General features: G+C 45.1%; 2 protein-coding genes, 4 non-coding genes and 3 pseudogenes across 6 annotated transcripts in view; 2 read left to right on the top strand and 7 right to left on the bottom strand.

Moving 5' to 3' along the window:
* Positions 1-4493: 4493 nt before the first annotated feature.
* Positions 4494-56306, bottom strand: LOC135542633 (mitogen-activated protein kinase kinase kinase kinase 4-like; annotated as a pseudogene).
* Positions 21573-23389, bottom strand: LOC135541077 (traf2 and NCK-interacting protein kinase-like; the record flags this gene model as incomplete). Its single annotated transcript, XM_064967201.1, has 1 exon — positions 21573-23389. A coding segment is annotated over one exon (717 nt), but the record flags the coding sequence as incomplete, so codon positions are not given.
* A 644-nt stretch (positions 56307-56950) lies between the features above and the next one.
* On the bottom strand, positions 56951-64986 carry LOC135542634 (LON peptidase N-terminal domain and RING finger protein 2-like; annotated as a pseudogene).
* A 6379-nt stretch (positions 64987-71365) lies between these two features.
* Positions 71366-71439, bottom strand: trnan-guu (transfer RNA asparagine (anticodon GUU)). Its single transcript has one exon. It is a non-coding gene; the product is annotated as a tRNA-Asn (tRNA).
* Positions 71440-71729: 290 nt separating this feature from the next.
* Positions 71730-71803, top strand: trnan-guu (transfer RNA asparagine (anticodon GUU)). The gene has a single exon. It is a non-coding gene; the product is annotated as a tRNA-Asn (tRNA).
* A 320-nt stretch (positions 71804-72123) lies between these two features.
* trnak-cuu (transfer RNA lysine (anticodon CUU)) lies at positions 72124-72196 on the bottom strand. The gene has a single exon. It is a non-coding gene; the product is annotated as a tRNA-Lys (tRNA).
* Positions 72197-72772: 576 nt separating this feature from the next.
* trnak-uuu (transfer RNA lysine (anticodon UUU)) lies at positions 72773-72845 on the bottom strand. The gene has a single exon. It is a non-coding gene; the product is annotated as a tRNA-Lys (tRNA).
* Positions 72846-76068: 3223 nt separating this feature from the next.
* LOC135542635 (autophagy-related protein 9A-like) lies at positions 76069-86992 on the bottom strand (annotated as a pseudogene).
* Positions 86993-101708: 14716 nt separating this feature from the next.
* LOC135542636 (unconventional myosin-X-like) overlaps positions 101709-111154 on the top strand; it is a 70164-nt gene continuing 60718 nt past the window's right edge. Inside the window, 1 exon segment of the mRNA XM_064969742.1 lies at positions 101709-101770. Within this exon segment, the coding sequence (XP_064825814.1) occupies positions 101750-101770 (21 nt within the window). The 5' untranslated portion in view covers positions 101709-101749.

Here is a 111154-nt window from a genome sequence, read left to right on the forward strand (position 1 = left end):
CCACTGACATGAAGCTTCGTTTGATTCTCATTCACTTTCGGAGAGATTATTCCGTCAGAGAAAGTAAGAGGAAACAACTGTACTCCAGAATAACCTAAATGACAGCGTGAAGAGAAGAAAGCCTGTCCAGAATAATACCTTCAAACACACGGCCAAATCTACACTGGATTTGCTTACCAAGAAGACAGTAAATGTTCCTGAGTGGCCGAGTTACAGTTTTGACTTAAATCTATTTGAAAATCTATGGCAAGACCTGAAAAGGGTCGTCTAGCAATGATTAAAGAATGAATGGAAAAATGTTGCACAATCCAGGTGTGGAAAGCTGTACGAGAAAGACTCACAGCTGTAATCGCTACCAAAGGTGCTTCTACAAAGTGCTGACTCGGGGTTGTGAACATTTATGTAAATTAGATTTCTGTATTTCATTTTCAATAAAAGTGCAAACATTTCCAAAAACTGGTTTTCACTTTGTCATTATGTGATATGGTGTGTAGATGGGTGAGAATTTGTTTATATTTCATCCATTGTGAATTCAGGCTGTAACAACAAAATGTGGGGTAAGTCAAGGGGTATGAAGACTTTCTGAAGGCTCAGTATATCTCGGTCAAATTCAGACTATCCCAATCGATTACTTTCAGAAAGAAGTGTAGCATAACTTACTCCAACCTCCTCCTCACGATGTGTTATTTTTCACTAAACTGTAAAACCAGAAGAAACTAAATGTTGAAACAAAAAATGTGCACAGTGAACGTCTCATAACATACACCCTCTCGTGCTAAAAGTCCCTTAAAAGAGGCTGTGAAAAGACATTTGCCCCAAAGCCCCGTGAGAGCCCTATAAGAAAGAGAAACCTGTCACACAGGTGTGGTGAGACAACGTGTTCAAAGGTGACCACTCCACAGGTGAAGAGACATGCCCTTGGTCAAACATAAATCACTACACATTCCAAGGAAAAATAACACATGAAAGCCTAATTGGGTACAGCTAAATACTAACATATTTGATGTCATTACAAATGCTCATGGCAACTTGTTTTTTGAAACCTGTTATAATTCTGTCAGAACACATAAGCCTATTGAAATGCTGCATTGAAACAGACATGGTTTGATGGGAAAGATAGCCTAAATAGTTAGGCCTAATATCTCCACTTACCCTGACCTCAGCAGAACATCCAACGGCCAAACAAAGCAAACCTCCTTAGTGAAATGGCCTTAAGGAAATAGCTTGGTTCATTCCAGCATTAGAGAAAGCTTTTAGAAGTTCATAGATCCCCGCTCAACAGATTTGAGCAAAAAATAAAGTATTTCACATTCCATACGCTTCCGACTCTTCAAACCCAAAATCCAAGGATAGTGTGTTTTCCATAAGGCACAGTTTGTCCCAAGAAAGCCAGGCAGGTTGAACAATGAGTGTCTCAACAGATGGAGCTACAATGTCGACCATTCCTCGGTTAGACACTGGCTGCCTGGCTCCACCAATGGGAGTGCAGTGACCTCACAATGAGACACACAAACGCAGGCGGGCAGGCGCATATGAACCCAGTCTCCTATAGGCACGCGTAGACAGAGATATACACACACACACACACCCCCGGTCACTCTGAAAGGGTCTTCCCCTGTGTGAGCAGTGTGAGCAATGAATCAAAGAGGGGGTGTATGGTCAATAACAGAGGCACACAAAGGGACCCATGCAGGCAGCTGCAACATGAGGCTAAGCGCTGCTAGAACACAGGCCTGGGGTGAGGAACACCTGGCTAGCTGGGGAACTGCAGCAGCTCTAACCCCTTTGTTTTTGGCTTGGTTGGGGTGAGGGTCAGGGTTACACACTTCTACTGGGGTAAATCATGTTAAAAGCACTGCATGTCCTTACAGAGAATGCAAGAGGGGAGGGGGGAGTCGCAGTTGGGTGAAAGGGGACAGGATGGGCATGTAGGGGGGCTGGAATGAGGATGAAAAGGGGGACTTCATTGTTCCGGGCAGAACACTTTAAGGGAAATGACTTGGAAGCACAAATAGTTAGTTTAGTTCCTGAGCTTTAAGTTGGGATAGACACTGCATGTACGTAGACTAGAGAAAACAAACACAAGTTTAAATGGAGTTGGTGGCACTGGACAGAACTTTTTTTAATAAACAAAAGTAAAATGCTCCCAACTGTGACTTGTTTATCTGACACTCACATAAGTCACTGTTGGGACTGTGAGCATATCATAGTTGTGTTTTAGCACTCAGTATTACCATGGCTGTGTAATAGAACCACAGCAGCTGTGGAGAGCAGAGTAGCCCGGGCAGATGTTTGAGGGCTGGAGGCAAAAGAGTAAAGCTGGCCCATGGTACTGTCTAATAACATAGTAGACCAGGGATCAACTAGATTCAGCCAAGGGCCAATACTTTCTGGAGCAGATGGTTGGAGGGCCAGAAGAGAATTACAAATCATTTGTAGACTGCAAATTGCCCACAAGAAGTCCAAACAAATATGTTTGACTTTAACAATCATTACAAACCTTGCTTACATTTGAATACAATCAAATTTGGCCCGCCAGTTGGTGAACGCTGCCACTCTCAGTTACAGCGGCTTAGAGACCATCTGCCCCCTCGGCTTAAAGAAAACAGGTGTCTTTACGACATCTGCTGGAGGTCCACCAACATACTTTATAACATAGTCTAATAACACAGTAGCCCATTGACCATCAGCCACACTGTTACAGTGGCTTAGGGACCACCTGCCCCCTCGACTTAAAGTAAACAGGTGTCTTTACGACAACTGCTGGAAGTTCACCTATACCCCGATTTGCATTTTCAGACAGCCACAAAAAGCTGGCATTCCTCAAAATGGAAGGTCGTCTTCAACACAGCACTCCAAACACCACACAGTTTCAAAGGTTAGATGAAGATTTGGTTACAAATGTTTTTTCAACAGTAATAGGCCTAGGACAATAGGACTGAACTACGCAAATTAGGGTTAAAAAGGAAAGTAGTGAAGTAGAGCCGGGGACACTTACTAGAAGACACTGCGTTACCAGTGTCAAAGGGAGCAGAAGGGGGCCGTGTGGCCACTGTCATAGAATTAGACATTAGAATAGTCATTTAATAGCATCTCTATGGCCCCTGTGCTCTCTAACCTTTTATTTCACCCCGCTGGCTTTTCAGATACAAGGGTCACGTCACCACTGACCTCCAGCCATCTCAGTCAACATACACATGTTCAGTAGGCACAAAACATGAGGAAAGTTGAGAAAATATTTAGGAAATTATTTTGCCCTAATAAAATAAATAAATAGGCTTAATAATTGTGTCCCTTTATTTACTTTTGACCAGTAATGACTATCGACAGGCGGCCTCCAGCCTTGGCAGAGAGGGCCAGGTCGGTGAGGAGCAGCAGCAGGAGTGTTGTGGTCCATGGGGCCAGGTTGAAGACCTGGAGGCAGGCAGGAGAAAGGGAGAGACCCTCATGGGACAGACCAGCTGTTGGGACAAGCAAACCCATTGCCCAGGCCAGGCAACTCCCCAGTCAGCCCGCCCAATTATGGTGACTTCTGCTAAAAAAACATCTTTCATGAGGCCTCCATGCTCATGTCTGGGGTGCAGGTGCCCCTCTCTCTTATAGCTGAATGGACCAGAAGAGACGGTGGGACACGTGCAAGCTGGCCTGGGTAACACACACGGGGCCCGATTTGATCTATATCGCTAAATGTCTAACTTCAAAAGCACAAGAAATTCACTCACCAGTGGTAGGTAGCCAAGTTAGCGACATTAAAATCAGCAGCACTCATTTGGTGGTCCTTACATGCTCTAGTCTACAGTGCCAACAGCTGCTGGGCGTGGCATTCGACACAAAGTTGACAAGCTAAAATGTAAAAATAATTGACAGCTGCAAAATGATAACGTTGTCGGTTACCGAACTAGTTAGCTAGCGTTGACAGGATTAGACCGCCTGCAGCATTCCTGCTTCCTTTTGAAGTTCGACGTGTAATTCAAACCGAAATCTTGATAGTCAGAACCACCAGTAACATCGTCCAAGCTAGCTACATACAAACGGCTAGTCAAATTTATGGCACTTGTATATGTGGCCCAAACTTGAAAATGTCTGATCATGAAACGAACCTTTGTCATGATGCAGTTCACCTGCTGATGCTTGACATAAACATCCGGCTCGAGTTGTCTGGGAGGAGGCTAGAGCAGGCAGGCTCGAGCTAGGAGCAGTGCGTGGTACAGGGTCATCTTGTGGTGAGTTGACAGATGTACAAGGAGTCTTTACTTGAAGATACATTCATTAAAATGGGTTAAATTATGGAAACGTCATGCAACATTTACTTGGGGTTCTTTTTCATGGTTTGTATAAATGTTACCATATTTGGAATACTTAAAAATAATGTTTCTTAGGCTCAGATTAATTTGACATTCAGACATTCGATTTGTTTCCAGACCCATTTTTTTCACACAATAAGAGAAGACTGAACGCTTTATGTTCAAGGTTTACAAAACTACCTCACACAATTTAGTAAATTACTTAGGATTTTATTAAATGGAAAAAAGACCGAGGAAAATACAACAATTCCCATAATACACAGAGGACATAAATTAGAGTAGCATGGTAGAAACACTTGAGGAAAACATGTTACCTGGGCAGCAGAGAACCTTGTCACTGTGTTGCTGCAACGTTGCCACAGCCAAGGGCACACTGCTGTGTTCTCCAGGAAAATCAGTGATTTAAACTCAGAATTTTGTCATTTTTGAAAAGTGAATGAACAGAGGTCGAGGGTTATTCCTGTACATGAACCTCCAAATGATACAAAAGCTAAAAAAGGGATTATTGCCCTAAAATAAACCATAAATATTTATTTTGATGCACATTGGTTTAACAAAACATTGCCTCTGTAAACATTTAACATAATGTGTGCATTAACCTTTATAAACCACTGCAGCCGCATAATTTTAAGGGTAATAAAAATTACAGAAACAAACTAAGGAGTTAAAAATGTAAATCGATACTTTCTGTAGTGGTTTATAACACTTAAAATGTGTGACTTATGCCATCTTGGCATGGCACCGCGTTTCACAGATTTGCAGAGGAGAAAGCATCTCATTTCTATATTCTTACAGCGTTGCGTTCCTTAGAGGCCTGGAATCATCACACCCAAACAGGATGTGACTGTCCACTGTAAGAGGGTCAAGCTTTGGAGGGACATGTGATAGAGACATTATGATTTCCATTCTTGAGGAAAAAGTTTGTCCATACAAAGAATCTAACCAGGGTGCCAGTCTAGCTCCTTGCTGCTGCTTCAGACTGGCACCCAGGCTAACCAGGAAACATTAAGACAAACAAGTGCAGTCCCATTTTTCACTCGTTGGATCAAGGGGCAAAAGGAAAACCAAACAATTAAAACCAGGAGCTGCTGGGGTTTGGAAAGGCTTCTAGGTTGTTGTCGTGTTGCTTCAATCCATAGCATACTACTGCCTGGACTGGGACAGACTGTACAAAACAAAATGTCCCCTTCTGCCCTCAGAGTCAAGATACTAAAATAATGCAGACAAGCTGAGGGGGTGATGCTACCAGGCTATGGTGGTCTGTTGGTATTAAAGAGTCCAACATGGAAATACAACAATTTCACAAATGTATCAAAATGGGGACCATGCTGCTTCATAATAGTTTTTACATGTAATAATTCAATCTCACTCAAATGTCAGATTTTGATACATTTCCTGTAGGAGTTATGAGCAAAACCTAATGCATTGTCACAACAGATTGTACAAGTAGCAACAAACGTAAACCTGAATTCAGTGGAGGGGCCCATTAAAATGAAAAACAAATCAAACCTGTGTTTGCTGATACATTTGGATATGTTGTGGATTTTAAATCTTCATCTACAAATCTTTAAGGTATATTTAATCTTGACACTTGTTCCATTGAATACCCTGGTCATCATGCTACCAAATGGTGGGTCTAAGTCATGACTCATGACCAAGACCGTTCTCTAGAGTCTACTGTACATATCAACCCATTCACAGTTTACCCAACACGACCAAGGAGAGGCAATGTGGCACGTTAAAGTTGAGGGAGGCTGGAAAAGACCCTCAGGAGTATATGGGACTGGAAAGGCCCCTATAAGGTTGCAGTGTCCTATTAAGGGTTAAGTCGAAATCTTTGATGAAACTTCTCTCCACACTTTAACCCTGTTTGAACCCTTATCAAGAGGAAGGCCAGAGTGAAAGAGAGACAAAAGTTACATTTTCAATGTCAAGCACGACCCATTTGAAAATGTACCCATGTGGTGGCAACGGCATGTCAGTCCGAGGAACTGATCTAAGAAACTCAACACAGGAGGTTGACCTGAACATGACCTGGACTAAACACAATAACAAACTACTGTATGACCTTTCACCTGTCTGGTGCTATAAGCTTCCCTTCCTCTGCAACAGTCTCTTTCATCCTTTTCCATCCTCCTCTGTCACACAACACATCCCCCTCTCTTTTCTCCCAATAGACACACATTAACATCTACTAGTGTTTTGAATAAGTCGGGCTCAGATCCCTACTCCCACTGGTGCAGGAGGTAAGGGAAGGCTCTAGTAGGGTTTGGGGGCGAGAACCCAGAAAAGCTGATGCGTCTGTTGTCAGAGCAGAGTAGCCAATGGGCATGATGACAGCACTACCAACTGACAAACAAACACGGTCCCATCAGCCTATAGGGACCCCGTGGCCTCCCCTTCATGATCTCAGTCCGTTTATCGTGCAATTGTCTTTTCTTATTTGAAACTGGTGATATTTAGGTATCGCGCCGCCTCAGAGCTCAGTGAAGCTCGGTACTCCAGTTGTACGTCAAGTTCAAGATCGTCATGAGTCATCATTATGGTGGTAATAAACCGAGGGGTGCTGTCTTCATGCTGCTGGGTGTGTGTGTACACTACCAGCTAAGCAGGGAGGTACGGCCCAGGGTCATGAAGTAGACCTGGCTGGAACCTCCAGAGCGCACTGAAGCAAAGAACACCTGCAGGACATAGACAGTGTGAGAGGGAGAGTGTGAGAGGGAGAGTGTGAGAGGGAGAGTGAGTGAGTGAGAGTGAGAGATCTTTATCAACATTGATGAACATCTATGCAAGTAAGCAAAGTGTGTGTTGCACGCATAACTCACCTTGTCGTTCCTCTCACACAGGAACTTGAGTCTCTGGGCTCTCTTGTGCATGAAGACCCCGTCCAGGTGTCCTGTCTCCACAGACCTGATCTCTATGGCCTTCTCCCCCCAGCCCATGATCTGGTTGGACCTAATGTAGGCTACACACACAGATGGACAATCAAGTTATTAAGAAAGTGTTTGCGTGAATGTTTATTGAAAACTACTATGTACTTCAATTAAAGGTATAAAACTTAGTTTTACCACAAGCCACTCCTGTGTGTCAAACAGGTTTAACATGTGTGTACAGTGCATTCGGAAAGTATTCAGACCCCTTCACTTTTTCAAAATGTTACGTTACAGCCTAATTCAAAAATGTATTAAATAAAATGTTATACACACACACACAAAATACCCCATAATGAAAAAGCAAAAACAAGTTACACATATTTGCTAATTTACCGCAATTTCCGGACTATAAGCCGCTACTTTATTTCCACGCTTTGAGCCTCGCGGTTTATACAATGACGCAGATAATTTATGGATTTTTCCCGCTTTCACAAGATTCATGCCGCCAAAAAACTGAGCACCGTCACATAATGTGACGTAAATCAAGCGCGCTCAAACTTCCCATCATTCTGATTACGGCAGTAATTTTGTCACCCTCATCATGGAAAAGACACAGAAATGCATATGATGCAGCTTTCAAGTTGAAGGCGATCGATCTGGCTGTTGGAAAAGGAAATAGAGCTGCTGCACGGGAGCTTGGCCTTAATGAGTCGATGATAAGACGTTGGAAACAGCAGCGTGAGGAACTGACTCAGTGCAAAAAGACAAAAGCTTTCAGAGGGAAGAAAAGCAGATGGCCCAAAGTATTTGCAGCCACTCGACATCAGTGTAAATCGTGCATTTAAGGTGGCGCTCCTTGTTCAGTGGGAGGCTTGGATGACAAGTGGGGAGAAATCCTTCAATAAAACGGACTGCATGCGAAGAGCAACTTATGGTCAAGTCTGCCAGTGGGTCCTGACAGCGTGGAGCATTGTCAAAAAATCCACTATCATCAACGGGTTTCAAAAGGCTGGACTGCTGCGTGTTGAAGCAGCATGAACTCAGCGGGGTATTTGCCTCCGGATGAAAGTGACGAGAGCGACAATGAAAACGATCCAACATCAGATGAAGCAATTCTGAGGCAATTCAACTCAGACACCGAAGGAGATGACTTCAGTGGTTTCAGTGCACAGGAGGAGGAAGATAGTGACCAAGTTCATTTGTTTCAATGTACCGGTAGGCACCTGCGGCTTATAGACATGTGCGCCTTATTTATGTACAAAATACATATTTTTTAATAATTCAGTGGGTGCGGTTTATATTCAGGTGCGCTTAATAGTCCAGCAATTACGGTATTAAAAAATGAATACGTTATTTACTTAATTATTCAGACCCCTTACTATGAGACTCAAAATTGAGCTCAGGTGCATCCTGTTTCCATTTGATCAATCTTGAGATGTTTCTAAAACTTGATTGAGTCCACCTGTGGTAAATTCAATTGTAGGGCATGATTTGGAAAGGCACACACACTTGAGGTCGATAGATTAGGATTTTTCAACACTGATACCGCTTATTGGAGGACCAAAAAAAGCTGATACCGATTAATCGGCCGATTTTATATATGAAATAATGACAATTACAACAATAGTGGGTGAACACTTATTTTAACTTAATATAATACATTAATAAAATCAATTTAGTCTCAAATAAATAATGAAACCTGTTCAATTTGGTTTAAATAATGCAAAAACACTGTTGAAGAAGAAAGTAAAAGTGCAATATGTGCCATGTAAGAAAGCTACCATTTAAGCTCTTTCTCAGAACATATGAAAGCTGGCGGTTCCTTTTAACATGAGTCTTCCATATTCCCAGGTAAGAAGTTTAAAGTTGTAGTTATTATAGGAATTATAGGAATATTACTCTCGAACATTTGTATTTCATTAACCTTTGACTATTGGATGTTCTTATAGGCACTTTAGTACTGCCAGCCTAATCTCGGGAGTTGATAGGCTTGAAGTCATAAACAGCGCTGTGCTTCAAGCATTGCGAAGAGCTGCTGGCAAACGCAGGAAAGTGCTGTTTGAATGAATGCTTATGAGCCTGCAGATTGCTCTATCAAATATCAAATCATAGACTTAATTAAAATAACACACAGAATTACGAGCTTAGGTCATTAATATGGTCATATCCGGAAACTATAATTTTGAAAACAAAACATTTATTATTTCAGTGAAATACGGAACCGCTCCGTATGTTATCGAACGGGTGGCATCCATAAGTCTAAATATTGCTGGTACATTGCACAACATTCAATGTTATGTCATAAGTAAAATTCGGGCAAATTAACTACGGTCTTTGTTAGGAAGAAATGGTCTTCACACAGTTCGCAACGAGCCAGGTGGCCCAAACCGTTGCATATACCCCGACTCTGCTTGCACAGAAAGCAAGAGAAGTGACACAATTTTCCTAGTTAATATTACCTGCTAACATGGATGTCCTTTAACTAAATATGCAGGACAAGCTAGTTAAACTAGTAATATCATCAACCATGTGTAGTTAACTAGTGATTATGTTAAGAATGATTGTTTTTTATAAGATACGTTTAATGCTAGCTAGCAACTTACCTTGGCTCCTTGCTGCACTCGTGTAACAGGTGGTCAGCCTGCCACGCAGTCTCCTCATGGAGTGCAATGTAATCGGCGACCAAAAATGCAGATTCCCATTTGTTATGAAAACTTGAAAATCGGCCTTAATTAATCAGCCATGCCGATTAATCAGTCGAACTAACACACACCTGTCTATATAAAGGTCCCACAGTTGACCAGAGAAAAAAAACACAACCACGAGGTCGAAGGAATTGTCCACAGAGCTACGAGACTGGACTGTGTCGAGGCACAGATCTGAGGAAGGGTACCAAAAAATGTCTGCAGCATTGAAGAACACAGTGGCCTCCATCATTCTTAAACAGAAGTTTGGAACCACCAAGACTCTTCCTAGAGCTGGCTGCCGACCAAATCGGGGGAGAAGGGCCTTGGTCAGGGAGGTGACCAGGAACCTGATGGTGACTCTGACATAGCTCTAGAGTTCCTCTGTGGCAATGGGATAGCCTTCCAGAAGGACAACCAGCTCTGCAGCACTCCACCAATCAGGCCTTTATGGTAGAGTGGCCAGACGGAATCCACTCCTCAGTAAAAGGCACATGACAGCCCGCTTGGAGTTAGCATAAAGGCACCTAAAAGGAGTTATACCATGAGAAACAAGATTCTCTGGTCTGGCGAAACCAAGATTAAACTCTTTGGCCTGAATGCCAAGTGTCACATCTGGAGGAAACCTGGCACCATCCCTACAGTGAAGCGTGGTGGTGGCAGTATCATGCTGTGGGGATGTTTTTCAGCAGCAGGCACTGGGAGACTAGTCGGGATCGAGGGAAAGATGAACAGAGCAATGTACAGGGAGATCCTTGTTTCAAACCTGTTCCAGAGTGCTCAGGACCTCAAACTGGGACGAAGGACAACGACCCGAAGCACACAGCCAAGACAATGCAGAAGTGGCTTCAGGACAAGTCTCAATGTCCTTGAGTGGCCCAGCCAGAGCCCGGACTTGAATAGCTCTGGAGAGACCTTAAAATAGCGGTGCAGCAACACGCCGCATCCAACCTGACAGAGCTTTGGAGGATCTGCAGAGAAGAATAGGAGAAACTCCCCAAATACAGGTGTGCTAAGCATGTAGCGTTATAACCAAGAAGACTCGAAGCTGTAATCACTGCCAAAGGTGCTTCAACAAAGTACTGAGTCCAGGATCTGAATGCTTATGTAAATGTGATATCAGTTTAGTATTTTTAATAAATCTGCAAAAATGTCTAAAAACCTGTTTTGCTTTTTCATTCGTTGTAGAGTGAAGGGTCTGAATACTTTCCGAATGCACCGTATGTGCGTCCCAGTTTGAGTGTTACGTACCCACTGAGGTGGGCATCTCGCCCCACTGCAGCACCACGTCTTTGGTGATGCGTCCGTAGGTGTTAACGTAGACACCCTCGTCCTCGTAACACACCAGCAGCTCAATACCATCCGTGTTGGGCAGGATGATGATGGCATGGGACTGGATATTGGTCTGGATCTGAAGGGAGAGGAAGGGTAGAGTGGGAGGAAGAGTCGGAGGGAGGAGAGCAAACAGAGACAAAGACAAAACAGGTTAGTCACGAGTCGTATTCATAAAGAACTTAACTGAAGAAAAAAAGCAACTGAAACAAGGACTACCTGTACTTGCCCAATAAGAAAGACTTGTTTTCAATTTCCATTGAAAAATGTTTTTGATACAGTGTGACCTAATGAATAGGCCCCCATATACATGGGATGAATCTCAAACCAAAGACTTGGCCCTTACGTCCTTTATCAAGTGGCCACTTGCGGTTGTGTTCGAGACTGATCACTCGAGTGTCAGTGTTTTGGCCAAAATGAGCATTGAGACGATACACACGCGATGTCCCAACTGCAACTTATCTAAGTCCATTTGCGAGTATTGTCGCCCGCGACCTTGTAGCATGACTCATGAAACACGGGCACTGGGGACCTTAGGCAGACGGACGCATATTCCGATATACAGTGAGAAAGTAGTAAAAACAAAACGACATCTGCCTGTTCCTGCACAGCGCAGCAGTGACTGGCTCAAACTTCAGAAGTACACAAAAAAATCCTCTCACTAAGACCTGCTCGGATTTAAACTTCAAATGTGAGGGCGAGGAGATAGGTGACTGTTGTTGCTAGGTAACATGCTAAGATTCATAGGAAGAAGTTGCTGCCAAGGGCGCTGAGTCATAGGATAAAGAGGCTTCCGAAGGGCGCAGTGGAGCCCTTGACTCGACAATCAGCATTTGAGATTGGCTCGTGAAGGCACATATCGAGTGGTGAAATTGTTGGGTGTCAGATTCAGCCATGGATTGGTGGAACAGGGAAAAACGGGAAGCAGAGGAATGAGACAGATGGGTGGGTCTCTTACGTGTGTGGGCAGGTAGATGTCGTACACCGCCCCAGAGTCCACGTCCACGGCGTGGAAGCCGTTGCTGGAGCCGTAGATGACCTTTAACCTCTGACCCTCCTCCACCGTCAGGTCAACCAGCAGGGGCTTGTGCACCAGGTCACCAAACGACTGCAGGAGGAAGACGTTAAAATTGACAAAATGCACCTTTAAGGTCATTTGTGGTGGGAAAGTGAATGTAAACCAATGCCATGGTGGTCTGACTGCAGCCTGAGCCGGTTTACTGTACCTTGAAGGCCATGAACTTGTGGTACGGCTTGGGGGCCCACGCATACACCTCCACTGAGTTTTTCAAGGCAAGGACCAAGAACTTGATCCTCTCATATTTCACTTAAATCAAGAGAAAAAAAAAAGGTTTTATTTCTGCCCGCTCGTCAAGATTGGACTTGGACCTGCTACAGCCTTGTAACAAGAGAAGTGTCATTCCTGATGGTAAATGGGGAGTGGAACGTACCGACTTTGTAGTGTACGCAGCCCTCCAGCTCTCCTACAGTGACCCAGCCCTGCTTCTTCTCCACCTCGGGGTCGTTGTGGAGTATCTTGTTCCTCAGCCAGGACAGGTAGTACACACGCAGCTTATTCTTCTTCCCTGTGTGTGTGTGTGGTGAGATAAAAGAACAAGAGAATGAGTTTGAGTATAATTCAGGAGAGTGTATTCGTGTGTCCGTGCACCTCCGTGGTCCGTACCTGATATAGTGACCAGGACGTTGAGTCCCTCCAGGACGTCCATCTGCTGGATGCGCCGTCGGCTGATGAGGGGGTAGACCTTCCCCTGACCGCTACGGTCCAGCAGCATCAGACCACTCTCTGTCCCTACCAGCAGGTTGACACCTGGGAGACGACAGGGACACACACCAGTCAGAACCCAGGGGGAAGCAGGTCTGCCATGCTTGTCGCGAAACCTATGATGGATTTCCTATAAATTGTATATATCCATTCATCCATCCAATCAGTAAATCACACATCCATCTCTCTATTCATCCATCCATCTATCAACTCTATCCTTCCACTCAGCCACCTCTTCCTCAGGTACGTACCCCATAGTGCAGCACACAGGATCTCAGAGTTGAACCTCTTCTTGTACTTGCGGATCTCGGGCGTGTCGCTCTGGGGGCGTGTGTTGACCGGGTTCACATTGACCACGGAGCCCTTACGTGACGGGTCAGCCCTCAGGGCGTCCACCAGCCGCCCGTCATTCCCGAAGGCCGCTGTGGACACCAAAGGTCAGAGGGAGAAGGGGCGGGGCTTTGCTTTGTCATTAATAGCCCTTGATGATCATGCTCTGTATTACACTTCCTGTGCCAAGCAGTGACTTTATGTTCTATGTATAGGTCAGGGTTATCTAACTCCTAGTTACTGACCCAGAGATGATTCTATTGTTAATGGATAAGATGAGGGAGCTGATCCTAAATCAGCATTTTAAAGGGTAGAGAAGAGGTGGTGACTCACCCATGTTGTTGAGGGAGCTGCCGCTGGAGGGGGAGACTTGCAGGAGGCGCGGGTCGATGAAGGGGGTGAAGGAGGAGGAAGACTTGTGTTTCTGCATGGTGTTGCTGGCCGAGTGGGTCTGGCGACAAAGGCACGGGAGTGAGAGCAGAACACAGACAAACAACAGTGGACAGATATAAGAATGTTGGGTGCTTATATTTGTCCTGTTTTAAGTGTGTATTATACGCAGGTGTGAAATGGAGTTATCTTTTCTGCATATCCCAACTCCCCCGAGACACCTTCAGAGAGTGGGGTCACGGCCAGGGATCAGCCATAATCAGTTGTGACACTGGAGCAATTAGGGTTAAGTGCCTTGCTCAAGTGCACATCAACTGATTCTTTACCATGTAGCCTCTGGGATTCGAACTAGAGACCTTTCGGTTACAGGCTAAGCTACCTGCCGCCCTAAAAGATCCCCATCTACCTGTAACTCAACCTGGTCTGCTACACTATCAGTATTCCCGGAGCCTATTTCTCCTTGGCTTCATACTATCAAATATTACAATATTATTTATTGTATAATCTGTTTGCATAGAAGAATACTTTTTTCCCCAGCAGGGGGAGCTATGGCAGCTGCAGTGAGTGGTTTGAACTCAACAATGGATCCATTTTACTGCGCTCATGGCGTTCTATGGAAGACATGTTTATTGCTGGGCTACAATAATATCATAAAGCCGAATAGGATTTACAGTAGCCAATTAACAGTACAATAGAAAGGGCCTGCAGACTTGGCCAATCTAACACTGAGAATCACTCAGACCTGCTTGAGAAACCATAGGGCTTCATAAAACACCATCCACACACTGGGTTCTGTTACAACACACTGTACATCAGGACATTTATCATCTAGTAATCAAACATGACATCTACTCTACGGACGGCAAAAACAAAACATCAACACACACAAAACGCATGGGAAGATTTGACATGCATTTGTTGGAAGCAGATATGAAAAACAAGGTCAGTGACTTAAAAAGGAGAGTTGAACCAACATGGAAGACGAAATAAAGATGGCAGGTTCAGGACAGAAACAGAATTCAGAGAGAAACGGGATGAAATATGAAAAGTCAAATTGCCAGTGTAAAGCACACAGATTTTGATCAAACGCCACCATCAAAACGCAGCAGTTTATCATTAGGCTAAAAAGGTAGCCGCGCTGTTCAGTGTCTTGGTTTCTTCCATGATAGTAGCGTTGTCATGCTAACACACACCTTTAGTTGGCCAGTAAAATCCAAACAAGCTAGGTTTGTCCAAAAGCACCACACACCAAGCAAGCTAGCTACCACCCAGGCACAGCCTACTACTAAACTGCTTGAGTGAAATGGCATCAAAGCACTAAGGCCATGGGGAGATGAAGTCCAATGAGGTGTTCCACAACCTCTTAACCCCTGACAAGATGGACTACATAGACTTCACCTCCCAGCTTGCACCTGGGCAAAGTGTTTTACCAACGCTCTCTAGACTAGTAAAGCCGCTTGCTCATTGCTAAGGTCCCACACTAGGTGGCGCTAGTGTTAGAGGCAGTGCTTTGAGTAATATTCAGAAGGTGAAGCAGCCCAGAGATCATTCGTCAGTTCAGTCAGTCAGCCAACAGGGGACAGAGTAGGCAATAACCAGAGTAGCCAGCTTAAGGGACAGGGTAGACTGAATAACCAGAGTAGCCAGCCAACAGGGGACAGAGTAGACAATAATCAGAGTAGCCAGTTTAAGGGACAGGGTAAACTGAATAACCAGAGTAGCCAGCCAACAGGGGACAGAGTAGACAACCAGTAGCCAGCCAACAGGGGACAGTGGAGACTGAACAACCAGAGTAGCCAGTTTAAGGGACAGGGTAAACTGAATAACCAGAGTAGCCAGTTTAAGGGACAGGGTAGACTGAATAACCAGAGTAGCCAGCCAACAGGGGATAGAGTAGACAATAACCAGTAGCCAGCCAACAGGGGATAGAGGAGACTGAACAACCAGAGTAGCCAGCTTAAGGGACACGGGACATACCTCAATGGCAGTGAGCTTGTCCAGGGGGGTCTGGGGGGACATGGCTGGGCTGACATGGCTGGAGGAGGGGGAGATGGAGATGGAAGAAGAGGTGGAGGAGGAAGAGGTGGGGGAGTGGTGGCTCTGCTGAATAAGGTCTGGCAGCAGGTGAATGCGGCCGGCAAAGCCGTTTTTCTCCTGGTGACCGTTACCGGGGCCGGGACCGGGAGGAGGATGTGCTTGAACGGCTTGACTGTGAGCCACACTGGGACCGGAGGAGGATGAAGAGACATTGACCGCCGGGCGCTTTTTGTCGCCCGCGCTCTGTAACCAAGAACAACCTCAACTTGTATCTCGTTGTTTTCCACTAGTAACTGTACATGACAGTGTGCTTTACCAGCAAACAAAGACTCAACATAGGATATCAAACAAGTTGACAACTGAAACCAGGGGTGGAAGTGGGGGGGGGGACATGATAACAACCAGAGGGTCTTCTGCAGTCCTACCTGTCTGATGACCAAGGTGCCATCCTTGGAGGGTGTGGTGAGGTCGTTCTCGGAGTCGTCGTGGGCCAGTAAGGTCTTCAGGGATGCAGTCTCTCCGTTACTCAGACCTCTCCTGGTGGAAACAGTACGTCTCATATTCAAACTCCAATTATTAATAATACATGGGACTTATTTAGCACTTTTCAATGAGCCAAATGACTCACCTCATAGAAGTCTTTCTATGCTATATAGTATATATTATCTGATCAACGTTTCATCTGAAATCCTTTCTTTAGGGCAGTATCACTAAGGCCTTGAGATCATAAAGTGTCAGTGCTGATCTAGGATCAGTTTTGCCTTTCAGATCATAATGAATGAGATTACAAGGACGTGGGGAAACATGATTGCAGACTAAGACGCTTTGTGAATACGGGCCCAGGTCAGAGGTCAGGGTTGTTACGTACCCGGCCCTGGTATCCTCTGCTCCCGAGGTGGACTCGTCTGCTGCGTCCTGGTCCACTTCTTCATCATCGTCTTCGTCGGTGGTGCCTGACTCCTCGCTGGAGGAGGAGTAGTCTGTCACCTTGTTGGGAGGACGCACATCCTCCACCGCCCGCAGTTCTTTGGCCAGGGCCGTCAGGTCCTAGAGGTCAAATAAGTCTTGGAATATTTTCAATACTCCCTTTCCAAAAGGTTGTCACTGATTTAAACCATGTCAGATTACTGACTACTAGTTTTACAGGGGGAGGATGCATTGTCAAAGGACTGAACTGGGTCGAGGAGGGGAGCATCATTCCCCATACATTAAGGCCATAACATTAACCTCAGTTAAGAGCCAACGCTGCTGAAAATAGTAACTTGTGATGTGCCAGGTGAAGAGCAACTGGATTGGGATGGCGCAGGCAGGAAGCAAGAAGAAGACAGCAGGAGGAAAGAAGACAGCAGGGAGAGGGGCGGGTCAGAGGTGCATCGTCAGCCAATCACGTGTCAGCCAAGGAGAGGAGGACCAATGAGTGGGAGGCAAATGGAAGAGCTATGGAATTGGGCCCTGAGCTTCTCACAGGACAGCCCTCTTCTGAAACTAGCATACATGGTGGCCCATGCAGTGGAAATAAGCATAGCATCAGAGCATGACATTCTTATGCACGCTTGCTTACCACGTCACCCTATACAATTCCCCCCATAATCACATCGTTGGAGTAATGGGATTCCACAGGTTGTCGTGTCATGGCCCATAGGGAACACCAAAAGATAAGACAACGGGAGAGTCAGTCATAGAAACACCACCACACTGTTACTGTAGCAGGCTGCAGTGCTGGCCTGGTTTACAGCCAGATGCAGGGACCACTACTACAGCAGTATGTGGATACAGTCATAAGAGAGAGGTTCTTACGGCTGGCCGGTTGGGTCGGGCAAAGTCCTTCTTGTCGTCAGGCTTCTTGGCAGCGTTGTCGGGGCGTTGCAGTGGGGAGCCCTCAGACTTAGACGATGCTGGTGGAGAGGATGGTAAAACCAACATCAGCGGAAGACCTACAAGATACTAAATGCACTATTGTACATCCAGTATGCTGTGTGTATTCTGTGTGTGTATGTGTGTGCGTGTTACTCACAGCGTGCTCTGAACCTCTCCCCAGAGCCGGCCTGGGAGCTGGAGGAGCCAGAGGAGCTGCCACTGCCGGGCCTGGGAACCAGCTTCTCCACTCGGTCCCACAGCAGACGTGGCTCCGCATTACTGGAAGACAAGCAACACAGGGGATTGAAAACACACTTCCCCATACCCACCCCGCGAACAATTCAACTCTTTCCAACCCCACACAGAGCTGACCGCCTACCTGCCGGCGCTCCTCTGTACTGCCTGGTTGCTAGGCGGGGCAGAGGCCTGGAGAGGAGAGTCTCTGCGTGACAACACAGGGGACCTGGACGTTGTCCTCACTGGAACCTGTGGTAGACAAGACGGACGCCCTCACACGCCTGGCTACAGGAGCATAAACTACCACCACCACACAGCAGGGCCTGGCACCACTGCATAGCCCCGATCCCTCTTCCCAAATGTGCATTCTACCCTTCAACTACAAATAGATCGCTGGATCATTTTAGTCATCTACAGACAAGACATGGATATTTGTAATAAACTCAGTTTCCCAAACTACTAGGACCACGTTTTGGGTTATGTCCAAGCACTACACAGCTGATTCAAATAACCAACTCATCATCAAGCTTTGACTATTTGATTCAACTGTGCAGTGCTGGGATAAAAAAATAAATGTGGTTTTGGGTGTGGGCAGGACCGAGTTTTGGGAAACACCGGTCTAGGTAATGGTTTTGTGTCGGCCCTCCATTACATTAATGAACAGAGTGAATATGATGGGCATGCAGGATGTACACGGTGAAGTACTAGAAGAGGAACAACTCATGAAGCCATGCAGGACCATATGGTGTGTAGTTAGCCAGTGGAAGCACAGCACTGAGTAAAGCTAGTTACTATAGGGACTCCAGTACTGTACACTGGGACAATTGCAGCTACAACCAGGAGATATGTCAAGATAGCTATCAGTCATTGATTATACTAGTGAACCAGACTACTAGTCTAATCTACCTTATTGTAGCTCTACACTGTGGAACATAGGCTTATAATGGTGAAGGCAAAAGCCCATGGTGTAATCCCACTGCTGCCGGATGGGACACCCAGAGAGGCTATAGACATTGCTATCTTGCCCCTCTGAGGGGACCATGGATGAGGGCTGGAAAAGGGGGTCCCTTGGGCTGTCCTTTCTTACCCTGGGGGGCACCTCGTCGCTGGGGCCCGAGGCGGGGGGCTGGGGGTCAGTGCGTGCAGCAGCAGAGGGGTGATGGTGGTGGTTGTGGGGCTCCTGGGAGCGCAGATGGAGATGTGCAAAACTAGGAACCGCGGGTTCACTGAAGGAATGAGAGCGAGACACGACGGGGGGCGGGGCGGCGCTGCTGCTCTTAAGAGCGGCCAGGTGGGACCACTGGACCTTCCAGACAGACACACAGAGGGGAGAGAACAGGGGGGAGGTAGGTGGGAGGGGGAGAAGGTCAAACCACAGAGTGAAGGCACAGAGATGAAGGACATGGCTGAAAACATATGCATATAACAGACATGCATTGCACATACGTCATGCAGTCCGAGACAACAGAAGCAGTCAAACAGGTTCACACACAAAAAACATTTACAGTGAAGACAAATAACAGGACAACAGATAGTTGAATGGCACAGTGAGAGGGGCAAGGAGATGAGTGAAGGGGAACCAAGCAGCCAATCACATGCAGCCTCCTCTGGCATCCTGGGTAAGGTTTATCACACCACAGAAGGGACAAGCTTTTGCTCAGGTCAATTAGTGGAAGGTCCCAGAAATCCCACTATAACATAACAGATATGAGTAGATCTACTGACATGATGGAGCATGTCATTCTATTGGGACGAGAGGTCGACCGATTATGATTTTTCAACTCCAATACCGATTATTGGAGGACCAAAAAAAAAGCAGATACCGATTAAATCGACCAATTGTTTTATTTAGTTTATTTGTAATAATGACAATTACAACAATACTGAATGAACACTTATCTTAACTTAATATAATACATCAATAAAATCAATTTAGCCTCAAATAAATAATGAAACATGTTCAATTTGGTTTGCAAAAACAAAGTGTTGGAGAAGAAAGTAAAAGTGCAATATGTGCCATGTAAGAAAGCTAACGTTTAAGTTCCTTGCTCAGAACATATGAAAGCTGGTGGCTCCTTTTAACATGAGTCTTCAATAATTCCAGGTAAGAAGTTTAGGTTGTAGTTAATATAGTATTTATAGCACTATTTCTCTCTACCATTTGTATTCCATATACCTTTGACTATTGGATGTTCTTATAGGCACTTCAGTATTGCCAGTGTAACAGTATAGCTTCAGTCCCTCGCCTCGCTCCTACCTGGGCTCGAACCAGGAACACATCGACAACAGCCACCCTCAAAGCAGCATTACCCATGCAGAACAAGGGGAACAACGGCTCCAAGTCTCAGAGCGAGTGACATTTCAAACGCTATTAGCGCGCACCCCGCTAACTAGCTAGCCATTTCACATCGGTTACACGCGTCTAATCTCGGGAGTTGATATGATTGAAGTCATAAACAGCTGCTGGAAACCGCACAAAAGTGCTACTTGAATGAATGCTTACCAGCCTGCTGCTGCCTAACGTCGCTCAGTCAGACTGCTCCATCAAATCATAGACTTAATTATAACATAATAACACACAGAAATACGAGCTTTTGGTCATTAATATGGTCAAATCCGGAAACGAGACGTTTATTATTTCAGTGAAATACGGAACTGTTCCATATTTTATCTAACGGGTAACATCCATAAGCCTAAATATTCTTGTTCCATTGCACAACCTTCACTGTTATGTCAAAATTAGGTAAAATTCTGGCAAATTAGACAGCCCAAACTGTTGCATATACACTGACTCTGCGTGCAATGAACGCAAGAGGAGTGACACAATTTCACCTGGTTAATATTGCCTGCAACCTGGATTTCATTTAGCGAAATATGCAGGTTTAAAAATATATACTTCTGTGTATTGATTTTAAGAAAGGCATTGATGTTTATGGTTAGGTACACATTGGTGCAACGACAGCACCGCATCGATTATATGCAACGCAGGACACCCTAGATAAACTAGTAATATCATCAACCGTGTGTCCTTAACTAGTGATTATGATTGATTGTTTTTTATAAGGTAAGTTTAATGCTAGCTAGCAACTTACCTTGGCTTACTGCATTCGCACAACCAGGTGGTTAGAGCGTTGGACAAGTTAACTAAGGTTGTAAGATTGAATCCCCTGAGCTGACAAGGTACAAATCTGTCATTCTGCCACTCAACGAGGCAGTTAACCCACCGTTCCTAGGCCATCATTGAAATTAAGAATGTGTTCTTAACTGACTTGCCCAGTTACATAAAGATTACACAAAGGTGTAAAAAAATAAAATACATATTTATTTTTAAATCGGCCAACTCTGTTGCCAAAAATACTGATTTCCGATTGTTGTGAAAACTTGAAATCGGCCCTAATTAAATCGGCCATTCCGATTAATCGGTTGACCTCTAATTGGGACCTCTACTAGCTCATCCACAGAAAAAGACATTAATTATATGTCTGGATGCTAGAATGGACAACTCGTGGCACCAATGCCTTGCTGTCAGAACCTACTGTATGGAGAGCGGTAGATCGAGAGAAAGGAGGGAAGGATGAGGGGTTTACCTGTGGTTCCATGGGCCGGTGCATGGCAGGCGGGACAGACTCGGAGGAGCTGCCGTTAGAGAAGGGTTCAGAACGGGGGGGCACGGGGGCTGCTTGGTGGGTGGGGCGGTCTGGGGGGAGCCCTGAATGTTCTTTCGGAAGCGCTCGTCGGCCTGGGAGTGCAGGACAGACAGGGTCAGTGAGAATCAGCGGGGTCAAGGTTGAGGCATTAACTCAACGACAAAACACACAAGGAGAAAGACTAGGAGAACGAGGAAGAGTCAACACTGAAGCCGACGCCTTGTTATCGACAGGGAGGGAAAGTCCGCTGACATGCACACGAGCCCACCGCAGACAGTCTTGTTAATGATATCTTACACCTCCAGGGGACTCACCCCAGAGAACAGTCTCTCTCTGGGACCCAGCAGCACACATATGTTAGTGTGGGCCTGAGCTGACCACATGCATGACATCCTCTCCAGTCACTTACCTGAACAGTACAAGGCACAGCCGCATTACAAACCATCACGCTTATTTAGTAGGTATGTGAGAGGACGACAAGAGCATGAACACCTGACTACTTTGATTTCACCACAGCAGTAGACAGCAATACAACTGGTAATTCACAAGAATATGTGAAGTACTGACAGCTTCAACTCATCACCGCCTCTGCTGGGTCCCTTTATCAATTCAAGCCCATTGATTTAAATGTGTTACATTCAGGTATGGCAACTCAACTGTGAATGCATATGAAGGAAAAAGATGCATTTTCATTAAATTAATTATAGCTGACTAAATGGCAAGAGAAAATGTACCGTGTTCTGCGTAAGCAAACCATTTGGTCCTGAATGCAAAATGATGTTGACAGAGATCCAGCTCGCAGCGCTTCAGTCTATACTTAGTATTTTTCTTGCTCAGTCCTCTCAAGATTGACACGTCATCCTAAAGACGTTTTAGTAGAGAAGCATCAGATAGTCAAGCAAAGACGAGAGCCAGAAGTGAAGCAGTACAGTTTTAGAGAGGCAGTGGTTGTGAGCTACTGGCTTTCTTTTCTCTGACTGTCCTCGCTCCTCAAACAAAATGGTTGGCTGAGAAGTCTATTCACTAATCATTTAAAAACAGACAACAACGTTATCCTAGTACGGTAACGTTATAGGCTATTTTGTGTCGCATACATTAAACGCAGTGCAACATTGGACTGTGTGAGGTATTAAACACTATTTTAAGACGATAACTGAAAGAAAAAAGACAACCATAGCACCAGCTCACACCACCAGGGCTAACATAACACGCTGTGTGGAGAGGGGGGCAGGCAGCTAGAATAGAAGTAGCAGCAGGCAGCAGGAGGAAGTGATGTCGTGTTGGGGTTCACCTCTCTGATTGGCTGAGGATCACCGAGAGCGTCGCTAGCCTCCGAGCGGTCTGTCTGTGGGGACTTGGGGCCGTCTAGGCCCCTGGTCTGTGAGGGTTTAGTAACGTCTGTGGACTGGGTGGCTAGGGCATCGCTATTGTCAGAGGGGGTCTTTTCTGAGTCTTTATCAACACTGTTTGGGGACAGTTTCTGAGGGGCCTTGGTAGTGTTATCGCAGGACATGGTTTGTGGGGACTTTGTGGTATCCGAGGACATTCTCCGTGGGGCGTTAGCAGTAACACTGTCCAGGAAATGGGCATGTGGGGACCTAGTGTTATCGCAGGACGTTCTCCGTGGAGCAATAGCATTAGAATTATTGAGGACGTGGGGTTGTGGAGCTGGGGCTCTATCGCCCACGGGGCCTGGGGACGTTGTCTGAGGGGCTTTGATAGTACTGTCAGGGGACATTCTCTTGGTGTCTTCAGTCTTTTCGCAGGACTGCGGTGGTTTATTGTCGTGCTGGAGGGACAGCAGATAGGCCTGCTCCTGCTGCAGACGCTTGTGGAGACGCTCTGCCTTCCGCTGCTCCTCCAGCTCCCGCCATTTGAACTCCTGATGCAGAGTGCGCGGCTGAGTTGAGGCACATTAGACATGGGGGAAAGTGGCTAATGGCATGTGTAAGCAAATGCTACCTCGGGGGGTGAATTGTATTAAATTAAGCACTTGAAGGCCGATTCAGCTTAGTTCTATAAAGTTGAAGCTAGCTGGATAAATTCAAGCCTACAAACATGTTAAATGATGTCTTCAAATGCAGATCCTTTCATTTCATTACTCACAAATAAATGTTACAACCTTCTTTAGCGAGAAATAGAACCAAAGTTGAGGATTGGGTGAATAGTGTGGAATGATTCAATTTATGGGAAGCAAGACAGAATGGTGAATGCTGAGCAATAAAGAAACATAAAAGGTGACTTCATATACACACATAAATAAATAAATCTCAACTCATTTCCTCAGGATGTAAATGTAACCAGAGACACCGGCAGAGAAACATAGGAACTCCATCTTCCTGTAGGATATTTCTGAATGACTAATCTATACAACAGCTAACGTCAACCATAATTCATACAATATAGCCATAACACCTTGCCTTGATTAATATGTATGTTCTAGAAAAGAGCTTGCTCCTAAATGTGCGATCCAGTCCTGAAAACAGTGGCTTTCTCAGTGGGGTGCAACATTTACAACGTTGTCAATACAAATGTAATAGAATACAGCTCCAGACACCATTCCCTGTTCTACTTTACAAAGACTCATGGGTGTCCTACGTCACCAATTTTTCAACGTTCTGTAACATTGCGCCCTCCTGAACGCGCCCCTGGAGTGTAAGAGTGGTAGGATGCGGTTTTCTTACCAGGAGCATGGCCTGTTCATGGAGCAGCTGCTGCTGCAGGATCTCCAGGTGCCTCTGCTCCTCCTCCAGCTGCCGACGAATGTACTCCTGTCAATCAAACACAACAGCCGCCATGATTGGATGAAATACAGGAAGTGACAATAATTGGCCTACATGCTGGGCAGTTGAGTGCTTCTTGTCATTTAAAGACCTACCTGCTCACGGTCGCTCCTCCTCTTCTCCTCCTCCGCCCTCCGGCGCTCATCGTCCTCTTTCCGCCGTCGTTCCATCTCCTCCATGCGCCTCTTCTCCTCCTGCTCGCGGCGGCGCTGCTCACGCTCCTGCTGCCTCCTCATCTCGCGCTCGCGTCGCTGTTGCTGTGAGGCACCAGGAGGGGGCAACAGAGAGAGAACCTCAGGGATACGACACACAGGGAGAGCTGAAATTCTAGTTGGGATTCCCTGTTCAAAGATATTATGAGATGTCACTGCTACTATGGCAATGATTGACCATAGTAGCAGTGATCTGAATGATTTGAGGAAAACAAGAGAGGATGGGAAGTCAAATACAGGCTTTGGTGAATTGATCAAGCGAGGAGCAGCTGTCTATTGATCTAAAAATATAGGACACCTTTTATCCTTGTAATGGCAGTCTTCTGTGACAGCATGGGCTGCGTCATTGTGGGCTATCCAAGTTCGACCCTCTATGGGGTGATCACAGTTTCGCTCTGTCCAATCGTGGCTGCAGGATCAACCTACATCCCGCCCATTTCTTCACAGACAGCAGAACTAACCAATCGAGTTATTCAGAGCATGCAGCACCTCGCACTGTACTCGCACCCTAAATTCTACATACAAGTTTTACTTTAAAATCCATGAATCAATGTTTATTAACTCTACCTCCTCCAGCCGCCTCCTCTGCTCCTTCTGTTGCTCAATGCGTTTCTGCCTCTCGGCCAATAGTTGGCGCTTGTACTCCTCCTGCTCACGGAGCTGCTGCTCCTGCAGGAGCTGCTGTCGGCGCAGCGCCTCCGAGCGCTCCTTGTTCTCCTGCTGCAGCCGGATGAAGTCCTTACGCAGCGTCGACTCACCTGGCATGTTCACTATGGAGCTGCAGGGTGGACGAGCGGAAACGAGGGAATAGTGATTTAGTTCAAGGGAACAGTGAGTTTGTTCATGAGTTAGTTCAAGGGAACAGTGAGTTAGTTCAAGGGAATCGTTAGTTTCTGTGTCAGATGGGTGGAGTTGTTTAGCGTTTTCAGGTAGGTGTTTGCTACACTGGTGACAGGTGAGCAGAGATATCCCGCTATATTGTGAATTACACTGATGTACACAGTTAATTTTGCAACACTAAGACATTACCTAGGCTCTCCCTCTTGCTCTCCAGCATCCTCCTCTTCCTCCTCACTCCCGCTGTACTCATATTCAGTCTCGTCTGAAAAACAATGTGGATAGTGTGACAAGATGTAGAAACATGGGCTATTCAGTGTAAAAACACACAAAAGGCACAATGCAGAGGTTTTTATCTCAATATCAAATTATTTATGAGTAACAATTAAGTACCTTACTGTGATTTTGACCATTTTAATTGAAAACAAAGACAAAAATAGCTTCTTATCAAAGACAAATTTCTCAAGCAATAAATTTGCTAGAAGTATCTGGGAGTGGTCTGAGTGGGGAAAATGTGCTGTTCTTGGCAGAGAGGTTTGGAACTCTCTCATTGGCCTATTAACTAATTCACCACTTGGTGATTTCACCAGGTAGGCAAAAGCTCCATCCCACCAAAACAGGCACAAATTTCTGGCGGTCTTTTCAAACAGCTCTTACACTAATAGGGCACCGTCATCATGTTCACAGTGTTACTTTAAGACTCTGTGATTAACAGGTAGAGAAGCAGACTCACCTTTCTCCCCCCTCTTCTTCTTGGTGCGGTCGATGTGGTCTTTGAGCTGGATGCGGACCTGCCTCTCGTTGGGCTGGTCCCTGATGAAGGGGTGCTTGAGCAGCTGCTCGGTGGGGGGGCGCTGGTTGTAGTTCTTCACCAGGGAGCCCTCGATGAAGCTGCAAAACTTCTTAGACCTGAAAGAGGGAGGTGTCAAGACAGATGAGGCCGCTATTGAGATCGTGAGTTGTATTACCACCAGTAATCATGTAGCTTGGGGGGGCTTGTTGTCTGACGTAAAATAAATCCATCTTCTACAACCCACTGACAAGACAACAAATGACAGACAAACTAAACGTCAGAAGAGCCTGAGAAGCTACAAGTCTGAAATAGGAAGAACCTGTTTTATCCATTTAGACAGAAATCCAGTGAGCCCTTCATAACTTAAATACAATGAATATTCTGAGAAAAACCAGTCTCAGAAGGAAAGCGGTCATAATCGTAAATGCACCGGTGCCAGAGGAAAGTCTGAGGGTTGAGTTTCCCCCCGGAACGAGGGCTGAGGAGTCGCGCAGTGAGCCAACAGGCTTTCCTCCCATGTGCCACAGCTGTTCAGAGAGGAGGGAGGAGAGCGAGGAGACCTCTAAACCCAGTTGACAGAATATTGGTAACTTACCACTTCTTGGACTTAAGTCGCGGGGGAGGGTTCCTTGGGATGAGGAAGAGTGCTCGCATCGGATGCATATCGCACAGCGCTAAAAGTGAACACACACACACACACCAGAGGGAATCAGTAAAAACATGACAGGGAGAAAAGCAAAAACAAGGGCAGAAGGAACCAATAGAGCTGCCATCTACAAGAAACGATAGGTGTGTGATCTGGGGATGGGCAGGTACTTACGAGGAGCTCCTTCGGCCATTTCGATGGCAGTGATTCCAGTTGACCACAAGTCACTCTGGAAGAGGAGAGGCACAGTGAGAGAGGCATCAGACATAGCAACACACACACACACACTCACTACATCAGACACTGAAGAGCAACATACTCTACCAAGCAGACTTGTGCATTCTACCCCACAATGTAGCAGTAGCTTAAGTAACCAGTAGCTACAGATGTCAAAGAGGACATAAGTGGCAGGTTCAAATCAAGGCTAAAACGTCACAGTACTGTGTGGAAGAGGGCGAGTCTTACTCTGTAGTCGTAGGTGGCCTCAGGGTTCTCGTCACAGGCGATGACCTCGGGCGCCATCCAATAGGGAGTCCCGATGAATGTATTCCTCCTCCCCACCGTCCGGTCCAACTGGGCGCTCACGCCAAAGTCCACTGCAAGACAACCAATCAGAAGTTAAAACTAGTTATATACAACTGCATTGTAGTAAACATCTAGACTAGGTGACTGGCTAAAATGGCTGTGATTTTGGAGCTATAGGGTTCAGATTAATCAGGGTTGTTGTCCGTAACGTACAAAACGTATTGTCACTCACCAAGCTTGACCTCTGCGTTCTCTGTGAGCAGGACGTTCTGTCCCTTGATGTCACGGTGGATGACATGGTGGGCGTGCAGGTGGGCCAGTCCCTGAAGAAGAGGAGGGGGAGAGGGAGGTGTGGAGAGGTGAGACCACATGTCTAAGACCAGAGCTTTGAAGTAGCGGAGGGTAAAATAAAGGTGACCAGTTATTTACATATTATTACACAATGAACAAGGAGACTGAAGATGGAAGGAAAGAGGGGATGGAGGGGGCCGGAGGACAGGCTCACCCGGAGGATTTCTCTGGAGATGTAGGCGATCCAGTCCTCCTTGAGCTGGTTTCCTTTAGTGTTCTTCACCAGGTCTGTGATGGATCCCGCCCCACAGAACTCCATCACCAGCTATAGGACACACAATACTCAGTCAGACTCCTACATAAGCACTTCTAAGGCTATATGGGAGTCAAAACAGTAGAAGACTTATGGTCTGATTCGTGCTGCTGCAGATATACCCGTTCTGATTATTCAGCCATTGGGAAACACGCAGGCTAGATACTCACCCACAGTTGGTCATCATGCCCCGGGGGACTCTTCTTGATAAAAGCACCGTAGTATGTGGCAATGTTCCTGTGATGGGAGTACTTCTTGAGCATATTGATCTCCAGTTTGATTTCCTCCTCCTCGTCCTACAGACACACAGACACCATTAGTCATTAGATAAAGAGAGAAGGCCGGGGGAGGACGACGTCTTAGGAAAATCACTATCGTGTGTGGATGGTTACAGATGGATAATAGTCAATCATTTCCCACATTCCACAAAGGTCAAGTCTGGCGGGGGTTGATAAGTGCCTTTGTGTGGGGGGGGGATTAAACCCTCATTCATCGACGGCCCCTAAACAATGTGACATCTCGGCTACGCAGTACACACTCCTCTGACGCCTTCTTTGTTTTGGGTATTAATGATGTGTGTATCTCATTGTGTGTGTGGGTGTGTGTGTGGGGGGGGGTCCATGGAAGACAGAATCCATTACACTATCTGTATTAGGAGTGTGAACATTTAAACATTAAAATGTTTAAACTAAATTGAGATCCTTAACATTAAGAAAAATACCAAACAGAAACATTTGCCTTCCACAAATTTTAAAAACCACAGTGCAGCTATATATTATTTTCCATGTTGTAGCATAACTAGACGATAGGCTATAAAGGCCTGGGGAAAGTTGTGTAATTTAATTAAAACCAGAGAGGAAGAGGCGAACTTTAGGCTACTTTGGTGAATTTGCGAATCAAGGAAGACGAGACATTGCGAGAGACAGATGACCAAGACATATGAGCACGGTTCTGCCTGCCCCCTCCGCCCTCTCCCTGGCTCGCCTGCTCTCTCTCTTCTCTAATGATGCCAGTGTGTACAGCATTCCATTGTGAGACACTGCTTTTGATCGCCGATAGATAAGCCTCGTGCACAGTTCTGACTGTCTGCCTGGTGTCCGACATACCTAGAATGTGCCTCACTCCTCTCTCCATCCCTCGCTATGAAAGATGCGAGTGTTCGTCTTCTCAGAATTACGGCAACTAATCAGTCTCAATTCTGAAAAATACTAAATCTTCGGAGTCAATCTTGACATGGGAGTCGACATGCAAGGTGTCAAGGAATCAATTATTTTGGAGTCGATTATCCAACATTACGCCATCGTCGTTAACGGTTGGAAAAATGGCAGAGAAAGGCAAGCAACAGCAGCTACGCCCTGTATGGCAATACTTTGAGAAGTTAAATGAGAAGGAAACAAACTTTGCAAGGTGGAATTGAAGTACAGGTGCAATGCTTAACCATCTGGAAAGGAAGACCCAAACCATTGCTGGCAGTAGCAGGGCAGCATTGTTAATTGACTTGGAATTTTATTAATTTTCATATTGTTTTTACAGAAAACAGATTTTATTTAAAACGCAAAAATGTATTTCATTTGTCACATCCCTTACACAACTGTCCATGTACACATCAAATCCCGTCAGCTAAACAACTGGAATTCAATTAGAGCCCACATTTATTTCCAATTACAGGAGAGATATGCATTTTAAAATCAGGCTCTTCAGCAGAACATTGTATTAATGGGATTACACATATCCCCACACACCCCCTCAAACCACTGGGGTTTTACACATCCAAGACACATACACCCACACAAAAACATCCTCCCTCCCCCACCTCACATGAAAACCTTGAGGAAGACAACAAAAAAGGTCACCCCACCATTAGCTTAATCTCTTCCGTTGCAACAACTCGACAATGATTAACAGTGACAGTAACTGACACACAGCGAGTGTTAAACCCCTCGTCTTACAGAAAGCCCTGGTGGAAAGGAGGAGTCTGAACGATGGGGACATTAGTGAAGAGCCATGCAGTTACTGCGTTTAAAGATGCACGTAGGTACACGCACAGTTCTCTTCCACCAGACCCTTCCAGTGCCAGCAAGTAGAGGCTGTCTGTTGGCTGTGCAGGCAGCCTTATTGCTGCACTCGCTCCTCCTCTGGCCCTCCCTCTTTCCCATGTTTCCTGCAGCTGTTTGTGAACAAGCGGCTGGCTGAGCATTCCTGACAATCACTGGGACAAAAACGAGGGGGGATTCACTTTTGGTAATGTCATTTTCTATTTAGACAGAAATGATCATTCAAGCGGTTAACGCAGCACCATGTAGTTCGACGGGTAAAACAATACACAGCATGGCCAGGCATATTTATTCTACCTTTATTTAACTAGGCAAGTCTCTTAAGAACAAATTCTTATCTTCAATGACGGCCTGGGAACAGTGGGTAAAGGGGGGCAAAAGGACAGATTACTACCTTGTCAGCTCGGGGATTCGATTTTGCAACCTTTCGGTTACTAGTCCAACGCTCTAACCCCTAGGCTCCCTGCCGCCCCAGCAGGTACCCTAGTGGGAGAGCGGAGCAGGCTAATAGTACCGCCCAGGGCTGCCATGCCCACCTCTCCCTCTCTCAGCAACAGTAACAGTTTGTCAGGACAACAGAGAGCTGCTGTTGAGATAACAGGTGCTTTTCTACCTGGCAGGGTGGAGCAACAGAGTCATTCATAGCCTATAGTGGTGAAATCTCTACATCTATCCCTCCTATCATAGACGAGAGGCTATATGAGGCCAGGTGTATGACCATGTAACCGGGGGGTGGAGTGGGTCGTCACGAATTACCACAGACAAAGTAAGAAACCACCTATTTCTACAATTTCTCTTCTTAATGTTTAAGTATAACCTTAACCACAAAGCTAACCTTAAATTAAGACCCCCCAAAAATAATTTTTGTTTTCATGAATTTTAAAAGATAGGCCTTTTGGTTTTGTGGCTGGGGTATAACTAGTGGAAACCAGGTGAGACATGCCCTATGACACCCATGGCAGGAAACGGTTAGGCAACACATCAGAGCCTTACTCATGACAGTCAGCAGGGAGTGGCAGGCAGGGGGCAAGTCAGGGCATAAGAACAGAGAAACTGGTCTAGAACCAGAATGACCACATTGGTATGAAACGGAATTGAGAATTTGACTTAGGTAATGTTTAAGAGTAAATGTTATGTTAATCGCCATGGACCACATGGTAGGTCTATACTGCAACGGCTATATCATAAAACTAACCACAAGTTCCTTGGGGGAGGGGTCATTAGGGTGTGTGTGTGGGTGGTCCAGCTAGTTCCATATTCACTTGGAGGTCCTATTTCAGTAGATAAAAGCAGAATGCCACAGAGAGCAAAGGGCTGCCCTCCTGCCTGCCTGCCTCAAAATGACGTAATTTAGCCATAAAACATCCCGCTGGCTTTAGCTGTAACGAGCTCTGCTTATTATACTGAGATTTACAAGCGGCTGATTACGGAGAAGTCAAAGTTCCTCCTGAAATGTAGACAGGACCTCAAAGAATTTCCATGTAGACTAGTATATTCTAAATGAGGAGTTGGCTAACTACACAAGACCACTACACTACATGCTTGGCGAACACCTCATTCCAAAATCATGGGTGTTAATATGAAGTTGGTCCCCTCTTTTCTGCCATAAGAGCCTCCACTAGATGTTGGAACATTACTGCAGGGACTTGCTTCCATTCAGCCACGAGAGCATTAGTAGGGTGGGGCACTGATGTTGGGCGATTAGGCCTGGCTCGCAGTCGGCATTCCAATTCCTCCCAAAGGTGTTTGATGGGGTTGAGGTCAAGGCTCTGTGCAGGCCAGTCAAGTTCTTCCACACCGATCGACAAACCATTTCTGTATGGACCTCGCTTTGTGCACGGTGGCATTGTCATGCTGAAACAGGAAAGTGCCTCCCCCAAACTGGTGCAACAAAGTTGGAAGCACAGAATCGTCAGGAATGTCATTGTATTCTGTAGTGTTAAGGTTTCCCTTCACGGGAATTAAAGGACCTAACCAAACCATGAAAAGCAGGCCCAGACCATTATTCCTCCTCCACCAAACTTTACAGTTAGCACTATGCATTGGGGCAGGTAGCATTCTCCTTGCATCTGGGTTTGGCGGATTCGTACGTCGGAATGCAAGTCGGTGAAGTGGGATTCATCACTCCAGAGAAAGCGTTTCCACTGCTCCAGAGTCCAAAGGCGGCGAGCTTTAGACCACTCCAGCCGACGATTGGCATTGCGCATGGTGATCTTAGGCTTGTGTGCGGCTGCTCGGCCATGGAAACACATTTCACGAAGCTCCTGACGAACACTTCTTGTGCTGACGTTGCTTCCAGAGACAGTTTGGAACTCAGTAGTAACCGAGGACATATGACTTTTATGCGCTTCAGCACTCCCGATCTGTGAGCTTGTGTGCTCTACTGCTTCGCGGCTGAGCCGTTGTTGCTCCTAGACGCTACTACTTCACAATAACAGCACTTACAGTTGACCGGGGCAGCTCTAGCAGGGCAGAAAATTGATAAACTGACTTGTTGGTGCCACGTTGAAAGTCAGAGGTCTTCAGTATGGCCAATCTACTGCCAGTTTTTGTCTATGGAGATTGCATGGCTGCGTGCTCGATTTCATACACTAATAGCCGAATCCACTGTGTCCACATACTTTGTATACATAGTGTATATATAGTGTGTATCGAAGGCTAAAATATATCAAGAGATTGTACTTCTCCCAATTAAAGGTATTTTTTCTCACAGAAATAAAAATGTATATTAATTCTATTGTTGATTAGGCTAAGACACTTTCAACAACCATGGGTAAGGCCCTTTGCGTCAATCTCACTGTAATAACCCTGCAAAGCCACCTGACATTAGGCCATTGATCCTTTAATCTGAGGCCCAAATAAGACAATGGTCAGATGATCTGAAAGACCTGGATGACAAATAAACAGGCATAGTGGGCAGTTTGAAATGTGAAAGGTCATCGCAGCTCAGCTTCAGACTACATCGTTTCACCACCTGGCCATGTAACATCCTCCTTGAACAACACACACACGGGGTGTTCCAGTCAGTTTGAACTTCTTTACCTCTGTGACGTCCATGACTTTGATGGCTGCCAGCTGTCCAGTTTTGACATGTCTCCCCTGTAGAAACAAAGAGAAAAGGAGAAGATGGCAGATCAGTCATCACGAGGTCAACCGAGGGTAACAGTAATACACTGATCAGCTGGGTTAAGGTTAATAAGTGTGTGTGTGTGTGTGTACGCGCCACTTGAACTTGCAAAACATGCCTTCTTCTTACAGTAAACCCCATCTTAGCTATGTACATAGTGGCTTATAATCTACAGGTAACCAACCGTCAGAGTTCTTTCCATAGACAACCATCACTTCGATTCAGTCCACTGTGTACCGTCATGTGGCTGGTTAAGCCTAGCATAGATACAGAACAATCACTAGCATCCAAACAGACATACATGGACTGGGGCTACGATCTCTGTGCTGAACAAACATTCCCACAGTCCTCCTCTCTCTCTCTCTCTCTGCACCAGTCACTCCTTACATAAACAGAAATAGTCTCTTACCCTCCCTCAATCTCAAACCCCTCAAAACCGATAAAAGCTGCTAATAATTAGCCGGATAGAAACCAAAATGGGGATTTCCACTGCTGTGGGGCTGCAGTGTGTATGATAACGGCTAAAGCAGTATTGTTTTTGATGATAGAAGCAGCTGTGTATCTGAACAAGATGCGTATAAATGCACACACACACACGTCTCTGGACCATCTCCATCTAGACTATTTTGAATGAACATTCCACAATCAATTGAAAATATGCAGGGTTAATGACAAAAGCCAAGCAGCTTATTCTCTCCAGCTATGGCTGAGACAAAAGCCTTCATGTCGTTAATCCCTGGATTTATAATCCTCTCAACTTTGATCCCGGGGCCACTGTCCATAAAAACATCAGTGACATTACTTATAACTCGAGTCCCCGTCGAGACACACAAGCCTTTGGTCGAGGTGAAAGGTTACAGGTGCATTGGAGAGGTTCAGTTTTCACCCCCTGCGGCCCCCCACTCCTCTGTGAGCCCAGAGAACGCAGTCCCAAGCATGACGCTTGGGTGACAATCTTTGGAAGAAATGACGGTTTCATCCAGTAAATGAAGAGGAATCACTGTAACATTGTTGGATATGAAGGCCAATTCACTACTGAATGTATTTTTGTGCTCACTGATTTCTCATGTCTCAGATTCAGGTCAAGGGGAGGGGTGGACTACAAAATAAAGCAGGAAAGAATGTAGGCTAAAGACAGGAAGTGGAGGATGATCTCTCAACCAATCAGTGTGAGACAAAGCTTTAGGAGGGGCCCCCCATTGCTCCAGCCAGTCCCCTCTCCAATATCAGTCCAAAACCCCTCTCCACTATCACCTCACCTCAAGTCCCATCCTCCAATCCCAACCTGCTGGAGCTGAGCTACATGGGCCCTGTCGGAAACAGCAGCCAGGGCAGGAGCTAACTGACTGAGGGGCCCCGAGTCCCCTGGTCTGATACTGTGGCCCTGGAGAGGTTACCTGAAGCAAGGGGTTATCACTGAGCAGGCAGCTCCAGACACTCCATAAAGCCCCTAACCACCGCCAGATGTGCTGGCCTCTCTCCAACTCTCAGACTAGAGCGCAGTAGGCGCACAGACAACCTCCCCACTCCAGACTACAACCAGAGGAAGACAGATCACACTAATAGCTAGTAGGCCATTCAACACAGTCTCTCTAAACATCACTGAAACCCTCTCCGCTGTTCTTCAACATTCATCCAGTAAAACCAGAAGCAAATCGCACTCTTTCCCCAGTCATCCTTCTCAACCATTCGCTGGCAACATAACGCCCACAAGAGGAGGAGCTGCCCAGATGAATGACAGAATGGTGAAATCACATTACATCATCATACATGGTAATAAGATAGCTCACAACAAACCGGCTTGTTCTAACGGATGGTCATCCATCCATGTTGTTACTGCCGTCCACCCATGTAATTATGCTGCACACTGCTAAAGCATATAGCCTACCTAAAGGTTGGCCCAGCACATCAAAGGCGGTGTAAAGGGGGTGAGCTGTCTGGTAATGGGGGGCTGATCGCCCCGGGGGGGGAGGGGTCAGATGAAGATGACATTTGAGCAGCGAGAGGGGGTGGGGGTACAGGCGTTGGGTGACAAGCTAATCCACCTTAGGGCAGGCAATGTATAGGCTAGGCAGGCAATGTGTCTGTGTCTCTCACAAACACACACAAAAGAGAAAGCATAAACACACAGATCAGGAACAAATATTGATGCCCCTCTTCTCAACACAAACCAGATGAGCAGTGGTGAGAGAGATGGTCTAGTGAGCAGCAGCACAAGACGGCCCAGAGTCTGTACTATGCTGTATCTGCTACACATACCAGCCAACTGACCCACTGCTGACCCTACCTCACTAACAGACCCTGTCTGTACTGTATCTGCTACACATACCAGCCAACTGACCCACTGCTGACCCTACCTCACTAACAGACCCTGTCTGTACTGTATCTGCTACACATACCAGCCAACTGACCCACTGCTGACCCTACCTCACTAACAGACCCTGTCTGTACTGTATCTGCTACACATACCAGCCAACTGACCCACTGCTGACCCTACCTCACTAACAGACCCTGTCTGTACTGTATCTGCTACACATACCAGCCAACTGACCCACTGCTGACCCTACCTCACTAACAGACCCTGTCTGTACTGTATCTGCTACACATACTTGCCAACTGACCCACTGCTGACCCTACCTCACAGTACAGACAGGGTCTGTCTGTTAGTATCTGCTACACATACCAGCCAACTGACCCACTGCTGACCCTACCTCACTAACAGACCCTGTCTGTACTGTATCTACTACACATACCAGCCAACTGACCCACTGCTGACCCGACTTCCTACAACCACCATAACACACTGAGGATTGGGGTGGAACAGAAAGAACAGACAGAGGTGAAGAGATGGGGGAAGAGGTTGTAGTTTACTCCATGGTAAAGTATGTAGATGTCAGTGCATTCTCTGATCAGATATAGAGCAACACGTGACAGAGTCAGCAAGAGACTGAAGGAGTTGAGCGAGCCACTTTCAGCCAGTGGAGAAGCCAGCCAAAGCTGAGCTGGCTGTGAGAGTAGAGACCAGTCAATAATGCAGCTGCTATTGATCACAGTGCAGCTGCTACAGTACCGGCCTCTGAAGAAACACTACTCAACACAAAACTAGTTGTTGTCCGTCAGCACTAAATGGTCTCAACGGAAGAGGTGACTAAATTCCTAATAGAGTATCAACCATAAAAACGGAGTTGGGTTCAATAGACCCAAAGTGTGGTGCATTTCACCTGCTTGTTTGCGGGTAGAACTGACGAGGTGCTAAGTGAGAAACCTGACACCAAAGGGAAAGTCTGTTGAAGCTCAGACTGGGCTGCAGCCCAGGATGGGAACGCTGCCTCGTTCGCAAGGGGCTTTTGTGTCTCGCCTCGCCCCTGTATGATAATGAGGTAGCTCAACGGGTCGCTCCTCACGCACACACAAAGCAGAGTTGTGTTCAGGCAGTGGTGTGGACAGCCCAGGGGCTGTGTGGGTCCGCTGACAGCCATTAGAGTGAGGGCCAGTGCAGGGAGGGAGTGTGTGTGAGTAGGGAACACACACAGTCTGTCCCTACACTGTGGCCTGATGGTGACTACCAGGTACATCAGGTCATGTCTCCACTTACATGCGACTTCTGCTATCAGAACACAAAGATCACATTGAAAAGATGGGTCTAGACGCACAAAAGTCGCGTTGTGGTCTGATTGTGTCCACCTCAGTCTAGACACATTCAGGGTACGAAACGTGCATACAGTGGGCGACGTCATCAGCACTCACGAAATCTTGAGTTTGGGACTGAGGCACCTTTTCATTGTAACGGTGGAGGAAATACATTCCTAGCATGTGAGGACTAGGTTCCCTCATAAAAGCTAGCCAACTATCTTAAAAAACATTTTGGGCTTGGCTAGAGTTATGCTAATCCATTTACAATCACTTTAGTGTTGCTTGCTTGATACAGAGGTTATCTGGCTAGTTATCTACAGTAGTTAGCTTCTGCCATCAGTTGGGTTATCATATTTTGCCTCAACCACCGTTTATAGAACGCATTCTGACATTTGAATACAGCGCAGGAAAGGGGAATCCGGATATGGTAGACATATTTCAAATGTAGGTGTAGATGCATTACTCATTGGAAATTGATCAGAACACTAAAGCTGCATGAATTGTCAAGTCTGACACAGCCTCTGTGACACAGGGTAAGACCTTGGCCCTGCCACAGAGTGGGTGACACATTCAACATCAGACCAGCTGATCCCAGAGGGATTGGCTTCAATAGCTGTCCATCACTGGTCTGTGTGCTCAAACGGAATTGAAGGCAAGGTTTCCAGCGTAGTACCAAATACCTATACGACCTTGCTAGATCAGAGATTAAAGTGGCGATCTGTGATTGGTACATACATTTTTGTACCCGAGAGGGTAATAGGAGCTAGAATATAATCTGTGCAAACATCATGGGGTTAACACACTGAGACATGCCTACTGCCTCTGGCCCTCCACTCCCATTCCCAGCATACTAACCTACAATTGTGCCTCCACCAACTGTAGAAGGCTAGGCTATAAATAGCAGTTAACCCACAGCTAGTAACATAACTGTGAGCAGGACTGTCAGCGTCCTGATGCATAGGGCACATTAACAGGTCTGTGTACTGGAGCACAACTGGGCTGCATGGAGCACCTCACAGAGATGTTTCCAAAGCTACCCACACCTATAGGTGTTACCTAAATATAGATCTGTTTATAGGAGAAATTATGTTCAAGAGGTTCTTTCACTTTTCTTCATACTGGTTCCATTTTGGTCCCTCGCCCATACCACTTTGGGGTTAAACAGATCTGACCGACAACTATTAGCAGACTGGGAGGATCTGGGAATACCAAAGGGCGTAGTAGATTAACAAGGAGCCAATATGGACCCCAGGCAAGCATCATCACTGCGGCTTCACTCTGATACTCCCTCTAACTCCTCCTCCTGGGTTGGCCAGGCAGCCTTTAGTGTGCTAGGTCCTCCCTTATGGGACCAGCGTTACACAATTTGTCCTGAGAGGTAGTGCTGTTAGCCAAAATGACAATTCTTTTTTGCTTTTTAAACAATTAATTGACCGACGTCGGTTCAATTATTTCAGTTCCATTTAAAAGAAATTCTGAGCTCAATGCACAGTTTCTCTAGAGATGCATCAGATCAAGCCTGAACGGCGTGATATAGTGAGGGGGAAATATTCTACATACAGTACCAGTCAAACAACTACTCATTCAAGGGTTTCTTTATTTGTACTATGTTCTACACTGTAGAATAATAGAAGACGTCAAAACTATGAAATAACACATATGGAATCATGTAGTAACCAAAAATAGTGTGAAACAAATCAAAATACAATTTTCTATTTTAGATTCTTCAAAGTAGCCACCCTTTGCCTTGATGACAGCTTTGCACACTTGGTATTCTCTCAACCAGCTTCATGAGGTAGTCACCTAGAATGCATTTACATAAACAAGTGTGCCTTGTTAAAAGTTTGTCATTTGAGCCAATCAGTTGTGTTGTGACAAGGTCGGGGTGGTATACAGAAGATAGCCCTATTTGGTAAAAGATCAAGTCCATATGTGAATGACCGCCTTGATTCGGTCTTGTGTTGCAAAATGTGAAATTGCTTTTATCCAATGTAAATATAAATATATAATATACGCATACATGCATACACACACACACATATACATACACATATACATACACATATACATACACATATATACACATATACATGCATATATATACACATATACATGCATATACATACATATACACATATATACATACATATATACACAGACTACAACATACACTGCATTTGAGGAACAATGGGAAAGTAATTCTGCTTTGAAAGCTGAACCTTGTAACTTCACTTTTGAAAAAAGGTCTTTGAATGTTTTGGTACCTACTGGAGAGCTCATCGTCTACACCTATTCAGCACCTTTCACACCCTCAAGCTTTAGCCCCACGCATCTCTTCAAGTGTTGATCGAAGCGTTCTGTCCTAACAATCAAGCAATCTGGCTAACGTGAGAACCATTCACTGACCATTTTACTCGCCCTAACAGAGTTAGGCTGTTTTTATGTTATCCAGAACATATGTGACTGCAACTGTGCAGCTGGCAACAATTTAAAAATGTTTTGCCAACATTTACTGACACTAGCCAAATAAAAACGAGTGTTAGGCGTTTGTGCAAGAGCACAGAATAATTGTGAAATTTACTCAGACGAGAGTGCTCTGAAATCGGAGTAAATAGCCAGAGGGAATTTACCCGTTAGTTCCATTAACGGTTGTTGCAGTGACATTCTATTGAAATGGTTAATTGTATAGTGGAGTCTTGTTGAGGCATGTAGCTAGCTCGCTAAACAATGTACCATAAACCCAACTCATGACTGTACTACCCTACAGATAGCTAATCAACCATAATATAAATTGGCTTGCTAACATTATGCTATAACTAGCAAAGCAAATGGCTCAGATACAAATAATAAGATCATACTTGTAACATTAGCTAGCTCGCTAACAATACACTAACTTAGGCCTCCCGGGGTGGCGCAGTGGTTAAGGGCGCTGTACTGCAGCGCCAGCTGTGCCATTAGAGACTCTGGGTTCGTGCCCAGGCTCTGTCGTAACCGGCCGCGACCGGGAGGTCCGTGGGGCGACGCACAATTGCCCTAGCGTCGACCGGGTTAGGGAGGGCTTGGTCGGTAGGGATGTCCTTGTCTCATCGCGCACCATCGACTCCTGTGGCGGGACGGGCGCAGTGCGCGCTAACCAAGGTTGCCAGGTACACGGTGTTTCCTCCGGCACATTGGTGCGGCTGGCTTCCGGGTTGGATGTGCGCTGTGTTAAGAAGCAGTGCGGCTGGTTGGGTTGTGTATCGGAGGACGCATGACTTTCAACCTTCGTCTCTCCCAAGCCCGTACGGGAGTTGTAGCGATGAGACAGGATAGTAGCTACTAAAACAATAAAGGGGTAAAAATTCACACAAAAAAAAACAATACACTAACTTAAAATGAGAACGAATCTGTTAAAATTAGAAAAAAGTGTCATGTCTGAAAATGTAGCTCGCTAGAAAAATCATGGATGGACGCCTCTCCCTGTCAAGGATGCCATGGTTGCCTTAGTATGAAGACAGTTGAGGTTGACTCCAACCTACACTGAGGTTGCAGTCATTAACACTCATTCAACCACTCCACACATTTCTTGTTAACAAACTATAGGTTTGGCAAGTCAGTTAGGACATCTGCATGACAAGTAATTGTTCCAACAATTGTTTATAGACAGATAATTTCACTTAAAATACTCTGGATCACAACTGCACATACACTAAGTTGACTGCCTTTAAACAGCTTGGAAAATTCCAGAAAATGGTGTCATGGCTTCAGAAGCTTCTGATCGGCTAATTGACATCATTTGAGTCAATTGGAGGTGGACCTGTGGATGTATTTCAAGGACTACCTTCAAACTCAATGCCTCTTTGCTTGACAACGTGGGAAAAATCAAAAGAAATCAGCCAAGACCTCAGAAAAAAAATTGTAGACCTTCACAAGTCTGGTTCATCCTTGGGAGCAATTTACAAACGCCTGACGGTACCATGTTCATCTGTACAAACAATAGTATGCAAGTACAAACACCATGGGACCACGCAGCCGTCATACCGCTCAGGAAGGAGACGTGTTCTGTTTCCTAGAGATGAATGTACTTTGCTGTGAAAAGTGCAAATCAATCCCAGAACAACAGCAAAGGACCTTGTGAAGATGCTAGAGAAAACAGGTACAAAAGTATTTATATCCACAGTAAAACAAGTCCTATATCGACATAACCTGAAAGGCCGCTCAGCAAGGAAGAAGCCACTGCTCCAAAACCGCCATAAAAAAAGCCAGACTACGGTTTGCAACTGCACAAGGGGACAAAGATCGTACTTTTTGGAGAAATGTCCTCTGGTCTGATGAAACCAAAATAGAACTGTTTGTCCATAATGACCATTGTTAAGTTTGGAGGAAAAAGGGGGAGGCTTGCAAGCCAAAGAACAACATCCCAACCGTGAAGCACAGGTGTGGCGGCATCATGTTGTGGGGGTGCTTTGCTGCAGGAGGGACTTGTGAACTTCCCAAAATAGATGGCATCAAGAGGAAGGAAAATTATGTGGATATATTGAAGCAACATCTCAAGACATCAGTCAGGAAGTTAAAGCTTGGTCGCAAATGGGTCTTTCAAATGGACAATGACCCCAAGCATACTTCCAAAGTTGTGGAAAAATGGTTTAAGGACAACAAAGTCAATGTATTGGAGTGGCCATCACAAAGCTCTGACCTCCATCCTATAGAACATTTGTGGGCAGAGCTGAAAAAGTGTGTGCGAGCAAGCAGGCCTACAAACCTGACTCAGTAACACCAGCTCTGTCAGGAGGAATGGGCCAAAATTCACCCAACTTATTGTGGGAAGCTTGTGGAAGGCTACCCAAAACGTTTGACCCAAGTTAAACAATTTAAAGGCAATGCTACCAAATACTAATTGACTGTATGTGAACTTCTGACCCACTGGGGATGTGATGAAATAAATCAAAGCGGAAATAAAATCACTACTATTATTCTGATATTAAATATTCTTAAAATAAAGTGGTGATCCTAACTGACCTAAGACAGGGAATTTTTACTAGGATTAAATGTCAGGAATTGTGAAAAACTGAATTTAAATGTATTTGGCTAAAGTGTATGTAAACTTCCGACTTCAACTGTATAATCCAGAGACCGGTGTTGTCGCCATTGTCTTAGTTACCATACTCTAATTCCACTGATTTCAAAACTCGGTCCTCCAGAAAGCATAGAGCAACACTTACACAATACATTTTTTTAAAGCAGCATTAGACGGAATTACCTACACATACTGGCTCTGAGGAAAGTTCAATATACTCACCAGCCTCAGAAATTGAAGCCCAAATAAATGCTTCACAGAGTTCAAGTAACAGTCACATCTCAACATCAATTGTTCAGAGGAGACTGCGTGAATCAGGCCTTCATTGTCAAATTACTGCAAAGAAACCACTACTAAAAGGACACCAATAAGAAGAGACTTGCTTGGGCCAAGAAACATGAGTAATGGACATTAGACCGTTGAAAATATGTCCCTTGGTTTGATCAGTCCAAATTTGAGATTGTTTGTTCCAACTGCCGTGTCTTCGTGAGACGCAGAGTAGGTGAACGGATGATCTCCTCATCTGTGGTTCCAACCGTGAAGCATGGAGGAGGTGGTGTGATGGTACTTTGCTGGTGACAATGTCTGTGATTAATTAAGAATTCAAGGCACACTTAACCAGCATGGCTTCCACAGCATTCTGCAGCCATTAGCCACGCCATTCCATCTGGTTTGTGCTTAGTGAGACTACCATTTGTTTTTCAACAGGATGACCCAACACACATCTCCAGGCTGTATAAGGGCTATTTGACCAAGGAGAGTGATGGAGTGCTGCATCAGATGTCCTGGCCTCCACAATCACCCGACTTCAACCCAATTGAGATGGTTTGGGATTGGTTGGACAGCAGAGTGAAGCAAAAGCAGCCAACAAGTGTTCAGCATGTGGGAAATCCTTCAAGACTGTTCATGACTACCTCATGAAATTGGTTGAGAGAATGCCAAGGGCACGCAAAGCTGTCATCAAGGCAAAGAGTGGCTACTTTGAATAATCTCAAATATATTTTGATTTGTTTTACACTATTTTGGTTACAAGATTCCATATGTGTTATTTCATACTTTTGATGTCTTCACTATTATTCTATAAATGTAGAAAATAGCAAAAATATAGAAAAACTCTTAAAATGAGTAGGCGTGTCGAAACTTTGACTGGTACTGTAGTTTAGGGAAGAAAATGTGGTAATTAGCTACAATGACCATACTCCATTGCACTCCTACTAGTCCGGGCTTTGTGGGCACGGAGATGGAGAGGAGAATCTCTACCTGAAAATACATTTATTTATTTAGCCTTTATTTAACCGGGTAGGCCAGTTGAGAACAAGTTCTCATTTACAACTGCGACCTGGCCAGGATAAAGCAAAGCAGTGAGACAAAAACAACAGAGTTAGACATGGGATAAACAAACGGACAGTCAATAACACAAAAGAAAAATCTGTATACAGTGTGTGCAAATGAAGGCAATAAATAGGCCAATAGTGGCGAAGTAATTACAATTTAGCAATTTACACTGGAGTGACATATCCAGATGAGGATGTGCAAGTAGAAATACTGGTGTGCAAAAGAGCAGAAAACGTATATTTTTTTATATGGGGATGAGGTAGGTAGTTGGATGGGCCATTTACAGATGGGCTGTGTACAGCTGCAGCGATCGGTAAGCTGCTCTGACAGCTGGTACTTAAAGCTAATGAGGGAGATATAAGTCTCCAACTTCAGTGATTTTTGCAATTCGTTCCAGTCACTGGCAGCAGAGAACTGGAAGGAAAAGTGGCCAAAGTGGCAGTGAGGGACTTATTTCTGAAGAGATGGATCTTTAAAAAGTAGAAGCTCCAATTGTTTGGGAATAGACCTGTATAGTATGACAGAACTCTGCAGGCTCTCTCTACAGTAGATTACAATTCTGCCCTCTCTGGCAGTTGTCTTGACGGAAAATGTTGCAATTGGTGATGGAAATTTCTGGATTTTTGATTGCTTTCCTAAACCAGGATTCAGACACGTCTAGGACATCAGGGTCGGCGGATAGTGCGAAAGTAGTGAATAAAGTAAACTTAACATGCATGAACCCAAGGCTTTTACGGTTACAGAAGTCAGCAAATAACAGTGCCTTGGGAGACACAGGGCCTGGGTTAACCTCTACATCACCAGAGGAACAGAAGAGGAGTAGGATGAGGGTACGACTAAAGGCTATAAGAACTGGAAGTCTAGTGGTTTGGGAACAGAGAATAAAAGCAGCAGATTTCTGGGCGTGGTAGGACAGATTCAGGGCATAGTGTACAGACAAGGGTATTGTAGGGTGAGAGTACAGTGTGCGTAAACCTAGGCATTGAGTGACAATGAGAGATGTTGCATCTCTGGAGGCGCCAGTTAAGATAGGCGTGGTCTCGGCATGTGTTGGGGTGGGACAAGGGGGCTATTTGAGGCATTTTGAGCAGAACTGGGGGCTCCACAGTAAAATTAAACAATGAGAGCTGCCCTAAACAACAGTATACAAGGCATATTGACAGAGAGAGGCATAAAGCAATCACAGGTGTTGATTGGAGAGCTAAGACAACAACGGGTAAACAGCTAAGATGACAACAACGGGTAAATGGCGATGAATGGGCAGAGAGGGTCAGTTAGCGACACACAGGGCCTGAGTTCGAGGCTGGGGCCGACAGATAAACAAAATGAAGTGCAGTGTTAATGAACAGTCCAACACGCATCAGCTGTGTAGCCGAGTGATCATAGGGTCCAATAAGCAGCAATAGATGAAACAGGGAGCCGTTCGGTAGTCGATTACTATGCTAGGCGAGCGGGAGACACAGTGTTCAGGAAGCTAGCGGGCTGGGGATAGCAGATGGCTCTTCACCACATCCACGACGCAGAGGCCGGTTGAGAACATATCGGCTGAATTACGTCAGCAGACCAGTCGTGATGGATCGGCGGGGCTCCGTGACGACAAAGGGTCCAGGCCAAATTAGCAAGAGGTTTTTGTAGTTGGTTTACTTCGTTTGCTGGCCAGGAGATGGGCCTTGCTCGAGGCTAACTGGTGCATGCTTCTGGACAAGGGCATTAGCCACAATAGCCACTCGGGAGCAGCTAGCTAGCTGCGAAGATCCGGTGTAATGGTCCAGAGCTTTCAGCAGGAATCTGGTGACGTAGTGGGGAAAAGAATTACACAGTCCGATATGCTCAGGGCTGATATCGCGCTGTGCAGACTGATAGATATTATCCGGGCTATCGTGGCTGGTGTCTGAGATAAAGGTAAAGACTACTAGCAGTGGATAACAATGACTAAATAGCTAATTAGCTGGGTTGCTTCTGATGGAGGTTCCAGTTATAAAGGTCAAAAAGAAAATAGCAGATCCGTACCACATTGGGTGAGGCGGGTTGCAGGAAGGTATATTTCATCCGAAAATGGAAAAAAGAAATCTAAAAAGAAATATTGAAATATATACAAAAAAAGGAGGAAAATACTATTTACACAGGACAAAAACAAATATGTCTTACTGCTGCGCCATCTTGGGGGGAAAATTAAATAATTTAAAAAATGATATAAGACATATATAGTTAGTATTAAGCAGTCATAAGTTTCCATTATTTACTTTGATGAACTACTAAAATAGTGATTTTGTCAGACAGCATAGGCTGCAGCTCTATAGAGATGACTTGGAATGAAATAGTCAAATAAAACAAATGTCATGAAATTGTATTAATTGTTTTATTCTGTGTTACATTATTCAACCCACATAACGCAAAGTACATTTCATGTCCACCCCAAAAATATTATACCGAAAACAGTGATTATTTTTAAATAATCAAACCAAAAACTCTCAAAAAGCACTAAATCACTCAGCACTACTTGGGGGATACCCACCTCCATACGGACAGACAGTACCACCACGCCCGGCCTACGCCCTGCCCGGCCCCTCCACTACCCACATGGCAGCCTGGGTAAAGATGGCCAAGTGGTACAGAGAGGAGAGATGGGGAAGAGGAGAAGGAAAAGACAGGGAGGGGCAGAGACTGGGGATGTCTAGACGATTTGGAGGCAGACCGGTGTGCTTGCGTCTGTGTTGCATCATCCCTCACTGCCGGCAGTTCTCCTTTGTTCAGCGCATCTACATCCTTTAAATGGCAGGGATCCCCAAATGTATCTGAATCAGCTGTGTAGTGCTGAGGCAAAAACCAAAATATGCAGCAGGGTGGGACCCAGGACCGAGTTTGGGAAACCTTGCTCTATGGTGACGTCATGATGTCATGGGTTTAAGTCCTGGGAAGCATCCTCACATAGATTGCCTTTCATTTGTGGAAAAATGAAGCAGTGTTAAATTATCTTCATCCTTTATATTAAATATTAAAGACAGCTTAAAGTGAGGAATTTGAAATCCCAACAAGTCTCCGATGCCATTTTAGGACAGATGAAATGTTTAAGCAAAGCCAGTATGAAGGCTATAGCCCAAATACAATATGGAATCTAGCCCAGTATGGGTCCAATACAGCATTACTGCCACAGAGGATTTGATGCTGCCCATGACTTATGACCTTTCCTCTGTACCTGTGGGTGGGGGGTTTTACATGTGGCCTCCGTCACAGAGACATGGCACCGTGTCAAACAGTGTTGGAACCAGTGACCCTCAGTGTGCACCTTACAATCACAGAACTGGGCCAAGCTATTTAGAGCTGCAGCAGACGTCTCACCCTGTGTCCACACAAACCTGCCAAGTCCTTCCCCTGGCAAAGCAGACATGGGCGAGAGAGCGAAAGAGTGGGGGAAAGAGACTGGTAGGGGGATGGTTTAAGGTTATGAGCAAGCAGGAGAAGTAAAGTGGTTTACACAGGTACAATGAGAGAAGGGAGAGAGCGGGAAGGAAAGCAATGGAGTGCAAAAGACTGAGATCACAGGAGCTGCCAGCACCACGGGACTGCGGGTATATTCTCCCTGCATAGTGGCCTGATATGGGCTGCAGAGTAAAAAGGAAGAGAAAGAGGCATGATGTTTAAGAGAGGTTGGCACATCCCAGGGATCAGAGTGCCAGGGCACCACCAGCCCTGCAGGCCTGACAGACAGAGTGGCTGGCTAACTAGGTCTATATATGGCCATTCTGTACAGCCCAGTAGAGGGAATCCTCCCCCACATACCACGCAAAGGCAGAACTTAATGAATTCTTCAGATTTTGTTTTTATCGCTATCATTCTCTTCTCAGACGCACCGGAGGGCTCTCCATCCCATCTCTCAGTGCCAGCTGGTCTGGAGCCAAAGAAGAGATCAAACTGATCTGAGAATCCCATTGTGGAGTCAGTCAGTGCAGGAAGAGGCTTTCAGCTTACCACCAAAGTGGGACTAGGAAGTCAATGCCTGTGTAGTAGTAGGCAAAATGATTAATAAAATGTACGGTGGTAATATGAAAACACTGCAAATCCAACAACTAACTGTATTGAGACATAGGACCACTAGATACAGTCTGGATCAACCATACAAAGCTGTGCACATCGGAGACCAGCATGGATATTGATGACTTTCTCCTTAATGAGACAACGGCCAATTGTTCAGTGGCGAGGGGAGCACCATGAAGACACCGGATGCTGAAGACGGGGTTGGCTGGGGAGGAAGAACCACCGCCACTTTGTGGGTAATGAGAAGACGACCGAGTTCCCACAAACACTACGTCAACGACGTTCAGGGAGATTGAAGTGCTGCAGCAAGCCGTTACCACCAAGCATGTCCTTAGCCTCCCTCTTATTTCAATGCTTTTACTGGGACTCGTACCAGGGTTTATCATAAGCAATTCATTAAGAAATGTTGAGAGCCAGGAGGGAGGCGCTGGCAGTGAGATTCGGTATACAACAATGTGATGGGGGAAATAGCCTAAGCCATTGCATCCACAACTAAAGGATCAGCCATTTTGAAATGTTTAATGTAACATTATAGCAGCACAACATTGCCCATTTTGAAAAGGGGCCTCATGTAAAAATGTTAGTGAGTACCAGTATCTAATAGCTTTCATTCCAGTGCAAGGTGAGAATTAGGGCTGTTAATGGTTAAGTGCTGTTGAACCTACATTTTACTGGTCTTGCTTATCAGTCTATTGTTTTATTTGCATAATTTAGTGGAATTAAATTAGTGCATGTGCATTTTCATTATACGTCATGCATCTTATTTATCACATGCGCACAGCATACAAAGCCTAGTTTGAGAAGCGGAATAGCCCATAACCCGTCAGACAGCGTAAGAGAACCTCAAAAAGCTGGTACTGAACTGGGGTGGGGTTTTAGAAGCCCTGTCATTGCATTTGCATTTAGAATAATTTGTTGAGCAATCATGCGGCATTTTTGTTGTTGTTAAGATCGCCACTATGAGAAATAAAAATAGCAGCAAATTTTTTAAATCTCAACTCGTAATTGAAGCTCGTTTGCCATGCGAGTGCATAGGCTATAGTCAACGGTAAGCAGGCTATCAATGCGTCACCTACCACCACGCAACGTGAGCTTCAGGCAGTATAATTGTTTGAAACCAGAGGTTGACCGATTAATTAGGGTCAATTTCAAGTTTACATAACAATCGGTAATCGGCCTTTTTGGACGCCGATTACATTGCAATCCACGAGGAGAAGGCGTTGCAGGCTGACCACCTGTTACACAAGTGCATCGTCAAAAGGAGTCAAGGTAAGTTGCTAGCAAGCATTAAACTTAAATTATAAAAAACAATCACTTAACATAAATCACTAGTTAACTACACATGGTTGATGATATTACTAGTTTCACTAGCTTGTCCTGCGTTGCATATATTCAATGCGGTGCCTGTTAATTTATCATCGAATCTCAGCCTACTTCGCCAAACAGGTGATGATTAAACAAAAGCACATTTGAGGAAAAAAAAGCACATTCGTTGCACAAATGTACCAAACCATAAACATCAATGCCTTTCTTAACCTGTAGTGACGCCCAGCCCGTGAACGGGATCGTTATCATCATCTGACACTAATTAGCATAATGCAACAGACATAAATCTTCCTAGAAAATATTCCTGTTCATGAAAATCACAAGTGAAATATATTGGAACACAGCTTAGCCTTTTGTTAATCACCCTGTCATCTCAGATTTTCAAAATATGCTTTACAGCCAACGCTAGACAAGCATTTGTGTAAGTTTATCATAGCCTAGCATAGCATTATGCCTCGCTAGCAGCAGGCAAACTTGTCACGGAATTCAGAAAAGCAATCAAATTAAATAGTTTACCTTTGATGAACTTCGGATGTTTTCACTCAAGAGACTCCCAGGTAGACAGCCAAAGTTCATTTTTTTCCCAAAAGATTATTTTTGTAGGCGAAATAGCTCTGTTTGTTCTTCACATTTGGCTGAGAAATCGCCTGGAAATTGCGGTTACCACAATGCCGAAAAATATTCCAAATTAGCTCCATAATATCGACAGAAACATGGCAAACGTTGTTTCGAATCCATCCTCAAGGTGTTTTTCTAATATCTATTCGATAATATATCCGTCGGGACAATTCCTTTTTCTCTAGGACCGATTGGAGTAATGGCTACCTCTGCACTTTATGCGAGAATCTCTCTTGAAGCCACCATGTGACCACTTACGCAATGTGCCCCCATACGGCTATTCTTCAACAGAAATGCGTAAAACGATGTCACAATGCTGTAGACACCTTGGGGAATACGTAGAAAGCATAAGCTCGTTGATGGTACATTCACAGCCATATAGGGAGCCATTGGAACGCAGCGCTTTCAAAACCTGGGGCACTTCCGGATTGGATTTTTCTCAGGCTTTCGCATGCAACATCAGTTCTGACAATATCTTTACAGTTTTGGAAACTTTAGAGTGTTTTCTATCCAAAGCTGTCAATTATATGCATATTCTAGCATCTTTTCCTGACAAAATATCCCGTTTAAAACGGGAATGTTTTTTTTCCCCAAAAATGAAAATACTGCCCCCTAACACCAAGAGGTTTTAAAATCAATACATAGAAGTATATTTTTTTAAGCCTGCAGATTTAGTTCAAATAAATGCATGTCAGCAGGCAATATTAACTAGGAAAATTGTGTCACTTCTCTTGCGTTCAGTGCAAGCAAAGTCAGGGTATATGCAACAGTTTGAGCCACCTGGCTCGTAGCGAACTGTGTTTCTTCCTAACAAAAAAAGTAATTAATTTGCCAGAATAGTGCCAATAGTCAAAGGTATACGAAATAAAATGAGAGAGAAATAGTCGACGCATCATAATTCCAATAACTACAACTTAAAACATCTTAACTGGTAATATTGAAGAACAGGGATTGAACCAGCTTTCATATGTTTTCATGTTCTGAGCAAGGAACTTGAACATTAGCTTTTTTTTCACATGGCACATATTGCACTTTTACTTTCTTCTCCAACACTGTTTTTGCATTATTTAAACCAAATTGAACATGTTTCATTATTTATTGGAGACTAAATTGATTTTATGTATTATTTTAAGTTAAAATAAAAGGGTTCATTGTTCAATTCAGTATTTTGGTAATTGTCATTATTACAAATATATATATATAAATTGGCCGATTAATCAGTCGACCTCTACTTGAAAACCTAAATTTTACTTCAAATAATAATAACAAAGGCATGATTTACCTTGCTTCAATTATTTTTTTTTTTTAGAAAGACTTCATGCCATTAACCATAATTTCGCTACTGTTCTATTGGTCTTCATATCAACTTTTTTTGTCCAGACGCCAAAAGCACAATTGTAGTTATATTATCAACCCATCCTCGTGGTTGCTATTAGATTCCCCATATTTCGAAGGGAGTTATGACACAGTTTTGAGCGATAGTTTTAATCAGTATTTGTTCCATTTGGTCCGGTTGGTTTCACATTGCCAAATGAACAGAAATTTAAATTTAAAAAAAAAATACTTCTCGGGGGAGGGGGCCATCTACCCTTTTTCTTTCTACGTGTCCTTGTTTTGTATGTCGTGTTTTGTATTATTTGTTTTGCACCCAGGGCTCTGGGTCTTGTTGTTCCTGTATGCTCCTTTATGTTTAGATAAGAATTGTATACCTGTCTTGTATACCTATACACCATTCTTGTGTGTGTTTAATAAAAAATATTTGAAACGAAAAAAGAAAAGAAAAACTTCTCCATGCAAGTCATACATTTATTGGACAAATACGCCGAGGTTAAATCAATATCTGAGTATTGTGAACCATCACTTGTGTGTCCAAATCTTCATATTACTTTTGTTTTGGTATTCCAACATGCGGGAGAAAACAGCGTAGTGGCCACTCTGCTACCTGAATAGTCTATATTCAGCAGCCTAGATCCCCGGGTACAGCCCTCATCTCCCCTAACCCGCTACTCACAATGCTTCAGAGATGTCAAGTTATGATGTCAAACAACCAATAATGCGTGACTCTGGTTCATTTCCTGCGTTTGGTCCAGACTGCTTTCTCACCTGCAGCGAACCACACCACCATACTAATTGAAACAGACCGAAACCACCCTTTTAGAGCGAACCACCGTGCGTTGCTTAGTACCAATAGAGTTCACACCAGTCCAAACGAACCAAACTAAGTGAGTAAACGAACCAGTTTGGAAAAACCGCACCAAACCAATTTGGTGTGTACTCCCCCTAGTTTCTAACAGACGTTCATCTCTCACATATGGAATTCCTCGCATGAGGTGAGCTGTTTAGAACTGTTTTCCCGACAATTACATTTTGGCAAAAGATGGAAAATGACGATTTAATAGCTGCTTCATTACTGGAATTGCATGTTCAATAATAGGCTATAAAGCCTTTTGACAGCGTGACGATGGGCTTGCTATTGTTGCATGTTTCCATTAAGCCTTAATGAAAAATGTCCGTTCCTTACAGTTTTGAAAAAATGTTTGTTGGTCGGTTAATGAGGGTGGGTTAGTCGGTAGCAATTATTACCGGAATTTGCATCCCTAGTGAGCATATAACATTGTCATCTTCCCTTGACTGTCACACCCACACTGACAGTTTCAAGTCTTATCGGAGGACATTCAGCTGGTTGGCCAAGACAATCTAAACCTGAGCTACCACTGACTTTAACAGTAAGGTCCAAACCTGGCACGAGCCCCAGACAACAATCACTGCCACCTTGCCTCTGTTGCTGTGATTGGCTGCAGGCATTTGAATCCAGAAGAGCCACATCGTGCCGCACAGGGCTGTGATATGGCATTTCAGCTCTTAGAGTGCCTGCAACCCACTTCTGTCAAAAGCTCCAAATGAAAAGGTCAGTCATTCAGTGAGGTACTGTATGTCATCTGGGCTAGCTGCATCAAACAGGCTGTGGCAACTGGTTCCGAGACAGTGTCACAAAAACATACCTACAAAACAAACCGTTTGAAAACGAAAAATATCAAACAGAAGAAAAGGGGACAGATGAGTTAGACAAAAAAAGTATGCATTTCAAAACTAATTCAATGCAAGAAATTGTCCTGGGCCTTCTGAATAGAAGAAATAGACTGTGCTCGATTGTCTTATTGTGAGAGGTTTGAATGGGTGAAAAACTGCTTTGCAAAGAAGAAGAAAAGCCTCACAGAAAGAGATAGAAAGTTATATTTCCGGAACAGGGCTAGATGATTATTCAACATTTGAGACCCGACTAATAAACACATCCTTTCTGTGGGTCTGGTGGTGGTTCCCAAATAAAACCAGATACACGGAGACAAAACCAGCTTTGTAATGAAGCTGCCTGGCCATGCAGGCTCTGTCTAGGGCCCAGGACAGCTGCTCTTCCTCCACCAGTTCCAGCTAGCACCCTTCATTCAGACCACACACCGAACTGATAGGTTAACCTAACCATGTTACTGCACTGACCTATCATTGGTGTCAGGCAGCTGATGAGGTAGGGGGGAACAAGTACAAATACACACAAAAGTATGTGGACACCCCATCAAATTAGTGGATTCGGCCATTTCAGCCACACCAGTTGCTGACAGGTGTATAAAATCAAGCACACTGCCATGCAATCTCCATAGACAAACATTGGCAGTAGAATGACCTTTCTACAGAGATCAGTGACTTTCAACGTGGCACCGTCATAGGATGCCACCTTTCCAACAAGTCAGTTGGTCAAATATCTGCCCGGCTGGAGCTGCCCCGGTCAACTGTAAATGCTGTTATTGTGAAGTGGATATGTCAAAACGCAACAACGGCTTAGCCGCAAAGTGGTAGGCCACACAATCTCAGAAGGGGACCGCCTAGTGCTAAAGTGCGTAAAAACTGCTGGCCCTCAGGAGCATCATGAAATGGGTTTCCATGGCCAAGCAGCCACACACAAGCCTAAGATAACCATGCGCAATGGCGTAGGCTGGAGTGGTGTAAAGCTTGCCTCCATTGGACTCTGGAGCAGTGGAAACAATCTCTGGAGTGATGAATCACGCTTCACCACCTGGCAGTCCGGACAAATCTGGGTTTGGCGGATGCCAGGAGGACGCTACCTGTAAAGTTTGGTGGAAGAGGAAAAACCGCCTGGTGGTGTTTTTCATGGTTCGGTTAGGCCCTTCAGTTCCAGTGAAGGGAAATCTTAACACAACAGCACACAATGGCATTCTAGACAATTATGTGCTTCCAACTTTATGGCACCAGTTTGGGGGAGGCCCTTCCCCGTTTCAGCATGACAAATCGAGGTCCATACAGAAATGGTTTGTTGATCGGTGTGGAAGAACATGACTGGCCTGCACAGAGTCCTGACCTCAACCCCACCAAACACCTTTGGGATGAATTGGAACGCCGACTGCAAGCCAGGCCTAATCGCCCAACATCAGTGCTCGATATCACTAATGTTCTTGTTGGTGAATGACTGCAGGTCCCAGCAGGAATGTTCCAACATTTGGTGGAAAGCCTTCCCAGAAGAGTGGAGGCAGTCATAGCAGCAAAAGGGGGACCAACTCCATATTAATGCCCATGATTTTGCAATGAGATGTTGAACGAGCAGGTGTCCACATACTTTTGGTCATGTAGTGTACATAACTGGGCTACATATTAGCCTAGTTTATAACGTGCAGTTCACAGTACAGTCTCACTAGAGGAAGGGGAATAATTGATTGAAACAAACTGCCTTTATTTGGCATGACAATTATGTGGGTTAGAGGTTGGCATACAGTAAACCTCTGACATCCAATGGCTTTGGGACTGTCTGTTGTGAAAATGTACAGCAAACCAGAGCATGTAGACCTGTCTGCAGAATAGCATATGAGGACGTATGAATCAGGAACAAACTACAACCCCCTGATTCTCCATCTTTCAAATCAGCACAGACGAGTTGGCTTTGCTTGGAATCATTAGACCAAGGGATGTCCTCCATTTTGCGTTACTAAACAGGCACATACATAGCCAGCCCGGGGCCCTCTTGCAGGACGTCCATTCTATTCCATGTAGTGTGGTAGTGGCTCATGCTCTGCCTGACTATGAATGGCGAAAGATAGCATTTAATAGCTCATAATATAAGCCTAAAAGTAAATAATTCTCTCCACATACACCCATGAAGCCATCTGTTCATTGAAGGAAGACGTTTGCTAGAAAGTTTTCCATTACAAAACGGGGTCACATGACCAAAAGAAAACAGCATTGGTCTTTAAAGCCCTCTGTTCCACAGGGTTGGATCAGCTGGATCTGCTTTTACATTTGAACATCCAGACTACCACTGTTGATTCTCCTGTCAGGAGTCCAGACTACCCTGTTCCTGAGAGCTAAGAGAATAAACGCAGGCAGGAGGGACACCGCAGCCCCCGTGAACCACCCTGCTTAACAGGCTTTCCAGTTGTTTTCAAGCTGCTCTGCTACAGTGTTGCTCGCCTGACTGTTTGAAAGAAGGGGTTAAACACAGGCCAGGCCTTCCAATGGACAGGAGGGTACAGGGAAGAGAGGCAGGTCACCAATGGTGGGTCAGACTCATCCTCAAAATCCAAGAGAAGGAACCCACTCAATTCTCCAAAAAGGTCAAGTTCAACAATTACTTTAAACAGTCACCATGATCATTTTCACAGAGAAACATGACACCAAGAAACAGATGGTTGAGAGAGAGGAAAAGGCCTGCTGTGTAACACATGATATTTTACTTAACCAAATTGTCTATGAAGCAAGGCCTAGTCTGGATCATCAGGCAGCAGTAGTCAATTCCCTTTCCCCCTCTCTCCGCAGCAGGATGTGATGAAGGACATGTGCTGCACTTTAAAAACACTCATAGCAACACTGGTCTGCAAACCCAGTTGCCATTTACTTCTAAACCCATCTATAATATTAATGTAAAATAAGATACGTTCTTTTCCCAATTTAGAAACAACTGAGCGTACAGGCTTAGCCCGGGTAGAAGATGAGAAACAGGGGAGCTTGGGCTAATGGAGTGGTGCATGGATTGGTGTGGTGCGGTGCATATTTCACCAAAGATGTTTTTACAAGCAATAATACAGAGGGGTATCATCATCTTTACCTATCCAACCAGGGGTTACAGGGGTGTAATGACAGAAACATCCTGATGAGACATCTTGACATGAATCTAATCCATCACACAGGCATGAAATCTGGATCACTTCGATGTTCAATGCCAAAACTGCATCAATGTCACGTTAGCTACCTAGTGTCAGAAATAATTATCGAAGATTAGGCCACCGATGAATTAAATATATATACAAATATATGATAGAGGAACAAACCTTGTATACTTGTCCATAGGTGCCATTTCCGACCACTTCCACCAATTCAAAAATCCCTGCTGGATCCTGAAAACGAGTCAAAAATATATTTTTTTACACAACCATAATATCTTTTTGAAAATGCTTTTGAATAAGTGTTGCAAAAATGGGACCTAGATTAACGCAGCTGTTGCGCCCTGATCTCCACAACCGTCCAAATGCATTTCGAACAAAGGAAAGCCAGGCAGCACGACAGCTTTCTCTCGATCCGAATAAGAAAGAAATAACCCCGAAAATGTATCCATATTTTATTGGGTAAAAATGTTTGCTTTGTTTTATATAACGTTAACTCACTGTAGTGGAATAGATTACATCTCGGGGTAGCCTAATCTTTAAATAAAAGACACTGCCCTTGTCCACCACTCACCCGCAATGAAGCCAGGTCTATTTCGACTAGACTTTTAGCCGGAGAGTCGTTCGCCATCTTTTAAATATAAACCGATCCTTCCTTCGCGTTGTGGAATCTTTGACGTGGTATCATTTGCGGTGCCTCCTTGTAGAAAAATAACCCCTCGAGTATAACTCTTTGTGGTCCGCTACTGTTGTCGAGGACACTAGGCTACTCCATGTTGAGGTGGCAGCTCGGCCCTTCACTCGCTCAACTCCCAGTTCTGCTCCTCCTCGCTCCCTGGCTAGTGAGAACCGCACAAACACAGGAAGCCGGTCGGGAATCAGAGGAGGGGCAGGGGCCTTGATGCAATAACCGGGGAGTGGGTGATTATTCAGTCAAGAAATAGAGATACAAAACTATTTATCTCCTTCTCTGTCTCATCTCGTCAACAGCCACTCAAAAAAGAAGAATAACTTTTTTTTCATGTGAAACGAAGGACGTCTGTACAGAATAGGTGCGAGAGAAAAGGCGAGGCAGGCCTCTATTGCACAGAATCATGGACATGCGCACTTGAGCAATCGGTGTCAATATTCGTAATCATGGGTGTGGCAAGGGAACAATCGAACGAGGTTGAGCGGAATGTGCACTGAAACGTCATTATTTGCTATGTACTACCGCATTAGGTTACCTTCAATGAGAGGTCGTCCATACATTCTCGTTTGGGCGCCATGTGCTGTCCCCCATAATAAATAATTGTCTATATTTAGTTAATAGGAAATGTACACACTGCTGACGGTGTACTGTATTGGGTGAGTCTCGACCCCTCATGCTAAAGCAGAACTTCAGGGTGATATTTCCCCTACCTGCTTCCTTTGCTCACTTCCCTGTCTCGTCATTACTGATATGTATACAGCTGGTCCTGTCTCAGTCAGTGGGCATCTGGCCAAAGTACCCCTGATGTTAGCCTCATATTCAGGCAACTTTCTATGGCTTCCTAACATCAGCGTGGTAACTCACACATTCATTTTTTTGTGGTAACTCACATATGGAGCCTGTTCTGTCCTACTATAGATCATGTGATCTGTGTGCATTCCATACAAAATGGCTAGCAACAATGTTTCCTGTGAAGGAGCTGGCCTTACCCCATGCATTTCAAGGAGTTAAAATAATAACTGGACAGATAAAAATGGTCAGAATTCAATAAATATTTATTAGGCTATAAAGCAGATGGTTCAAGATACCATGCTGAAGAGTTATTAAAACAACGAAAACCTTTCCCGCATTGCATATAGAATGTCTACCTCGGCACAAAGCATTATTTTCACACTGTTCAAACAGACCCCCTTTCAAGACACAAACCAATTAAGATCAGGTTTGGCCAATTAGTATGCGTGGCCAACACACTCAAACTGAGGGGACAATTGACTGTTGAGGATGAAGTTTATGGTAAATGTATAACTATATGGAATGGTTTTAATAATAAACATGTTGGGCCCAATTAACAAAATCTTACATTTAAAAAAGGTACAAGTTAAGATTAATTGAAAGCAATAAAATGCCATTTTCACATTCTTGTTACCAAAACAAAACAAAACCAGTGGAACGGTATCAAATACCTCAAACACATGGTTTGAAGCCATTCCAGCCATTATTATGAGCTGTCCTCCCCTCAGCAGCCTCCACTGGTCTGGGCGAACGAAGGCGTGTGTTTATCGAGAGGGTTTGGCTAATGAATCAATTGGAGGAGACTCCAGATCATTCAGACATGGTGATGACAAAGCACAGAGGTGACTCATTGTCTACAAATATGTGTCGTTTCCGGTTCTGACTTCATAGTATCCCAAATTACTCACCTGACTGCATCTCCTAGATCTGACTGTGTGAGTGAGATACGTTAAGTATCACAGAAGCTTTTAATGTGGTGCCCACACAGAGTACACCCGTCCTTACAATTTGCAAAATGGCATATTTTGTGCCTTTGCCCAGGCCTCTTGGCAACCTCTGTTTGTGGGGGGGAAAGAGACCCACTGTGTGATTTTGGAATAGACTCATGTAGATAACTATGAAGGTGAGTGTCTATGCATGCCTCATAACAGAACAGTGGAAAGAAACACCACTTCGCCTCATTGTTACTGTACAGTACAGCACATCAAACTCATTCCAGAGTGCCCAGTGTCTGCAACTTTTCGCTCCACCCTTGTACTTGATTGATGAATTAAGGTCACTAATAAGGAAGGAGCTCCCCTCACCTGGTTGTGTAGGTCTTAATTGAAAGGAAAAAAAATACAAATGTGCAGTCACTTGGCCTTCTGTAGAATGAGTTTGACACCCTTGCTGTACAGCATCCAAAGATGAACATTCCCTTATTAACGGACTGCCACCCTGTGGATATTTGGTGCTACTACAATGCCTGTTGTGCTGCTATTTTTCTCTTGCTTGCATCAAGCGCTCCCTCGTGTCATAACTACCAATATACAGTAGAACATATTATTCCAGTAAGGGATGGTGTGCATTAATCTTAATTATGTCCCATAGAAAAATGCTAAATTTCTATACATGAAAATTGGCTTCACATGACAAATAGTAGAAAACAAACATATTGCAAAAATAATTTAAGGCCTCATTTGTACACAGGTCAACAATAAAACAAGATTAATCTAATGTACCACACATAAACATGACAAAATTGGACATAATGGAATTGACCCAAAGATATGTGCGCAAACATGACACTCATTTCTATGTTTTGGTTGGGTAGGGCTAGTCCATCGATCCTTTTTGTAAGACTCAAGTAGAAACCCATTCCTGAGATCATGAACAACACTGGTAAATCATTCCCACTGTTAGAACTATTTGAGGCTAGAGCTTCTGAGGAAAATTTAGTTTCTCCCTTCTTCTCCAGGGCCCAGTTTTCCAAAAATGATCTATCTGGATTTAGTCTATCGGATAGGATTAAATGCATAGAAATATAATTAATAGAACAGAAAAATAACTGACTTCAACGGGGACTCCTGTTCTATTCATTCCTTATATTTATATGCATTTAATCCTAGTTGATAGGCGACATCCAGATTGTCAAAAGTTATCTAACTGGGCCCAGATGATTCTAAACTGATCCCCTCCAGGGGGGCCACTACAGCGATGATGCTGCTGGTGATGAAGATGGTCGCCGTGGTGGCGGGTGTTTGCGTGTGACGAGGCTGAGCACCCGGCGGGTGGTGCTGAGGCGCTCTCGGAGGGTGGTCATGGCCAGGATGCTTAGCTGGGCTCTCTTCTCCAGGGGCAGTACAGCCAGCAGCCACCAACACCATGCAGGACCACTAACACTCCCCTGAGAACACAGAGGCAGAGTGTGGTAGAGTCAGAGAAGATGGGACACAGAGAATTATTCCATATTACAATCAACAGAGTCTACTGCCAAGATGCCACTGTTTATTAGTTTAATCAGATTTGATAAAAGGTGAATTCTTAGATGAACAGATACTGGGATTTAGATTTCGCTGGGTGGGTCAGTTATTCCTGATAAGGAAATGAAACCAGGAAAAACTCAGAACCCAAGTTCTACTGTGCGTATCTGCTGACTGTTTCTTACCTGTATGTCACAGTCTTTTTCAGGCAGCTGTCCAAAGTGGCTGACGATCTGGTTCTTCATGTTGTCTTTGAGGGAGGTGAACCAGGTGCTGGCCTGCTCGTACACACAGTCATGCAGCTTCTGCAGCTCCACCAGCTCCTCTCCCTCCACCTTCTGGTCCTCCAGGTGCTTTATCTTGGCTGTGTTGTAGCCGTCACGGTGGCCGTGGCTCAGCACTCTGAAGCGGGACACTCCAACCGTGTCGACCACCAAGCGCCCGTCTGGTTGGAACTTCACGTCTTTCACCTCCAACATGCAGCCGTAGTCTGCGAAGCTGTGGTCAGGGAAACGCAGGGTATACAAATGTAGGATCTAATTTTGAGCCAGTTTGCTACAGCAGAAAAAAAATTCAGCAGCAACTGGAAATGGGAATTATTATGTGGATTATAATTCATGGACATTTTTGTAGGGGTTGATAAAGTTTTTCGTTTGGGCAAATCAAGTCAAATTTACAAACTTTAGAAGCCTTTTTAAAACTCCAAATATACTACAAGTTTGCATTTCCCGCTGTGCAGGGAAATTCTCTGCAACAAAAGAGTGATCAAATTAAGATCCTTTATCTGTATTAGCCATTTGCTCACATGAATCTGTTGGAGTGAAAGTGTGGGGGTTAGGCTAGTGTAGTGGAGGTAGTTCACAGAGCTACACCTGTGTGGTTGAGTAACTATACCAGAAACCTGTTAGCACTCAGATAAAGTGTCCAGGGTAGGCTTTAGTTCAGTTGGCTAACATGGTCTTGAATTGAGTCGCAAACATAGGTTTGCTACCCTTTTGGTTAAACTAGTGTCAAGGTGTTTTGATGGCTGTGTGGGCACAGGTTAAACAGGTGTCAAAGTGTTTTGATGGCTGTGTGGGCACAGGTTAAACTAATGTCAAAGTGTTTTGATGGCTGTGTGGGCACAGGTTAAACAAGTGTCAAGGTGTTTTGATGGCTGTGTGGGCACAGGTTAAACTAGTGTCAAGGTGTTTTGATGGCTGTGTGGGCACAGGTTAAACGAGTGTCAAGGTGTTTTGATGGCTGTGTGGGCACAGGTTAAACGAGTGTCAAGGTGTTTTGATGGCTGTGTGGGCACAGGTTAAATGAGTGTCAAGGTGTTTTGATGACTGTGTGGGCACAGGTTAAACTAGTGTCAAGGTGTTTTGATGGCTGTGTGGGCACAGGTTAAACTAGTGTCAAAGTGTTTTTATGGCTGTGTTTTGATGGCTGTGTGGGCACAGGGTGTCAAAGTGTTTTGATGGCTGTGTCAGGTTAAACTAGTGTCAAAGTGTTTTTATGGCTGTGTGGGCACAGGTTAAACAAGTGTCAAAGTGTTTTTATGGCTGTGTGGGCACAGGTTAAACTAGTGTCAAGGTGTTTTGATGGCTGTGTGGGCACAGGTGTAAAACCTCCACTCACCCTTTGATGTCGTCAGCGATGCACATTCCAAACTGCTTGGTTCCCGTCTCCATAGAGCGTCGGATCATCAGTCTATAACACGGCTCGAAGACTTGTAGGGGGCAGAGGATTGTGGGAAATGCCATGGTGCAGATGAAGATGGGCACTTCCTGGGTCAAGCTTCAGTGAGAATAAAACATGGGTTAAACCACTAAATATGATATTCTGCCCAAATAATATTGTATCATAATGATGGATTCTAAAACATTGTCAGACATTTTGTTTTGAGAAAGGGTTAGGGGCTGAAATGTGATGAGGCCTGACTCACTTTGACAGCTCTGCCATTTCTTCCTGGTGCACCTTGCTCCTCTCAGCCAGCTCCTCAGACAGGTAGCGCTGCAGCACCTCCTCCATCAGCAGGGTCTTATGGTACCCTCTAGTGGCCAGGTACTGAAATTACAACAGGTTCAATTAGATAACAAGGGAAATTTGGGTCATAACTACTTTCTTAACTCATGTTGTCTTTCAGTAATAGGTATGCATTTCCAATAGTAGTGAAGACTGGTCTGTGTGGTGACTATTTACCTCTGTAATGTTCTCTTTACACAGGGGGCAGTTGGGGTTGTGGTCCAGACAGCGCTCAAGACACTTCATGCAGAAGGTGTGTCCACAGGGGGTGGTGACTGGCTCGTAGAACAGCCTGGAGAAAACGCATGGGGGAGGGATGGTTTTAATAACTACGTAGGGAAAACTGGACCTACAGACAGGGTGTGTGTGTGTGTTTGACTTACCTTATACAAACAGAGCAGTCCATGTCAGAGCTATCCAGAAGCTGAGGGGGCACCTCTCTCCTCTCACTGCAACAAGCAGCAGGCATCTGGGATGAGCTTGACTCATCTGAACACAAGACTCAAACAAATACATTGACATTATATTATTGCTGAGGTTTCTATACGTTTCTAATGATTGCATTCACGCAACACGAAGATACTTTGCAAGATTTTTGTTCAGTAGTATTACTTTAAAATTCTACTTTTTGGCAACGATAAATAATTGCCAAATGGAATGGGAGGGGTTGGATTGGGTACCTTTTCTGGGGAGCTTGTTGGGGAGTGCAGAGCCTTGGGGCTCGTCTGAGAACTTCCTCTTTAGGCCAGGGGGAGAGGTAAGGCAGCCACGACAGAAGCTAGGGTCTTGGAGTCCTCACATGAGGACTTGGTCTCTGCCCCAGTGTCAGACAAACTGTCTCTGCGGCCAATAGGGGTTTGGCTCCATCTACGAGGGGTGGAATGGAGGGAGCCGAGGAGAAGGGAGGCTGGTTTGAGGTAGGGGGCGGGTCCTGTTTGGTGGGGGTGGGGTGATGACGTGGGGAGACCGTCCGTCTTGAACACAGAGAACATCTCACTCAGCATCTACAGGGGGAAAGAGACATAAGACAGTGACTGGCAGTTATCGCAGTCAATCGGGCACACAAGTAGTTGTGTGACTGGTTTGGTGAACTAACTAATTCAATTTAATACAACTTCAATGCTATAGAATCACAGTGGAGTTGCTTAACTTTTGCGTTTCCAGCTTGACTGAGGTCCAGTCTGGCTTCAGAGCCAGACAGTAGAAGTACTCTTGCAGGGCCTCTTCATTATAACCGGCTTTGTTCAGAGCCAGGGCCTTCACGTAGTGAGCCTGAGAACACAAAACCCAAGTACCACAGCATCTTCAGGTTAACTTACACAAAAACATTTGGGTAAACGTGTTAATGTCAGGAAACAGTTGAGTGTTTCCTTACCTTGGGAGAGAGGGGCGTCAGTCGACACATGGCGTCTCCATCCTGTAGGGCCTGTCTGAAGTTGCTCATCTCCATATGCAGCTCTGCCCGTCGGCCCAGCAGCCTACACATGGAAGGGGCTGTGAGGAGAGAACATGATACAAACATTAGTTAAGGGTCAGATTCAGCTTAAGTTATTCACATATCTCCAGCACCCTCCATTGCTCGTGTTCAGTACCTTAAAACCAGTATAAAACCAGGCTGTATGGGTTTGAAGACAGTTCATTATTAGTTTGTCATTGATATCTCATTGCTTGACAGCTTTACCTGTATTCATGACCCTTTCAAGGGGATTGTCAAAGGGTTATGTGTTACCTACATATTCAACCTATAAACAGTTACGCAAATAATGACAAGCTGTATGTAGAGCAGAATATAATTTCAGAAGATCCAGGTCATATGGAACTAGTTCTGGGCTCGGTCATGAGTTGAAGCTGTTCCACCATTCCTGCCCTCGGAACGTTGCATACCTCTACCCTTTTACCTTGTGCGCTGAGGTCTACATTAATGATGGGTAGAGATTAGAGAAGGAGTGTCACTTCCAGACGCCCTGTCATTCAACGCTGTGTGTGGGTCAAGACAAAAATGTCTGCCTGTGTCTAACACCACGATGCATTTGTCTATGCAACGCCTGACTTATTTGGAAAGCCTACCATTGCTCCCTATGCATGAAATAATAAAGTAGAAGCTACCTTCTGCCTACTCTGATCCCCAGACTAGAGTTCCCTCAAACTCCACAGTCATTTCTCTACAAACCAGGTCAGCCCATGATTCTTCTGGCTGTGCTATTATGACAAAAGTGCATGACTTTACTTACACAACTCATGCCTTAGCTGAACTTGTCATCATGGTGTGATGCTAATATATCCCAACCTCTATCTGGTATAGTTTGTGTTATGAACATGGCACAATTGGTAATGCACTTATCCCATAACCACTGTTTCCCCTCACCCAATTGCTACACTGGTGGCAGTGATAGGATTATACCTGCATACTGGGGTTGTTCCCCTTCAATCAGTGATGTCAATAACATGGCTATGACCTTACCGGTTGACATAACCTATTACAAACCTATGCATTTCACTGACGTGGCTTACAGGCTTTTATTTCAATGTGCACAGAAAGATCATGAGAATACAATGATGATGCAATGTTAAAGGGACAATCTTCAGTTGCTGCATTCATTTTTGGACTTAACATTTATGTTATGCACCCATTGATTCTTAGAATTTAACTTTAAATGGCTCATGACCTTTTTTCAACCGTTATCTATCAGAAGCCAAAATGTAAGCTTGTTTAACTGTAATGTTAGTTCTACGACTGGAGTGGTTACATTTCTCCAACCCCATCCCTCAGCTTTTTACTAAAAGTGTCGCTGAATACGCTTAGTCTAAACTGCGGATTTTCCCTTTAATTAAATACGTTTTTATTTCACTCTACCTTTTTCAAGAGCGTTGTTGTATTTTTCAAGAGCGTTGATAAAGCCACGTTCGTTCCGCATTCTATCCCCTTCAAGCCAGCATCGTCTTGCTTCACTCTCTGCGCAAAACCATTTATCCAACAGGCCTCTGAGTACTACATTCACTTTAAAACAGATTGGTTTTAATTGTCTACTTGTTTCGTTCAGTTTGTAACGACATAATTCACATTCTTTGATACAGTCATCCTCAATGCATGGTTTGCAGAATGTATGGCCGCATTCCAAAGTTGTTGGCTCGATTAACAAGCACTTGCAAAGCCGACATGAGAACAGGTCCAACGAATGCACATCCTCGAAAACCCCATCTGAGTCTGTGCATTCTTTTAGGCACTCTTTTACGCGTAAAGTGTGCGCAATACAGTCAACGAGAGACCCTAGTTCATTTGGTCGTAACCTGTCCAAGTTGGCGGCGGTGCAGTATGATTCCAGAGCGTCCGCTACCCGCCCTGCCCGGCTGAGCGCGTCCGCTTTCAGGAGGCAGAGGCTCCGGTCCGGGTGTCGGAGGTCCGCCAACTGGGAGCTGTAGATCTCAGCAAGGAGGTTGAAGTCCCCAGCACCGAAGGCTTCCCGTGCAACCGACAGCATTTCTGGACTCAACCACGCAGCAGCAGTATTGTCGTGGATAAAATAATCCAAGTGGTTTTCCAAACGAACATCCATATCATTGAAGTCTATAACATCTGTGTAACAAAAAAAAAATGAATGAATTGGTCGATAAAGACAGGCCGAGAATTGACTTCGTCCAATCACTGGTTGCTTTTTTAATGTGACCTGCTACACTGAAAGTTTGTATAACCTCCCGAATTAGGATACACGCGATTGGAATTCTAAATGCATATGGGGCTTCAAATTAATCAACGTATAATAAATAAATAAACCGTCAACCTAATTTTACTCTGACCTAGGTGAATGCGCTGCGTTTGGTAATGGCACGTGACTTCAAGGGAGCGCCCCCATTGGTGTGTTGTGTTTTTTTCCCCCTTGTGTTATATGGTTCGTTTTGTAACCGGCAGGAGATTGTGTAAGTGAACATTAATGATGTATGGAAATGTCCGTTTCTTGAAGATTATGACATGGATACTTATAACTTATAACTAAGATAAAGTACATTTTTTCTAGAGCCGAGGCGTATAATGCAAAGGGTCTATATTCGTCCAAAGTAGCTAACACAGCCTTGATCAAGATGATTTTTTTTAATTATGTAAGAATTTTTTTTTATTACTTTTTTTTAACATACACAATAAATGGTGGGTCACTGAAAGATTATAGACGAAACATAATGGTTATTTATTTATCAGACGTCATTATTCATGAAAAAATAGATTTAGCTATTGATAGGCTAATGACAGTTACTGCGTTTGTCAAAGCTCAGCTCAACTCAAATCAAATGTTATTGGTCACATGCACATATTTAGCATATGTTATTACGGGTGCAGCGAAATGCTTGTGTTCCTCGCTCCAACAGTGCAGCAGTATCCAACAATTCACATAAATCTAAAAGTAAAAGAACGGAATTCAAAAATATATAGATATTAGGACGAGCAATGTCGGAGTGGCATTGACTAAAATACAGTAGAGCACAGTATATAGATATGAAACGAGTAAAACAGTATGTCAACATTATTCAAGTGACTAGCGTTCCATTATTACAGTTACCAGTGAGTCCTTGTCTATGTACAAGGTACAGGGTTGAGTAACCGGGTGGTAGCCGGCGAGTTAAAGGGAAATCTATGTTATAACACCAGTGTCTATATATTGGAGGCTGTTTTTTTTTCATTAAACTTTTATTCATACTAGTTATTCTCAAAAAAATAGATCTATTTAAGATGAGGATTACTTAATTGGTCCATTTACTATCTGAGCAAATGCAATTTTTTTGTTGTTGCATATCCCATTCTCCCCAAAGACAAACACATACTTTTTTGCACTAAATCTTGCACTGACAATGCGCACGCACACTAGACTCTACCCACACACAAAACGCACTTATACTGACAAACCAACACACACAGCATCCGCACACATGCATACTGACACCACACACCCATTCACACTCACCACATACGCTGCTGCTAGTCTTATCTATCCCGTTGCCTAGGCACTTTACCCCTACCTATATGTACATAGCTACCTCAATTACCTCGTATCACTACACATGGACTCGGTACTGGTACTCCCTGTATATATCCCTGTATATAGCCATGTTACTACCTCGTACCGCTACACATGGACTCGGTACTGGTACTCCCTGTATATATCCCTGTATATAGCCATGTTACTACCTCGTACCGCTACACATGGACTCGGTACTGGTACTCCCTGTATATAGCCATGTTACTACCTCGTACCGCTACACATGGACTCGGTACTGGTACTCCCTGTATATAGCCATGTTATTACCTCGTACACATGGACTCGGCTACACATGGACTCGGTACTGGTACTCCCTGTATATAGCCATGTTATTTCCTCGTACCGCTACACATGGACTCGGTACTGGTACTCCCTGTATATAGCCATGTTACTACCTCGTACCGCTACACATGGACTCGGTACTGGTACTCCCTGTATATAGCCATGTTACTACCTCGTACCGCTACACATGGACTCGGTACTGGTACTCCCTGTATATAGCCATGTTATTACCTCGTACCGCTACACATGGACTCGGTACTGGTACTCCCTGTATATAGCCATGTTATTACCTCGTACCGCTACACATGGACTCGGTACTGGTACTCCCTGTATATAGCCATGTTATTACCTCGTACCGCTACACATGGACTCGGTACTGGTACTCCCTGTATATAGCCATGTTATTACCTCGTACCGCTACACATGGACTCGGTACTGGTACTCCCTGTATATATCCCTGTATATAGCCATGTTACTACCTCGTACCGCTACACATGGACTCGGTACTGGTACTCCCTGTATATAGCCATGTTACTACCTCGTACCGCTACACATGGACTCGGTACTGGTACTCCCTGTATATAGCCATGTTATTACCTACACATGGACCGCTACACATGGACTCGGTACTGGTACTCCCTGTATATAGCCATGTTATTTCCTCGTACCGCTACACATGGACTCGGTACTGGTACTCCCTGTATATAGCCATGTTACTACCTCGTACCGCTACACATGGACTCGGTACTGGTACTCCCTGTATATAGCCATGTTACTACCTCGTACCGCTACACATGGACTCGGTACTGGTACTCCCTGTATATAGCCATGTTATTACCTCGTACCGCTACACATGGACTCGGTACTGGTACTCCCTGTATATAGCCATGTTATTTCCTCGTACCGCTACACATGGACTCGGTACTGGTACTCCCTGTATATAGCCATGTTATTATAGCCATGGATGTTATTACCTCGTACCGCTACACATGGACTCGGTACTGGTACTCCCTGTATATAGCCATGTTATTTCCTCGTACCGCTACACATGGACTCGGTACTGGTACTCCCTGTATATAGCCATGTTATTACCTCATGTTATTACCTCGTACCGCTACACATGGACTCGGTACTGGTACTCCCTGTATATAGCCATGTTATTACCTCGTACCGCTACACATGGACTCGGTACTGGTACTCCCTGTATATAGCCATGTTATTACCTCGTACCGCTACACATGGACTCGGTACTGGTACTCCCTGTATATAGCCATGTTATTTCCTCGTACCGCTACACATGGACTCGGTACTGGTACTCCCTGTATATAGCCATGTTATTACCTCGTACCGCTACACATGGACTCGGTACTGGTACTCCCTGTATATAGCCATGTTATTACCTCGTACCGCTACACATGGACTCGGTACTGGTACTCCCTGTATATAGCCATGTTACTTTTACTCGTTATTGTTATTCACTGTGTATTTATTCCTTGTGTCACTATTTCTATATATAGGTATGTTTTTATCTTTATCTTAACTCTGCATTGCTGCATTGCCAGTTGGTCCAAGCATGCTTTGAGTACATGTCTTGGTAATCCGTCTGGCCCCCGAAGCTTTGTGAATATTGACCTGTTTAAAGGTCTTGCTCACATCGGCTATAGAGAGTGTGATCACACAGTCATCCGGAACAGCTGGTGCTCTCATGCATGCTTCAGTGTTGCTTGCCTCGAAGCGAGCATAAAAGGCATTTCGCCCGTCTGGTAGGCTCACGTCACTGGACAGCTCGCAGCTGGGTTTCCCTTTGGAGTCCGTAATATTTTTCAAGCCCTGCCACATCCGACGAGCGTCAGAGCCAGTGTAGTAGGATTCAGTCTTAGTCCTATATTGACCCTTTGCCTGTTTGATGGTTTGTCTGAGGGCATAGCGGGATTTCTTATAAGTGGCCGGATTAGTGTTCCGCTCCTTGAAAGCATCAGCTCTAGCCTTTAGCTCAGTGCAAATGTTGCCTGTAATCCATGGTTTCTGGTTAGGGAATGTACGTACGGTCACTGTGGGGACGACGTCGTTGATGCACTTATTGATGAAGCCGGTGACTGAGGTGGTATACTACTCAATGCCATTGGATTATTTTTTTAAACATTTATTTAACCTTTATTTAAATTGAATCCCTGAACATATTCCAGTCTGTGCTAGCAAAACAGTCCTGTAGCGTAGCATCCGCGTCATTTGAATTTTTTATTTAACTAGGCAAGTCATCTGCCCACTTCCGTATAGTGCGAGTTACTGGTACATCCTGCATTGGTTTTTGCTTATAAGAAGGAGTCAGGGGGATATTATTATGGTCAGATTTTCCAAATGGAGGGTGAGGGAAAACGTTGTATGGGTCTCTGTGTGTGGAGTAAAGATGTTCGAGAGTTTTTTCCCTCTGGTTGCACATATGACATGCTGGTAGAAATGAGGTAAAACTGATTTAAATTTGCCTACATTATAGTCCCCAGCCACTAGGAGTGCCGCTACTGGATGAGCATTTTCTTGGTCGCTTATGGCCTTATACAGCTTGTTTAGTGCCAGCATCGGTTTGTGGTGGTAAATAGAAAGCTAAGAATAATATAGATAGTAGAAGGTGGTCTACAGCTTATCATGAGGTATTCTACCTCAGGCAAGCAATACTTTGAGACTTCTTTAATATTAGACAAACCACACCAGCAGTTATTGACAAATAGACACACCCCCACCCCTCGTCTTACAAGGCGTAGCTGCTCTGTCCGGCCGATGCACAGTGAAGCCAGCAGGGTCTATATTATCTGTGTTGTCTTTTAGCCACGTCTCGGTGAAACATTAGATATTACAGTTTCATGTCACGTTGGTAGGACAGTCTTAATCGTAGATCGTCCAGTTTGTTTTCCAATGATTGCACGTTGACCAATAATACAGAGGGTAGTGGTGGTTTACCGACTCGTCGACAAATTCTTACAAGGCAATCCGCCCACTTTTTAGGGTCTCATCCGTATGTAACAGTATAACTGTAGACCGTCCCCTCGCCCATACCCGGGTGCGAGCCAGGGACCCTCTGCACACATCAACAACAGTTACCCACGAAGCATCGTTACCCATCGCTCCACAAAAGCCGCAGCCCTTGCAGCGCAAGGGGAACCACTACTTCAAGGTCTGAGAGCAAGTGACGTCACCGATTGAAATGCTATTTAGCGCGCACCACCGACTAGCTAGCTGTTTCACATCCATTACACTCACCCCCCTTTTGACCTCCTCCTTTTCCGCAGCAACCAGTGATCCGGGTCAACAGCATCAATGTAACAGTTTAACTTTAGACCATCCCCTCGCGCGAACCAGGGACCTTCTGCACACATCAACAACAGTCACCCACAAAGCATTGTTACCCATCGCTCCACAAAAGCCACAGCCCTTGCAGAGCAAGGGGAACCACTACTTCAAGGTCTCAGAGCAAGTGACGTCACCGATTGAAACGCTATTTAGTGCGCACCACCGACTAGCTAGCTGTTTCACATCCGTTACACGTAGACTCTCCGTACTGTTTCAGTACATGATTCTTGCGTGACGTAAACTCACGTAAACTCGTACATCGCCTTGGTCCGTACAATTGCCCTTATTTTAGCACCCCAAAAACGTAATACTTCCAGATCCACTGTAATGTCAATACCATTGTAAAGCAACAATTTCTCCCCTTTCCAACATAATCAATTACATGACCTAAACGCTGCCCGTTTCTGCATAATTCAAGCAGGCAATGAGCCCCGTCGGGTCATTTTTTTAAATGGCGGGTGGGGAAGCAAAACTAATGGGTGATAGTGAGACGGAGAGATGTTGTGTGGGAAAATTGCTTTTTTTCACTCGATCTGTCCAACTTATCACCTTATCGCCTCTAAAATGTAAATAAAACACTATAAAGAGTTTATATATTGTGTCATTACATACCCCTTTGAATGTTTGTGTCGAATTTGAATCAGGTTTTTAGGGTGGTGCTAAAGTGATCTTAGTAAACAGCGGCTTTGAGAATTATGATCACATGCAATGATGATGAAAAAAATGACAAGGGATTTCTTGTTTTTAAAGGATGATAGAAGTGCTACACCTGGTGGAGAGAGATTGTAAGACAGAAATAGTTGCTTTATGCTTGCTGTGAGTTACGACATGACATGTCAAGATGTAACGGAGGGACCGTTTTTTCAACTTTTCTCCAATACTATAGAGCCATTACCATACCATGTAGATCAACGCTTGAATAGAAACCCAGTTCACACCCCCGATTTTGACGTCAACACAGTCCCATTAGTTTTCTTTGTAGCCTCTTTTGAATGTTGCGGTTGCGCACATTTGTACGGAATGGGGTGAGTTTATGTTCGGTGGTAAAAAAAAAGGTTCATGGTGTTTGAGCCTGTTGTCGGGACCGGACTGCGGCATATTTTGCAAAGGATGGTTTTCTGGTCTGCGACCGAAGTAGCCCCTCTTTTAGGTATGAACTCCGTGTCTTCGTGCTCTGTGTAACTTTCACTCTCCTCCATGTTTGTTTGTGTTGCAAATTTCCTTCCACGTGGCCACACGACACGTGTGGAAGAATGCAAAGCGTCGTCCAATTGACTAGAAATATTACGGTAAAGAGTGTGATTTGTGACACAACGAAATAAACGATAGAGCAAAATATGAAATGATAGAAAAACGTCTATCATCACACGATATATATCGTCATATCGCCCAGCCCTATGGATTAGTGCTATCCGGGATCCTTGGGACGTCCCTACCCCGAAACCCTTAACTAACCATAACCATTTAAAATGGGGCAAGGATGTCCCAATGCTTCCGGGTTGCAAGGACCTATTTATCATGTTGCAAAATATAACATCGTCCCTGGGTGGGCTCGAACCACCAACCTTTAGATTAACAGTCTAACGCGCTAGCCGATTGCGCCACAGAGACGTTTCCACCATGGTTATGTGACCATTGTTAAGAATGTCACAGTCCCCGTGCCAGACCACTTCATTCCGTTCTGTTCGACTTGGGGTGCTTTTCAATTCTAAGTGACACTCTTTGCAGCTCGGCAGCACCCATAGTAGGCTGAGCTAATGAGAGATCAGTGTCAATATCCTGAGACTAAATGAAATACAAATCACCCCTTACCGGTGCTCTCGAAACTCTAACAAAATTTTGAGTCACCCAATTTCAGACGATGCAGATTTTTAGCATGTTTCATTCTAAGAGGTTTCACCGTCTCTGTGGCGCAATCGGCTAGCGCGTTAGACTGTTAATCTAAAGGTTGGTGGTTCGAGCCCACCCAGGGACGATTTCCTTTAGTTTTCTCCTTGAATGTGTGGTTCCGACAAAATACAACGAAGTTAACTGACAACATGCTGGAGATTCATCAACCCTTTTGCAAACCTCTTTCCATAAACACATATACTGGTACTTTACTGCCATAACAGAATTAGTGCTGTTCCATCTACCATAATCTCAGCCCAGAACAGAGAGAGCCGGGAGACTAAAGTCTGCCATAACTCCTGTGAAAAGTACTCTCAATTATACTTTCATTTTTAGTAAAATACATTTTACACAAATTTCAAGAACACTACCTTTCCGCTGCTGTCCCTACAAAAAAAAGATTTGCGCCCAACGTGGGGCTCGAACCCACGACCCTGAGATTAAGAGTCTCATGCTCTACCGACTGAGCTAGCCGGGCACTGAGAATCACAGCCATTCTCAGAGGTTAAAACGTATCGCCACATCAGTGACTCCAATTTCAATAATAAAAGAACAACATGGATGGAGCCTGGCCACAAAGAAGAGAGAGCTAGTTGGGACAAATGACAGGACACCATAACACGGGATCCCAGCACAAAAGATTGGTGGCACGGAATCAGTGGCTGGAGCGGAATCAGTGGAACGGTATCAAACACATGGTTTCTACGTGTTTGATGCCATTCCATTGGCTCCTCCCATGGTAGCCTCCACTGGATCCCAGTTTCAAACTCTACCCTCAAACACAGAGGCACCCACAAAGTGATGATTCTCCATAAACCCCCTTAAAACCCCTTTTGTACGGGATGTACTTCAAATTTAAAGTATGCAAAAGTATGTAACAACAAATGTATAAACTCTAGAACCGAGGACGAATTACATGTTGTTGTTTTTTTCTGTGCACACATCTCTTTTGCAAGCTTTCCTGTTCAACAGAGGTAAGGTGGTGATTTGCATAATTTTACTACCTAATATGATTGGTTATATGATTCTGACAAACATGGAGAGAAAAGACTATCGCCCGAACAGGGACTTGAACCCTGGACCCTCAGATTAAAAGTCTGATGCTCTACCGACTGAGCTATCCGGGCTCTTACAAGCGTAATTGCCATTATATATGAAATCCAAAGGTTGAAACTCTCAGAAATTATAACGGACACAAATACTGGAACTGTCTGCTCCTTACAGCACTTTGATGAGCGGGACAGGAGTCAATGTTGACACTGATGTGTGGGACAGGACAGGAGTCAATGTTGAGGGGAGTAGCCTGCCACCTGGTGGTGTAGTCTTGACTGGTCAATTGTTTTGTGGGATACTTGTGAATAAGGGAAAGCTGTTGACGATAGATTAACCGGTAAACACTATATCGATATCAGACTTTTATTATGATTGCTAAATACTGTTCGATTTAAACACTTGCACCCAAATCCCACCTTCCCCAAAATACTTGTAAACATTGAACTATAAATTGTACCTTCCTTGTATGTGGGTGGCTTGGGGTTAAACGCCCCGCTCCTGTAATTCTCACACAAACCACTTTATGTCTCCCAAAAGTGTTCGACCTTTACCTTGGATGCCACTCTAGTCTTGCTCAACTAAAAATGCCATCTGTCTCATCTCAACTTTTATGAAGTTACTCAAACAAAACGGGTTTGAGGTTGCATTGATCAAATATTGTGTCATTTAGGAAAAGTGATATACCTTTTTACATATACCAGTAAGGGAGCCTAAATATAACTAATCCACTTGATTAGAACTAATCTATTTTATTCGTTTTTATTTTCTTTTAAGTCAGTATGTTTGGGACAAAATGCCCCAAGACAATCAATGCAAGTTAATGGTACCTACTGTATATATTAGCATTTAACAAATCATTTCCAAAACATCTGTAAGTAACTTCTTTGAGTTACCCAATCAATTTGAGATATTTTAGGATTACTTGGACAGGAAGGGTGGAAATAGAAATACATCAAAGTACATCAAAACCTCATCATAAAACAGGTTTCCATCCAATTTGGTGATAGATTTTCATGTGAATATTCTAAAACACACATAAAAACAATATGAGCATTTTCCCACCAGAGATGTGTTTCCATGATATTGACTTGTTGCAGATTAAAGGTTCTGCGTGATGACATAGTGCACATAAAGTACATGATATTGATTTGTTGCAGATTAAAGGTTCTGCGTGATGACATAGTGCACATAAAATACATGATATTGACTTGTTGCAGATTAAAGGTTCTGCGTGATGACTTAGTGCACATAAAATACCTTTTGCTGTTAAATTGCCATGTAACAAATAACAAACACAAGTTAAATGGGCTTCCATTGCATTTTCACTCACGGTACTGCTGAATTATATAACTCATCATCAAGCTTTGATTATTTGAATCATATACGGACTACATCAGGGATGGGCAGCTCCAGTCCTTTTGGGGCACTGTGAAGTCCATGGAGAATAAGAGCACCTCCTCCCAGCTGCCCACTGCACTGAGGCAAGGAAACACTGTTACCACCGATAAATCTACGATAATTGATCATTTCAATAAGCATTTTTCTACGGCTTGCCATGCTTTTCCCCTAGCTACCCCTACCCCGGCCAACAGCTCTGCACCCCCCGCACACCCCACAGAAACTTGCCCAAGTCCCCCCCCCCACTTCTCCTTCACCCAAATCCAGACAGCTGATGTTCTGAACGAGCTGCAAAATCTGGATCCCTACAAATCAGATGGGCTAGACAATCTGGACCCTCTCTTTCTAAATTTATCCTCAGAAATTGTTGCAACCCCTATTACTAGCCTGTTAAACGTCTCTGTCACGCCCTGACCCTAGAGAGACGTTTTATTTCTCTATTTGGTTAGGCCAGGGTGTAATGTGGGGTGGGCATTCTATGTTATATTTTCTATGTTTTTGTAATTCTTTGTTTTGTCTCTGATTGGGAACCATACTTAGGCAGCCCTTTTTCCCACCTGTCTTTGTGGGTAGTTAACTTTGTTCATGGCACATAGCCCTTAAGCATCATGGTTGTGTTTGTATTGGTTATTGTTTTTGTCGGCGTCATCCTAATAAAAAGGAATATGTACGCTCACCACGCTGCACTTTGGTCTACTTCTTTCAACGGCCGTGACAGTCTCTTTCGTATCATCTGAAATCCCCAAAGATTGGAAAGCTGCCGCGGTCATCCCCCTCTTCAAAGGGGGAGACACTCTAGACCCAAACTGTTATAGACCTACAGTTGAAGTCGGAAGTTGACATACTTAGGTTGGAATCATTAAAACTAGTTTTTCAACGACTCCACACATTTCTTGTTAAAAAACTATAGGTTTGGTAAGTCAGTTAGGACATGTACTTTGTGCAAGACACAAGTAATATTTCCAAAAATTGTTTATAGACAGATTATTTCACTTATAATTCTCTGTATCACAATTGCAGTGGATCAGAAGTTGACATACACTAAATTGACTGTGCCTTTAAACAGCTTGGAAAATTACAGAAAATTATGTCATGGCTTTAGAAGCTTCTGCTAGACTAATTGACATAATTTGAGTCAATTGGATGTATTTCAATGTATTTCAAGGCCTACCTTCAAACTCAGTGCCTCTTTGCTTGACATCATGGGAAAATCAAAAGAAATCAGCCAAGACCTCTGGAAATAAATTGTAGCTAGCTGTATTTGCTAGGGATGGGGGAAAGTGTGATTCCACTATCGGTCCCCAAGGACTGAAGTTTCCCATCCCTGGCTTATATGATTACATGATGATATTAATATTATGGACAAAAGAGCAAGATTATTTTTATTTGTCAAAATATAAAAAGATCTCAACTTGTCAAGCCTATTTTATTTTGTCAACATTTGGAAAGTTAACTGAAAAGTGTTGTTTCAATCAGGCCTGTCATTACATTTATGTACTTTACTAGCATAAAAAGGTTGGATGGAAACCTGGTTATTGTGAGGATATTAATAGTGAGATGTGTAATGCCATTTTGTTTTCCGATATTTGATTAATTTAATTAAAATATGATACATAGACTTTAGCTTTTAAGAATCAATTACAAAAAAAATGCCACAATAAAACATATACATTTGAACACATTCATCTTCGGGGGGCATTTTGCCACATAGAGAGGGGTGTCCCCCCCCCCCCCCCCAAAAAACAAAACCTGCCATATACTTATGCTAAAATGTTTATTCTATTCTACTGAGCCATTTACTTTATGTTCGTATTCTTATTTTTATTATTTATTACAAGTAAGCATTTCATTGGACGGTGTATACCATGTGTATCCCATACATACAAAACTTGAATTACATAAATAAATACATTTTTATTGATGATTTCCAACTGTACAAAATGGCAATTTACAGCAAAATCTATAAAAACAAACACTGATAGGCTATATGTGTCAGCTCAGGCATTCTACTACCTAGTTGTTAAACTTCTTCCACTGGGTCCCAGGAGAACCTTTACATTATTCAGATCCATTCCTCCACGTCTGCCTTCTATTTTCATCCAGGGTCTGATTCAGATTGGACTCTCTGGCTGGCCACTCAATTACATGAATATATCAATCAATGAAGCGAGCAGCGCTGCAGACCTTTGCCATCTAGAAATTAATACCCAGCTGTAGAGTCTCTGACTGTATCTATTGGAAGCATCTGTTATCTTTAGCCTGGTCCCAGATCTGTTAGTGCTGCATGGTCGACCATATGGGGGCTGGTTATACATATACAGATCTGGGACCAGGCTAGTCTACTTGTGAGTCCAGAGTCGGTGTGAACCACAAAAACAAACAGCTGTAAATCACCATGCATCTCAACCTCAACTCTCTGATGGTGGCACAAGCCCTGGTTAAAATAAAGTCATACAAATATGAAATGATCAAAACCAATATACTGATAAATGACATGCTTTGGATTCATCAAAAGTCATTAAAGTGCATTCTCTTTTTCCCCCAGACAGTTGGGCAGAAATAAACATGCAGTTGGCCTGATGCTGACTAATCTGTCCAGTTGTTAGCGTTGATTGAAGATTCATTGCTGCATAGTTATGAGAAGGTTGTGCTTAAAGGGGCAATCTGCAGTTACTACTTCCATTTTTGGACTTACATCCATTTTGGATATAAACCCATTGATTCTTGGAGAGAAAAACGTATAAATAGTATAAAGAGTCTGAAGTTTCACGTTCCAACCAGCCTGGTAAGTTTGCTTTGACACAAAATCAATAACTATGATGTGTTTCTTGTATATCCCTATATATTAACCATCTACACCTCGATGATATACTAGGAATAGTCCAGCGTCCTGATTTGATTCATACCAGTATGTCTATGTGTCTATATGCACGCGGTGTATATCGGTTTAGTGCCTGCTTCATGTCTATGAGATCTTTGTACAACACCATCACCAAATCTACCACCCAAACCCAAAAGGATTCATTGTGCCAGTGCATTCATACTTTGTTGGAAGTCCGCTCTCCTGTCTTGTCACACGCACGCACACACACACAAACACTTTTTCTCTGTAAGTACAATAAATATAAGCAACACAAAGAGAAAAAACAAAGAATTTAAAAAAAGACAAACTTGTCATTACTAAATGTTATCTTTAAAAAGGTACATTAATGGCAATTTACACCCACACATGATTTGCAAACGAATGCAAGAAGAAAAAGTCATCTCTGGATAGAAGTTGCCCTTAGGCACAGATCTCTGATCCACACATCCTAACCTTAACCATTACGGCGACAAACTATAAAGCTGACCTTAGATTAGTGTCTAGAAGGCAACTATAAAAGCAGATAAATATGTTCCATGCTGCCAGTTATGATGAAGTCATCAACCACCACCACTTGATTGGCTGAAGTGTCATCCACAGAGGGTGTCAAGAAAAAGTCCTGGTCATCTTCACACTGTTACTCGATTGTTTTTCTCTAGCCCAGAGTGAATAACATGGCATGCTGCTATCCCACAGGTCTGTCGATCTGGGGTCAAAGGTGAAGCCATGGACGAAAGTTCACAGATGAGCAGGAAGTTCTTCTCTGGTAGGATGAGGATGTGTGTAATGTGTTTGTGAAGGGGGGGGTCTCTCTGGTCAGTTACGTCACCTGAGGAGAGAGGAAAACAATGATTTGGAACCCCATACACTGACACAGGGCCTGCGTGTGTGTGATTTTGTAAACACCTTGTGTATGTTGGGAGGCATGTCGTCCTCTGAGCCCTCCTCAGGTACAGCGTCGGGGTGTCGGCCTCCATGTCCCTCCTCTGCCCAACCCCCCATGGGCACACGCTCCGACCTCACCACTCTGCCCCCCGGGCCGACAGTCTGGAGGAGTGACACACACACACACACACACACACACACACACACACACACACACACACACACACACACACACACACACACACACACACACACACAGAGTGATATCAGTATGATCCATATCAGTCATCTTCAATATAATTACATATTAGGGAATGAGAGTATCATTTTTCATGGTTGTCATGGTTACCCGTGTTCCCCCCGTAGCGACGCTGGCTGTTGCTCTGGAGTGGTGCCACTTCCTGTCCCGGGGTGGTACCCCGGTCAGGGTTAGGGCCCGAGTTAGAGCTGGGGATAGGGCCGGAGGTAGAGATAGGGAAGGTGTGTGAGCGGGGGATGGGCTTTCAGGGGTTAGTGTTTTCTCCCCCTGAACCCCCCTCCTCGGTGACGCTGTCACTACTGTCGTCACTGTCCTGCCTGTGTCACTGTCCTGCCTGCCAGGTGTGCCGGGACAACTCCCCTCCAAACTGCTGCTTATGGAGCTACATAGAGGGAGGAGGAGGGGGAGAGGGGAAGTGGGAGAGAGAGGGGAGGTGGAGAGACGCATTTACTTTGATGCTCTTTATAGCAAAATGTTTAAAACCATCCATCCAGACACAGACAGACCTCATGTATATAGAGTGCGTGGATGCTCATCTCCGTGGAGGCATATTCTGATAGGACGAAACTTGTCAGTTGACCTTCCCACACACTACTGCCTGAACTAGCAGTTCGAGCATCAGTACTGGGGGGGGGGGGGAAAGAGTTTGTTGATTGACGGTTAGTTGATAGATTGCTTGATTAGTTGTGGGAGGAATGTGGGCTTTACCTTGATCCCGCCATTGGCTCCGCTTGCAGAAGAGGCGTGTCCAGGCCGACCTATGGGTGGAGCTACAGCTGCCCCTCATGCTGCTGACTGAGAGGGAGCGCAAGGCTGACGCCCCGTCGCTAACACCCACCGGCCCGTGATTGGTCAAGGAGCCGTCCCGCCCCAGATGAAGAGAGGCCAATGAGGGGGGACCTGCCAGGAAGTTAGCTATCAGACTCCTTGGCTGAGAGGGCGAGCGACACACACACAAAGAGAGACAGAGAATTCGATTTTGACCTTTAATATCAGTGTAATCAAAAAACTCAGAAATGTATACAATGTTAAACTTGAGATCAAAATTGAAGTGTCAATGTATGTATTGGCATGTCTGTCCGTCTCCCTACCTCTGACCCATTTAGTGAGGTGAGAGTGTGTCTGCCTCCCTACCTCTGACCCATTCAGTGAGATGAGAGTGTGTCCGTCTCCCTACCTCTGACCCATTCAGTGAGATGAGAGTGTGTCCGTCTCCCTACCTCTGACCCATTCAGTGAGATGAGAGTGTGTCCGTCTCCCTACCTCTGACCCATTCAGTGAGATGAGAGTGTGTCCGTCTCCCTACCTCTGACCCAGACAGTGAGATGAGAGTGTGTCTGTCTCCCTACCTCTGACCCAGACAGTGAGGTGAGAGTGAGTGTGTCTGTCTCCCTACCTCTGACCCGGACAGTGAGATGAGAGTGTGTCTGTCTCCCTACCTCTGACCCATTCAGTGAGATGAGAGTGTGTCCGTCTCCCTACCTCTGACCCATTCAGTGAGATGAGAGTGTGTCCGTCTCCCTACCTCTGACCCATTCAGTGAGATGAGAGTGTGTCCGTCTCCCTACCTCTGACCCAGACAGTGAGATGAGAGTGTGTCTGTCTCCCTACCTCTGACCCAGACAGTGAGGTGAGAGTGAGTGTGTCTGTCTCCCTACCTCTGACCCGGACAGTGAGGTGAGAGTGTGTCTGTCTCCCTACCTCTGACCCATTCAGTGAGATGAGAGTGTGTCCGTCTCCCTACCTCTGACCCATTCAGTGAGATGAGAGTGTGTCTGTCTCCCTACCTCTGACCCATTCAGTGAGGTGAGAGTGTGTCTGTCTCCCTACCTCTGACCCAGACAGTGAGGTGAGAGTGAGTGTGTCTGTCTCCCTACCTCTGACCCAGACAGTGAGGTGAGAGTGAGTGTGTCTGTCTCCCTACCTCTGACCCAGACAGTGAGGTGAGAGTGAGTGTGTCTGTCTCCCTACCTCTGACCCAGACAGTGAGGTGAGAGTGAGTGTGTCTGTCTCCCTACCTCTGACCCATTCAGTGAGGTGAGAGTGTGTCCGTCTCCCTACCTCTGACTCATTCAGTGAGGTGAGAGTGTGTCCGTCTCCCTACCTCTGACCCATTCAGTGAGGTGAGAGTGTGTCTGTCTCCCTACCTCTGACAGTGAGGTGAGAGTGAGTGTGTTTGTCTCCCTACCTCTGACCCATTCAGTGAGGTGAGAGTGTGTCTGTCTCCCTACCTCTGACCCATTCAGTGAGGTGAGAGTGAGTGTGTCTGTCTCCCTACCTCTGACCCATTCAGTGAGGTGAGAGTGTGTCTGTCTCCCTACCTCTGACCCAGACAGTGAGGTGAGAGTGAGTGTGTTTGTCTCCCTACCTCTGACCCAGACAGTGAGGTGAGAGTGAGTGTGTTTGTCTCCCTACCTCTGACCCAGACAGTGAGGTGAGAGTGAGTGTGTTTGTCTCCCTACCTCTGACCCAGACAGTGAGGTGAGAGTGAGTGTGTCTGTCTCCCTACCTCTGACCCATTCAGTGAGGTGAGAGTGAGTGTGTCTGTCTCCCTACCTCTGACCCATTCAGTGAGGTGAGAGTGTGTCCGTCTCCCTACCTCTGACCCAGACAGTGAGGTGAGAGTGAGTGTGTCTGTCTCCCTACCTCTGACCCATTCAGTGAGGTGAGAGTGAGTGTGTCTGTCTCCCTACCTCTGACCCATTCAGTGAGGTGAGAGTGTGTCCGTCTCCCTACCTCTGACCCGGACAGTGAGGTGAAAGTGTGTCTGTCTCCCTACCTCTGACCCGGACAGTGAGGTGAGAGTGTGTCCGTCTCCCTACCTCTGACCCGGACAGTGAGGTGAAAGTGTGTCTGTCTCCCTACCTCTGACCCGGACAGTGAGGTGAGAGTGTGTCCGTCTCCCTACCTCTGACCCGGACAGTGAGGTGAAAGTGTGTCTGTCTCCCTACCTCTGACCCGGACAGTGAGGTGAAAGTGTGTCTGTCTCCCTACCTCTGACCCGGACAGTGAGGTGAAAGTGTGTCTGTCTCCCTACCTCTGACCCGGACAGTGAGGTGAAAGTGTGTCTGTCTCCCTACCTCTGACAGTGAGGTGAGAGTGTGTCCGTCTCCCTACCTCTGACAGTGAGGTGAGAGTGTGTCTGTCTCCTGTAGTCTCTCTCTGTACTCTATCCTTCAGCTGGCTGATGAAGTGAGTTGTCTCGGTGGGGGGCTGCCACTGGGGGTTGGTGATGGCAAAATGCATCAGGGACAGCTCAGTCTTCCCATCCTTCGCCTGTTGGTAAATAGATGCCTCTGTCTTTCCCTCAGACATCCACTGGAGGGAGGAAGAGGAAGTAAGAGAAAGGAGAAAAGGAAGGAGTTAGGGAGGGGAAAGAGAGTCACTATTTATGCATTGCTCATCTGTGTGTGTGTGTGTGTGTGTGTGTGTGTGTGTGTGTGTGTGTGTGTGTGTGTGTGTGTGTGTGTGTGTGTGTGTGTGTGTGTGTGTGTGTGTGTGTGTGTGTGTGAGAGAGAGAGAGAGAGAGACTCACCGCGGGGTGTCCGTGCTGTCTGATGTCCATCTGAGCGAAGGAGCAGGTGTCTCCCACCCCTACCACCTCCACAGTGAAGTTCCTGAAGAAGTCAATGATCTCCAGAGACTTCCTCCTCAGACTGAAGATCAGGATGAAGGGAGTCACCAGGGGGCTGGTCAGCTCCTCTAGGATAAACACCTGGACAGGCAGAGGAAAGGTTAAAACACCTGAATGCTGATCTAGGATCAGGTCACCCCCCCCCCCCGTGCATATAATCGTCTTCATTGCGACCTTAAAAATGGAACACTGATCCTAGACCAGCACTTCTAATCGGAGATGTTTTGTGAATACAGGCTCTGGCCAGGTAGAGAGGAATATGCTATGTGCTTCAGAAATGACTCATAAGTTCCTGCTTTATAAAAAGAGTGGAAAAGGTTATGACTATAGTGCTACTCACAGCCTTGTACTGGAAGAGCTGTGAGAACTGGTCTCGTGTCTCGTAGCGATGGGCGTTGCCCTGCCAGTGGTCTGGCATGTAGTGGATGTGAGCCAGGATCAACCTGAGCAGCTGCTCTGGACAGTAGACCAGGTGTTTGTCAGGGATAAAACACCTGATGAGAGAGGGAGAATGTACCAAACCCTTCAAAATGACTTAGCACACAGACAGACAGACACACACACACACACACACCTGCAGACAGTGATACACACTCCCAGCAGGGTGATGGACTACAGGACGTGTTCCACGGCGAGGACGTCTTCGTCGTAGATGGTCAGAGCAATGAGGACAGCCAATAGGGAGCCAGCAAAAAACGCCACGTTCTTAGCCACCACAGTCAGCAACGAGGACAGGAAGCAGTTCATATACCTAGAGGACGCCTGGAGGTGGGACACACGCACGGAAGTGAAGAACGTCTGGCATTTAGACACCACTGATAGCAACAGACAAGAATCAGTTCATCAATATCACAATAATTACCTTACACACCTTCTGTGTGTGTGTGTGTGTGTGTGTGTGTGTGTGTGTGTGTGTGTGTGTGTGTGTGTGTGTGTGTGTGTGTGTGTGTGTGTGTGTGTGTGTGTGTGTGTGTGTGTGTGTGTGTGTGTGTGTGTGTGTGTGTGTGTGTGTGTGTGTGTGTGTATCAGTCCTACTTTGTAGCCCTTGCTGAGCCGTGACATCAGTTCATGGTCCAGCTCATTGAAGTGGCGAAGGTAACATCGACCTTTCCGAGACCAACACCTCGCTCCCAAACTACCTGGCTCACGCTTTATCACCTACACACACACATACACACACACACACACACACACACACACACACACACAATAAATGAGCTTTACAGCATCTGCTACACCTCCATAACAGAGCACAGCGGTGTGTGTGTGTCCCTACCTCTGTATAGCTGAAGAAGGCATACAGTATTTGCCAGACCAGTACGACAGGACAGAGTAAGAGGTTGGCGATGCCGATCCACAGTATACGTGATGCCAGTTTGTCTGCCAGCTCCAACCTGTTACCACCTCTCTTATACTGCGGCTTCAAACTCCACTCACTCTCAAACAGAGAGCCTGGGAAGTGGGGGTGAGAGAGAGAGAGACACAGAGAGAGAGAGAGAGACAGAGAGAGGAAGAGAGACAGAGAGAGAGGTGAAAAGTGTACCAAACAAAGTGTACCGAGCACAAACTCCAAAACACACACACCAACCTGGCCCCCAGAAGAGGATGAGTTCAAAATTGTACTTGAGGCCGCGGGTGTAAAACACACTCTCCCCGAGCAGTGGCAGGCGGAAACGCACAGGAAGGAGGGACTTATTTACCATGGCAACCTGGAGGAAGAAGAAAGGGGTTTAGGTGGTGTTGTTTTTGATTGACAGGTGGTTCAGTAGTAGGGGTACAAGTGAGGAATGGTAAAGAAGATGTACTCTGACACGAGCACAAACACACGTGAGTGCACACAGACACACACACACACACGCACACAGACACACACACGCACACAGACACACAGACGCACACAGACACACACACACACACGCACACAGACACACACACACACAGACACACACACAGACGCACACAGACACACGCACACAGACACACACACACGCACACACACACACACACACACAGACGCACACAGACACACACACACACACGCACACAGACACACACACACACACGCACACAGACACACACACACACACGCACACAGACACACACACACACACACACGCACACAGACACACACACACACAGACGCACACAGACACACACACACACACGTACACAGACACACACACACACACACACACGCACACAGACACACACACACACACGCACACAGACACACAGGATGTGAAACGGCTAGCTTAGTTAGCGGTGCGCGCTAAATAGCGTTTGCTCTGCAAGGGCCGCGGCTTTTGTGGAGCGATGGGTAATGATGCTTCGTGGGTGACTGTTGTTGATGTGTGCAGAAGGTCCCTGGTTCTCGCCCGGGTATGGGTGAGGGGACAGTTTAAAATTATATTGTTACACACACACACCATGTAGTTTTTGAAGCGCAGGATACAGTGGTATATGTCCAGTTCTGTGAGTTCTTTCTTGTGGATACAGATCTGATGTTCCTTCTGGATCTCAACGATCCGGGCCTGAACCTCCTGCCATGTGAAGTATGGCAGCTCTGCCTGGAGGGGTGAGGAGAAGGGGGAGGGGAGGAGGAGACAAGGAGGAGGTGAGGGGGAGAGGAGGGGAGGAAGATCAGTAGTTAAACCAGTAGGTTGAAGACACACACACACACACACACACCATGCTCATCTTGAGTGCGTTGGTGTAGAAGGAGCGTATCTCCCAGTAGCAGCAGACATTGTAGATGAACTTGATGAGGCGATGCAGCCAGAACACTCCAGATATCATCAATACAAACATCACTGTCACGTTGTCACGGATACTGGCGGGAAAACAACAAGCAGGTTGTCACAGATACCGGGGGGGAAACAAAAAGCGGTAAGGACATTTTCCGGCATTCCTTAGTAACTTGAGTGCAAAAGATGTGCTAATAAAGTGTTTATAATGCATTTATAAAACATTTATGAAGTGTTTATAAGCCTTACCTTGCGCTGCAGAAGTCCACAGGCAGGAAGGCGTCAGGCAGAGTGACTTTGTAGGAGTCGGTGTGGTTGACAAACTTGTTAGAGAACAGAATGTCATAGTCCACACAGTTAGTCAAGAAGACTGTGAATCCTACCACAAACAGCAACTGGCTACAGAGGGGGAGAAATGGGGAAAGAGGAGAGAGAGGAAAGTTGAAAACGACCCCACAGGACACAGACATGGACCACATAGAAGACAGACACACACACTGTGTACTTACACCAGCTCAAAGACCTCTCCCAGCAGCATACAAGTGAAGCCATTCTTCTGGTGCAGGTTATAGATGTGTCAGGGGTCAAGGATCAGATGATGACATAAAAGTAGCATCTCCTCCTGGAGAGCTACAGGGAATGCAGGCTTTTATTCCAGCCCTGCTCTTACACACCTGATTCTATTCTTCTCCTGGAAGGTGTTGACCCTCCTGGTCTTAAAATAACCCCCGTAGTTGTAGTAGTGAATGATCCGGGAGTACAGAGACACAGATGGGTAAAAGGATATCCTCTGGAAGAACAGGTCCAGGTTCTCTATGTGGTGCCACGGGGCTGCAGAGAACAGTCAATAACAAAAACAGATTAGTGTGTGTGTGTGTGTGAATCTACTTAAGAACTTTACACTTGTTTCCGTCAGGTACGTGCACCAGTAGGTTCTCCTCTCCTGGTGGAGAGTCGCTGTATGAAGCCTCTAGGCGCTGGTGCTCTGTGTCAAAGTGTGCCGCCATGGTAACCACAGCTTCAGTTACCCCCAGCAATCAAGCCCCTAGCTACTGATTGGACCAGTGGACCACAGAAAGGGTGGAAGAGAGAGAAAGAGAGATCAGTGCCATAAATCCACAGATAGTCTGTATTACAATAACCATGTGTCTTTCTCTTCCCTCATCTGCACTGGATTGAGTAACAGAGGGAACCTCTTTCTGACTTTCACCTATCCAGCTCCTCACATGAAAGTAGATAAAGGAGAGGAGACGAAAAAAAGGAAGCCAAACATGTCAATAAGCCATATCATACCTGTGCTCCACCCATCACTGGAACATGGACATGCTTGAAAGACACGAGACAGACAGACAACTGACAGGTGTGGATATAGGCACACAAAAACTATTCTTTCAGCAAATCATATGCCATAATACCACAAAAGTTCCATGACCGTTTGCCTAGTATAAAACAGCCTACGTTAATCATGTCGGCCAATGTAGACATGTCACTGGCAGAACGCTGCTGACACAATGGACAGTGTTGCGAAATGTGCTCTGCGACTCCAGCGGAATCACAACGAAGGATATTGAGACAGAGAGCGTTTAAACCACATTATAGCCTACAAATATCCTACTGTTTTACGTAGAGCCTATGACTCTGACTCCTATTTACTCATGTGACAATTTGTGAGCGACAAAAACCAAGTCTATACAAGCTTTTTGGCCGACGTGCGCAGCGTGGCTTTAATTTATAAACAATAAGCGTTCCTGGAGCTGCTGGCCTATTGAAAGGCGACAATGACGAGAGACACGCAGCCCCCTCCTATGCTATAATCTACATGTAAGTGTAAATATTGTTGCATCTTGAAATCTTCAGCAAATAGCTTACCTGGAAAATGATTCGGTTACACGTATTTAGGCCTACACACAAGAAAATAGCCCACATCTGTTGACCAAGTATAGATTAGCTCCATTCTAGGATCATTACAGGGGATTACCTCTTACATTTCACCCTACAGAAATAGAACATGGGACATTACAATTCTAAAATCATGAAATTGTAACGATAAACCGATCCCATTGCTTACAATATAGCTGTGATTTAAAAAAATAAATACATGTAATGTTAGCTCGGCAGCCCGGGAAAGTGTACCCTAGGAAGAACCGAAACCGTGAAGATGATTTGGTTCTCAGGATATTGGCAAGATGCTATTGTTGAAGAAAGCTGCATGTTCTTGACAGATCTACAAAATCATCACAAGGATTTAGCTCTATATTTTACTGCACTAGACTATTATTCTGTTGAAAATGTTATCGGGTCGCAGTCTACCTTTGACGCAGGCGGACTGATCGTCAATGAGAATTGCCGAGCCCTTGTTTATAGAGGACGTCTAGACTTTGTTTTCCTGTTTATTTTTGAGTCAGAGGCGAAATTTGGTTTAATTTCTGAAACACATTATGTACACCAATGCCTGTCATGGTTGATGGATACCTGGTTTAGCCAATCAGAAAAGTGTTTTTCCGAAACGGAGAAGAAAACAACCAGTCATAGACACATTCGGACTCCCAAAGAGGCGGACTCCCAAAGCTCCCTCCTTCAGATTTCTTAACACGCCCTTTGAGCTCATACAGGGTTTATAACATGCAGGTTTTGGTCAATGGTCAATTATGATATTCCTACATGTTTTGAATTAAATATAAAGCAATCTCAAATATCGTCATCTAAAACTCAAAAGTATCTAGACTACATATCATTCCTGACGACGAGAAAACGTCAAAGATGAATTGAATGTACAGTGATTTTTAAATAAAGCCTATACGATATCCATGGGCGCGAATGAAAATTAAATTAATGGTGTTTTGCCCCTTAGTGGATATTTATGGTATTACAACAACATTGACACATTCGGGGGTGCTGCTATACTGAAGCTCACCTCTGGGTTGGGCTATAAACCCAACCTATTGCTAAAGTTTGAGTTACATTGGCTGTGCCTTACAGTAATGATGAAGTCGATTAGACTCACAATTACACGTATCTGCTTTTAACCAAGTTGTTTGTTCTCAAAAAATGCCATATAGACATTATAGAGTGTGTGGATGAGAATATTCATAATGTGACTGTGGGCCGCTGGAGTGACAGCTGGCCTTTTGTTCAGTGTGTCTGTGAACTCTAATGGACACCTGTGTGTTGAATATGTAAGAACATTACTTGGCCATCTGTTTTATCCTTTCATTCTTCCCACCCCGCTCTCTGTCTCACCCTCTACCCCCTTTCTCTCGCTGTCTATCGTTGTATGCGTGTGTGCGCAGGCTTGTGTAATCTAATCATTATTGTGAGTAGGGCTATTACATCTGGTGCGATTAGGATTAGGATTCATTTGGGATAATCTGATAAAGTCTGTCCAAGATAATAATAAAAGTGGTATCTAGAACCTAAAAGGATTCTTCAGCTGTCCCTTTTTGGTTTCAGGTAGAAGAACCCTTTTGAGGTCCATGTAGAACCCTTCACATGGAACCCGAAAAGAGTTCTACCTGGAACCAAAAAGGGTTATCTTATAAGGACAGCCAAAGAACCTTTTTTTCTAGGAGTGTACAGTCATGGCCAAAAGTTTTGAGAAGGACACAAATATTAATTTCCACAAAGTTTGCTGCTTCAGTGTTTTTAGATATTTTTGTCAGATGTTACTATGGGAATACTGAAGTATAATTACAAGCATTGCATAAGTGTCAAAGGCTTTTATTGACAATTACATGAAGTTGATGCAAAGAGTCAATAGTTGACCCTTCTTTTTCAAGACCTCTGCAATCCACGCTGGCATGCTGTCAATTAACTTCTGGGCCACATCCTGACTAATGGCAGCCCATTTTTGCATAATCAATGCTTGGAGTTTGTCAGAATTTGTGTGTTTTTGTTTGTCCACCTGCCTCTTGAGGATTGACCACAAATTCTCAATGGGATTAAGGTCTGGGGTGTATCCTGACCATGGACCCAAAATATCGATGTTTTGTTCCCCGAGCCACTTAGTTATCCCTTTTGCCTTATGGCAAGGTGCTCCATCATGCTGGAAAAGGAAAAGGCATTGTTTTCCACCAAACTGTTCCTGGATGGTTGGGAGAGGTTGCTCTCGGAGGATGTGTTGGTACCATTCTTTTTTCATGGCTGTGTTCTTAGGCAAAATTGTGAGTGAGCCCATAATTTGCAAATAAATTCATTAAAAATCCTGCAATGTGATTTTCTGGATTTTTTTTCTAATTTTGTCTGTCACAGTTAAAGTGTACCTATGATAAAAAATGACAGGCCTCTCTCATCTTTTTAATTGGGAGAACTTGCACAATTAGTGGCTGACTAAATACTTTTTTGCTCCACTGTATGCACGGTTACCAGTACCGAGTTGATGTGCAGGGTACGAGGTAATTGAGGTAAATATGTACATATAGGTAGGGGTAAAGTGACTAGACAGGAAAGATAATAAATAGTAACAGCAGTGTATGGTATGAGTCAAAATAGTTAGTGCAAAAAGAGTAAATGAAGATAGTCCAGGTAACTGTGAAACAAACTATTTAGAGTGTTATGACTTGGGGGTAGAAGCAGTTCAGGGTCCTGTTGATTCCAGACTTGGTGTATCGGTACCGCTTGCCGTGCGGTAGCAGAGAACAGTCTATGACTTGGGTGGCTGGAGTGTGACAATTTCGGGCCTTCCTCTGACGCCGCCTGATATAGAGGTCATGGATGGCAGGGAGCTTGGCCCCGGTGATGTACTGGGCCGTAAACACTACCCTCTGTAAGGCCTTGCGGTCAGATGCCAAGCAGTTGCTATACCAAGTGGTGATGTAGCCAGTCAAGATGCTCTCAATGGTGCAGCTGCCCATGCCAAATCTTTTCAGCCTCCTGGGAGGGAAGAGGTATTGTTGTGCCCTCTTCACGACTGTGTTGGTGTGGGCGCATCATGATAATCCATTAGTGATGTGGACACAGAGGAACTTAAAGTGCTCGGTGATCAGCTAATTTGTCTTGCTGACATTGAGGGAGATGTTGTTGTCCTGGAACCACACTGCCAGATCTCGGTGTTGGAGTTGTGTGCAGCCACGCAGTTGTGGGTGAACAGGGAGTACAGGAGGGGACTAAGCACGCACCTGGAGGGGCCCCACTGTTGAGGGTCAGCATGAGGGATTTGTTGTGTACCCGCAACACCTGGGGTTGGCGCATCAGGAAGTCCAGGATTCAGTTGCAGAGGGAGGTGTTTAGTCCCAGGGTCCTTAGTTTAATGATGAGCTTGGAGGGCACAATGGTGTTTAACACTGAGCTGTAGTCAATGAACAGCATTCTTATGTAGGTGTTCCTTTTGTCCAGGTGGGAAAGGGCAGTGTGGAGTGCGAATGAGATTGTGTCATCTGTGGATCTGTTGGGGCAGTATGCGGATTGGAGTGGGTCTAGGGTGTCCGGGAGGATGCTGTTGATGTGAGCCATGACCAGCCTTTCAAAGCACTTCAAGGCTACCGACGTGAGTGCAACGGGGCGGTAATCATTTAGGCAGGTTACCTTCGCTTCCTTGGGCACAGGGACTTTGGTGGTCTGTTTGAAACATGTAGGTATTACAGACTTGGTCACAGAGAGGTTGAAAATGTCAGTGGAGACACTTGACAGTTGGTCCGCGCATGCTTTGAGTACACGTCCTGGTAATCCGTCTGGCCTAGTGGCTTTGTAAATGTTGACCTGTTTAAATGTTTTGTTCACATTGGCTACGGAGAGCATTATCACACAGTCATCCAGAACAGCTGGTGCCCTCGTGCATGCTTCAATGTTGCTTGCCTCGAAGCGAGCATAAAAGGCATTTCGCTCATCTGGTAGGCTCACATCACTGGGCAGCTCGCTTTTGGGTTTCCCTTTATAGTCCGTAATAGTTTTCTAGCCCTGCCACATCCGACGAGCGTCAGAGCCGGTGTAGTAGGATTCAATCTTAATCCTATTTTGACGCTTTGCTTGTTTGATGGTTTGTCTGAGGGCATAGCGAGATTTCTTATAAGAGTCCGGATTAGTCTCCCTTTCCTTGAAAGCGGCAGCTCTAGCCTTTAGCTCGATGCGGATGTTGCCTTTAATTCATGGCTTCTGGTTGGGATATGTATGTACGGTCACTGTGGGTCTTTTGGGGAGGTATGCGAATTGGAGTGGGATAGATATCACCAGCGGTACGCTGCTCCAGTCAGTGAGCAAACTGACGGCAGAGACATTGCCTAAGTTTTCTTATTTATTTAGGACTGGCGGTTGGACGTGGTAAAGGTTGGTGTGTGTGTGGTTCTGTAACAAAAGGAGATGTCAATAGCAGGTTACATAACATGAAAAGATAAACATGCTCCACTCCCCCTCCATAGAAACTTAAATTGGGTCCTGGATCTTCGTATATAATCCAAAGAACAGAAATAGGACAGCACTCTGGTAAATAAACATACATTCTTACACGACATAAAATGTGATAAGGATAAACCTATTAAACCAATACAGCTCAAATATTGAAAATAGAAAAAAAAAACTAATTTTAACTAGGACACACAACTGGAAATAAACTGATTAACGGCTTGACAGGCTTTAAATACAAACTAGAAGTGTGAATGAGCCAATCGGGGCAGTGCTGATAATTAGTGACAGGTGTGTGATTGCATGAGAGTGTCAACAGGTGAAATCAACTTGCCTAGTCAAGTCCATCTCAGCAGTATGCTGCTCCACTCTGGGTGCTTTTGTACAGTCTCACTGTCATTGTTGGTTACAGATGTATGAATGGGCTGTCTTGGCTAACTAAGCTGTGTCAGTGTGCGTGTGTGTGCACGCACGTGGGCATGCGTGGCTGAAGGGGATATAGCTGATTAAATTACCTCTCTGTCTGTAGGGAACCAGGAGGTCGCCACGCCAGATAATTTAGTCAGAAGACATGCTGTCATTGGTGTATGTGCGTGTGTGTGTTGTGGGGGGGGGAGTCCCCTGTGGTGATAGGGGGTATCCAGGATGAAGTAATCTCTCATGGGATTCTTAATTAGATCGCCCCCCCCTTCGCCTACTGTATTCCCTTAAAATCTCTCTCCCCCTTCCCTCCAACTCTGCTTCCCTGCAAGACCAGAGCAGACATTAAAGAACCAGACTGACACACATACTCATGTAGATGCATACTGTACATGCACACACTAAAACATGCATAACAGTATACATACAACTGCAAACACTATACAGTATTCAAGTAGCTTTGTGTCAGAGGGTTTTGAGTAATGTGTTTGTGATAGTAGGGGGGATGGGTTAGTGAGATACATTTTCTGTCCTCTATGTTTGAGTCAGGGGGTAATGAAATAATGAATGGTGGGCAGACGTGGGATGGATGTCAGTGTTGTGTGTGTGTGTGTGTGTGGGGGGGGGGGTCAATTTACTGTTACACATACAACTGTCATATCAAGGATGAAGGGCTGAAGCTTATCCTTTCATGATTATTGTAACTATCTGGGGTTTGTTTCTAGGAGAGAGAGGAAGCTGAGGAGACAATATAAGAACATGTTTTGACTCAAGATCAGAGCAACCAGGACATACAACTTCACTGGAATAAAATAAACAAGCATAATGTTATATTAATCTGTTCTCTGACTGAAGCCCAATTGGCTGATTGCATCTTCGTCATGAAAGAAATTAATAATATTTTAAACGTCGTATTTCTTTCTTTGAATAAGCACAAGCATTGAGCAATAAACAAAATGTGTAACTACTTCCGTCAAGACATATCAAATATTCATTCACATTAAGAGAATATTTACAACTTTCAAAGATTTAAAGTCGCTATATAAGTTGCTTTGGAAATACTTTAATTATATTTTTGTGCCTTTTAGAACACATAAAGCTAGCTGCTTTACACAATTCCATTAGCTTTGTTACGCACAGAAATAGTCAATACTAGCCTATAGCTGATAGAAGTAACAAAATAACCTGAATATGCACTTTAAACCTAGTGAATACGTGAGGGGGAAAAGCTACATCAGGGCACTAACTCTTCAACACCTCACTGTCCTTCTCTCTTCTCTCTTCACTCTCCTGCTCCACCGTGCTGTGCTGCTGCCCCTGCATCTTGTCTGCAGTCCTTCATGTCACACCCTGATATGTTTCACCTGTCTTTGTGATTGCCTCACACCCCCCCCCCCCCCCCCCCACCCTGGTGTCGCCCATCTTCCCCATCATCCCCTGTGTATTTATCTTTGTCTGTGGCCAGTTCGTTTTGTTCGTAAAACCTACCAGAGTTTCCCTGCTCCTGCCTGTTTTCCTGCTCCTTTCTCCGTTGTCCGTGCAAGAGGCTGGTCGCATGCTGCTCCAGCTACGCCAAGACTCCCGTAGTGTGGCAGACTACACAGTGGATTTCCGCACGTCGGCAGCTGAGGGTGCTTGGAACTCAGAAGCGCTGTTCGACACATTCCTACATGGAGTATCGGAGGAAGTTAAAGATGAGCTTGCAGCCTGAGAACTACAGGTGGATCTCGACTCGCTCATCGCCTTGATCATTCGGATCGATGTACGACTACAGGAATGAAGGAAGGACAGGAGAGTTGATTCCACTTCGCCCCCGGGGTATCCCGGAAGTTCCCGACGGCTCCATTGCCAAGAGAATCTGAGGCTACCCGAGTTCCCACGAGAGCCTCCGAAGACTGACGATGCACCTCTTCCCGAGCCCATGCAACTAGGCAGAGCTAGACTGTCTCCTGCTGAAGGGCTATACAGGCTTCACACTAAGAGTTGCCTGTATTGCGGGACTACTGGTAATTTAGTCTCCACCTGTCCACTAAAAGACCAGACTCATCGGAAGGAGCAAGTACTCTGGTGGACCATACAGAGAACCTTTCTTCTCCCCTTACTCGCAATCTTTTTCATGCCATCTTGCTGTGGGGGAACCAGTCAAAATCTCTCCGGGTACTCATCGACTCTGGGGCTGAAGAGAGCTTTATGAATGCTACCCTGGCTTCAGAGCTGGATATCCTTACTCAACCCCTCTCCATTCCCATGGATGTTAGAGCACTGGACGGGCGGTCCATTGGCCGGGTCACCCACAATACCACCCCTATCAACCTACGTGTGTAAGGGAACCACAGCGAGACGATCCAGTTCCTGCTCATTAAGTCTCCTCAGGTTCCCGTGGTGTTGGGGTTCTCCTGGCTCCAGCGACACAACTCCCTCATTGACTGGTCTGCCGGTGCCATCAGAACCCGTTCTGCCACGCCCACTGCCTGAAGTCAGCGCAGCCTGTTCCGGGACGTCTTTCTATCAATTCATGCGGAGTACCAGGACCATGGGGAGGTGTTCAGGAAGGCCCAGGGCTCTTCACTGCCGCCGCACCGACCATATGACTGTGGGATTGATCTTCTCCCAGGCACCACTCCACCCCGGAGACGACTGTACTCTCTGTCGGGTCCGGAGACCAAGGCTATGGAGACCTACATTGTGGACCCCCTAGCTACTGGGTTCATCCATACTTCTGCCTCCCCCTCCCTGCATCCGTGCATTGACTACCGAGGTCTCAATGACATCACGGTGGAGAACCGCTACCCGAGGTCGGCATACCTTCTGCTCAGATGTTTGTCCGCTGCTGTCGTTGTACCTGGAGGAGAACCCGATCGGCCCTCCTCAAGACCACCGCCAGGTATCGATGACAAGTGGATCGCCACCGGACCATGGCTCCCCGGTATCGTCTCAGGCAGAATGTATGGCTATCCACCCGGGATCTGCCCATCCGAGTGGAATCCCGCAAACTCTCCCCCCGGTTTATCGGCCCGTTTCCCCATCTCCAAAATTATTAGCCTCTCTGCTGTTCATCTTCTGTTGCCCCATACCCTTCGTATACATCCCACCTTTCATGTATCCAGAGTTAAACCCATGTCTCACAGCCCTTTGTCTCCTGTTTCCAGGGAAATGGCTGTAATCCAGGTATGCACCCAGGTAGGATGCCAGGTGGCGCCGCTAGAGGGGGGGTACTGTCAGACCCTGATCTGTTTCACCTGTCTATGTGATTGTTTCCACCCCCCCCCCCCCAGGTGTTGCCTATCTTCCTCATTACCCCCTGTGTATTTATACCTGTGTTCTCTGTTTGTCTGTTGCCAGTTCGTTTCGTTCGTAAAACCTACCAGCATTTGTTTCCCTGCTCCTGCCTGTTTTCCTGCGCCTGTTTTCTAGGCCCTCCCGGTTTTGACAGTGCTGTGTGCCCTGACCCTGAGACTGCCTGCCGTTCTGGACCCTTTACACCCTTTCTAGATTACTGACTCCTGCCTGCCTTGACCTGTCGTTTGCCTGCCCCGGTGATTGTAATAAACTCTTGTTACTTCTACACTGTCTGCATCTGTGGCTTACCTAAACATGATACCTTTGGGCCTTCAGAGAAGCCTGGTCTCTTCTCCTGGTCCTCAGGTTCACCGTGACACAGACAATCTCCAGCAGAGCACAGGCCGTCAGTGAAGAGTAAACTGCATAGAGCGTGGAGTCGATGCCAAAGGGAACCCTCTCCCCGTTGATCAAGAAGGTTGTAGTTATTGATAAACAGTCTGTCTTAGACATGACAGCATACTAGTACTCCCCACTGTCCTCCAGTGAGAGGTTAGAGAGGACCAGAGAGACAGAAAGGGGAGATGCATTCAATCTGCCATCTAAATCTTTATGCATTTGTTTGTACTCATCATCTCTATATGTAGGTATGTCACTCCTCCCTATCAGAATAACGTTGTCCACTTTAGCAGTCTTTCTATAGCACACTAACCTATCATACTCCTTGACATCAGAGTTACAACATCCCCTCCCGCTGAGAAGAACTCAATGAGGGGCTCAGATTTGGGGCACACCAGCAGATTATATATTCTGAAGATTTTTAGTGGGGACACTTTTATGCACAAGTAATACCCTGAGTGTTTGGGTGTCATTTCCTGACGATGCTCCATTCACAAAATAGTCTGTCTGCTTCTCTTGGTCAGTAAGGATTTTTCCAGGCCTTGAGTGGGTTTGAGATGGTGATACTTTGGTGTGGCTTCCAACTGGGCTTTCCTGGGACCATTCCTCTGTCCTATTTGGGAAGTACAGCAGGTCTAATTAGCTCCCTCTGAAATGAGCATACATTATTAAGACACTGTTCGACCATGTACAGTACTGCAGATGGTGAGGTTGATGCTTTTATGGAGTGACACCTTGCCAGCTGTTCAGCACTCCACCTTGTATAGACCAGAGTATGACTGAGACAGGTTCTGGAGCAGGACAGTTCAAATGCTCTGAGATGAGCTTCAGCCGCTTCCATAATTCTGAATCCAGTGTGGATTTCTCAGGTGTAGGGTTAGAAGTGTTCAACAGCAACAGGCTCTCTTCAGCTTTAGAGTTGGATATCAGACAGTTTTCATTTTACTCATCATCGTAAAAGAGATATTCATCACCTTCTATAATCTCATAGGTTTCTTGGACAGCATGGGAGGTTCGGATCAGAACAGCCAGTATGACACTCAGCTTTGTGACTGAAGCCATTGTACACATCCTGTCTCTACTGATGGGAAGCACAGCGAGCTGCCCAGTGACACAAACCTACCGGATGAGTTAAATAACTTCTATGCTAGCTTCGAGGTAAGCAACACTGAAGCATGCATGAGAGCATCAGCTGTTCCGGATGACTGTGTGATCACTCTCTCCGTAACACATGTGAGTAAGACCTTTAAACAGGTCAACATTCAGACGGATTACCAGGACTTGTACTCCGAGCATGTGCTGACCAACTGACAAGTGTCTTCACAGACCACCATAGTCCCTGTGCCCAAGAACACATCTGTAGTCTGTAGCCATGAAGTGCTTTGAAAGGCTGGTCATAGCTCACATCAACACCATTATCCCAGAAACCCTAGACCCACTCCAATTTACATACTGCCCCAACAGATCCATAGATGATGCACTCCACATTGCCCTTTTCCCCACCTGGACAAAAGGAACACCTACCTGAGAATGGTATTTATTGACTACAGTTTAGTGTTCAACACCAGAGTGCCCTCAAAGCTCATCACTAAGCTAAGGACCCTGGGACTAAACACCTCCCTCTAACTGGATCCTGGACTTCCTGACGGGCCGCCCCCAGTTGGTAAGGGTAGGTAACAACACATCCGCCACGCTGATCCTCAACACAGGGGCCCCTCTGTGGTGCATGCTCAGTACCCTCCTGTACTTCCTGTTCACTCATGACTGCATGGTCAAGCATGACTCCAACACCATCATTAAGTTTGCAGACAACACAATAGTGGTAGGCCTGATCACTGACAACGATGAGACAACCGCATGGTGCCAGGACAACAACCTTTCCCTCAATGTGATCAAGACAAAGGAGATGATTGTGGACTACAGGAAAAGGAGGACCGAGCACGCCCCCATTCTAATCGACGGGGACGTAGTGGGGCAGGTTGAGAGCTTCAAGTTCCTTGTTGTCCACATCACCAACGAACAATGATGGTCCAAACACACCAAGACAGTCATGAAGCGGGCACGACAACACCTATTCCCCCTCAGGAGACTGAAAAGATTTGGCACGGCTCCTCAGATCCTAAAAAAGTTCTGCAGCTGAACCATCGAGAACATCCTGACTGGTTGCATCACAAGATGGTATGGCAACTGCTCTGCCTTCAAACGCAATTGCACTACAGAGGGTAGTGCGTACGGCCCAGTACATCACTGGGGCCAAGCTTCCTGCCATCCAGGACCTCTATACCAGGCAGTGTCAGAGGAAGGCCCCAAAAATTGCCAAGGACTCAAGCGACCCTAGTCATAGACTGTTCTCTCTGCTAGTGCATGGCAAGTGGCTCGGGAGCGCCAAGTCTATGTCAAAAAGGCTTCTTAACAGCTTCTACCTCCAAGCCGTAAGACTCTTGAACAGTTAATCAAATGGCTACCCAGACTATTTAGCTACCCAGACTATTTGCACCACCCTGATTCCCAATTTTTATGCTTCTGCTACTCTCTGTTTATTATCCATGCATAGTCACTTTACCTACATGCACATATTACCTCAATTACCTCGACTAACCGGTGCCCCCGCATATTGACTCTGTACCGGAAGCCCATGTATATAGCCTCGCTACTGTTATTTTATTGTTGTTCCTTATTCATTTATTTATTTATTTTAATTCTTTAAACTGTATTGTTGGTTAAGGGTTAAGTAAGCATTTCACTGTACGGTGAAATACCTGTTGTATTCGGCACATGTGACAAATAACATTTGATTTGATGTGTTGTGGTGAACCAGTCTCCTTATATCTGCTTTTGGTCAGTTATCTTATTCCTCCATGTGGCAATACTGGTGACCCCGTGATGCTGAGCCCAATATCTCCTCATCTTTTCCACAGAATCGAGGAGGGTCTGACATATCAGAGCAGAATGCAGTGGTGAAGGTCTCTGATAGGCGAAAACATCTCATTTATTGTTTTTAATAACCTGCCCAGGGACTGCGGTTGAAAATGAGCCGGCTGGCTAAAACCGTCACTTTTACCAAAAGGTTGATTATTAATGTGCACTGTCCCTGTAAAAAATAATATAAACTCAAACTCAGATTGAACATGCTGATGGGGACAGAACCACATACAACTGGTGCTTCATGAACCCTGGTTGTATCATAGGCCTGCCTCTTGCTTCTTCTCAACTGTCAACGGAAAGTTTACACTTCTTGAAAATGTGTGACCATATAAGGTTCCAGTCTGAAGATCCTGTTTCTTAGAACTGATCTGATACAAGCTTTACTCTCCACTGGCTAATTCACACCAGTCACAGACATTTGAGTAATTTAGCAGATGCTCTCATCCAGAGCCTCACAATAAGTAAGCTTTTGTTTTTTGCGCATCACAGACACATCTGATTCAAATATTCCACTAATCCAGGTCTTCTCTCTGTCTGGACCATAATTAGTTGAATCAGGTGTGTTTCTGCAGGGCTGGAATGAAACCCTGCACTCCGGGTAGCTTTCCAGAACCACAGTTGGATAGTTTCCCCTCTATCTCTCTCTGTCTCTGTGCTCACTCTCTCAGATGAATAGCCTGTAGGTGTCCTCTCTCTTTTTGTATCTTATTTCAGACGGTTATAAATGTGTATCTAGACAGAAAAGATAAAGAAAGAGAGAGGAAGAGAGAGGTTGATAAAAATATATTTACAGCCATTTCCCCATAAAACTGATTGGCTTTGACATTGTGAGTGATGGGATTTCCCACAGACAACATGTGACATGCCTAAAGGGCATACACATGCAGAGAGACTGAGAGAGACCGATAGAGAGAGGGCATAGTATCACTTCAGGCCCTGAGGGCGGTTTCTGTCCCAGGATCCATCACTCTTGGTCGGTGTGTGCGCTCATATGGTGGCACCTGTGCCCTCTTTCTGGAAGTCTGGAGAGAACAAGAGAATACTGCTCACGTGATAGATCCAGTGAAGGGAAGACAGAGGTGTGTGTGTGTGTGTGTGTGTGTGTGTGTGTGTGTGTGTGTGTGTGTGTGTGTGTGTGTGTGTGTGTGTGTGTGTGTGTGTGTGTGTGTGTGTGTGTGTGTGTGTGTGTGTGTGTGTGTGTGTGTTAGTGATGCGCAGGTTGACTAATAACCTGCAGTCCACGCTATTATATCCGCGAGGCTCTGAAGACTGGGTTTAGGAAGGGGCAGAAAAAAGTGAACTCAATCCACGGAGGCAAAAAGGACATTGTCGAAGTTTAATTAAAAAAGACAAAAGCAGCGAAAGGAGAGTTGAAAATAAACAGAAGGGAGGGACAGAAAAGTAATCTTTGTAAAATATTTGGTGAAGTGGTTAAAAAGGATAATAGTAGTGCCAGCTGTGTTATGTGTGATGTTTGTGAGGCGCTATACAAATTCGACAGTCACAAGACGGGACTTCAAATAGGCTTATGGCATGTGAAGAAAACTAGCCTTCTGTTTAGATGGGTTAAATGTAAACTGACATCTGGACACAGACTGTAGGTCCATAACCTCTAACATAGCCTTAATATTAACTCCTGCAGAATTAAGCATTTATTGCCGTAATGTTATACACCAAATGTAGGCAAAATTTGGACTTGGGAACAGGTGTGAAGAAATGTGATTTATTTATTTCTGCCTCTTGAGATAATGGAATGCTCAGTTAGATACCATCTATAAAGGGTCTGTCTTCAACATAAAAGCATAATAAAATGTGATAGTATTTCAACCACATAAAATGTGCATCGAAGCCGAACTGAAATCTTATCAGAAACACGTTGGGTCGTTTTCACAGCTTTATTTTTTCCTTATAACCGGTCAAACTGATGTCATTTGGACATTTTGAACAGAAAATCTTCCCGTTGTTTTCCTTTGTGTTATTGTATGTTATCACAGTCCCGAAACGTATTTGATCCGCGAAAGAAAACTTTACTGATGTCAACTGTATATCAACTAATATTCACGCGTTCATTCTATCGATCTATTACACTATTCCGTTGAGCAAGGGTTTATTTAGTCTTCAAGGGCAACATATAATGACAGAAGAGAAACTACATTTATCTAATTATAGAAAAGTTGACTAACAAATAGCTTGCAAAAAATGTCCAAAATTATATGCAGAAACATATCTAAATCAGAAGGAAAAAAATCCTGCACCAACTGTCAAAAGATCCTGCACCCACTGTCAAAAAATCCTGCACCAACTGTCAAAAGATCCTGCACCCACTGTCAAAAGATCCTGCACCCACTGTCAAAAAATCCTGCACCAACTGTCAAAAGATCCTGCACCCACTGTCAAAAGATCCTGCACCCACTGTCAAAAGATCCTGCACCCACTGTCAAAAGATCCTGCACCCACTGTCAAAAGATCCTGCACCCACTGTCAAAAAATCCTGCACCCACTGTCAAAAGATCCTGCACCCACTGTCAAAATATCCTGCACCCACTGTCAAAATATCCTGCACCCACTGTCAAAATATCCTGCACCCACTGTCAAAAGATCCTGCACCCACTGTCAAAAGATCCTGCACCCACTGTCAAAAGATCCTGCACCCACTGTCAAAAAATCCTGCACCCACTGTCAAAAAATCCTGCACCCACTGTCAAAAAATCGTTCTGCCGTTTTTGACTGTAGCCTATAGTGCATTTTCTGTATTTGCGGGTTAGATATTGTGTGTGTGTGTGTGTGTGTGTGTGTGCGGCGCGTACATGCGTGTGAGTTCTATTTTCTTTCAGCCCAGAGGGAATGTGACTCACTCCAGCTACTGTCACAGCCCAGAGCGCCAGAGCGGCAAAGTTCACATAATGAAAGGGAAAGGGGGATACCTAGTCAGTTGTACAACTGAATGCATTCAACTGAAATGTGTCTTCCGCATTTAACCCAACCCCTCTGAATCAGAGAGGTGCGACGGGGCTGCCATAATCGATATCCACGTCTTCGGCGACCGGGGAACAGTGGGTTAACTGCCTTGTTCTGGGGCAGAACTACAGACTTTTACCTTGTCAGCTCGGGGATTCGATCCAGCAACCTTTCGGTTACTAGCCCAATGATTAACTGGGTGTGTGCGCGCGTGTGGCTCCCAGCTCTGTTTACATCCTGTTATTTTCCTCCTCTACAGAAACAAACAGAGAATTCCTGAGACTCGTGTATCAGGGCCTCTGTTGTGGTGGTGAAAAAACTGTTTGGATAAAGATGTGCACGCGATGATAACGTTGCTACCTCACTCTGTCTCTCATAATCATTATCCTTACCATTATTCGGTTTCACACAAACACACCCCCAGTTGCCGCTCGGTGGAGTCCGTCAGTTCACCGTCAGGACTGAAGAGGGAACCGTTGGCTTCCATGTTTGGGATTTATCTTACATTTTTATAACGGCACACACGGAGAAGAGGAGTGTGTTCTCTCTCTCTCTCTCTCTCTCTCTCTCTCTCTCTCTCTCTCTCTCTCTCTCTCTCTCTCTCTCTCTCTCTCTCTCTCTCTCTCTCTCTCTCTCTCTCTCTCTCTCTCTCTGTTCGCGTTGGGTGGGAACACACATCAGGGATTGTAGCCGTTCGTATTTAAATCGGGACGTTTACAAATGAATGGAAATCACCACCGACCAGGACCAAGGAGCCTATTCCACCTCCACCCACCCCGAGCTTCCCCGGTGCCCGCTGTGATTTAGTTCTCTGTTAACACTGGGACAAGCGTCTGCCCACCGACTGACTTCACGCGCGCCGGGCAGCAACATAGAGAAGAATGGAAGCGTTTTTCGCGGAGGTGAGATGGGCTTTTCCCCGGTTTAATATTATATTTCCCCGGTACTGGTTAGCCTAATTATATAAATATAAATTACGTGGTAGCCTGTCATAAACCTGTGTTGTGAATATCGTTTGGACATTTTTATTTGGTGTAGACTATGATGGTGGTTCAACGAGAATCTATTTATGGCCGACCCTCGACAGACACAAGCATAATAAAACTCTGCAAAAATACAGTAGGTGTAGGTTATGTGTCACAATATCGAAAACATTTGCTTTCTCGCTCTCTCTCTCTCTCTCAAAATGTAGGCCAATGTCATCAACACAAGTGAATGCTAGCCTACCTATCATATTAGACTAAAGTCTACTGACAGGATGTGCTAAAATGGCACCACACCACTCATCATGTAGCCTGCACAGCCATCCTCATCTGTCCATTCTCTCAGAGGAGGAGAGGAGTAGCCTAATTGGCTAAATGCAGACTGACCAGAAAATAGGCTAGTCTTTCCATAAAGCTGCGTTTCGGATTAAGACCAATCTGTTTAGGGAGAAAAGCGTGGTATTGTCAAGCTACTAACCTCCTGGGTTATTAGTGGCTATACTTGTATGATCAGTGGGAGGATTCTTTCTACCCTCTCTGGGGTGACTGTGTGGGGCTGTGTCTCGGAGAGGGAGGATGGGAGGTGTGGCTATTGCGGGATTTGAGGGGGGGAGGGGGGTGGGGGGGTGGAGAGAGGAGGAAGATGAAGGCGAAATGGAAGGATATGAATTGACTGTAGGTGAGACAGCGATGGCGATGGTTGTTATTATGGATTATTAACGCCATGTCCGAATCTCTTAAGTCAAAGGGGTTTTATTGGTTTTGGAAACCAATGCCAAAGCAAGTGAAATGAACAAAAGTGAGAAGAAACACAACACAACATCAACAATAATACAATTTAAAAAGCGTTACACAGCACTGGATTCCGTCACTGCAGAGAGAGAGAGAGATAAAGGAGAGAGAGAGATAAAGGAGAGAGAGAGAGAGATAAAGGAGAGAGAGAGATAAAGGAGAGAGAGAGAGAGATGTTTAAATTGCGTTGTTACCGATTCTCCCAGATCAATCAGCTAATTTACGACTTTTCGCTCTCTCTTTGCCAGCGGCGCTAACAGATCTCTAGTCCGGCCACCAGTTTGCTAGCCCACTGAGTTTGGCCCAGTAGAAAACATTTTTCTATAAACTACATGTGTTTCCTGCAGTATAATCTATTATATGCTAATATATTGACAGGTTGTTGTGACAACCTAAGCATAATAGGTTTAGACATGGCTGGTGTGTTCTTTGTTTCTAACACATAAAGCAGGGCCGCATTCTTTCCCAATTCACCCCACTCGGGATGGTGCCCAACCTCCCCACCTCCTCAGTCCTTCCTCTTCCTCCTCCTCTTCCTTCTCCTTTCTTCCGTCCTCTTTTCTCCTCACCTCCATCTCCTCCCTGTTTCTAATTCTTTCCATCATGGTGTCACAAACAAAGGCGGCACACACACACACACACACACACACACACACACACACACACACACACACACACACACACACACACACACACACACACACACACACACACACACACACACACACACACACACACACACACACACACACACACACACTTGTATCATCTGTGCATGAATGTGTTATCCTCTAACTGTAGGCTACTTACCCCCATCCTTGTTTATCTCGATCTGATATAGCTTTAACAACCGTCCCTTCTTACTGTGACGTCATTCATTCTGTGTGCGTGTACACTTCCAGTCAAAAGTTTTAGAACACCCCCATTTTCCCAGTTTTTATTGACATTTTATTGAATGTCCAGTGAATAACCTGAAATGGTATAAAGGTAAGAGGTAAACTGCCAGAGGTTTAAAAAAAAAGAGAAAAAAAAGTTTGGGTAACCAAAAACTGAAAAATAAGGTACATTTCAGAGTTGTAAAAAATGCCTTTTTTCAGGGAACAAGTAAAGGGTTAACAATTTACAGCTGTTCTGCAGCAATGGACATACATTAAGCCTTGAAAGTTGACGTTAACAATCCCTACAGGTGTCCCAAGGTTTGTTGATTATTCTCAAACCCTCTGTCTGTATAAAAGCAGTGTTGGAACAGACTGTTACTACACCCTCTTAAGCATTATTTGGACACTATTGTACTGCAGGAAGTAGTATATTGCTATCATAATGGCGAGAAAAAGGCAATTAACAAAGGAAGACAGACAGACCATTATAACCCTTGAAAGTGTAGGTCTTTCCTTTAGAGAAATTGCAAAGAAACCCAAGGCGTCAGTGAGTACAGTTTCCTACACCATCAAAAGGCACTTGGGAACTGGAGGAAACTCTGACAGGAAGAGGTCTGGCAGAGCCAAAGCCACAACAGAATCAGAAGACAAGTTTCTGAGAGTCAACAGCTTGCGTGATAGGTGGCTCATAGAACAACAGCTTCAAGCACAGCTTAACACTGGTCGAAGTCAGCAAGTCTCAGTTTCAACTGTGAAGAGGAGACTTCGAGCTGCAGGTTTGACAGGTCGAGTGACAGTATGAAGGCCATTGCTATGATGGCAAAATAAGAAAAAGAGACTTGCCTGGGCCACGAAGCACCGCCAGTGGACTACTGAAGACTGGAAGACGGTCTTATGGGCCGATGAAATCTTTGGTTCCTCATACAGGGTTTTTGTACGCCGTCGAGAAGCTGAAAGGATGGTTCCTCATACAGGGTTTTTGTACGCCGTCGAGTAGGTGAAAGGATGGTTCCTCATACAGGGTTTTTGTACGCCGTCGAGTAGCTGAAAGGATGGTTCCTCATACAGGGTTTTTGTACGCCGTCGAGTAGGTGAAAGGATGGTTCTTCATACAGAGTTTTTGTACGCCGTCGAGTAGCTGAAAGGATGGTTCCTCATACAGGGTTTTTGTACGCCGTCGAGTAGGTGAAAGGATGGTTCTTCATACAGAGTTTTTGTACGCCGTCGAGTAGCTGAAAGGATGGTTCCTCATACAGGGTTTTTGTACGCCGTCGAGTAGGTGAAAGGATGGTTCCTCATACAGGGTTTTTGTACGCCGTCGAGTAGCTGAAAGGATGGTTCCTCATACAGGGTTTTTGTACGCCGTCGAGTAGGTGAAAGGATGGTTCCTCATACAGGGTTTTTGTACGCCGTCGAGTAGGTGAAAGGATGGTTCCTCATACAGGGTTTTTGTACGCCGTCGAGTAGCTGAAAGGATGGTTTCTCAGTGTGTGACAGCAACTGTCAAACATGGAGGAGGAAGCGTGATGGTCAGCGGCTCTTTTCCTGGAACCAGAGTCGACGACTTGCACAGAGTGAGTGGCACCCTGAACCAAAATGGCTACCACAGCATTTTGCAGTGCCTTGCAATACCCTCTGTTGTGCACCTAGTTGGTCAGGGGTTCATCCTACAGAAAGATTATGACCCAGAACATACCTCCAGGCTATGGGGTTCATCCTACAGCAAGATAATGACCCAGAACATACCTCCAGGCTATGGGGTTCATCCTACAGCAAGATAATGACCCAGAACATACCTCCAGGCTATGGGGTTCATCCTACAGCAAGATAATGACCCAGAACACACCTCCAGGCTATGGGGTTCATCCTACAGCAAGATAATGACCCAGAACACACCTCCAGGCTATGGGGTTCATCCTACAGCAAGATAATGACCCAGAACACACCTCCAGGCTATGGGGTTCATCCTACAGCAAGATAATGACCCAGAACACACCTCCAGGCTATGGGGTTCATCCTACAGCAAGATAATGACCCAGAACACACCTCCAGGCTATGGGGTTCATCCTACAGCAAGATAATGACCCAGAACACACCTCCAGGCTATGGGGTTCATCCTACAGCAAGATAATGACCCAGAACACACCTCCAGGCTATGGGGTTCATCCTACAGCAAGATAATGACACAGAACACACCTCCAGGCAATGGGGTTCATCCTACAGCAAGATAATGACCCAGAACACACCTCCAGGCAATGGGGTTCATCCTACAGCAAGATAATGACCCAGAACACACCTCCAGGCAATGGGGTTCATCCTACAGCAAAATAAGGACCCAGAACACACCTCCAGGCTATGGGGTTCATCCTACAGCAAGATAATGACCCAGAACACACCTCCAGGCAATGGGGTTCATCCTACAGCAAGATAATGACCCAGAACACACCTCCAGGCAATGGGGTTCATCCTACAGCAAGATAATGACCCAGAACACACCTCCAGGCAATGGGGTTCATCCTACAGCAAGATAATGACCCAGAACACACCTCCAGGCTATGGGGTTCATCCTACAGCAAGATAATGACCCAGAACACACCTCCAGGCTATGGGGTTCATCCTACAGCAAGATAATGACCCAGAACACACCTCCAGGCTATGTCAGAACTACCTTAGAAGAAAAGAACAACACGGTAGACTTCAAATCATGGAATAGCCAGCACAGTCTCCATACTTGGTTTGTCATGAACTGGGCAGAAGGGTGAAAGCAAAGCAACCTACAGGTGCAACACCTTTGTGGGAACTTCTGCAATGGTGTTGGAAAGAGTTTTCCTAACAATGTTTGATTTCCATTGTAGAAAGAATGTGTGTCCGGCTGTTATGTCAGCAAAAGGTCGCTACTTTTATCAAAAAATGTAGATATAGAGTCAAAAATGTTGATACAATTTTGTTAAACAAAACAATTCCATGGTTTCTTTATTTGTCTCCAATTGTTTATCTGTTCTATGCTTTAATTTCAGAGTACATTAAGACAATAAAATGTGAATTTCAATAAAAACTGGAAACATTGTGGTGTTAGTACTTTTGACCGGTTGTGTGTGTCTCCATGGGCGTTGTTAAAGATGTAGTACATTTTCTACACTGTGACATCACACCTCCATATCCCCCGGAAACAGTGGAAGGGGAGGCCTGACCGATAGGGGTCCACCACAGTCCACCATGGTGTTTGTCCTTCACTGGTTGCCCTTTTCTTGTAGCAACAGGGCACAAATCTTGCTGCTGTAATTGCACACTGTGGCATTTCACCCAATAGATATGGGAGTTGATCAAAATCGGGTTTGTTTTCGAATTCTTTGTGGATCTGTGTAATCTGAGGGAAATATGTGTCTCTAATGTCATACATTAGGCAGGAGGATAAGTGCAACTCAAAATGTTTGTCCCATTTTGTGAATTCTTGGTTGGTGAGCGGACCCCAGACCTCACAACCATAAAGGGCATTGGATTCTATAACTGGTTTAAGTATTTTTAGCCAGATCCTAATTGGTATGTCAAATTTTATGTTCCTTTTTGATGGCATAGAATGCCCTTCTTGCCTTGTCTCTCAGCTCATTTACAGCTTTGTGGAAGTTACCTGTGGCGCTGATGTTTAGGCCGGGGTATGTATAGTTTTTTGTGTGCTCTAGGGCAACAGTGTCAAGATGAAATTTGTATTCGTGGTCCTGGCGACAGGACCTTTTTTGGAAGACTGAGGAATACTGTCAGGGCACAGGTCTGTCAGAATCTGTGCAGAATATCTAGGTGCTGCTGTAGGCCCTCTTTGGTTGGTGACAGAAGCACATTTGACTACAAATTCTAGTAGGGTGAGGGCGGGTGCTGAAGACTTCTAGTGGCCTTGCCAATTCGTTCTAGTGGCCTTGCCAATTCGTCGTTAAATATATATGTTGAAGAGGGTTGGGCTTAAGCTGCATCCCTGTCTCACCCCACTGCCCTGTGGAAAGAAATGTGTGTTTTTGCCAATTTTAACCGCACACTTTGGTTAAAATTGTTTTAAAAAACACCAATTTCTGGGCCTCCCGGGTGGCACAGTGGTTAAGGGCGCCAGCTGTGCCACCAGAGACCCTGGGTTCGTGCCCAGGGTCTGTCATAACCGGCCGCGACTGGGAGATCTGTGGGGTGACGCACAATTGGCCTAGCGTCATTCGCATTAGGGAGGGTTTGGCCAGGAGGGATATCCTTGTCTCAGCACGCACCAGTGACTCCTGTGCCCAGGGTTGCCTCCGACACATCGGTGCGGCTGGCTTCTGGGTTGGATGCGCACTGTGTTAAGATGCAGTGCAGCTTGGTTGGGTTGTGTATCGGAGGACGCGTGACTTTCCACCTTCGTCTCTCCCGAGCCCGTATGGGAGTTTTAGCAAGAGACAAGATAGTAGCTATTAAAACAATTGGATACCACGAAATTGGGGAGAAAAAGGGGTAAAATTAAAAAATAATATTTTTTTATTAAAATAAAATAAAAAAACACCCATTTCTTTCCACAGGGCTGTGGGGTGAAACAGGGATGCCGCTCTCTCTCTCCCCCCTCTCTCTCAGTCCCAGTGGCTGGGGTAAATGCTATACTGTGCCATATTGATTCAATGTAAGCATGAGAGTGGCACATATTGTGTGTGTATATGTGCATGCGTCCATGCCTGCGGCGTGTGTGTGTAAAGTACAGTAGTGTATATGAACTAATATATTTACTCTTATGAAATCTGTTCTGAATGAGTTATGACTGCCAGACCTCCTCTCTTTAAATGAAACAGAGGACACACACACACAGGACTACTAATTTAGCTGGGTGGAGACCAAACCTCTGGGGGTCCTTTTCATCATCATTTCATTTATTTTCATACCTTCATGATCCCTCCATCTCTCCCTCATACAGTCCCCCCCCTCTCTCACTCTATCATCCCCCTTCCTTCCTTCCTTCCTTCCTTCCTTCCTTCCTTCCTTCCTTCCTTCCTTCCTTCCTTCCTTCCTTCCTTCCTTCCTTTCTCTCTCTCTTTCTGTCTGTCAGTCATCCCTCTGCAGAGTATCTCTCCCTCTATCCCTTTCCCCTTTCTGTCTGGACAGAGAGAGAGATGGCGATGGGGTCCAAATCTCAACTGAGGGCGTGATTTCAGCTTTAGTCTCTAAACCTGGCAACCCAGGCAGAAACCCTGACGCCACACTGGCAACCCGAGCATTAAATGTCAGGTGACATTATCCTTCTGTGGCCTGCACAACCCCCCTCATATTTAGATCAGTGGTGTGAAAGTCTGTGTCCTTGTGTGTGTCTCTCTTTCTCTCTCTGTTGACTTCTGTGTAATGTGTGGCAGTGCTTCCCCTACAGATGTATAGGCGGTGCCTCTCTCTGTTGACTTCTGTGTAATGTGTGGCAGTGCTTCCCCTACAGATGTATAGGCGGTGCCTCTCTCTGTTGACTTCTGTGTAATGTGTGGCAGTGCTTCCCCTACAGATGTATAGGCGGTGCCTCTCTCTGTTGACTTCTGTGTAATGTGTGGCAGTGCTTCCCCTACAGATGTATAGGCGGTGCCTCTCTCTGTTGGCCCCTGCCTATAAGGATGAGTTGGGCTTCTATTGGTGCAATTGGTCATTTTCATGCCAGAGGATTTAGATGTTGTGTAAGGGGCCTGGGCACCCTGCCTGGACATTAAACTAGGGGAAAGACTGTTGTGTAGTTTAGTGTTGAGTGTGTAGTGGAAAGCGGGAAGGGTATGTTATAGTCGTGCATAGAGTGTATGCTGGTAAATTGGAGAGGAGCGAGAGAGAGCGGTTGTTTGAGATGTATGACCCATTTCCAGCAGAACCAAGCACATTCGTTCTGCTTAGAGCTGCATCAGCTCTGCCTCTCTTCATCGCTCCGTCTCACTCTTGTTATCTGCCCTCTCGCTTGTCTCTCTTTTTCCTCCCCCACAATCGCCGATCTCTTCATCCCTGGTACATGTCCCCGGTCTCTCTCTCTCTCTCTCTCTCTAGGTGTGGGAGTAGTTCTCTATCTTGGATCTCGATTCCCTTTACAGAATTCTTTCACATTCTTTCATCTCCCAGCGTTCTTAGCTGTTTCCCCCGGGATGGTCTCTCTCTCTCTCTCTCTCTCTCTCTCTCTCTGTCTATAGGCATGGGAGTAGTTCTCCATCTTTACAGCTATCTTTCACACTCACTAAAAACACCAACTCCCAGCGTCCTTAGCTGTTTTTTCACCAAGAACACCATCTCCCAGCAACCTGAAGATGCTAAAATGTAAAGGGTTAGATATGTTGTTGTTATCCCATATAGTAGGCTATTTTACACCTCCTTTCATGTGCTGCTGATTTATTATTCTGCTGTTTCCATGGCGCTCTGGTTGCCATGGCGTTTCTGAGGTTTGACTGTAGTTTAATCCAAGATCAGAGAGTATGTGATAATTAGCCAACTGCTCAAAATTAGGTGTGAATACACACACACACACACACACACACACTCATGTACACAATAAACACCCAGGTTAATCCGCCAGGCTGCTGCCTCTCTGTGTGTGATGGGGTCTAAGTTGCCATGGTGTGTTTTAGCTGGTTCAGAACAGTCTCAGATGAATCATTAATGTGTTCTGAGTCACAAGGGACAGAAAGGAGCTCCAGCTTTAAATAACCTGAACTGCACTGAATACGCAAATAGAAGTCATTATACTGATCATAACTAATCTAGTACAATAGCTCAATAGACTCCCTGATGTGTGTGTGTGTGTGTGTGTGTGTGTTCACTGCCAGGTGTTTGGTACCAGATCTGGTCAGATCTGACTGTACAAAACATTAAGAACACCTGCTCTTTCCATGACATTGACTGACCAGGTGAATCCAGGTGAAAGCTATGATCCCTTATTGATGTCACTTGTTAAATCCACTTCAGTCAGTGTAGATGAAGGGGAGGAGACAGGTTAAAGTAGGATTTTTAAGCCTTAAGACAATTGAGACATGGATTGTGTATGTGTGCCATTCAAAGGGTGAATGGGCAGGACTAAATATTTAAGCGCCTTTGAACGAGGTATGGTAGTAGGTCCCAGGCACACTGGTTTCTGTCAAGAACTGCAACGCTGCTGAGTTTTTCACATTCAACAGTTTCCTGTGTGTATCAAGAATGGTCCACCACCCAAAAGGACAACCAGCCAACTTGACACAACTGTGGGAAGCATTGGGGTCAAAATGGGCCAGCATCTCTGTGTAACGCTTTCGACACCTTGTAGAGACCGTGTCCGGATGAATTGAGGCTGTTCTGAGGACATCTCAATATAAGGAAGGTGTTCCTAGTGTTTGGTATATATACTCATATATACTATATACTCAGTGTATTGGACAGGTGTCAGGTCCATGACAACACACACACACACCACTCCTAGTGTTTGGTATACTCAGTGTATTGGACAGGTGTCAGGTCCATGACAACACGCACGCACACACCACTCCTGCCAAACACCCATAATCTGCTGAGTGCATCACCTTGATGATTGTATTATCACCTTTAATGGAATGTTACTGGAGAGAGAGAGGGAGAGGGAGCGAGGGAGGGGAGAAGGTAGCGAGAGAGGGAACGATAAAGAGTGAGAGAGAGGGAGCAAGAG

Source organism: Oncorhynchus masou, chromosome 6, assembly GCF_036934945.1.
Source record: "Oncorhynchus masou masou isolate Uvic2021 chromosome 6, UVic_Omas_1.1, whole genome shotgun sequence".
Classification (NCBI taxonomy): Eukaryota; Metazoa; Chordata; class Actinopteri; order Salmoniformes; family Salmonidae; genus Oncorhynchus; species Oncorhynchus masou.